At 39.9% G+C, this 120340-nt stretch overlaps 1 protein-coding gene across 1 annotated transcript; it reads right to left on the minus strand.

The window, feature by feature from the left end:
- Nucleotides 1–2894: 2894 nt before the first annotated feature.
- On the minus strand, nt 2895–115235 carry CFAP58 (cilia and flagella associated protein 58). Its single transcript, XM_064269083.1, has 19 exons — nt 115180–115235; nt 114144–114354; nt 109508–109813; nt 107319–107467; nt 103952–104108; nt 102252–102446; nt 100011–100148; nt 97900–98059; nt 93832–93914; nt 91081–91272; nt 78993–79154; nt 77652–77798; nt 67923–68063; nt 66947–67170; nt 64180–64291; nt 62052–62156; nt 9896–10015; nt 7461–7594; nt 2895–3048 (listed from the first exon to the last, which is right to left on the minus strand). Exons 1-19 carry the CDS (start codon nt 115233–115235, stop codon nt 2937–2939), a joined length of 2904 nt encoding a protein of 967 aa, XP_064125153.1. The 3' UTR covers nt 2895–2936.
- Between the last annotated feature and the right edge of the window lie 5105 nt (nt 115236–120340).

Here is a 120340-nt window from a genome sequence, read left to right on the forward strand (position 1 = left end):
GTATACTAAAACAGCATTGAATTAGAAGTTAAAAATGGATAATGCTATAAAAATATTTCCCATCTACTACAAAGAAAATAGTGAAGTATATATTTTATTTTACCACTTTAATATTTTAACATGCCCTCCCTTTGCTCCTATCCCAACCAGATCTCCACAGAATTGATTATATTTAAGAGACAGTACTATCTTTCCTCAAAGGGTCCAGGCTCTTAAATGCCATAACTGCTCAAAATTCACTGTATAGTATTTTCTGATGGGTATATTGGCCTAGGTCAAACTTCAGAATCTGGCTGAGCTGGTTGGAAAATCAGGCGATAATTATCAACCCTGGATAAATTTTTATAGCAAAATTACAGCTCCTGACAAGGCAAGTTGCTGCCATCTTCTCTTAGCACGACTACCACTGCCTCTATGGCTTATCACAGTAACAAACCTTTGCTCTAAGCAATCCTTCAGAGGAAAGCACAATAAAAGCCTGGCTATAAGAGCAGTCACTGAGAAGCTATCATCAGCAAATAATGACCAGGGATTCTCCTTTATCATGTCTCTCTCTATCAACAGAGAAGCCATACCAGCTCCGCATCAGGCCAGTCAGGACACGGCCAATGGTTTAGCAGCATGACTCTTTGGAAACTCTGAAAACCCCAAGGTAAAATTATGCTACTGTACAATCTCCTAATGTAGCTCAAATTTGTGATTTTTAAAAGCACCTCGGCCCACTGTGAGTTCACAGTTGTCTTTAATGATCTGCAAATCTCAGTGTTTTTGATAGCTCGTTTTTGTGCTTTGACTATAGTGGTAATACCTGCACCTAAATAGTTATTGCTTATAATACCCTGGACTGTTGGGATCTTCGGAAAATCAGAGGCACAGCACTGTCTTCCACCTTTTCTAGCCTTAATTGCCTCCTCTTCCAATTGAACGTAAGCCTACTGAGCCTAATAGAGCCACTGCGTCAGCTCCCAGAGCCCTCCACCATTCTAGCTCAGGGGACCTCTGTCCTCAGCAGAGTCAGGCCACACTGCTCCATTACATGGAGAAAAACAAGAAGATGGCAGCTAAAGGACACTAGGGTCTCTCCCTCTGGTGAACAGAGAAGGGCTGAAACGAACTGTGACTTCTGAAGGTGAAGGGTCAAATGGTCCCCAGGTCACATCTGTAAGAAAAATATACAGAAGCGCCTGTGAAGCACCCAATGTGGCAACTCTGCAAGATATTCAACTATAAATTACATGATCAAATTCAGCTTTATCTGGATGTTACTGCCATCCACCCTCTAAATGAAGATTAAAATCACCTTTATAGTTGATAAAACAATCAACTGCTGTGGGGCAAATTTTATTCTCTAATATCAAAACATGAGGCATCTTATTTAGTTACAGCAATGGTCATGTTTTTTGAACAATGACTATGTGTCTGGTATTGTTCTAACCATGTTACGTGCATGAATTCTTTAATCCCCACTGCAACGCATTATAATGAGCCAAGATCTGAACCCAGCATCTGCCTCCAGAACCCTTGCTCAGCGTCACTATGCCACATGGAGATAGATCAAAACTCAAACACCCTACGTCCCTGCAGAAGTGAACCTCTTATAAAGCCACCCAAGGATTCAGGAGGAAGTGGACTCCAGCTATACTTCAAAATGTCCCTGGAAGGACAGGAAATTCTTCAGTGTTATAATTGTGTTATCACTGTCTATCTGTAAAAGCTTTTGTCTAAACAGAATACTGTCTCTTATTCCACGTTCCTACCTCTTATTTTCCTGGGATCACTTCATAATAAATCACCTTCATGGTCATTGTTGTCCTAGGCCTGCTTCTGGGGATCCCAGTCCAACACAGGACACGGGCCCTTGGTGAACTGAGAGGAGTGGCAGAGCAACCAGAAGACCCCTGTGAAGTCCCACATCCCTGAATGACCTAAACAAACATTTCAGATCTTTGTCACTCCTGCTCGTCACAGTGGGAATCTTGGTCCCTTAGCACAACTAGAATGTTTTAACAATCCACTTACGTTGTCCTTGCTCATCCCTGAGCTACTTACTCCTCAGTAATTTAAAAACACTGTAGGTTGAGTTACTGTTAGAGATTGTCAGAGTGTCCTCACATAACTGAATAAACACTCATAAGGAAGTAATGTTGAACTGATGCTCAAGTAACTGTGGCTTCAACAAAAGAGAAAAACACAGTGGTTCAATGGCTCAAAATGCTGGCCTTTGGAAGATACCAGCTGGAACTCCTAATTTTATAGACGTGGTTCCTCTGAATCAAATTCTTATATTAAACATTTCTCATGCTTTAAACAAAGTTTCTTTTTTTACTTTTTATGATGAAATATTTATTACTATGTCTCTTTGGGATAGATTTTCCTACCCCAGTCCTGAAAAGAAATTCCACATAGAAATCATTCTCAAAACACATTCTAAATATTTGACAGTGTCCTTCTTTCTCATCTCATGTAGTGATTTTTTAATTAGGAATAATTAAAAGAGTTTCTTATCAATAAGGTTAGAGGGGATGCATAACATTACTTTAATATAAAAGCTTTAGTGCACCAATGTCTATAATAGAAAAATTAATATCCAAAGCTTCATCCATATGGAGTATCTAGATCTGGTGTGTTCCAAATCAGTAAGTGTGGTAGTAACAAAAGATCTGCTTCATGCAATGGGTCAGCATAACTAAAAAAAAAAAAAAAAACTGGATAGGTGTAATTACAGTCTGTTAATATCCACTTGGACAGAGTAAAATTTCATTACTCTTACATGTACACGACTATGACAGTTCTACATTTCTTTCCATCCTGGAATATAAGCACTGATTTTCCTTTAAAAAAATCTGTGATCCAAAAGATTTTGAAAGGGATTTCTCTAAAACGTTCCAGAGCAAATTTCATGACGTGTTCAACTGGACCCAGGCAGGGGCTCCAAGTTAGGACTTCATCTTGAAGGACTTGTTGAGGGGAAATCCGCCCCCAGTAAAACGAGGGACAGTTGGTTTAAGCATGGAGAAGGTGTCATCCATGGGTATTCTGTCCCTGTTTCTGTAAAAGAGAGGGGGAGAAAGTTAGTTTCCTTAACATCTTTTTCCTCTTCTAAGTTTGATGTTCTCTAAGTTCATATGGTGAGTTAGCCACTGAAAACTGCTTTGATTAAAGCTTTTAGTTTCAGGCAAGGTAGTTGTTGAAATCTCATTAGGTATTTGCTGATAACTCATAGAATTAGGGAAACACACAATTAAGCCTGCCCTTTCCTACTGTTGATCTAATTAGGGACAGGAGACCTCACTAGAAGTCAAACACTGTGAACTCGGTGCCTTCCAACTTCTAATCATCTTCCTGTTTTACAAAATATTTGTTTATTCCCAAAGATCAGTCAGAAGCGTCTTTCTCTCGACTCAATTATAAGACTAATTTATCAATGTTTTATATTCCAAGTCCCCGTGGAAACTTGTATTTACCATACACAAGGTATCTTCATCCAAGTTGGAAATTTATAAAATGGTGTAACTTTAAACAAGCAGCATTTATTACTAGAGACAGTTTAAGATACAAGAAAACCTGAGAAATAAATAAGATAGTATATTTGACAAGAGACAGAGGAAGTTTTACCCTAAAATCTACAAAATGTCTTCTATATGGATGTCCTTTAAATACACACATTCAGGTTTCCTGCAGAGACACCCTGGATTTACACAAGCCGTCCACTGCGTCATTAGGGGTCCTACGGAAAGCATCTGTGAAGTCCCTTTAAGGAGATAAAAAAGCAAACTGCTAAGACCAAAAGCAATTGTATTTGAGGACAATGGATGATTCACCTCAGAGGACTGCATGCCACCTTTGGGTACAGAATCTGACTGCAGACTTGAGACCAGTCTAGGGTCCAGGGTAGGGGAGCTGGGGGCAGGTGGGGTGCAGATTGAGACCAGATCATGATGAAGAGGGTATATGAAGAAAAAAAAAAAAAGGCAAAACAGCAAAAATGATAAGAATTGCTATTTTATAAAGGGCATGTGTGGGGAGAACATCCAGAAATTATGCTAAATGATTCCATTTGGAAAGAACCTGTAGAGGATTGGTTAATCAATCCAGCTATCTCTTAGCAGAATTGATTTCATTATTATAAAAAACTATCCTCCATAAATAGGACAAAAGCTTAGCCTTGAGTGGATCCAGCAAAGTGGATTCCTTCACGTACTTTGGCAAGTTGTCTGGCTCCTGACTGTTGTTAGATGCAGGCACTGCTACCCCTCCCCCCTGCCCTCTCTTGCCTTAAATAACCTCAATTTTCCTTTCTGAAGAAAGTTAAGCTTCATGCTTCTGGCTTGGTCTAAGCTGACTAACAGGAATAATGTCTCCTTTATATTATCTTTTTAATGTATTTATAGACCATCATAATGACTCCCTTCGGCCTCCTTCCTTCCAGTCTAAACCATCTCAGCGCTTTTGTTCTTGCCTCTGTATATTTCTGTTCAGCTCCTTAATCATTTGTGCTATTCTTCTGTGAACTCATCTCTCTGTCTACCTCCAATTTATGGAAGCCCCAACTAAATGGAACCACCTATGAAACCCTAACCAGGCCAGACTGTCTACAAGTAATGAGCATTGAAGGGCAAGAAGAGGACAGTTAAGGCCAAGATTCTAGAGCATCACTATCCATTAGAACTTTCTGTGACGATGGAACTGTTCTGTATTTGCGCTACTCAATGCCATGGCCACACGCGGCTATTAAGCACTTGAAATATGGTTGGTGTAACTGAGGAAATGAATTTTTAATTTGTTTTAACTGTAATTCATTTACATGTGAATACCCACAAGTAGTGGCAGGTAGTGGTAGGTGGGGGGCAATAGAAGTTCTAGAGAATGGGCCATGGGAACCAGGGTGGAGGCTCATAATAGTCTCTGTGTCCAGCAAACTACTGAAGATCAGTAAGGTCTAACGAGGCTAGGCCAAACCCAGAGCCAAGGCAAGAAAGTTAATCAGCTATAGAAAGATAATGATTGAGCCAAGGTACATGTTTATAACTGTGTAACCTGACCAATGGTGTCCAAAATGGAGTACATAAACTCTAGAAGGTGAGTGAGATGATGCACTGGGGTGGAAAAGAATATATTAGAGATTCTATTTATACTTTTGTCTTTAAAAATTAAAATTATGCTTTAACTAATAGTTACAATAGAAATACAACCAGAATGTTCCTTAGAAGAGAGGATGGCAAGACTTCGACTCGCTTAATTTGGACACATCATCAGGAAAGGCCAATGGCTAGAAAAGGATATCATGTCAGTAAAGTAGAGGGTCAACGAAAATGAAGGAAAACTTCAATGAGATGGACGACACAACAGTCACAACAATGGAGTCAAACATACAATCATGAAGACAGCACAGAACCAGGCAATATTTCATCCTGTTATACAGAAAGCCACCATGAGTTGGTGCTGACTTGATGGCACCTTAAAAATTACTCACAAATTGACAAGAGTACTTGCATATAATTTTAAGTTACAATGTATTGGGATCAATCTAAAACTACTCTAAAATTAAGAGTTTACCTAAAAATATGTATATATTGGGTAGAACAAGTACAAAAATATTTCACTGATAAGGGTGAGCCATCAAAAAAGTTCAAAGGCCACTCAACTAGACCCCTGCCTCACTTGGAAACTGGCCTTTGTGACATTTTATAAGCACAACCTTGGCGTCCTAAAAGAAACCTGTAGTGTTAAAAAAAAAAAAAAATTCCAAAATTCATTTAATTCACATCATTAGTATCAGTGATTTTCGAACTTTAATGTGCATTTTCACGATGGGTGTGTTAAGCTGTAGATTTCTGAGGTCTATCCAGAACCTTCTGAATCTGAATGCCTAGAGATGAGGCCTGAGAACTTGCACGATTAAAAATCTCACCACTGTGATTCTGAATCAGATAGCTGTGAGGCCCACATGATAAGAAAGACTCATCTAAATTATAACGGGATTTTATTCCACCAAGAACCGGCATCTAAACGTGGAATGGGGAATATTCTGATTTACAAGAAGGGCAGATTTTTACTGGCAAATTAATTTGTATCCAGTTAGTTTATATAGCAGTTTTCCACTAAAGAATTATAGACAGATGCATTCAAGCCATCTTTCACCATGTCCTGAAATGTCCACGTAGATGAAATATAGTTAGCCCTCCTCATCCACAGATTCCGCATCTGCGGATTCAACCAACTGCTGATTGAAAATAATACAGAAAAAAAAAAAAGTGATGTGTACTATATAGTCAGGCCTGCGATGATTGTGTGTGTACTGAACATGTACAGACTTTTTTTCTTGTCATTATTCCCTAAACGATACAATTATTTAACATAGAATTTACATTTTATTAGGTATTATAAGTAATCCAGAGATGGCTTAGAGTGTACAGACGGATATGTGTAAGTTATATGCAAATACTAAGCCATTTTACATAAGTGAGTTGAGCATCCTCAGATTTTGGTATCTGCAGGGGTCCTGGAACTAACCCCCACCGATACGGAGGGACAACTGTATCAAAAATGGTTTTCAACCCATAATGGAGTTACTAGAGAATTAACTAGATGGTTTGGGCCACACAGCAAAAACAAGTTTCAAATCTGCTGATTCATTTGGGCCCCCTTCTCTCAACCTGGGTTCAGGCAGATGAAAATGTTCACCTGACATCTTCATTAGCATCTCCTAGAAGTTAAGTGCTCATGTTAACACCCCACAGCAGATACTGAAGTCAGTAACCAGACACAGAGATGGTTCAGAGATAGTTTGTCTAATACATAGGTGGAAACCAGTTGTAAACTGCTCATAATTACAGCATACAGCTGCATTATTAGAAAGACCAGCTATACCACGCCCTGCCTCCTTAACAAAATTACATGTGGTTTTAAATGTGAATTTGCTTCAGTTTTTATAAGGCTGATTTAGCGCCTCATTTGCAAACACAGTTATGGCAAGACTATCTCCAAAACGTGAGAACAGTGGGGAAAAATTGCATTATGTTTCCTCTGCTCTGTGTTGGGCCCATCACTGAGCAGATACTAATGGATCCCTGCCAGGCCCCTAAGGAGGGGCCACAGTATTAGATAAGAAACTGATCTTGCTCTGACCTTGTGACTTAGTTTGCTGTTTTTATTGTTGGGTGCTGTCAGTTCCAACTCACAGTGACCCTATAAGACAGGGTAGAACTGCCCCGTAGGGTCTCCTAGGCTGTAATCTCTACAGGAGCAGATCACAGGTCTTTCTCCCACGGAGCCACTGGGTAGGTTCCAACCGCTGACTTTTTGGTTAGAAGCTGAGCACTTAAACTTTGTGCCACCAGGGCTCCTTATAACTTAGTTTACTGCAATGAAATCTGCAACTCTGTGACTGTGACTGCCAAATATTTTCTTATCAGCAGGTAATAGGCACAACAAAACAAGAACATTTGAGTAATTCTTACTTCTGAATCTGTTCTTTACGTTTCTGAGCGAGGTATTTCTTCTTTATATTCATCAGTTCATTGCCAAGTCTCTCAATCTCATACTTGTATTCTTGGCTCTGTGATTCATACATATTCAATTCTGAAGACAAAACCTAACATTGCAAATAAGGTAGCGTTAACATAAGATACCCAGACAATACCCTTTTCCAAAATTTTTCTTTTATCATTACCACAGTGGAGCTAGAGATACAAAGCCATGCCCAGTTTTAACAGTTAATCTGCCCACTTCCACCAGCTCCAGGTCCCTGTCTGGGTGAAAACCTGGCTGAGGGCTTAAGGCTCATAACCTGGTGACAAACTTAAAAGGAAATATCATTCCCCTGCTTAAAAGGAGAGCTATCCGGCAACATTCAAAACAGGTTCACCGATGAACAGTATACTGTTTCAAAGAATATTGTGAGTAAAAAAAATTGTGAGTAGAGACAGAAAAACTCCCAGACATACAGTATAATATTGCTTTTAAAGTTAAAAAAAAAAAAGGCATTCAAGAAAAACATCACTAAGGAGTGTGATTCACCTGAGAATTGTGGTAAAAACTATTGTGGAATCATTCTGACACCACCGTTAACTAGAAATTCAATTCATGTATTTTCCAAGGTTGTTGCTCTGTTAAATGTCTATCACCTCTACATTGTATTCTTTGAGACCGCCCACAAGTCCATTCTTTATTCCAGCACTGGGACGCTTACTTCTAAGAAGCAGGAAGCTATGATGTGGGCTTAAGGAGAGCCTAGCACATGTGCAGAGCTGGGATAAAGTCTGATCATCTGCCTCCTTCCATGGGTGTGTTCAAAAGACGCTACTGGTCTCAGACTGGGCAAGAAGCAGCCAGAACTAGGTTGTGCTCCTCACCAAAACCAAGGAGAGAAAAGGAAGGCTGCTGTTCTATGTGGCATGGAACAGACTATTTCTTTTTCCTCTTGATCTCTATTCTAAAGATTTGTATAAAAGGGGGATCTTTGCCTCTTGGGTGCCCATCTGCTTATGAACTCTTTCCTCTTAATTGCTGTGAAAACAACTCTGTGGTATCATGAGTTAAAGGATATGATTGTCACATTGGAAGAAAACCTGTCTCAATAGTTAAACTTTTAAGGACAAAGACCCTGTTTCCAAACAATGAATATGGAGCTAAGAAAAGAGCCTAAATAATGAGGACAAACCGCCAGACTTGCTCAGTGCCATCAACCTTTGCACCTCTTTCAGGGGGTGTCATGTTTCATTCAGAGTAAGAAGAAGCTGGATTTCCAGAGATAAAGGGTTAAAGTAACAAAAGCCTCTCATGTGCTATTCAATACATCCTAGAGTAGCTATGGGTGTCTGGTAATAGAGCAAAGACAGACATGTGTTTTTCTAATCTATACTCGCCCCTGAGGAAAAGAGAAGATAAGCTTTTATTTTGTTTGAAGTATTCAATTTTTTAAGGGAACAAAGATAATCAAAAGATTATATCTTATGCAAAACTCAAATTATGTCTCAGGATACTCATGTGAAATGAACACTTAAGAATAATAAATTGAAAATTAATATTCTAGTTAGACTTCTGTCTCATTTGCCTTTATAAAGGAAAATGACATGATTTTACAAAGTCCTGTTTACAAAAGGGTTAGTACTATACTGGTAACATGGCATCCATTTTACCTGAGGCAGAAAGGCAACGATTACTGCCCTCATTGTACAGGTAGGTACCAGAGTTCAGCCGCCATATGATGTATTCTGTGAATGTGTGGGTCAGACTTCCCTGATGTGCCAAGACTATCTAAGTACTGGCTTAGACGGTAAAGCTCAAAATATGGGGTGAACACCCAGTCTTTGAGAAGACTTTAAAGAGACTTGTGTGACAGTAAACCACTGCGCCTCCGAACTGACATTCCTGTATCACTTAGGAGGGAATTTATGCTAACAAAATTCTTGATTTTACTTACCTTTCTTGGCTACTTACTTAATATATGATAATTAAGCAAGGTCCTGGGGGCTGGGCAATAGGCTATGTTTGTGTACATTTTTTTCAGGTGGAACCTGCTTTAGCACAGTGGTCTGCTTTTACAGGGCGATGGTGTTAAAACATTTCCTCTACTCCTTCCCACCATCCAAGTCCTCTAAATCATCTTGAGATCACCCATGCACACCCTATCCCTAAACTTTTATTCCATTCTCCAACTCTTTTCTCACTTGCTCACCTGGCTCTTTCTGGAAATGGGGAGTCATAGAGGCTAACAGTCTAGGAGGGGAAGGGAAGTGCTGGGATCTGCCTACTCCTCCTGGGACTAGAGTTCTAAAGAAGCTGACCTCAGTGGAGTGTGGTGTTTGAGAGGCTGGCTTACTGTGCTTGTCCAGGAGTGTCCCCCAGAGTGTGGCCTTTCTTCTGCCAGGACAGAGCAGAGGCCACCACTTACTTTAAGCTGCTTGGTCTTCTCCCGCAGCGTGTGTCGGTAGAGCTGTAGCTGTTCCGCAGCCTCGGGCCCTGGCTGCCTGGCCAAGATGTGCTTCAGTTCCACATAGAGTTTCTCTTTTTCCTGGTAGAAAGCATAACCACAAAGGGGTGGCGGGGGGGAGGGTAAGGGGAGGTGGTAAACAGTCACATCCAAGCAAGGCACGTGCCTTTAACAGCACGGTCGGGATGGTTGGAGCCATCCTACGTTACTTCACAGCTTACACTGCTTACATTCATTCATAGATGCATGCCATCATTCATCACATCAACCCTTATCAAGGGCCTAATTTGTACCCAGCATTAGAATACAAACAATAAGTCAAAGAAATAAGAGAAAGTCTTTCTCTGTGTGAACTCATGATTACATAACTGTGAGACAGGGAAATGATAGAAGGGATTAACAAGGTTGCAGCCTGTAAAAGCAGGATGGGAGTAGCTCTGGTGGAAGGAGTTGGGGAAGAGTTCACAAAAATGTCATTTGAATTGTTCCTTAATGAACAGGAATTTCCCCCAAGCAGAGTTAGAAAAGAAGAGCTTTTTAGGCAAAAGTTCAGTGGCCGGACACGGGTGCAATAAGTACAGTTCAGTGGGTGCACAGGGCTAGCAGGAAGGGAGAAGCATAGAGAAAAGACTGCACTCATGGGTTGGGACCAGACTGTATGTTTCACAATAAAGGGTTTGGGACCACATCTTTAGGCAAGGGAAAACCAGGGAAGGGTCTTGCCCAGGCTTCTCTGTTAGAGGAAAAGTCCCAGCACAAAGCAGAGAACAGATTGAGGAGACTAATCAAGGCACTAGTACAAGCAGAGGAAGGCTGGACCTAAGGCAACTAGGATAGAGAGTGGATAAATGTGAACCCCTTTCTGAGGTAGAACCAGCAGGATGAGGAACCAGACCAGAGAGGAAGGAAGGGGTAGGAGCCAAGATGACTCTGAAGTCTCTAACCTGCCCAGATGATGGCAATAGAGGCAGGGGAGGCTAGCAGAGGCACAGGTGTGGGGAAGGGAAATGTGACTGCATCCTCTTCTGATAATCAGCAAGTTCAGGACATGTTAGGAACCAAGGAGCAAGGTAGAGCTAGAGACAGATCGTGATTGGGGCCATGAGAGTGGATCCATCAGCCAGGGAAGGGTTACCTGGTGGCCAGACAACCAGATATTTGGGAGAACCAGTATACAAGTAAGGAAGACCTAGAGAAAAAGAACAAGGGAGAGTAACTGAATGCCTCCCCAAAATAAGAAAAGGCAGACGTTCAAGAAGGGAGGAAGGATTTGAGTGGTCAGTGATATCAACTTGGGTAAAGAGAAGAAACAGGAGAAGGATGGAAAAATACCCATTGGGGTGAGTTAATAGGATGTTACTGCTGACCTCAGTCAGAAAAGTTGCAGTAACATTTCTAGAACAAAAAGTACATTCCAGGGAAACTAGGACATGTGAATTTGCAGAAATAAAAGACGGACTTCCCAGGAACCCAAACCTTAACTTAATTTAACCAACAAACAAAAAGTGACATGGAATTCCATTCATCCTCTAAAGTTTAATTGCTCGTAACACATTTTCAGGTCCTTGAACGCACAGAAAAGATATACATACAAAAAAAAAAAATTTTTTTTATATGTACAAGCAAAGATTTATTTCTAAGCCATCTCAATTCTAGATTCCCATCCCACTAGACTGCAATAATTTGGACAAACATTGATAAAGACTAGTGTCTACTCATTTGTCTCTGTACATATTTATTTCTTTGAGGTAATTACGGTAAAGAAAACAAATACGACTGGTACAAGCCCTCTCATTAAATGAAACATCCAGTCAAATGCAAACTAATTTTTACCTAGCTAAGTATTCTTAGTCTTGTCATCAAATAATCTGATTTTGCCAGAGAACATAAAAGAAATAGGTAAAAGAAAATTTATTAACTAGCTATTGGACTGCCAGAAGAACAAACAAATCTGTCTTGGAAGAAGTACAGTCAGAAAGCTCCCTAGAAGCGAGGATGGCAAGACTTTGTCTCATGTACTTTGGTCATGCTATCAGAAGGGACCAGTCCCTGAAGAAGAACATCATGCTTGGTAGAGGGTCAGCGAAAAAGAGGGAGACCCTCAGTGAGGTGGACTGACACAGTGGCTGCAACTATGGGCTCAAACATAGCAACGATTGTGAGGATGGCAGAGGACGAGGCAGTGTTTCATTCTGTTGTACATTGGGTTCCTATGAGTCGAAACCAACTCAATAGCACCTAACGACAACAACAACAGCAATTGTTATCATTTGTTGTAGCTTTTCCTTTTCCCTGGCTGAATTATAGCAATTTCATTACAAATACCATAACTCTATATACAAAGGAGTATAAATCAGTTGGTTGGATCAGCTTGTGGAGAAACACATAAAAATAATACTCTCCCATTGAAGAAATAATTCCAGAAATGACAAGGAAACCCAAAAGCCCACGCAAAAGAAGAAAACCTGAACAAATAGAATTACAAAGTGGTGATTTTCCTTTGCTTTTCAACACCCCCTGTTACACCTTACAATATAATCTTCACAGTAAATGGATGTAGCAAGCAACGAGAAAGATATCAGGAGGTGAGTTTATTTTCTATAGCCATTTAACGCCTGCTCTGTTGGAAAAATAACACTTCTGACAAGGCTTCAAGATTCAATTTGGAGAGGGTAATAAATATGTGGAGAAGCCCATGAAACCATTTTGTCCATTTCCTTCAGCTCACCTTTCTCTGTACCAAAATACAGGTAGACTTGAAAAGTAGAGAACCCACAATGTAGGAAGGAAGCAATCTGGTTTGGGATATAATAATATCTTAACATGAAAAGATATCTTACTTCAAGAACCTTGACATGTTTCATAGGCAGAATTCTTTTCAGTGGCCGTTGGTGGGTAGGGAGGAGAGAGACACAGAAAGACAGGCTAGAAGAAGCAAATATTGTTACCTCACTTCATAGGTGAGAATCCCGAGGTCAATAGAAGTGAATGGTGCATCCAGACTCCCTCAACAAGTCAAAAACCTAGTCAGGATATATTAAAGAATTGCTTTTCCCACGCAATACTTCCTATGGTACTTGAAGATGTGTTATAACTCTGAAAAAACCTGGTTCAAATTGAGCTACACTGCTAAAGACTACATCATAACTTCAACAGAAGAATTAAGCCAGAAGGTAAAATCAGGTTCAAAGCAAGGTTGCAGACTGTTAGAGGTAAGAGCATGGCTCAACTCCTCCATCTCCTGACCTACGCAGTCTGAATGAGCCCTGCCATGTCCTCTAACAGGAAGAACAATCTCCACATACAGAGTGGGTGATGTTGAATTTTCCTGTCTTCTACCATTCCCCAGTTTTTTTTTCAAGGCTGTAAAATGAATTGAAATGGATTTATTCTGAAGGATAGATAACCAAGCGACTGAACAGTGAGGATCCAAGAGTGTGAAGGGTGCAGAAACTGACTGAGTTACCATTAAAATTGTCTGAGAATTCAAAGTTAAAAGTTCTGATAGTTAAACAACCGAGGACAAGTGATGCCTGTGTGTTCATGGTGGATGGAATGAATACCAAATGAAACATCAGGGCTAACACAGTGGAAGGCATGAAGAGCAGAGCAAAGGGAAAAGGAATGGGGAAGAGGGTTGAAATGCATTGCCAGGCTTCAATGCACATGAATTTTGGTCTGTGCTTACAGTGGAAAACTTAACTGATAAAACCAACATGAAGGAGGCGGGGCCAAGACGGCAGACTAGGTGGACGCTACCGCGGATCCCTCTTGCAACAAAGACTCGGAAAAACAAGTGAATCAATCACATACATAACAATCTACGAACTCTGAACAACAAACACAGATTTAGAGACAGAGAACGAACAAATACGGGGAGACAGCAATTGTTTTCAGAGCCAGGAGCCAGCGTACCAGTGGATTTTCTGGAAAAATTAGTTTCCCAGTGATGGCTCGGAGACAGCAGTCCATATCAAACCACATAAAGAAGCAGACCATGACAGCTTCTCCAACCCCCCAAACAAAAGAATCAAAATCTTTCCCAAATGAAGATACAATCCTGGAATTATCAGATAAAGAATATAAAAAACTAATTTACAGAATGCTTAAAGACATCACAAATGAAATTAGGATAACTGCAGAAGAAGCCAAGGAACACACTGATAAAACTGTTGAAGAACTCAAAAAGATTATTCAAGAACATAATGGAAAAATTAATAAGTTGCAAGAATCCATAGAGAGAGAGCATGTAGAAATCCAAAAGATTAACAATAAAATTACAGAATTAGACAACGCACTAGGAAGTCAGAGGAGCAGACTCGAGCAATTAGAATGCAGACTGGGACATCTGGAGGACCAGAGAATCAACACCAACATAGCTGAAAAAAAAATCAGATAAAAGAATTTAAAAAAATGAAGAAACCCTAAGAATCATGTGGGACTCTATCAAGAAGGATAACTTGCGAGTGATTGGAGTCCCAGAACAGGGAGGGGGGACAGAAAACACAGAGAAAATAGTTGAAGAACTCCTGACACAAAACTTCCCTGACATCATGAAAGACGAAAGGATATCTATCCAAGATGCTCATCGAACCCCATTTAAGATTGATCCAAAAAGAAAAACACCAAGACATATTATCATCAAACTCGCCAAAACCAAAGATAAACAGATAATTTTAAAAGCAGCCAGGGAGATAAGAAAGGTTTCCTTCAAGGGAGAATCAATAAGAATAAGTTCAGACTACTCAGCAGAAACCATGCAGGCAAGAAGGGAATGGGACGACATATACAGAGCACTGAAGGAGAAAAACTGCCAACCAAGGATCATATATCCAGCAAAACTCTCTCTGAAATATGAAGGAGAAATTAAGATATTTACAGATAAACACCAGTTTAGAGAATTTGCAAAAACCAAACCAAGGCTACAAGAAATGCTAAAGGAGATTGTTTGGTCAGATGACCAATAATATCAGATACCAGCACAATACAAGGTCACAAAACAGAACGTCCTGATATCAACTCAAATAGGGAAAGCACAAAAACAAACAAATTAAGATTAATTCTAAAAAATAAATAAATAAACAAAATAATACACATAACAGGGAATCATGGAAATCAATAGATAAAAGATTACAATAATCAAAAAGAGGGACTAAATATAGGAGGCATTGAACTGCCAGATGGAGAGTGATACAAGGCGATATAGAACGATACAAGTTAGGTTTTTACTTAAAAAAACAGGGGTAAATAATAAGGTAACCATAAAAAGGAATATCAACTCCATAACTCAAGAAAAAAGTCAAGAAAAACGTTAATGACTCAACTAACATAAAGTTAAACATTATGAAAATGAGGATCTCACAATCTACTAAGAAAAACATCTCAGCACAAAAAAAGTATGTGGAAAAATGAAATGGCCAACAACACACATGAAAAGGCATCAAAATGACAACACTAAAAACTTATTTATCTATAATTACGCTGAATGTAAATGGACTAAATGCACCAATAAAGAGACAGAGAGTCACGGACTGGATAAAGAAACACGATCCATCTATATGCTGCCTACAAGAGACACACCTTAGACTTAGAGACACAAACAAACTAAAACTCAAAGGATGGGAAAAAAATATATCAAGCAAACAATAAGCAAAAAAGAAGAGGAGTAGCAATATTAATTTCTGACAAAATAGACTTTAGACTTAAATCCACCACAAAGGATAAAGAAGGACACTACATAATGATAAAAGGGACAATTGATCAGGAAGACATAACCATATTAAATATTTATGCACCCAATGACAGGGCTGCAAGATACATAAATCAAATTTTAACAGAATTGAAAAGTGAGATAGACACCTCCACATTTATAGTAGGAGACTTCAACACACCACTTTCGGAGAACGACAGGACATCCAGTAAGAAGCTCAACAGAGACACGGAAGACCTACTTACAACAATCAACCAACTTGACCTCATTGACTTATACAGAACTCTCCACCCAACTGCTGCAAAATATACTTTTTTTTCTAGTGCACATGGAACATTCTCTAGAGTAGACCACATATTAGGTCATAAAACAAATCTTTGCAGAGTCCAAAACATCGAAATATTACAAAGCATCTTCTCAGACCACAAGGCAATGAAACTAAAAATCAATAACAGAAAAACTAGGGAAAAGAAATCAAATACTTGGAAAATGAACAATACCCTCCTGAAAAAAGACTGGGTTATAGAAGACATCAAGGAGGGAATAAGGAAATTCTTAGAAAGCAACGAGAATGAAAATACTTCCTATCAAAACCTCTGGGACACAGCAAAAGCAGTGCTCAGAGGCCAATTTATATCGATAAATGCACACATACAAAAAGAAGAAAGAGCCAAAATCAGAGAACTGTCCCGACAACTTGAACAAATAGAAAGTGAGCAACAAAAGAACCCATCAGGCACCAGAAGAAAACAAATAATACAAATTAGAGCTGAACTAAATGAATTAGAGAACAGAAAAACAATTGAAAGAATTAACAAAGCCAAAAGCTGGTTCCTGGAAAAAATTAACAAAATTGATAAACCATTGGCTAGACTGACTAAAGAAAAACAGGAAAGGAAACAAATAACCCGAATAAGAATCGAGAAGGACCACATCACAACAGAGCCAAATGAAATTAAAAGAATCATCTCAGATTACTACAAAAAATTGTACTCTAACAAATTTGAAAACCTAGAAGAAATGGATAAATTCTTGGAAAAACACTACCTACCTAAACTAACACATTCAGAAGTAGAACAACTAAATAGACCCATAACAAAAAAAGAGATTGAAACGGTAATCAAAAAACTTCCAACAAAAAAAAGTCCTGGCCCGGACGGCTTCACTGCAGAGTTCTACCAAACCTTCAGAGAAGACTTAACACCACTACTACTGAAGGTATTTCAAAGCATAGAAAAAGACAGAATACTACCCATCTCATTCTATGAAGCTACCATCTCCCTAATACCAAAACCAGGTAAAGACATTACAAAAAAAGAAAATTATAGACCTATATCCCTCATGAACATTGATGCAAAAATCCTCAACAAAATTCTAGCCAATAGAATCCAACAACAGATCAAAAAAATAATTCACCCTGATCAAGTGGGATTTATACCAGGTATGCAAGGCTGGTTTAATATCAGAAAAACCATTAATGTAATCCATCACATAAATAAAACAAAAGATAAAAACCACATGATCTTATCAATAGATGCAGAAAAGGCATTTGACAAAGTTCAACACCCATTTATGATAAAAACTCTTACCAAAATAGGAATTGAAGGAAAATTCCTCAACATAATAAAGGGCATCTATGCAAAGCCAACAGCCAATATCACTCTAAATGGAGAGAACCTGAAAGCATTTCCCTTGAGAACGGGAACCAGACAAGGATGCCCTTTATCACCGCTCTTATTCAACATCGTACTTGAAGTCCTAGCCAGGGCAATTAGGCTAGACAAAGAAATAAAGGATATCCGGATTGGCAAGGAGGAAGTAAAGCTATCACTATTTGCAGATGACATGATCGTATACACGGAAAACCCTAAGGAATCCGCCAGAAAACTACTGAAACTAATAGAAGAGTTTGGCAGAGTCTCAGGTTATAAAATAAACATACAAAAATCACTTGGATTCCTCTACATCAACAAAAAGAACACCGAAGAGGAAATAACCAAATCAATACCATTCACAGTAGCCCCCAAGAAGATAAAATACTTAGGAATAAATCTTACCAAGGATGTAAAAGACCTATACAAAGAAAACTACAAAGCTCTACTACAAGAAATTAAAAAGGACATACTTAAGTGGAAAAACATACCCTGCTCATGGATAGGAAGACTTAACATAGTAAAAATGTCTATTCTACCAAAAGCCATCTATATATATAACGCACTTCCGATCCAAATTCCAATGTCATATTTTAAGGGGATAGAGAAACAAATCACCAATTTCATACGGAAGGGAAAGAACCCCCGGATAAGCAAAGCATTACTGAAAAAGAAGAAGAAAGTGGGAGGCCTCACTCTACCTGATTTCAGGACATATTATACAGCTACAGTAGTCAAAACAGCCTGGTACTGGTACAACAACAGGCACATAGACCAATGGAACAGAATTGAGAACCCAGATATAAATCCATCCATGTATGAGCAGCTGATATTTGACAAAGGACCAGTGTCAGTTAATTGGGGAAAAGATAGTCTTTTTAACAAATGGCGCTGGCATAACTGGATATCCATTTGCAAAAGAATGAAACAGGACCCATACCTCACACCATGCACAAAAACTAACTCCAAGTGGATCAAAGACCTAAACATAAAGACTAAAACGATAAAGATCATGGAAGAAAAAATTGGGACAACCCTAGGAGCCCTAATACAGGGCATAAACAGAATACAAAACATTACCAAAAATGACGAAGAGAAACCAGATAACTGGGAGCTCCTAAAAATCAAACACCTATGCTCATCTAAAGACCTCACCAAAAGGGTAAAAAGACCACCTACAGACTGGGAAAGAATATTCAGCTATGACATCTCAGACCAGCACCTGATCTCTAAAATCTACATGATTCTGTCAAAACTCAACCACAAAAAGACAAACAACCCAATCAAGAAGTGGGCAAAGGATATGAACACACATTTCACTAAAGAAGATATACAGGCAGCCAACAGATATATGAGAAGATGCTCCCAATCATTAGCCATTAGAGAAATGCAAATTAAAACTACGATGAGATTCCATCTCACACCAACTAGACTGGCATTAATCCAAAAAACACAAAATAAGAAATGTTGGAGAGGCTGCGGAGAGATTGGAACTCTCATACACTGCTGGTGGGAATGTAAAATGGTACAACCACTTTGGAAATCCATCTGGCATTATCTTAAACAGTTAGAAATAGAACTACCATACGACCCAGAAATCCCACTCCTCGGAATATACCCTAGAGATACAAGAGCCTTCACACAAACAGATATATGCACACCCATGTTTATTGCAGCTCTGTTTACAATAGCAAAAAGCTGGAAGCAACCAAGGTGTCCGTCAACGGATGAATGGGTAAATAAATTGTGGTATATTCACACAATGGAATACTACGCATCGATAAAGAACAGTGACGAATCTGGGAAGCATTTCATAACATGGAAGAACCTGGAAGGCATTATGCTGAGCGAAATGAGTCAGAGGCAAAAGGACAAATATTGTATAAGACCACTATTATAAGATCTTGAGAAATAGAAAAAACTGAGAAGAACACATACTTTTGTGGTTACGAAGGGGGGAGGGAGGGAGGGAGGGAGACGGTTTTTTATTGATCAATCAGTAGATAAGAACTGCTTTGGGTGAAGGGAAACACAACACTCAATACAAGGAAGGTCAGCCCAATTGGACTGGACTAAAAGCAAAGAGGTTTCCGGGATAAAATGAATGCTTCAAAGGTCAGCGGAGCAGGGGCTGGGGTCTGGGGAACATGGTGTGAGGGGACTTCTAAGTCAATTGGCAAAATAATTCTATTATGAAAACATTCTGCATCCCACTTTGAAACGTGGCGTCTGGGGTCCTAAATGCTAACAAGCGGCCATCTAAGATACATTAATTGGTCTCAACCCACCTGGAGCAAAGGAAAATGAAGAACACCAAGGCCACACAACAACTAAGAACCCAAGAGACAGAAAGGGCCACATGAACCAGAGACCTACATCATCCTCAGACCAGAAGAACTAGTTGGTGCCCGGCCACAATCGATGACAGCCCTGTCAGGGAGCACAGCAGAGGACCCCTGAGGGAGCAGGAGATCAGTGGGATACAGACCCCAAATTCTCATAAAAAGACCATACTTAATGGTCTGACTGAGACTAGAGGAATCCTGGCGGTCATGGTCCCCAGACCTTCTGTTGGCACAGGACAGGAACCATCCCTGAAGACAACTCATCAGACATGAAAGGGACTGGTCAGCGGTGGGGAGAGAGATGCTGATGAAGAGTGAGCTAATTAAATCAGGTGGACACTGGAGAGTGTGCTGGCAACTCTTGACTGGAGGGGGGATGGGAAGATAGAGAGAGAGGGAAGATGGCAAAATTGGCACGAAACGAGAGACTGAAAGGGCTGACTCAATAGGGGGAGAGCAAGTGGGAGAAGGGAGTAAGATGTATGTAAACTTACATGTGACAGACTGATTGGAATGGTAAATGATCACTTGAAGCTTAATAAAAGTTAATTAAAAAAAAAAAAAAACATCAGGAGGCCTCAGGCATGGCCCATCCCAAAAAAAAAAAAAAAAAAAAACCAACATGAAGACGGTCAGCATTAACATTCTAGCTGTGTGTATCATACAAATTTGTATTTTGGGAGAACGTGTAAGTAATTTAGATAAATATGGAGTGTTTGATGGATTGAAGGTCTTAAGTATGATTGTTTTCCAATTTATTTCTCTCCTAACCCTCTACAAGGGCCAACCAAGCTCTTCAAACATTGTGTAATGGTGTGTATAATAACCCCATTTAGAGACAAAGCGTGCAATTCTATTATAAAGAGAATCTATCTTATGCAACAGAGACCCATTAGCTGTCCAATGTATATTGTCTCCATAAGCCAGCAGTGGCAGAACGAGCTGCCTTGTAATACATATCCTGTCCTTCTTCATTAAGCCACATCCATTTCTTTTTAAACCTACCCAACTAATTTGTCACTGGGTTAGAAGGACCATATGTCAATGAAGTATCCATATGAAAATCATAAATAGTTTATTATTTCCCTACCAATACAAGATTACATCTTTGAGTTGACATTTCTTTATTTATTCTAGTTTGTTCACAACACACATTACTGTTACTCTGTAGCATACCTTACTCTTTACATTATTTTATGAACAGCTATACCGGAATAAAGCTGGACTTTTTATTAACACCAAGATTCTAGATGTCTCTGTAGCTGAGCATGTCTCCCAAGCATTAACCATACTATGTCCATTCTTAAAATAATATTCTCTTCCTAGACATCCCTTTCTCTCAGTTAGACAGACTGTCAGGCATGATTATGGATTCTTTTGCTGCAAGACACTCTGCCAAGTTATGCTGGATAACAGCACAGTTCATTGTCAATATTGGCTGAGGATAGTGGTAAGAAATTAATTACAGCATTAGCTTCAAATAATGCCATAATTACACAATGACAGTCTGTAACCTCACATTGGAAACTCCAGATTCCGTCACTCAGACTTCAGGTATTTGTATTTATCTGACAGTAAATTACAAGCCTAGATGCTGAACAGTGTATGCAAATAAGAGTCAGTGCTGTTCTGAGTACAATTCACAGGAAGAAACTGAGCTACTCACAGAACTTCTTTCCCCACCAAACTACAGTTTTCTACTCACTGTCTCGTTCACACTTTTTTGCATCTTCAGCTGAAAAAAGGAGGTAGTTCACATTCAGCGTGCACCTTAACACCTCTTCTTCCTCAGCTCGCCTACTCTAGGCAATAACTGACTGAGAGGAACTAATTTATTCTGTTTTAATCCGAATCTGTGCTTGGCAAATGCCAGTGCAGTGATTCCGCTCACCCTGGATTCACCAATTTCCTTGGGTGAGAGTTGGGGATAATTGTTTCACACAGTGTGTTAGCTGAGTCACATGAAATAGGCAGCTTTCTCCTAGTCCAAAGGCCCACACCTATCTACAACCACCAGGACAAAGGCCACTCACTCAGATGCTTGGGGAAAGAGCAAAGAGATGCCATCTTGTCTTTACTCCAGCCTCATCTGATGGGTTCAAAGTAAGATTGATTAGAAGAAAAAAAAAAAATTCCATAATCACTACTTATGAGAGAGTCTACTTCACAGAATATTCAAGAAAAAAATCTCTTTTCTAAAATGTCCACAGAGGTCACGTATGTTACTCTAGTGTTTAATCTTTATGAATCCATGCTTTCTCTCCAATTAAATTATGAGTCATTGCGGTCAGAATCACAAAAGCTGTCTCTGTATATATCTCAGACCCATTATTGTGCTCTTCTCGCCCTAGGTGCTCAATAACTTTGTTGATTGCAATTTATATTATCAACAAATATGCTTATCATATTCTAGTAGAATACATCAACAGAGTTACAGATAAGTTTGTGTTGAGAGCTTTTACTTGAATTAGACCATTGTATCAACATCTTCCAGTTAGGAGAGCTTGTATAATTCACCCTAGTGCACTTGCGCTATAATTTTTTAGCTAAATTTTTTCACGGTGAGTAAAACTCAGGAAACAGCTGATGTACAAATTTTCTCTCTCAGTTAAATGTTTATTGAGGTGTTCTGGTGGTTCAGAGGATCTCAGATGCTTTTTTTAGTTCATAAGACTTGCAAATGTATTCAAGTTAATTGGCTCTGAAAACTCTACTTGTATGTACATGTACATACCGATACATATAAGTGTGACGATGGTTAAAATGTATTCCTCAACTAAATAATGTGTTGACTTTTTAAACACATTTTTAAATCCTAGTTGCATGCATAACTCTTTTCCAGAATTTAAAAAAAAAGCAATACTTTTTGTCCCTTTGCTAGGTTTCAGTCTTTTTTCCATTCTGCCACCCCATCCATAATTCTTAAAAAGACTAAAGCCAGCTTTAAAATTTTAAGCAAAGTTGCATATATAAATGCAACTTCAGAACATTAGCTAATTTATCTGGAAATGCCGATTTTCATTAGTAAGAAAGTAAATTAGAAATTCTGTAAACATATTGCATTGCTATCTTGCTTTGGAAAAGGGAAAAATAATGGCTAATACCTTGGGACTTTCTTGTTTCCTGGCTTTATAACAAAAATATCAGCTACCCTGAACTCTGGATCCATCTTGTTTATGATGTCATGAAGTGGTAAAGCCCCCTCAAGAGGATGGGATATGCTGGAATTAGGGATGAAACAGAATTACACAGCCGAGTCCCTTAAGAGCAGGGAACTAGTTGGTTACACAGTGGTTCCTGTCTTCGGATGTAGATGATTACATGTTTCATGAGGCATACAAGAAATGTGCATACGCTACCCTTGGCCATTTTTGTAACAATAGGAAAAATGAGAAACATTTTCTGATATAAGCAACACAAACTTTCTTCAGAGATCTTTTTGCAACGGATTTTGTTTCCACAAGGCTATTATATATATTTGTGAAATCCTATACGAAGTATATAATTCCCTAGGCTGGCCTGAACTTCATTACCAAGGCTGTTTGCTTGTTTCACCTTTGCACATTACCTAGAAGCTTAAGGTATGTGAGGAACTTGCACATACTAAACAGCGATAGCGTTGACTTTTCTTAAAGCTTGTAATGAAACAAGTCCACAGAAATTCAAGTCAACTAAGTATTTAGCACCAGCACTGTGCATGTCATTGTGCTAGTTTTAGACAAAGATAAGTAAGGTAAGTAAGGGTAGTGGGAAGTAAGGTCCAACTTCAGAGTAAACATCAAAGAGTTTACTACTCAGTTGAGGAAAAACAAATAGCAAAGTCATTATAAAACAAGACAAGAGTAATGCCAGGTCCCCAAAGAGGTACCAGGAGTAGGGTGCAGTATGTGGGGAGGTTCAAAGGTAGAGATGATATCCATTAGTGGACCAAGCAAGGTTAATACAGAGGGAAATATTCCAGATGGATCTTAGTGGGAATAGCAGTAGCAGTGGTAATAGTTGTACTCATGAATCAGAGAAGAGTATCACTATCAAAGGGCAAATTTAATACATAAAGTTCACGTGAAGCCAATCCACTTAAAATGGTGACCAATTTTCATGATAAATAGAAGTTCAAGTGAAATTTTTTTCTTGAAAAAGGTAATTTAAAATTCAAAAAGAGAAGTTTATTTTGTCTTATAATAAAAAATTTTACATTTTAAATTGCAATAATGTACTACTTACTAGAACAAAGAATTAATCAAGTGTTAACTGCAGTTTTTTTTTTACATAACTGACAACCATATATTATAGTTCAATTTGGCTACCTTCATATATCAGACTTCCCCAGTACATTTTCCTATATTTTTATTATGTAAAAATCATACAAAAAGAATATTACACAGCCAGAAAGACAAAGTCCTGATACATGCTACAACATGAATGAACTTTGAAAACATGCTGAGTGAAGTTACATCAATCACAAAAGGACAAATATTGTATGATCCCACTTAAATGAAATATCTAGAATAGGCAATTGCATAGAGACCAAAGTTGATTAGTAATTCCTAGAGGTGGGTAGGAGAGGGGGAATAGGGAAGCACTGAATACCTGTTTATGGTAATGGAAAAGTTGACAATGGATACTGGTGATGGCTGCACATGATTAATGTAATTGGTGTCACTGAATTGTACATGTAAAAAATGTTGAATTGGTAAATGATATATATAGATGTATCGACAATAAAAAATAAATCACATGAAGGAGTATATATAGCTATAAAACATAATAATAAAATGAATGCTCATGAATCCATCACCCAACTTATAAAGTGGAATATTACCAATACCTTAAAGCTACCTGTGTACTCCATTCCCCATCCCGTCCTTGTGCCTCAGCACCTGTCACTGTCTGCCAAGGTAAGCACTATTCTAAATCCTGTTATTATCACTCTCTGGATTTTTTTCATATGGTTTTATTACATATCTATTATTTAGATTTGCTTGGTTTTGAGCTTTATAAAAATGTATCTGAGTGTATCTAGTTTTCTGAGACTTGGTTGTTTTACTCAACATTATGGTTCTAAGATTTATCAATGTTGTGTGCGTTTCTGGTCATGTAATTCATTTGACTTTCTATTGGGTGCAAAGTCCACAATTTATTCATTCTCCTGTCAGTGGAGGAGAATGTTTGGGTTGTTCCCATAGTTTTATTTTTATGAATAATGTTGCTATGAATATTTTTTGTGAATGTTTCCTGGTCTCTCTAGGACATACAGTCTCTCTTGGATATAGACCTAGTAGTGGAATTCCTGTGTCTGAAAAATATGTGAACATTCATCTTTACAAGATAATGCCAAATTATTTTCTAGATTATTTTCCAAATTATTTCTAATATTTCCCAAAACATTTTCTAAAATGATTTTCTAAACTGTTGTATAAAAATTCCCATAGATCTGCACCCTTGCCATTGCTTAGTACTGTCAGGCATTCCTAAGCAGAGTATCCAGCTAAGCCTGGTCCAGACTCCTGACCCACAGAAACTATAAGAGAATAAATGCATGTTGTTTTAAAGCAGCTAAGTTTGTGGTGATTTGTAACCAAACAATAGATAATACAGACATCTTAACTTGCGTCCTTCTTAAAAAAAAAAAAAAAAGCAACCCCACTGCCATCAAGTCAATTCCAACTCATAGCAACCCTACAGGACAGAGCAGAACTGTCCCACAGAGTTTCCAAGGAGCTGTTGGTGGATTCAAATGCGGACCTTCTGGTTAGCAGCTGAGCTCTTAACCACCGCACCACCAGGGCTCCGTGTGCCCCCCTAGAAATAGTAAAAGGGTATTGCATTGTGGTCTAATTTTGCATTTCCCTGGCTATAAAATATAGTTGAACTTTTTTTTTTTCAAGTTGATTCACCATCTGTGTTTCTACTTTTGAGAAACGCCTGCTCACATACATGTGTTTTTCTATCAGGTTGTCTTATTGATTTGTAAATCTTTATATATTTGTGATATACAAAGATACATAGAGTTTGTACCTTAATTTATTATTTCTTTTGAAGAAGTGACATTTTTAATTTTAATGTACCAGGATTTATCCATAGTTTTTTTATGGCTAATGCTTTGTATATCTTAAGATCTCTGACCAATTATTTTTAAAAGATTTCTTTTCACAGAAATATTCAAAGACTTCATTAATTTTCCCCAAATCCTCCCTTAATCCTTTGATATTTATAACATTCTCTTTTGAATGTCTGTTCTTAAACTTGTTTAATCTTCCTTTTCTGCCAAATTCTGACTTGTCATTGGCTTTGTATGTAACTCCAGCATTTTTCTAGCATCACTCTCGCTGGCTTCATAATAGCTGGCATCTTTTGCAAAGACAATTTTCTTTATGTTTGTTTTGCCTTGTATTGCTGTATAGTAACAACATTGGACAATCTTATCAAGAAAGACACAATGACGTTAAGATGGGCAGGAGCTAGTTAGATGATGCTAGAAGGTGTGCCTGAGTAAAGAATAGTCACACAAGTGGCAAGCTCATTGGTGAATATTCCTATGTTATGACAAACTTCACTTTCCTGAACACTCTGACAACTTGGGAGACTTGGACAAAGAATACTGGAAATAAGTAACAAACAGTGGCAGCAGCTCTGATTTATGGAACGCGTATTATATATGTACCAGGCTTCACGCTAAACTCGACACACATTTAATTTCAGTAAATCATCACAACAAACATGAGTGCTGATTGTTTTTATCCCTGTTTTCCAGATGCAGAAGTTAAGGCTCAGAAGTGTACATGACTTGACAAATAAGATAACTAGAAAGTGGTGGAACCAAGATTTGAACCTATTATCTGGAGGACTGTAAATCCTTGCTTTAACCACCACACAGACAGCTTCAGATAGATAGTAAGTGGAGAGCAAGAGAAGAAAACAGTACAAACAAAGACATGGCGGCGGCGGGGAGAGGAAATGAGCGCATAAAAGCACCCAGTAAGTAGTCAGATTTGGCTAGAGGTTATACGATGTGTAAGGGAGGTCATAAGGGACTACCTTACTAGGCTAGGAAAGAGGACTGTATGTCTCTTGAATGGCAGGCAGATGAGCTTGTTTTCAACATGACAGAGAGTGGGAAGCCATTGAGAATTTCTTGGTAGATAAGTGATCAAAGTTATATTTTCAGGGGTATTAGTCTGGCACTGATATATAGAAGGAATTTAAGTGAGAAGACAGAAAACAAGGAGATAAGATAGAAGACAATTGCTGTAATCCAAGTCACTAGTATATGCATTTTTTAGTACACTCCCCAATATGTTATTTTATATATTATATATCATTTTTTATATCATATGCATGTACCACTCTGATAAATTATTTACATTAAAAGCCATATATAAAATAGAAATATTTTAAAGACTGAGATAAAATATATTTTACGTATAAAATATTATCTTGCAACACTCAGTAGATTGTCTTTAGTGTTCCACTTTGTAGACCACTGATCTAAGATAACAAGAATGTGGACCTGAATCAAACTAGTAACTGGGGGAATAAAAGGTTGGAAACAGATGTACATGGAGATAGAATTTACATGACTCCGGAAATGACTGGGACATGGGTGGGAGATGGGTGGAAGAGACACAGTGACTCTAGCATTTCAACCTTATAGTTCCAGGAAAAGCTTCTGTGCCAAGAACATGGATACCCAAACCAGGGAAGGAGCTGGCTCTAGGCAAAAGATAATGAGTTTAATCTTAAGGAGTCAACAGGACATCGTTTTCATAAAACAAGTATTAAGAAATATGAGCCCAGAATGAAGGAGAACCTAGGTAAGTCATCTTGACTCTATCAACATAAAGGTGATAACTGAAGCCTTAATAAAGAATGAGGCCCTTGAGAAAGAGAGCAGTAAAAGCAATGTTCAAGAATATGCTTTGGGGAATGGTTAACCTTTAGGAAATAGAAGGAGAATAAAAAAGAGTCGGGGAAGAAGAAAGAAGGAGCAGCCTGACAGGGAGAAGAATCAGCAAATTTCAGAGTCCTGGAAGATATGAGAGGAGGAGAATGTAAAATATGTTTCATAGTGTCAAATGTGGTTGAGGTCAAAAAGGACCAGGGTTGAACTCAGTCCACTGGAAGCACTTATTTATCTATTTAAACATCCACACATTCATTCACCCAAACATTCATCCACCTCTCCATTCACTGCACACTGATAGATGCACCAGGTACCACGGTACACTTTGCCATCATCATTGCTGTTGTCATGGTTGTTCTCAAAGTTGCCAGCTGCCATTTATTAAGCAACTACAATAAACCAATCACATTTCATAAATTATATCAAATCCTCATAACGCTTCTAAAAAGCAGGTGCTATCTTCATATTATAGATGAAGAAATAGGTTCAGATAGGTTAAGTAACTTGATCAAGCTCAATAGCGTTGGAGCTGTAAAGCAAACCTAATTCCAAAACATGCACTCCTTTCTGTAGACTGTGCGATTCTTAGAGAATTTAAAGTCTAGTGGGACAGACAGACAAGTAACTCTAACAGTATGTTGTGATAAGTACAATTCTAGACAGGCAAAAACGATGCCATGAGAATCAGCAAAGCGTCATCCCTGAAAAGAAAGCCCCCTGGGATTCCATCACCAATAATGGTCTACCACTTCCTAAGGGTTAAGGGGTTCCTCTCCAAAGGCCTCCTGGCTGTATCCATAATCTTTCATCCTCTCATCCCAGAGGTGGGTAGTCCAGGCTACAAGAATGCAAGACTTCCAGAGAGACATAGCCTAGGGGTGTTCTTCAATCAAACTCATGTTCCGTTGTCCTAAAAGGGGCTCATTTCCCAGGCCTTGCCTAATTGTCTAATTGAGAAGGAGACCCTGAAGCCTCCTATATTTTTCTCCTTGAAGTCTCGGGCCAAGAGTCAGCCCAGGCAGTAAACTCCCAGCTTCCTGTCACCAAGGCACCAGTAAGACAGGAAACATAAGGAAAATTCTAAAACCATAAATAGGTCTATAGCATGAATGATCCCCTGTGGATTAATAAGAGAAGGCAGGATGATTCCAATGTTTCTAAAACAGTAATGATAATAATAGCTAACATCTATTGAACACATACCACAAGCTCTGAAAACCACTTTGTAGACATTATCTGTGTAATTCTTACACATCAACTCGACTGCACAGATGAGGAAACCAAGGCTCAAGGAGACTAAGTGATTTGCCTAAAATCACACACTTTTGAATTGTAGAGTCAGAATCTGAACCATTAACATCCATACCCAAACACACTCTAGGTCTTTCCCAATTTGTTGACAAACACCCTCCCTCTCTCCACCACTCTGAGTCACCAGCCAAACCAGAAGGATAGCCAAGGTAATGAGAGTTCAGAAGAGAACAAAGCAGGCATGTAACTGTGCGTTCACAATGACAGCTGCATAGGGGAAGGACCTTATGCAGCTGAGTTATACAACCATGCAATGGAGCCAATGAAAAGCAGCTCAATGAAATCTCACTAACTTGGAAAAGTCTTTGGAATAGTACACAGTTCTGAATAAGCCAAATTAAATTATGAAAACAAGAGGCACTCTGATGGAATACATACTCAAATTGAAATAACTCCAAGTAATTTGGATTTTTTATTAAATTCTAAAGAGCCTCCAAACAATTATAAGGCCAAGAATCAGGGGATGGGCTAAGAACAGAAAGGGCTCCATCCTTGCTCTGCTTCCCTCATGTTTCCTTAAGCCCATCTCACTAAATAATTGTCAGTTCGTGATCTAACTGGGTTCTTTCAAGCCTCCTTGGCTGTGCACTGACCAATCCTTTCACCAGAATGCTCTTGCCTGACTCCTACTTCCATCCTTTGGCAAACACCTTCTCATCCTTCAAGACATTGCTCAGAGTAACTTCCTTTGGGAGAGCTTCCCAATTTTCTCAAATTAACTACATTCTTGTCATTGCAATGTTGTTGGTTTTCAATCTTGGGTTGATTTAATCCTACTCTTCAGTTCACAGCACCCTATCGTCATTGATCCATGCAAGGTATCTTAAATTTCTTTATAGGATAAATAATAAACTGCAATAAACATCCTTAGTGTGTAATAGATACATATTATACACACACGCACAACTCTAACTTATTTTCTCAGGATTAATTCCTAAAGTAGAATTTCTGAGTCAAAAAATTTATAGTTTATATTTTATAAGGACTTCAGTACATACTACCAAACTCTCTTGCAGAAAGTTTACATCAATTTAAACTCCACCCACAATACATAAAGTGCCTATTATCCCGCATTCTAACTAACGCTGATGTCATCATTCTTTTTTCATTTTTGCCAATCTGATAGGCCAAAAATAGATAATTATTATTTTAATTTTTATTCCCTTGATTATTAATAAAGTGAATATATTTTCTTGTATTTACTAGCTATCCACACTTCTTCCTTTGTGAATTGTTTGCTCACAATTCTTTATTCATTGAGGTGGTCACCTTTTTCAAACTGATTTGCAAAAGCTCTTTAAAATTAAGGATATTGACTTTTCCTGCCATATTTGTTGCAAATATTTTTACCATTATTTTATTTTTATTTCCATTTTTAAAGTGTTTTCTGCTATACTTATGATGTTTTAAACTTTTTTATGTAGACAAAGCTATCACTCTTTTATGATTTCTGCCTTTGGTGTTATTTTGGTGTTATGCTTGGAAAGTCCTTCCCTTACTTCTAAGTACATACCCTAGAGAGATGCTCACAAATGTGGATGAGGAAACTTGTAAAGGAATGCCCACTGAAACACTTTTGCAATAATGAAAGTTTGAAAAAAAATAAATGTCCATCATAAAAAAAATAGATAAATGTAATATAAGAATACAATAGAATCACCTACACCATTGAAAATGAATGAAGTGTATCAGCAAGGATAGATTTCAAAAACCTAATGTGAGTGGGGAAGGAAGGAAATGAAAAATAATGCGCTCAGGATAATACCATGTGTATAAATGTAAAATACAGAAGAGTAATTCGAGATATTTTTAGATGCATTCATCTGCAGTAAAAGCATTAAAATGTACTGAAGAAATAAATACACACCAAATTCATGATGGTTGTTACCGTTAGGAAAGACAGTAAAAAAAATCGGACTTTGAAGAAGTACAAAGTTGTCTTCAACCAAATCTGAAAAATCTATTCATTTTAATTTTTTAAATCTGAAACAAAAGTGACAAAGCATTAACATTTACCACTTACCACGGACAAAGGGTTCGTTTGTTCTGTCATATTCTACTGTATTAACCTATTTTTATAAAACTAAAAAAAAAAAAAAGGGAAGTGTGCTTTCACCACCCCCAAGGATATATAAAAATTCTTTTATATTTTATTCTAGATTGCTTGCAGTATTTTTTAAAAATTTAGTGCATGGTATGATGTCAGATGGTCATACTGTGGTAGCTTGCACGTTGCTGTGATGCTGGAAGCTAGGCCACTGGTATTTCAAATACCAGGAGGGTCACCCATTGTGGACAGGTTTCAGCAGAGCTTCCAGACTAAGACAGACCAAGAAGAAGGACCTGGTGGTCTACTTCCGAAAAAAAAAAAAAAAAAAACCGGCCAATGAAAACCTTAATAAGTAGCCGTGGAACATTGTCTGATATAGCGCTGGAAAATGAGCCCCGACTAGGAAAGAGCTGCCTTCTCAAAGGAGAGTCAACCTCAATGGCATGGATAGAGTAAAGCTTTCAAGACCTTCATCTATTGATACGGCTTGACTCAAAATGAGAAGAAACAGCTACAAACATCCATTAATAATCAGAACGTGAAATATATGAAGTATGAATCTAAAAAAATTGGAAGCAGTAAAAATGAAATGGAATGCTTGAAGATCAATATCCTAGGCATTAGTAAGCTGAAATGGACTGGCGCTGACCTTTTTGAATCAGAATCATGTGGTCTACTATGCTGGGTAAGACAAATTGAAGAGGAATGGCATCACATTCATTGTCAAAAAGAACATTTCAAGATATATCCTGAAGTACAACGCTGTCAGTGTTAAGATAATATCCATACGCCTACAAGAAAGACCGGTTAATATGACTATTATTCAAATTTATGCACAAACCAGTGATGCCAAAAATAAGGAAACTGAAGATTTTTACTGACTTCTTCTGCAGTCTGAAATTGATCAAACATGCAATCAAGATACATTGATAATTACTGGTGATTGGCATGTGAAAGTTAAAAACAAAGAAGAAGGATCTACAGTTGTAAAATACGGCATTGGTGATGGAAGTGACACCAGAAATCACATAGTAGAATTTTGCAAGACCAATGACTTACTCATTGCAAAAACATTTTTTAAATAACATACACAGTGACTATACACATAGACCTCACTGGATAGAATACACAGGAATCAAATCAACTATATTTGTGCAAAGAGACAATGGAGAAGCTCAATATCATCAGCCAGAACAAGGCCGGGGCCCACTGAGGAACAGACCATCAATTGCTCATATGCGAGTTCAAGTTGAAGCTGAAGAAAAAACAAGTCCATGTGAGCCAAAGTATGACCTTGAATATAAACCCATACCCATTGCCATCGAGTATTCCACTGAATTTAGAGACTATCTCAAGAATAGATTTGATGCATTGAACACTAATGACCAAAGACCAGACGAGTTGTGGGATGACATCAAGGACATCATACATGAAGAATGCAAGAGGTCATTAAAAAGACAGGAAAGAAAGAAAAAAACAAAATGGATGTCAGAAGAGATTCTGAAACTTGCTCTTGAACGTGGAGTAGCTAAAGCAAATAGAAGAAATGATGAAGTAGAAGAGCTGAACAGATTTCAAGGAGTGGCTCCAGAAGATAAAGTATTGTAATAACATGTGCAAGACCTGGAGTTAGAATACCAAAAGGGAAAAACACGCTGAAAGGACTGAAGTAAAAATTCAAACCTTGAGTTGCAATATTGAAGAATTGTATGGGGAAAAAAAAGGAGCCCTGATGGTGCAGTGGTTAAGTGCTTAGCTGCTAACCAAAAGGTGAGCAGTTCAAGCACAACAGTTGCTCCATGGGAGAAAGACATGGAAGTCTGCTTCTGTAAAGATTTACAGCCTTGGAAACCCTATGGGGCAGTTCTACTCTATCCTACATGGTCACTATGAGTTGGAATCAACTCAGGGGCAGTGGGTTTGTTTTTATTGGTTTATGGGCAAAAAATTGAACAACACAGGAGTCATCAAAAGAAGATGCAAGGAATACAAAGAGTCACTGTACCAAAAAGAATTGGTCAGTGTTCAACCATTTCAGGAGGCAGCATATGATCAAGAACCAATGGTACTGAAGGAAGAAGTCCAAGCTGTACTGAAGGCATTGCCAGAAAACAAGCCTCCAGGAATTGATGGAATACCAAGTGAGATGTTTCCACAAATGGATGCAATGCTGGAAGTGCTCACCCATCTATGCCAAGAAATTTAGAAGACAGCTGCCTGAAAACTGACTGGGAGAGATCAATATTTGTGCCCATTCCAAAGAAAGGTGATCCAACAGAATGTAGAAATTATCGAATAATACCATTAATGTCATAATCAAGTAAAATTTTCCTGAAGATAATTCAAAAATTGTTGCAGCAGTATATCAACAGGGAACTGACAGAAGTTCAAGCCACATTCAGAAGAGGATGAGGAATAGGGGATATCATTGCTGATGTCAATGGATCTTGGCTGAAAGCAGAGAATACAAGATGTTTACCTGTGTTCTATTGACTATGAAAAGGCATTCAACTGTGTGGATCATAACAAGTTATGGATAACATTGCAAAGAATGGGAATTCTAGAACATTTAACTGTACTCATGCAGAACCTGTATATAGACCAAGAGGCAGTCATTCAAACAGAACAAGGACATACTGTGTGGTTTAAAATCAGGAAAGGTGAGCACCAGGGTTGTATCCTTTCACTATACTGATTCAATCTATATGCTCAGCAAATAACCCAAGAAGCTGAACTATATGAAGAAGAATGTGGCATCAGGATTGAAGGAAGACTCATTAACAAACTGTGTTATGCAGATGACACAACCTTGCTTGCTGGAAGTGAAGAGGATTTGAAGCACTTACTGATGAAGAGCAAAGACTGCAGCCTTCAGTATGGACTGCACGTCAACATAAAGAAAATAAAAATCCTCACAACTGGACCAATAAGCAACATCATGATAAATGCAGAAAATACTGAAGTTGTCAAGGATTTCATTTTACTTGGATACACAATCAACACCCATGGAAGCAGCAGTCAGGAAGCCAAACAATGTATTGCATGGGGCAAATCTGCTGCAAAAGGCCTCTGTAAAGTGTTAAAAAGCAAAGATGTCACTCTGAGGACTGAGGTGCACCTGACCCAAGCCATGATGTTTTCAGTCACCTCATACGCATGCAGAAGCTGGATAGTGAATAAGGAAGGCCAAAGAATTGATGCATTTGAATTATGGTGCTGGCAAATAATACTGAATATACCATGGACTGCCAAAAGAAGGAACAAATTTGTCTTGGAAGAACAGCATTCTGCTCCTTAGAGGCAAACATGGCGAGACTTAGTCTTACGTACTTTGGACATGTTATCAGGAGGGACCAATCCCCAGAGAAGGACATCATGCTTGGTAAAGTAGAAGGTCAGTGAAAAAGAGGAAGACTCTCAATGAGATGGATTGACAGAGTGGCTGCAGCAATGGCCTCAAACATGGCAAGGATTGTGAGAATGGTGCAGTATCAGGCAGTGCTTAGTCCTGTTGTACAGAGGGTCACTATGAGTTGGAACCGACAGGATGGCACCTAACAACAATGTGATTTAAGATCCTAACCTAATTTTTTTCCCAAATATAAATTCCATAATACTTTATATTTCTTGAATTACCATACTGTGTTATAATTATTTGTTTACATGCTGGTCACCTCTACTGGACTCTGCCCTCCTGGGAAGACTGTCCCTTGTGCATCTTTGTATCCCTAGCACATAGTATAAGACCTGGTACTCAATACTGAATGAGTGAGTGAATGAAAAGAAGAATGAAAAAATGATGAAACAATTCTTTGTCACTCCCATAAGTGCTGTTAATCAGATTACATCAAACATGCTCAGCTAACAAAATATAACTTAGCAGTCAAGCTAATACCCGGGTAACTATGACCATAAAATAGATCCGTGCTGGTTAATATGGTACCTAGTCACATATGGCTAGCAAGCACTTGAAATGTAGTGCTATAAACGTGAAGTACACAGCAGAGATGGCATGAAAAAAGATGTAAAATATCACTTTAATAACTTTAAATTCATTGCATATTGAGATGATATTATTTTGGGTAAATTGTGTTAAACAAAATATATTATTAATATTAATCTTGCCAGATTCTTTTTACCTTTTTAATGTGACTACTAGAAAATTTGAAATGATAGATGCGGCTGGCATTATATTTCTACTGGACAGCAGTGAAATAAAACAACCGTCTTGCTTTATATTTAAAATTATAGAAGAAAAGGCGAGTCCAGCTTTTACATATTACCTCATTTGAATGCAAACCAACCACTTCTTTATATAAATAATGATGTGAAACTAGATGAAAACGTATGAGGTCATTATGCTGCACAACCAGCAACATGCGACTTGGAAAATTAGACCTTACACAACTTGTTCCATAAAGCACTTGATAAAATTTTAGAGAAGTGGAAAATTTTGTATTAAGTTCTGTAATACAAAGCAGATTTTTTTTTTTTAAGATTATCTCAGGGCAGTAGTTTTACGGGTTCATCTACCCTACATGGCTTCAGAAAGTCTAGAGGCCATGAGAATTTGAAATTCTGTTCTCTGTCTTATATTTTCTCCCTTTTGATCAGGATTATTCTATAAAACCTTGATCAAAATGTTCAGTAATAGTAGCTGGGCACCATCTAGTTCTTCTGGTCTCAAGGCAAAGGAGGCAGTTGTTTATGGAGGCATTTAGCTACACATTCTATATCCTCCCCCTATTCCTGATTCTCCTTCCTCTGTTGCTCCAGGTGAACAGAAACCTATTGTGCCTTAGATGGCTGTTTGCAAGTTTTTAAAACCCCAGGCACTACACACCATACTACAAGGTAGAACAGGAGCATTAAACACGTTATTAGACCAATTAGCTGGAATGTCCCATGAAGCCAAGACTTCAAACCTCCAAACCAAGGAACCAAATCCCATGAGATGCCTGGCTATACACAAGCAGCCTCAACAGCTACTCTTCTTTTTTTTTTTTTGTCATTGTAAATATATCTATCACAGAACTTTTGCCAATTCAACTTTTTACCAGTGTTCAACTTATTGACAGCAATTACAATAATTGGCTGTGCAACTATACCCTTAATCAATGTGATTTTTCCATCACCGTTAACTCCTCTTCCCCGCCCCCCCACCCCTGGTAACCACTAATAAACTTTGTTCTCTATACATTTGCCTTTCCTTGTCTTTTTATGTAAGTGAGGTCATACAATATCTGTCCTTTTGTGATTGGCTTACTTGGCTCAATGTAATGTCTTCAAGCTCCATCCATACTATAGCATGTATCAAGATTTAATTTCTCCTATCGGCTGAGTAGTATCCATTGTATATATGTACTACATTTTGTCTATCTGTTCGTCTACAAATGGGCATTTAGATTGTTTCCATCTTTTGTCTATTGTGAATAGTGCTGCAATGAACATTGGAGTACATGTCTCTTTTTGAGTCTCTGCTTTCAAGTCTTTTGGGTATATACCTAGGATTGGCATTGCTGGGTCTTATGGTAATTCTATTTTTAGTCTTTTGAAGAACTGCCACATTGTTTTCCACAATAGCTGTTACCATTTTGCATTCCCACCAACAATGGATAAGGGTTCTAATTTTCCCACATCCTTTGCCCATTTTATGATTGGGTTATGTCTTTTTATTGTTAATTTTTCAAAGTTGTATATACATTTTTGTTATTAGATTCTTGTCAGGTATATGGTTTCCAAAAATATTCTTCTAATCAGAAGCTTGTCTTTTCACTTTTTTGGTAAAATCTTTTGATGAACAAAATTTTTAATTTTTATGAGGTCCCATTTATTTATTTCGTCTTTTGCTTTTTGTGTTTTTGTTATCATGTTAGATAATCCATTGGTAAAAGCTAGGACTGACAGCATTGCCCCTGCTTGTTCTAAGAATTTTATGGTTGTAGTTTGCACATTTAGGTCCTTCTCATGGATTGAATTGTGTCCCCTCAAAATATGTGTCAACTTGGCTAGGTCATGATTCCCAGTATTGTATGATTGTCTATCATTTTGTCATCTGATGTGACTTCCCTATGTGTTGTAAATCTTATCACGATGAAGTAATGAGGTGGATTAGTGGCAGTTATAAAAAAAAATTTTTTTTTTATACTGATGAGATCTATGAGATTAGATAGTATCTTAAGCCAATATCTTTTGAGACATAAAAGAGAGAAGCAAGCAGAGAGACAAGGAGCCCTCATACCGCCAAGAAAGCAGCACTGGGAACAGAGCAGGTCATTTGGAACCAAGGTTCCTGAGCAGAGAGGCTCTTCAACCAGGAGAAGACTGATGACAAGGATCTTCCTCCAGAGTCGACAGAAAGATTAAATCTTCCCCTGGAGCTAATGCTCTGAATTTGGACTTTTAGCCTACTAGACTCTGAGAGAATAAATTTCTCTTTGTTAAAGCCACCCACCTGTGGTATTTCTTTTGTAGCAGCACTAGATGACTAAGGCAGTCCTTAATCCATTTAAAATTTTTTGTGTGTGTATGGTGTGAGGCATGGATCCTGTTTCATTTTACTGCATGTGGAAATTCAATTTTCCCAGCACCATTTATTGAAGAGTCTCTTCTTTCCCCAAGAGTAGATTAGTTTGGAAAAGATGACCATAAGGTGAGAAGGTAATGTGGAAACCAACAGCCATGAGGAAAAGATCTTTTGTTGTCAGTCTCTTCATGTTTCCGTTACCCTGTGGAATCTCACTCTTTCAGCTCATGTTATTTCAATGATCCTAGGGTTACTCCCTTTTTAAGACAGTCTCTTCTTGATAGTGATGATTGAAGTGCAGCCCAATGGACCCTATGACCCACATGGTCCAGTCACTGAGAGGTAACATGGTCAAAGAAAGCTAACAAAAAGTTCACACTAACCTAAGTACCTCATTAGTATCTCTCAATCATCATGAAGGGGATATATAATCCACACCAATAGTTTATATTTTGTGTCCTGTCTCAACCAGCAAAGGCCAGGAGTCTAAAATGGAAAAGTATAGTGATTCCACACATAGCTATGGGATCAACACGGGCAGCTCAGAAGATTAAAAGATCAGATTTTATAAAACAAAAGTGAGGGATGGTACTAAAATGTACCTTGAATCATTTTTACTTAGGAGAAATTCAAGTAATGTGAGACCTTGCAGAATGGAAGGATTTCACAAGTCAGAGAGCATCTCTAATATTCTATAATCAAAAAGGGATTATGGCTTCTCCAAATAGGTGCCATTTGGATACACATCAGTTTTCAGAAATGACACTTTTTTTAAGGGACCTTTCAGTAGCAAGGACATTTAAACAAATGGGGGGGGGGGATGCTGACAGGACACAGTAGGCACTAGCATATTTCTTGCTTTTATCTGCTTGACATACTACACCTGAAATTCCATAGGTAGTGAATATGAATGCCATTAATTCAAGAGCTAATCTTGCAATGCTCTAGTTCCATGTTCCCCTCTATGAATACAGACTCCTAACTGATCATTTCTCTCACTCCTTCACTCTTTGCCCTCAATGAGACCTACAGTCACTCAACCCTCCCACTCCACTCAGCCCATCAGCCTCCTCCTGGCTTTATTGTTCTGCTTCTACCACCTCAATCCCAGAGTCAAACACTTCCAAGTGCCCTTTACAACACTTCAACTCCCTCTTCCTATACTTCTGTCATGCCTGCCAGATACACTCCAATACTACCTCTCTCCCACTGTCTAGTTCTCAGCTCCCAGGCCACCCAGTGCTGCTGGGGGGCAATGCAGGTCTGTACAGCATAGGGCCATTACATATTCAAGCTCAGCACATGAATTTGTTCCTCCTCTCTGCTCAGCAATTCGCATTTTAATTTCTTGTCAATAGTCAGATATTGTCTCCTGAGTAGCCTCTTCAGAGGTCTTTCCTCAAGATCCTAGGTCTACCTTGGTCACATGACCTCATCTGAACATACTGAAGGTGCTCTAAGAGACTCTGACCTTCACTGTGCAACACTGGTGCTACATAAATGCTTCCTTCCTGTCTATTTCAAATGAAGAGGCAGGTAACATTCGTCCTCTCTCCTGGTGTGTATGTATGAAGAAACCTATGTAGACATACACCTAGGCAAATAAAACCATATGTGCAGTACCCATGCACACACACAAACATATGTGCTTGCTTTGAATCTCCTCCTCTCCTTCTTCTTTACCTACTCTTTGCACATATGCCTGCCATGTCTCTTACCCCTGTCTCCAAAATGTTTACCAAGGATTAGAAGAACACATGTCAATCCACTACACTCAGGGAATGGGGTTAAGGCTAAAAGGAAAGAGGTCTTTCATGGTTTATTCTATATGTTCCCGTATTATTTGAATCTTTTACAATAGGAATGTATTTGTGTTTTGTATATGTATTTAAATATTTTTCTTCCAATCTTTTGTACCAAATGTCTTCATATGCAACAAATGCCCACTGCCCCCATTCCCTTCTGAGCCCTTGAAGCCAGGCTTCCATTCCCAACAACCTCCCAGAATTGGACTCTCAAAGGTCACCGGGGGGAGCTTCCTTGTGGTCACATCCTTCCCTCAGTTCTATTTCTCTTGGCAAATGCTAACAGCTATGACCTCCTCTCTCCTTGAAATCCTCTCTTCTCTGGGCCTCCATGATACTGCCCTCTGAATGCCATCGTAAAATCTGACACATTTCACTGAAACACTCTGTAAACAACCAAATGAGATTTTCCCTCCTTCCACTGGGTGGGTTTGGGTCTCCTAAAATCAAGGGAAGTAAGTTTGTCCAAGCAAGGAATATAGTTTCCGAGAAGAGCTGTAGAATGGGAAGCCTCTAAATGTCCATACGTATGTTTGCATACGAAATGTCATCCTCTAAACAGCACACTACACACCCTCAGCCCACAACCACCTTCTCTGGGTCTCCACTTTGGAAAAAGACCAAAGATTATAATGCCACATTAAAATTTCCATAACCTTCAGTGTTGCCAAAGGGGCTTTCTTGTCAACCAACTCTACATATACGCATTGCCATTGAGTCTATGCCAATTCATAGAGACACTGAAGGACAGAGTAGAACCTCCCCATAGGGTTTCCAAGGCTGTAAATCTTTATGGGAACAGACTGCGACACTGTTCTCCCAAGGAGTGTCTGATGGGTTCAAACCACAGACCTTCTGGGTAATAGCCAAGCACTTAACCACTGTGCCATCAGGACTACTCACTATACATATACCCCTCCCTAAAGGGCAACAGACCTGGGTCCACCCTTCCTGAGCTACCAACTCAGCCTCTCTCCTCTTCACCTCTCTCCATGGCTTCTTACATGTGGGGAAGGAGCAAAGATCATGTCCTACCTAAACAGGATTTTTAAAAATGAAGAGGGTTTCAGTGGATGGACAAGGCAAGGATGGACATTCTATCTCATTTTCAAAAACAAAAGTAAGAAAGGAAAATCTGAGTTTAGAGAACCACAATTAGATAAACATTTCAAGTATATGGTAGAAAGTAATGTTGTTGCTAGGTGCCATTGAGTCAGTTCTGATTCATAGTGACCCTGTGTACAACAGAACAAAACACTGCCCAATCCTGCACCACCCTCACAATTGTTGCTATGTTTGAGCCCACTGTTGCAGCCACTCTGTCCATCTATCTTGTTGAGGGTCTTCCTCTTTTTCACTGACCCTCTACCTTACCAAGCATGATGTCCTTCTCCAGGGACTGGTTCTTCCTGATAACATGTCCAAGGCATGTGAGACAAAGTCTCGACATCCTTGCTTCTAATGAGCATTCTGGCTGTACTCTTCCAAGACAGATTTGTTCATTCTTTTGGCAGTCCATGGTATATTTAATACTCTTTGCCAGCACCATAATTCAAATGCATCAATTCTTCTTTGGTCTTCCTTATTCATTGCCCAGCTTCTACATGCACATGACCCAACTGAAAACATCATAGTTTCCGTCAGGCACACCTTATTCCTCAAAGTGACATCTTTGCTTTCCTAACTGCTGCTTCCGTGGGTGCTGATTGTGGATCAATGAAATCCCTGACAACTTCAATCTTTTCTCTGTTTATCGTGATGTTGCTTATTGGTCAAGTTGTGAGGATTTTTGTTTTCTTTATGTTGATGTGTAACCCATACTGAAGGCTGTAGTCTTTGATCTTCATCAGTAAGTGTTAAGTCTTCTTCACTTCCAGTGAAGCAAGCAAAGCTGTGTCATCTGTAGAGCGCAGGTTGTTCATGAGTCTTCCTTCAATCCTGATGCCACATTCTTCTTCATGTAGTCCAGCTTCTTGGATTATTTGCTCTGCATATTTGCTCAGAAATTAATGCGTGTGAACATTAAATGAGGCAGTGTAGGTGGAAGTGCTTTGCAATATGTAACTTGCTAGACAAATATTAGATACTTTTTTCATCCTCCATCTCACAGGGTTGTTGAAGACCAAATGAGACAATGTATGTAAAATTGCTCTGTCAACTGGAAAAGCATTTATAAATTGTAGTTATTATGTGATATTTTGCCTCTACCTAGATGAAGAGTCAGACCATGACTCTGAAGAACATTAAAATACCTGCTAATTTCTTTTGAATCCATATTTCTGGAACTGTTTATAAACTGAGAATTCTAATTAATTTTCATCCTCTCACCTCTTTTCAGATGAACGGACTACAATTAATTTCAAACTCTATTAACAACATAGTCAAGTTCCTAGTCACTGTCAATTAGACCACCAGACTTTGGATATGAAATCATCTTTTGTGTCCTGCCCACAATAACAAGGCCAGTCAATTTTCTCTCATAATATCTCTATTTCCTTCATTTCAGTCTCCTTGGGCACCAACACACCATGATTCCACTGCTGTAACTTCCTGGTCATTCACTCTTCAGCCTCACTGTTTCCAATTCTTTCTTCCTACCAGTGCTTAAAAACCCAACATAGTTTTTATTATTCCAACTAATCCAGAAAGAACCCATATTATAAACAAAGTGATAAGGCAGCAAATAAAAATAAATTTAAGAACTATTAGAAAGAATAACCATCACTTCCTAGAGACGGTATGATTGTATACCTAGAAACCCAAGAAAATTAACTGAAAAGCTGTTTAGTATGATGGGTTGGATACAAATAATCATATAAAAATTGACAGTTTTCTAATATACTAGCAGTAACCAACTGGAAAACATAATAGGGGAAAGATTTCTTTCACCGTAACTGCCAAGCCCAATCAGAGGCACAACCAGGAAGAGCCAAAATGGAATGAAAAAATTACTGGAGTCTCTAGTTTTTCTGAGACAGTAACCGCTTGCAGCCTTTATGTGAGACATTTTGTTCTGGGTTTCTGTTCATCAGAGATTCAAGAGTCTAAAGGTTCAAGTTTCAGCCTGAGCAGCTCTGGGGGTGAAGGAAGATAGGGGTACAGTTAATGGGCCCCAAGGCAATGGATCAGCTGCATCAACCTTGGCTTTATCGTTGACCAAGATAAAAATCTGAAAGCCACCTTTGATTCTTTTCCCTTGACCTCAGACATTCAATTGCCAAGTTTTATAGGTTGGTACTTTCAAAGATCTCATGAATTTACTCCTTTCTCCCATCTCCAAAATCTTCCTCTTACCAACACCCTCTGTACCTTGGGCCCAAATTACCACAACTGCCTCTTTGCTCCCCCTTTAGCTCCAGTTCCTGACTCCAGCATCCCTTTCGATCTTTCCTCCTTGTCGCTTTCACTGTGTCATACCCCTGACTGATTAATATGCAGCAGAACATAGACCCAGAAGGTCCAACCTGGGTGAGAATACTGGCTCCGCTTCTCATGGCAGATTGCATGAGTTCAAGCCCCAGCACTGCCACTGGTTAGCTGTGTGACCTTGACCATGTTACTTAACTGTTCTGAGCCTTGGTTTCCTCATTTGTAAAACTGGCCTAATACCTAAGTCATAAAATTATTGGGAGAATTAAAAATAATGCATAATATAAAGAGTCCATCACAGGGCTGGGGACACAATAGACATTCAAAGCCTATATCTACTGCTATGGGAGTTGTGGTCCTACTGGAGCAGGATTAATGCCTGGGTTTGGCTTTTGAAATGATATAATTGATCCCCACCAAACATAATATTTTAACATAGTTCCCGACACAAAATAGCCAGCTATATTTCCCTGCCACCCAATTCTACTCTCACACAGCAAACATACTCACTCCTGTCTCAAAACTTTGACTCTTCATCATCCCTCAGCTTAGAGTGTCCTCTTCACTTGTTTCCAAATATACCTCCTTCAAGAAAACTTTCCATTACCCCACGCTTATGCTTCCACATTGCCTTTTCCACACCACTGTCACCACTATATTTATTTAACTCTTACTACCCTGAGTGTCTAATTCTGTCCTCAGTACTTTAAATGAGTTACCTCATTTGATCCTCACAAGAATCCTATGAGGCAAGTGCTCTTACCTTCACTACTTTACAGATAAAGTCACAGGGGCTCTAAGAGGACAAGTTCTTGCTCAAGGTCACAGTGGTAAAACCAGGACTCAGAACTAGTTCTGAGCTATCAACTCCTATGCCATCCTGCCTCAACATACACTCTTAGACAATGGCTGGATGAATCGTTTTTACACTTCAAGGCCCAGCCCAATCACATCTTTTTTGTTTTGAGGAAAAAAAAAATTTTTTTTTTTTTAGTTTTGAGAAAGCCAGTTCTTATTCATCTCTGCAGCTCTTACCCCTCTGATACTTGCCAGCTGTTTTAAACAACAAATGCCTTATTATATACTGTCCTAGACAGTGGCTCCATTGCATAATTGGCAACTTGCTATTGTCGGTACCCAGTATAATGTGATTATGCATAATTGTGTATTGTTCACTAAGTGGAGACATAAAGCAATGGTCTGGATTTTTACACACTGCTCATAGAGACCAATCTCATTTCTTCCCAGATTTACCTCAGGCATCTTCTCAAATAAAATATAAATTTCTTGCAGGTAAAGATTATATATATAAGACATTCTTTTATGTCCCGCAAACTTCTGTACACATTATAAACCAGCTGCTGTCAAGTCGATTCCAACTCGTGGCAACCCCACGTATGTCAGAGTAAAACTGTGCTCCATAGGTTTTTTTGTTGTTGTTTTTCCCCCTTCTCCGTGTGGGGTAAATATATATGTAACAAAACTTCGCTATTTCAACAATCTCTGCTTGTATCCACCTGCACAATTCCATTGCATTAGTCATGTTCACCATGTTGTTCAACCTTAACCACTCCCAAAATTTTCCACCACCCTTAACAGAAGCTCATTGTCCCCTGAGCATTGTGTCTTCCTTTCCCTCCCCCCTAACCTCTCGTAACCACTCATAAACTTTGGTCTCCATACACTTGCCTATTCTAGATATTTCATGTAAGTGGGACCATATAATATTTGTCCTTTGGTGACTGACTTGTTTCACTCAGCGTAATGTTTTCAAGTTCATCCATGTTGTAACATGTATTAGAGGTAGATCCCCAGAACTTTCTTGTTAGGAGCCTCTGGATGGGGTCAAACCTCCAACCTTCTAGTTATCAGTCAAGCATGCGAACTGTTTGTACCACCTATAAAACGAAAAAAAAAAAACAAATTCACTGCCTTTGGGTCAATTCCAACTCATAGCGACCCTACAGGACAGAGTAGAACTGTCCCATAGGGTTTCCAAGGCTGTAATCTTTATGGAAACAGACTGCCACATCTTTCTCCTGCAGAGCAGCTGGTAGATCTGAACTACTGACCTTTTGGTTAGCAGCTGAGCTCTTAACCATGGCACCACCAGGGCTCCTTTGTACCACCTATATCTCAAAACACCTTTCAATTCATAATTAGTCTTCCAAGCAGATTCTCTTAATTGGGGAAGGCAGATCCCTGGAAATATGCAAGACAAAGGACATAAGAGGGAACAGTCTTCTGTTACCATAGCAGAACAGAAAGCACATTGGGTTCCTATGCACACTGGGAAAAATGGTCCCAATCGTCAGAAGGCAAAAGCAAACTGAGTTTGATGGCATCAATATAATGCTTAATATGCTACATATTTGGCATCTATTCCAGAGGAGACTCTGTCGAGAACTCACAAAAGGTCTCCCCGGCATATAGGCAGCTCTCAGTCTGTCTCCTACACATTCAGTGCACTCAGAGTAAGGAATATACATTTTTAAATGCATGAAACATGAGCCAGACTTGACACCCATCCATCAGAGCTGCTTTAAGGATAATAAAATCAGTGCTGCCGTTACAAGGAGAGGAAACTTGATGACCCGCTGGAGATTTCTTCCAATCTAAATGATTCTATAAATTCCCCTAAAATCATTTTAAAAAGCAGATTAAGGATTCATGTAGGTGTTTGGTCTATAAAGACAAATTAATTTCTGCTCCAGCTGCAATTTTTCTCATCCTTTTAAGAAGCACCTCTACCTCTGAGCTATTTCTGGGTGAAACCCCAACGGAGGAGCTAAAGATACATAGGACTCCCTTGAGCTCTCGTTGGCAACTGTTTTCTTCTAATTTCACAAATACATCTGCATCCTGAAATGGACTGAATTGAATCTTGCTACTGTCCAAAAGCATTTATCACGGAAAATCTGTTTTGTTTGGGGAGTAAGATATAATTGTGTACGGATTCAATAAGAACCTAAATATTCCACCGAGAAATTCTTTATTGAAAATGTTTTGTTTAGGCTCTAAATAACCTATTTCCATTTGCAGTTTCTAGTCATATTATTGTTATTTGTTTTTACTAAAAAAAAAAAAAAATTCCTGTTTAAACGCTGCTCTTATAAAAAGCTTACATAGTTTCTGATACCAGAAACTCTTATTATTCTGTTTCTCACTTGGTTTTGTAAAACTGCATTCAAACTGATCCTCATACAAGAAAAAAAAAATTCTTTTTTAGATTCCCATGTCTATTAAAGCTCCCTAACTACAAATCAAAAGAAAATAGCGAACGTTAACATTTTTAAAGATTAATTTATCAACTAATAAATTTTTCGTTCACATATATACTCTGATTTAATCAGAGACCAAAATAGACATAAATAAGTGGATTGTGGATCATGTTTCCAAATGCATGGGGGTGACACTCACATCCCCTAAGGAAACGTGCTCGGTTATGACATCACAGCTGTTTCTCCTATAAAAATAACTATGTCCTGCAGCAAACTATAATTTCCCAAATAAAGGGAATAAAAGATTAAAGAAAAGAAAATCATGTCAGCAATAACATCTAAGGGTAGCAACCAGATGCCAGGCATATTAAAATACCATATCTGACAAAGGATTTAAAAAAGAAATCTTTTACCACTTGAATGCTTAAATGAAAAGGATTTCTGCTTACACACAACAAAGAAAGGAAGCTATGGTAGATTGTTACCTATTGTATCTATGCTCTTGGAAAGTCTCCTCCAACATTTGCTTTGGGCTCGACCATGTGACTTGCTTTGGCCAATGAGACACAAACAAACGTGATACAGGAGCTCAAAAAGTACTTGTACTATGGGGCTTTCCCTTTCCTGTTGCTCTTAGAAACCCTGAGACTGTGACCACTAGAATAAGCCTGGGGTAGCTGAGTGAAAACATATGGTTCAGTACTCTATCACCCCAGTCAACTGCCAGCACCAGTCAACAGCTAGCACCAACCGTTGTACATGTGAGTGATGCCATGCCATCTAGATCAATCAGCACCTAGCCAACTGCAAGCTACCTGTAGAAACAAGAGTGAGCCCAGCTAAACCCAAAAGAAGAACAACCCAGCTGAGCCCAGCCCAAATTGCTCACTCACAGAATCATGGCCTAATAAATGATTATGGTTTTAAGCCACTAAACTTAAGAGTTGTTTGTTACACAGCAAAAGCCAACTGATAACAGAGACAATAACAGAAACCTATTCCATGAGCACAACCATTGAGCCAGTCGCCACAGAGGGAAGGTGGTAAAAGGGTCTATGCAAGTACTCCTGAAAGTGAGCTCACATACGAAATGGTGAGCTTAAGCTGTTCATAAGCTACTATTTCAGAAATCCTTCTAAAATCTAAATCAAAAGTGTGACACCATGATAATACCAGCTAATATTTATTAACTGCTTACTATACGTCAGGCACCGGGCTATGTGCTTGACAATGATGATCTGATTTAATCTTCATGTGAAAGATACTATTATTATCCGTATTTTACAAATAAAGAACTAAGGCTTAGGGAGCTTAAGTAACTTCCTCAGGGTCACACGGCATTGAGGAATCCGGTACCAGGCCAAAACCCTATGTGTGATCTTTCAGGTCTGATCATAGGCAATTATTAGGCTTTTCCTCCTCATGGGAGGAAGCTGCTCTTCCCACACCAGACCTGGCACACAGCCAGTGCATTGCAGTTTTCTGGAGGGAGCTGCAGTCAAGGATGCAGGCTTCCTGCTCCCCACTGGCCAGCCATGCTCACACATATATTGGCATTTCTAATCCAGGCCCCTGCAGTTAGAGATATTATTGGGAGCCTGGAAACCCTGATGGCATAGTGGTTAAGTGTTACAGCTGCTAACCAAAGGGTCGGCAATTCAAACCCACCAGGCGCTCCTTGGAAACTCTACGGGGCAGTTCTACTCTGTCCTACAGGGTCGCTATGAGTCAGAATCGACTCGACGGCACTGGGTTTTTTTTTTATTGGGAGCGCTGGCTAACGCACACTGCAGAGGCCTCCATCAAAACCTCCTCATTAGCAGCTTTGGCTGGGACACTGTTCTCCACTTTGACTCAGTCACTTCCCACTCCTAGCCCTTCCTCCTCTCTCTCCCTCCAGTCCACGGGTCCATAAAGAGACAGGACCTTTTGCTTGGGATTCCTCAGCAGTGAGTCAACTGTCCCTGTCTGAGCTGATCCACCTGATCCTCGCCCAGTGCCATTTCACAAAGAAAAATGAAAGACTAGGGAGTTGGAACCACTTTTTGCCTCTTGTTTGCACTGCTGCAGTAAGTGAATAAAGGCTTGATTGTTACTTTCAGTTTGGCTCGGTGTCCTACTTAATCACCTTTCCACTCAAATGTACAAGCATCATAAGCGAGCTTGGATTCACAGATCCGATTTGCTCTAGAGTCTGAGCTCTTAACCACTGATTTTGTACCTGATAACCACGAGCTACCTCCCATGCAAGCCTTCCCTGTCCATTGGGTGGAGAATTGTCTGGACCTGGAGGCCTAGTCTCCCTCCCTTGAATCTTTAATGGCCAGGCAGAACAAGCCCAACAAGGCTTATGCACTCAGTCAAAGGTAAGAAGAGTTGGAAGGGCACCAATGACTGCCCTGACAAGGAACACAACAGACAGTCCCTGACAGAGCAGGAGAAAAATGGGAAGCAGAACTCAAATTCTAGTAAAAGGACCAGACTTAAGGGTCTGACTGAGACTGGAGGGACTCCAGAAGACACGGCCCCCAGACTCTCTGTAAGCCCAAAACTAAAACCATTCCCAAAGCCAACTCTTCAGACAAAGATCAGACTGGACTATAAGACATTAAATGATAACTTGGGAAGAGTGTGCTTCTTAGCTTAAGTAGATAAAAATGAAACTAAATGGGCAGCTCCTGTCCGGAGGTGAGATGAGAAGGCAGAAAGGGATAGGAGCTGGTTGAATGGACACAGGAAATATAGGGTGGAAAGGGGGAGTGTGCTATGACATTATAGGGAGAGCGACTAGGGTCACACAACAATGTGTGTATAAATTTTTGTATGAGAAACTAACTTGAACTCTAAACTTTCACTTAAAGCACAATAAAAAAAATTATTTAAAAAAAAAAAAGAAGAAGAGTTGGAAGGGACAGTGGATATGGCAGGTTTTGTCCAAGCTTGCTGACCACACAGAGACCAGGAAAGCAAGAGAGCTTCAGCAAATGGGTAGGGACTGTTTAACACACAATCACCTGGCCCACAAGCAAAACGTAGCCTAAGTCTCCAACTGTGACCAATCGGACTAGCAATTCATCCTTTGGGTGGGGGCAGGGGGAAGAGGAGAGAGGGGTCTTGAGAGGCAGCTGGAAAAATCAGCAGAAAGTTGGGCAGCAGTTCCTTCCTCCTCACGGGTACAGGTGGTTCCCAGAAGGAGCAGGGAGAGGGTCCATATCTACTGCACACCTAATATACACCAGCCTTTTATTAATTAAACTCTGGAATCAGACCCACTATTTCCTGGATTTCTGACCACCTAAAATGTCTCAACCCTAACTCTTAAAGTTGAGATGAAAATGGGATGAGAAGAACGAAGTTAATCAATACAGCTCTTTTTGAAAATCACTTCTTTCTAAACGCCTAACATGAACAAGACCCTTCCTAACCAAATCAAAGAGCTAGACCAGCAGTCATCTCTCTGCCTCTCCTCTGGTTGACTGAAATTACAAGTGTTTAAGGAATTTATGGTTTAAGGTATAAACTAATTTTTAACCTCTATTTTATCTACCTAATCCAGCCTACCAGAGCTGAATCTCTTTTTAAGAAATTCCTAATGCTTATACGACTGCAAGGCTATGCAAAGTTATTTCTGGCACATTTATAGAGAACCACTGAGAGGCAATGTGAGAGGGCATGCAATAATTGAGCACATTAAGTATACCTAGGCAAGTGTGAAGGGACACAGGTTGAGAATCTTATTCACCTTAAATGAAGCCGAATACAATTTTAAGAAAGGTCCAAAACATCTCGCTCCCTTAAAGGAGGCCAGAGGGTCCTAGACAGGCCTGCACAATCACCCCTTTTCTCAGGGCCTTCAGCAATGGTATGGACATTTCTGAGGGTTCATAAATGTCTCTGAGCTTAGTTTCCTGATCTATTAAACACGCTTGTTGTGATCATTAAGTGATAAAGTAGTAGTTCCTATATTTTAGATTTCTTGGACCTATATAATTCTCCCAAAATCTTGAAAGCATCAACAGAGTCTCGCCAACTTCTTCTTTTGCTAATTTTCCACATGAAAATATTTTTAAAAGACTAATAAATAACATTTATGTTCAGTTTACTATATGCCAGGGACAATTCTAAATGTTTTACATATATTAATACAATCTCCCCAACAACTCTATGAGATAGGTATGATTATTCTCATTTTACAAGTAAGAAAACTGAGATACCACAGAAAGGTTAAGTAACCTGCCCAGGGCTGCAAAGCTAATGGCAGAGCCAGGATTCAAACCCCAGTAATCTGGCTCCAGGGTCCACGCTCTCAACTAATAGGAAACTATCAAGAGCTCTTATCATCATTTCATAAAGGAAAAAAATTGCACAAAAAATAAGAGAAAGCCATTCCAAAAAAGAAATGACATTTTACATCTCCAAAAGTAAGAAAGGACTGAAAGATAAAACTAGCTTTATGCTATACAGTCTTTCTCATGTTCTTTTCTTCACAGCCCATATGTAAGAACATACAGATTGTCCCAGTGCTCAGATCAGCATTTAGGGGCCTTCGCATTGCTGTGGTATCCTAAGATCATGAGCAAGCTGCCCCTCTTAGAGTTAACCCTAAGGCTATCTCAGACAAACCAAGCAGAGAGAGGTACAAAGCGTCCCACAGACAGGCCACATGAACGTAGGCACATCACTGTTATAGCCACCATTAGCATTCTGCTTTCTGAACAATCCATCCCCAACTGCTCCTTCCATCCTCCCTGACAAGTGAAGACCACGTGCAGGAAAGCAGGCATCCCCCAATTAGCCCCAGGAAGTGGTGGTGGCAGAGAAGGCATCCCACAAGGAACATGCTGGGAAAGAATCCTCCGCCACCATTTCCAACACTTTAAATATGCCTTGATGAGAAGGCTTTGCAGAAGGTAATTTTCCTTCTCATACTGTTCTTCTTCCCATTGATTTTCAGAACAGAACAAAAACCCACAGACAGACTTCTGTTGAAGGCTTCAGCTTTCACTGTGGCTTTCAATCCTGAACAGAACCTCTAGTGAGGGAGTATCTTCAAGAATTTCAGCTCAACTTTGAGGAGGACAATCCTTTAACAGAAAAAAAAAAAAAAGTAGGAATTATGTTTAGCGTAGGCTACACTACCAGAGACTTGGGCACACTATTAGAATTCTGCCTTCCAAATCTTAATGTAGTTCTTTGATAACTGAACAACTACAGAATTTTTTGGCGAGGAAAGAGGGGAAAGTAGTCATGGAAATGAAATGTTTGCTGGCTGTACTGGGAGGCCATCTAGAACAGTAGTCAGTAGTTCTGTTTTAGATTACCATGTCAAGGGTTTATAAGAGGGGCCAGCAAACTTTTACTGTAAAGGGCCAGATGGTAATTTCTTTAGGCTTTGTGGGCCATAGGCTCTAACGCAACTACTCAGCTCTGCCGTGGCTGCATGAAAGCAGCCATGGACAATACATGAGCAAATGAGCATGGCTGTGTGTCAATAAAATTTTATTTACAGACACTGAAATTTGAATTTCATATAATTCTGCCATGGCACAAACATATTACTGTTCTTCTGATTTTTTTTAACAAGTTAAAAATGTAAACATCTAGTGGAATAATTTGGAAATAAACTGTCTTAGTTATCTAGTACCGCTATAACAGAAATACCATGAGTGCGTGGCTTTAACAAACAGAAATTTATTTTCTCACCGTTTAGGAGGCTAGATGCCCAAATTGAGGGTGTCAGGTCTAGGAGAAGGCTTTCTCTCTCTGCTGGCTCTGGGGGAAGTTCCTTGTCTCTTTCCAGCTTTTTTTCTTCGTTCCTTAGAGATCTCATGTAGCCTGGCATCTCTTTCCCCATCTCTGCTTGCTTGGTTGCTTGCTCAACGTGCTCTTTTATATCTCAGAAGAGATTGATTTAAGACACACCCTACATAAATACTGCCTGATTAACATAACAAAGAAACCCCATTCCTACATGGGATTATTACCACAGGTATAGGGTTAGGATTTATAACACACATTTTGGGGGAACACTATTCAATCTGTAAAATGGATATCGATGATGACTGTACGTAATGAACGTAATCAATGTCCCTGAATTGTACATGCAAAAATGTTGAATTGGCAAATGTTTTGTTATATGTATTTTTACCACAATAAAACAATTAAAAAAAATTTTTTTTAATGTAAACATTATCTTAGCTTGCAGGATACAAAAACAGGTGTCGAGCCAGATCTGGCCCACCAGGAGCCGCAGTTTACTAGTCCCTGGTTTATAATCCCAGTCCTGGCATTTCTTAGCTATAAACTTTTTGGTATATTCTGTCTGGAAGCCTCAGTCCTTTCCTCTGTAAAATGGCAACCATGACAGCATCGACCTCATCAGGCTTTCCTGAGATGCAGTGAAAACAAAACGCTCAGCATAGGCTGGGCATATACTAAGCATTCAATATAGCTGAGTTGTTACTGCTATTTCCCTCTACTCTTCAAACGCTCTGCAGCTTCTGCCCAATTCATCCAGCCTACCATCAAACAGGATCAAGGATTTTCATGCCTCTATCAACAAAGAGACATTCTAGATTTTTCATATTAACATCCACAGACTTCAAGATGCCTCAGACCCTGGATGTGCTCATTTGTCAGTTTCCTCCTAGATACTCTCAGTCCCTGGATTTCAAGAGCCGAGGACCAGGGTGTGAGGTTATGCTGCTCCAAACTACAAATAATGCTATTTTCTGCACACGGGCCAAGGCTCAAGCAGTACGTAAGTGCTTTCCCTTACTCTTCGCAACAACCAAAGAGGATGCTGGTAAGATGATGAGATACAGGTTTCAGAGATGGAAAAGGAAGTGTCGGAAGGTAAAGTAACTAGACAAGGCCACCTGCCTAGTAACCAGATGTGGAGTTCCATCTCTGGCCTGCTGGCGACAGGGCTCTTACTTTGAGCAGCAAGATCTACCACAAAGAAAGGGGTGGCCATCCTCCAGGCACCCCCTCCAAGAATCTCAGACTAAAAGGTATCCTGAGTGCCTAAGGAAATTGTTAAAATGCAAGTTCTGATTCATTAGGCCTGCGGTGGTCCCAAGATTTTGCATTTCTAACAAGCTCCCAGGTGATGCTAGGCCACACTTTGCCTAGCAAGGTTCTAGGTGCAGTGAGAAATGTGATTTTCTCCACGATTGACCAAGGCAGTCTGCCCATGATGAATTGATGACCGTGCTGTTCCCATACCGCATGCCATGGTGGTGTCACAGAGCCTTCAGAGCCAGACCGCCAAGGTTCCGCTCAGCACCCGACCTGTGCCAGCCCTGGGGCCTGGGGCAAATCACTCAACATTTCTGTGTCTCTTAGTTCCTTGTCTATAAAGGGCAACAGTAATAGTTCTTATAGGATTGTGATGATGGTGAAATGATGTGATACATATGTGAAGCATTTTGGAGCAATGTCTGACACAGTAAGCATTCAATAAATATAATTAGGAGATGAAGAAAAACGAAGACCGTTACCAAAGAATTATCCAAAAATGTGCCATCTAAGGCTTGTTCCCCCTGAATAGCTAAGAATTTGTGCAGAACCATTCAAACCCTGACATCATGCAAGCCATTTTACAGTTAAGTAAGCCAGACTTCCATCCAGTCAATCATAAAATTAAATTAGAAAGTTCACCTTGAAAGGGTAGGACCCAGATGCCAACAGAGGAGCAGAGATTTCCAGTTGAGTTCATCGTTTATTTATCTGAGGGATATACCCCTTCCCTGGGCCCCTAGGCATACGCAAAAGAAACGATCAAGGATGCATGTAACAATTTTCTAGAGCAACACGAATCCAAACTCCACCAACGTAGCTTTCTCACTTAGATCATTTCAGTGTATCACTGTGCATTAGTTAGTAAGCTTCCATGAACACAAGCCCTGGAAGTAATTAACTCTACTTGTCACCACTTCTACATAGTAAGGGAAGTGCTTCTGTTTTCTCATCTCTAAAATGCATGTTCTGGGCAGAATAATCCAGTGTTCACATTCTAGCAGGCCAAGTTTGGTTCCTTTCCCCCAAATCGCACACCTCCCCAGGTGAATCACACATCATTCCACCCCACCATCTCTTGTGTCCTGACCACCATCCCCTAATGTCTGTGCATAGTGAAACACAGTGCCTGGCACACCGTAAGCACTCAGTAGGGGATGGCTGTGATTAGAATAAGACTGGGGCACCATCTTTGAAGTGAATTACAGTATGGCCGTGTCATCTGGTAGTTGGATATGAACCGAAATGGCAGTAGTGGGTGGATTGTTTAAAGGCCCAAAGGGAACCTGGCTGGGAAAGGACCATTGCATTTTCTAAAGCTCGATTGGTAATTTGCAACTCAGAAAAGTAGGTAAGGGAGTAGGTGACTGGGACGAAAGGGGTCTACTGTTTGGTAGTCAGGAAACCTGATCTTATGTAGCAGACACTTGGGGTGCCCTGCGCCTCACGCTCTCAGCCCACCTCTAAATTTCAGCTGTAGCTGAAATGCCTAGTTGCTGTGAGGGCCATTAGCTCCTGGACACCCTAGCAGCTCCCCACCCCAAGTGCATATGGAGCCTGTTTTTCTGCTTCAGGGAAGATCTTCCTCTGAAGTGGGAGTGGAGAAAGTAAAACCCCCTCAATCTGTGTTCACAACAGATTGGACTTGGTGGGGGCAGTGGGTATGCCCTCAGGGGCAACTCTCAACCAACAGGGAATGGGAATTGATGACCCAATGTCCCAACCTCCCTTCCCTGGACAGGACAATTCTGCAGTGGTTCCTATATAGTCTCCAGAGGAGCCCCAGTGGCACTGGGACTCAGATGTCCACAGTGGTAACCAGCTCTCTACCCTCTCTTTACAGGCTTTTTCTCCTTCCTTGACTCCCTCACCTGCTTCCTCACTCCAGCTTCCTGGGACCACCTCCTACCTCCAAAACTATCAGGACCCAAGCCCTTGTCTCAGTCTCTGATTTGGGGGCCAAACGGAGACACTGACTGCTCCAAAGTCTTGTTCAGCATCCCATACCATCCTGTACAGAATCATAGCCCTTGTCATGCTGCCCTGTGGTTGCAGAACTAGGAGGTCCTTCAAGGGTGGGACCAAGCCCATCCCATTCACCTGGAATCTTTGGCACCTGGTACATCCTGGCACACTGGTGGTGCTCAGAAACTGCTTGCTGAGCAGATGCTGTCAATGCAGGGCGTTTCTGCCTACCCGTGCGTCCAAATGGGAGACAAACTTTAGCCTTTTTACCAGTCAAGAAAGTCCTTTTATGTTTTAGAAAAGTTGTAAAATAAAACTAAGGCAGAGTGATTATCAGCATTATTAGAAAAGACACCTTAAGTATGCCCATCTTCCTTTAAGCCCACCCACCGCTACCCCACAGAATACACCCCAGGCATCTCTACCTCTTTGCTTGCCTCCTTTGAGGAACCCAGCATCATTCACCTCTGATCATCCATCACTGCCTTTATCGCCTGCAGCCTCCTCCTCCTCCCTCCCTCCCCATCTCCTCTTTCTCTTTTGATTCCTGGGCTCCTCACACTTCCAGCAAGGAATCATTAACAAAGAACTACATCAAAGACATTAAGTAAAGCTGATGGTGTGGCTGCTGTACCTTTAAACCGTTTTTCTCCCCCAGGCCTTGAAGCTACAGGTTGCAAACTAGCCACCTCTGTACTGAGAGGCCCAGGCATATTCTTAAGGTTTTCCAATTCACTGTCAATATTTAAAACTCAGTAAATTGAACAGAAACGTCCACGTTTCCAGCTATTCTTGAAAAATTGAAGATTTGACGACCTGAGGCTGCAGTTAGCTGGGGTGGTGTTAGCTGCTTTCTAGAGATGAGACATGCAGCCCTCCTGTGCTGAAGTCCCCACCACTCCCTTTTCTTCTGACTCTGAGGTCTCCGGCTGTTACCATTAATGATCGTGATACACAAAGTCCACTTGCTTTTCCTGCCTGGCCCTGAGGGTGGGTGCATTTGAGCTTACAACCCCTGATTTAAGCACACGGGGCGGGGCGGGGGGGAGTCCCAGATGCTGTGACTGTTCCTTGTGTTTTCAGTGCCTCTAGCAAAAGTTTACAACTCCTAACTCTACTGCCATGACACCATATGCTCATTATTGGGAACCCCCTCTTGATGATGGTGATGGCAATGATGTAATGATATCCAGGTAACGGGGAGCAGTTGCTCGTGCCACTTGTGCCTGCCTGATCCTACAGATGCCTTTATTTCTTTAAAGAAGTCATTAATACTGAAGAATTTAGAAGGGGTGACGAACAAATGGAGCAAGAGCAGAGAGGCAGCCACCGGCAGGCACAACCTCACATATGTTTCCATTGCCCTTGTTTCATTTAAGGGGCTGCATGGTGGGCAAAAGAAAAAGACATTCTTCCCATACAAGGCTTAGGGTCCAATTCTGGCAAGAATACACACTTCTTCATCTTACCACTGAAGCTATAAAGTCAGGCTCACTAACCACTTTCATGTTAACCCCGAGCAAGGGGAGAACTTTGAGCATACCTATATGAATGTCCGCTTCAGCACACAAAAAGGACACTGACAGTTTGCATCGACTTTATAGATCCATAAACCCACAGTAAATTCCAGACTATTGCAAAGTTAGTAGTTAATAACAAAAAAAGCAAAGGTTACAGGAAGAATAATTCCCATGGCCTCTCAGAGCTCAAAGACAGAACTTAAATGACTGTGAGACACCACTTGCTGAAGGACGACCATTCTCCCCACATTTAACCAATCAGCAAAGATTTAACTCGTGCTGACTGTGGGCAAGGAACCAGGGGTGTAGTGATCTACAAGACACACACAGACCCTGTGCCTTTGTGAAGCTTATGGTCTAGCAGAAAGAGTTATTAAACACACATCATTACTTAAGTAATTGCAGGTATGATGAGTGGTATGAAATTGAAGTCAAAGTTTGGGAACATGTACCAGGAGACCTAACCTCACCAGAGGGGTAAAAGGGCTTTCCTGAAAAAGAAGGATTTAAGCTAAGACTTAAAGGGTGGGTAAGAGTTTCCCAGGCAGGATGTTGTCCAGTCTTATTGAGCACTTACTATGTGCCTTTAACTGTGTCAGCATGGGGGTTAGAGAGATGAATTATGAAGTACCTTTCCTCAAAGATCTTACAACCTAGCAGTGGTGGGGGGAGATTTCCATCATATCTGCTGCTTGGAAATAATTGGGCCACTTCACCATCAAGTAACAGATTAAATAGTCATCAGTTAAAAATTGTGCTGATTCTCAGCAGAATTCAACCAAAAATCTTCCTAATTGCAAAATGTTCTGTTGTGAGTACAGTGAACTTCTCTAATAATCTAAGAAAACAGAAGATATTGACAAACTGTCAAATCCTGTGGAGCACCTGGTGCTTTACCAAGATAACAAGGCTGGTTGTCTGGGGAAATGCAAGCTGCGGGAAGAAACTCACAGCAGGCATAGAGCAGCTCAACCATCAAAAGAAAGGCTAAAGAAGGAATTACGTAAAGGGGATCAGGACAGGATATTAAACTCTGGAGGCTGGAAAAACTGCTTGGTGATTGATAATACTAATAGTCATCATCATAATATTATTAATCATCATCAGAATAATGATAACGATGGACAACCATCTCTAAGCGCTCACATTGAACTAAGCACTCTGCTAGGCTTTATGTGTTCTCAACACACTTAACTCTGTGAATAGGTACTATTATTGTTCCCATTTTATAGATGAGAAAGCTGGGGATTAGAGCAAATAAGAGATTTCTGTATGTGGCAACATGGCAGAATAAATAACCTGAAAACTAACCTCTATAAAGCATTAGACAGGCTGGGAAAAAAAACATGTATTCTTTTCATCACAAAGTGACATTTGCAAGTAGTTTGATCACAAGTGCCAAAATCAAAGGGTGAACTGCGCATTAGAGCAATAAATAGATATTGCAGCTATCCACAAGGAGGGGAAAGGCTGGGTGCTGGGATTTTAACAGTTAGAAAGGGACAAAAGATGAGGTTCTGAGCCTGTGTAAAGTGGGTAGCTGGTACTGAGACTCCTTTACATAAAGTTAGGGACTTAGAAGAGTTATTCTTGGTTAAGAAGTAAAACAAATAAAAATCCATCCACTGAAACAGGAAGGCCACGAGGAAATCCAATTGTCTCACCTTGTCTCTGGGGGGAAGAAAACTAGCTCCCCTGAGAATTTGCAGCATGGGTATTCCCTCACAAGAGTCTGAGGTTTCAAACTGTGTTAACCAAGTGGCCCAGGAAGCCCAAAGGTGAGAATTTAACACAAAAAATGATCCCAAGCAAGCAATATCTTGTGGGATACCTGGCAGAAAAAATGAAGGGACACACCTTTAACCTAGACCATTCTCACATCCCATAAATAAAGTCCTTCTGAAAATGAGTTCATAATCCAAAATTACAAAACACAAAAGGAAGAAATCCATCACAAATGAAAGTCAGTAATAACAACAAACAGGAAAGATCCCCCAAACCTTCAAGTAATAGAAATAATCAGGTAAAGACTATAAAAGAACAGTGTTTAAATTAATTGAAGACATAAAGGAAGGAATAAAAACATGACAAAAAGATCAAGACACTATCAACAAAGACAACGTATGTGTGACAAAAAAACTCTGGAAAAGTAAAATCATTGGAAATTAAAAGCTCAATAGATTGGCTATTAGCAGATAAGCATAGCTCAAGAGAGAATTGGTGAACAAGAAGATAAGCTGAGAAAATGTAGCACAAAGAGATAAAGAGAAGAAAAATATCAAAGAGGCCATTAGATAAGGAAGAAGGTATAAGTAAGTCCAACATACATCTAATAGGAATTACAGAATGAGTGAATAGAGGCTAAAGAAGAGGCTATTTGAAGATACACAAATCCTCAGATTCTGGAAATACAGTGAGTCCTAAGCATGATAAGTAAAGATAAAGGCATACCTATACACACTGTGTTGAAATCCAGAACATAGAAAACAAAGAAAAGCTTTACGATCAAACAGAATAAAAGGTAAGTTACCAAAAAAGGAGCAATAATAATTGGACTGACAGTTGACTTCTCAATAGCATCACTAGAAGCTAGGACACAAAGTACTCATGTCTTCAAAGTGCAAATAGAAAATAAGATTCTACACCAATCATTTATGAGTAAGGGCAAAACAAAAACATTTCAGATAAGCAAAGGAACATGTTAACCATTGAAAAAACCATCACCTAAAGAACTAAGAAAGGATGCACTTCACAATGAAGGAGAATGAACCAAGATGGAAGGAACAGAAACTAGGAAGAAATAGAAAACAAAAGAACTAGCAAATACCTGGGTAAATCTAAATAAATAACGATGAGGATGATCAATGTTGAGAGGATTGAAGTGATTGGAGTGATTAAAAAACCCCAAGCCCTTGTATTGTTTGTAAAGATGATAAGATACTGAGCAACTTTAGATTTGATGCCCACTATGTATATTAAAATGCTAGTGGAATCCAGGGTGTGTGTGTGTGTGTGTGTATTGCCTTAGGTGGTAGTAACTGTTCAGAATACAGAAAAAAGGGAAAAGGGAGTGGCAGGGGTCGTGACTGGTAAAGGGGAAGAAGAGGAAATAAAACTCAGTTCAAAAGAAAGTGGACATTGATTTTTTTAAGCATTAAAAAAAATCAAGGTAAATAATACAAAATAAGAAGATGTAAATAAACCAAAATTTATCAATAAACACAAATGATTAAACGTACCAGTCAAAAGATAAAGATAGTCAGAACGGATTTTTTTAAATTACAAGATAACCCATCTAAATTACAAGAACACCGTAAGTTTGAAAGTAAAAGTATAAAAAAAATTATTTTAAAAAACCCCAGCTGGTAGAGCTTTATTAATATGAGACAAATTTGTGAAAAAAAAAAATAAAAAATTATTATTAAGTGTTGAGGAGGGCCACTACATAATATTAAAGGAAAATAGCATCAGGAAGAAATAAAGAGTGTAAATTTTTACTTATCTATTAACATGGTCTAAAATACACTTAAAGCAAAAGAAAAGAACTACAAAAGAACTGAACACATCTCCATACTTTTATCAGATGAATCAAAACTTAGGACTGGTATAGTCTGAACAACAAATTACCAAGGCTGGCCTAATAAACACACATAGAACCCCGAACCCTGAATGTTTAGAGTGCCTATCCTTTTCAAACACATACGCATCATTTACAAAAAAACTATTGGTTAGTCACAAAGCAAGTCTCAAAAATTTCTTAAGAACCACTACAATACAGTCCTCAGTGCAAAAAAGTAAGAAATCACTAACTGAAAGACACCTGAAATACCTATAGATTTGGAAATGTGAAGATGCACCTTTAATTACCACAGGCGAAATAGTGCTAATGTTTGAGATTTCTAACTATTGGAAAATACTAAAAATAGAAAATATTTATAAAACATGGAAATGGAAATACCCATATCAAAACCTGTGGAAATAACTTTTAAAAAGTTATTACAGGACATTTTACCACCTTTAATGCCTCTATTAGAAAACCAAACATTAACGAGCTAAGCATCAATCTCAAAAAGTAGAAAAAGAGTAAATCCAAAGTACATAGAAGGAAGGAAATAATAAAGTTAGAGCTATCAAAAAAATATAAAACAAACTTGCAATATAGAGGTTTCATAAAAAGCAAAATCCAGGTCTTTAAAAACTAATTAAGTGATAATCGCAGGAGAGGCAGAGTAGTGAAGTGGTATAGACTGTACAGGCTCTGGAGCCGACTGCCTGGCTGAGTTCCAGCCCTGCCACTTACCACCTGTATGGTCTTGGGTAAGTGACCTGTGGCTGTCATTGCTGCAGTCACAGCTCAACCCCTGGACTTCTGGACCCCTGTGCCCATACACTAATTGGTTATCCTTACAACATGATGTACAAAAATTGTGTACTCTGCCCAGAGTACATCCCTCCCATATGAAAACGGGTGTTATAATCCCCATTTCGCAGATGTGGAAACTGAGATCTTTGAAGGTATCAAGTTTTGGACCTGTGATTCAAGACCAAATCTTTCCAACACCAAAGTCTGCCCTCAACCACCACGCTCGCCCACATGAAAAGAGGAAAATCCCTGTTGGCTGCACAGTAGTATTGCTCTGGAAAGCTTTTTACTGTACACCCACCTCCAGGGAAAATATCTGTTAAGGCGGCATGTAAAACATAAGGGGCAGCAAAACCCTGCTCAGCAAGTTCATACTCCTCTCCTACTGGTAACCCAGCAGTTAAGATTATAGTCTTTGGAATCAGAAAGAAGAATTGCTGATGTTTATTAGACACTTACTTTGTCCTGAGCATAATGCTAAGATCTTTCATTCTTCACAATATCCCTTTTCACATGCTGTATCATTGTCCCATAATACAGATTTAGAATCTAACGTGCAGAGATGTTAAACTCACTAGCTACAAATTGGCAGAGGCAGGATTCCAACCCGCGCCAACCAACATCAGAGCTTCCAATCTTATCCACACTAAACTCCTGGTCCTCAACTGCCTCAGCCATCGATGGGGGATAACAATACCCATCCCCTAAATTATGAAATGAGACAAGGTAGATAAAGCCCCCAGCAGAGTACTTGGCATACAATAAGTGATGATGATGATGATGATGGTGATGGCGATGGTGATGATGATGGAGGAGAAGGAGGAAGTAGCGGTGGTAGAGCTGGTGGTAACGATGATGGTGGTAACAATTCTTACTTGCAAAGATTAAGCCTAAAAGGATCTTACCCTTCCTAACTGCTCCAGACTAACTTACTGCATAAAATCCTCAAAAAGAAATCTTTCCTTCCATTTCAATCACATAAATCTTTAAGTGGCCAGATCACTTGTGCTCAACGTGAGAGCTTATTTTCAAAATCAAAATCACAGCATTTCACATTATACGAAGATATGAAGGAAAGCATTTAAGAGTATCTGACAAAACTGCAGCGATGGGGGTGGGGGAGGAATGCTGACATTATTGGACGCAGTAACTCCAGCCTTGAACTTAATTTTCCAGAATTCTCGAGATAGCGCAGCATAAAAGACCAATTAATCCGGGTGTGTTTGTTTTCTATGTGTGAGTCACGGTTGCCATCTACAGTTAAATATGGGGCATGCAACGCTGCCAAGTAACTGATTCGTTCGAGAACACACAGTCCTGGAGATGCGGTGCTGAGAAACCAAAGTGAAAATGCTACCTGAAGGAGCAGCTCTTTTTCAACCACTTCTTCGGTCTTGCTGATGAGACGCTTTTGCAGGGTGTGAATTTTCTGTATCAGCTCGAAGGTACTGGGGTCACTGGCCTGTCCAAGGGGAAGAAAAATGAAGTAGCCGAGATGTCATCAGTTTCAAAGCACCATGGTCCCTATGTAAAATTACTATTGAAATCTACTGCAAACCTGCAGACCCAATACAGATAGAATCAGAACCCCCCCCAAAAAAGTATAATAGATGCGATGGTCATAAATACCTGCCCCCAAAAGAACAGACTGTAGTTTTCCTGATGTCTCATCTATGGCCCTACCTAGCCAATAAACAGAAAATGAACATGTTTATTCCACCAATTGGAATAATAATGATGATGACAGTTACCACGATGCCTGGTTCTTTGCTACCATGCTAAGTGCTTTTCATACAATGTATTTCAGCCTCATGACAATCCTATGAGACAGTTTTAGTCTTCCCCTTTTACAGATAAGGCACCTGAGGCTCAGAGAAGTTAAGTCATTTAACCAAACTGGGTAAATTGGCATCAAGTCTGAGCTGGATTCAAGCCCAGATATGCCTGGCCCCAGAGCCTCTGGTTCTTAATTGCTATGCTCTGGGGCTTCCCCTACCATCGCCTCTGTTTCAAGGGAATGAGACAGGGTTCCCTAATCCACTCAGCCTTAGGATTCTCCTCTGGTAATTATCAACAAGAAGATTCATTACAGCCAATGACTGGGAAGGTTTCTAGGATGTGGGCTTCGGCTAATAATTGGCAGCAGAACACGACCATGACATTTAGCTCTTAAATGGAGTTATCAATCCATAGGGCTTTGATGCTCTTTCAGTAGCTATCTGTGCACAATTCAAGCACGATCTACAGTTATAAACTGATGATTTATCCTCTAGACTTTAGCCGAGCTTCACTTTCAACTGTACTGATGTTTTGAATTAATCTAACAGGTAAATATTTTCAACAGCCTCCCAGAGTCTCTGTTTTCTAATTTCCTGCTAGAAATTAACATGGAATTGAACACTTTAAAGATCTTCTTGAAAACACGTAGAATAATGTGACAGTGAACGGCTTTAAAATCTTCAGCTCGACTCCCTCAGACACACCCATATTATTGCTGGTTTAGTGTGCTATACCACTCTGAGCTTTTTAAGAGGAATAAATGAGGGTCCAAAAGGGACAAAAAAATGATATCCCGTTGGGATTAGACTTGACGCGCATCCACTTGGCAGGGCTGGGTGTTGTTAAAATTCAGGCCTCATGTTTACATAACAACTTATGGTGCATTATCCTTAGTGTTTTCTTCATTAGAAGAAAAAAAATTAAAATGAAAAACAAAAACCTACTTGCTTGATTTTTGTTTTTTCCTCTTGTCATGCTCTTTTTTATATCCCATACCTATATTCTCCCCAAAACTCTAATTGTTGCATTTAACAAAGCCACTTCTGGCACCCACATTGCTGGGTACGACAAAAGGAGATGGCCACCTTTTTCTTGGACAAGCAGAGCTTGTCTTTAACTGTTATCTGCAGTGCTGGTGACAATGTCTGACAGGAAGTCACAAAAGAAAAAATGAAGTTTATTATCCATCACCTACTGATGGAACTTTGGTTGCATTCCCAGATCCTAAGAGAAAGAGTTTGATTAACAAATGCCAGTCCTTCGAAAAGAGGGCTGGTTCTCAAGACCATATTTCCTGCAGGATTGAAAGGATGCCAAGACCAATAGGAAGATGGTAAAGATGCTGGTGACCAATATGGCTAAAGGCAATTCATAATCCAAGGCTAACAGGCAGTCAGAGGACAACTGGTTAGCCAAAAATAACCAAAACAACAAAAATAAATGTGAATCGGTAAGGGCCGTTCATAGCTGCCACTGGATCCTTTTTAGGCAGAAAGGATTTTGTCTGAGACATCTTAAGCAAAGCCTAAGTAAACCATTTGGTTCTGGAACAATCCAATTTACATTTGGTACAGCCTGACATTTTAGGTGACAACTGGCATAGAATTAAATAAGACCACACTTCTTACTGTGTTTTAGGTTGGGAATTGTGGGGGCGCAGGGCAGAAGAAATTTGGGCTTGGAAAGAAGGCTCTGCCAGATGTTACCTCAAGCTTCCTCCATCTGTGCACATTCATGGGGTTCTCCAGTTCCTCCTCCAGGGCTCGGCACCGTGTCCTCTCCTTCAGGAATTCCCTTTGCATGTGATAAAGCTCCTGCCTGAATAAGACAAATTTTGTTTGCAAAGAAATGTTCTGCTCATCGGACTATGGTACCTTCAAAAGATTATGTACAGATTAAGTCTTAGATAAAAAAAAAAAAAAACTGTTGTCATCAAGTCGATTCTGACTCACAGTGACAGAGTAGAACTGCCCTATAGGGTTTCCAAGGCTGTAAATCTTTATGGCAGCAGACTGTCACAGAGTGATTGGTGGGTTCGAACCGTCAACCTTTCAGTTAGCAATCATTATATCACCGGGTCTCCTAAATCTTAGACCCCAGTAAAACCCATTGCCATCGAGTCTTAGATAGAAAGTTGGAATTAGAGAAGCTCAGGGGAATGCTGGGAGTAGCCTCCTAATCTAGCCAAGACACAGATGATATCAATCCTTGCAGAGTTGAAACTTCAGCCTTAGCTTTAAAAAACAACCATGCCAGGGCTCAGAATGCTTCTGGATACTCTAGGAATTTGAGGTGCGTGGAAGGAACAGAGGGGGGCTGACCTAGGAGAGTTTCAGTATTATTTTTTTAATGTTTCTAAATGTCTCTAGCAACAGCAGAAGAGTCTACATTCTCCCCAAGTTCTGGCACCTGACTGCCTGTACTGAGGCTCAGGTGATAACCTGACAATTAGGGCAGTGTGTCTCCACCCTGACTGCACATTACAGTCACCTGGGGAGCTTTGAAACTACCCCTTTGCCTGGACCCAACCCCTAGAGGGATACAGTTTTCATTGGTCTAGCATGGGGCCTGAGCTTTAAGGCATAGAAGTCTTGCAGGTAAATCTAATGGGCGGCCAGGATTGAGAACCACTGAGTTAGAATTTGGGACAATATTTTATTTCATGTTCCACAACTACACAGATGGCTGAAAAAAAGTCCTAAAGAACTAGCTCCGGCTCTAACATACTTCTGAAATCTATGGGAATCTCTAGTTAATAGGTAATGTACTACAGCCATCCTCAGTAGCCTGAGTTTCTGCCACCCCACTAAATGAAAAAGCTTCGTTAGGGGGTGGCGGAGAGGCAAGTACTTGCATTGACATGGGCAATGAGGATATTACTATCCGTCCTCATCTGCTGTGGGTATGCCGATTACTAATACTAAGCCAGCTCTTTTGTTTAATTGCTTCATTTAAACCAATAATACAACTTCACCTCATTAGGAAGACAAACCATTAGAACTAACGGCATGATGTTCACTCAACAGGGAGCTCAGAACAAGCTGCTTAGAATTAAAAGCATATTTTTAACACTTCCATTTTCTAACGTGTCATCAGAAGAGAAGGGCAAGAGTATTAGCTACCATTATAGGTGGCTTATTTTTTACTAGACTCTGGGCTAGACACATTGTTTTCATGTTTAATTTTAACTACAACTCCAAAGCTCAGAGAAGTTAAGTGATCTGCCCAAGGTCACACAGCTTGTATGTGGTAAGGCTGGGACTGGAATTCATGCCTGCTTTTTTCTGTCTCCGATATCATTATTAAACTGCCCTTCCAGTCGTAAGAAAAATAAAGTCTGTTCTCAACAAATAGCAATACTGATCGGGAATAGGTAAAATCTGGTTCTTTGTATGTGTAATAAAGATAACTCAGGGCTGACAAGTTTAGTGATAGTCCTGGAGATCATTCAATAGCTACTTAGAACAAATCCATCTGTCTCCAAAACATCAATCATGATATCTCTAGGTAGTAAAGTTATGAGTAATTTTCTAATACCTCCTTTATATGTTTTCTGCATTTCCCACATTTTCTACAATGCGTCTGTATTACTTTCATTATCTGAAATACAAGCAACTCTTAAAAAGTACATAATGATCCATCCTTGATAGTAACAACCTCAGTATGCCTGAACATGCTCACTACATCAAAATATCAAAATATTTTCTAATCCAATTAATTTGAGAAGTAGACTCTAACTGTGTAATTGCCCCCAGTTGGTCAAAGATACTATTCACCTATAAGTCTGGGGGGAATAAGGATAGCTACTGAGAAACCACCAAACTTCTTATCTGGTTTCCTGCAATTGCCTGTATATAACATGGTGATGTTTTCCCAAAGGGAAAGCATATCTTGAGTAATTTAAGATGTAAAGAAAGAAGGCGCACTAAGCTAAAGAGAAAGCTGCAGGAGATAAACCAAGAGTGAGATGTAAAAGCTGACCGTCTTCTAAGGAAAGAGTTTGCAAACAGTGATAAAATTAAATTTTTCACCTCCTTCCATTCTGTACATAATTCTAAGAAAAAATGTGCAAACGTTACCAAGATTAAATTTAAATACTGATGCTCCATGTCTTGCATACTGCTTTATTAAAGAAATTCTAAAGAGCTCAGTGGGGGAAAAAATATTTTCTGAATTGTAACTAGTTTGTGTTTGGGATTTGACTTAAAATTTCTTTTTCAAAATCCAGAATAGAGTTTTTAAAAATCTTTGTGCACTCACTTATTCCCACCTGGAAGGAAACTTGTTCATATTTGCGACATTGCATGAACACAATGCAGATTCTGTCCTCATTTGCTAATGATTTCATCCTGTAAAAATTATTTTATACAACTTGATAAAGACCTTCTCTGACCAACAAGCGTGAAAAGGAAGGTTATTTCAAGAGCTCCATGCAGACCACTGAGCCCTCAGCCCTGCGGCGCCTCCTTTTACCTGAGTTCATCCACGTTAGCCACACTCCTGGCAAGAATCCCCTTTTCCCTGCGAAGCTTCTTGATCTCGAGCTTGAGGATTCTCATGTCCTCCACCCTCTGGTTGTACTGGCTCTCGCCTTTGTTCAGCACCGACTGTTGGATCTTGATCTTCTCATAGAGCAAAGCTAACTCATCGTTGCGCCGAACAAGCTGAGACCCCAGGATATCCCTCTCACTGATCACCTAGAAAGGTAAGGAAGAACGTGGCCACCAGGAAAATGTCACTCACTGACCAAAAGTCTCATTTTTCTTTAAGGCAGCAGCATTCGTCCATAAGTCCAGGCACCATGTGGACAGGCACTGGAAATAGCCTACTAGACAATAAACACAGGACTCCTATCAGAGTTTACAGTCGCATTGGAAAGAGAGTTGGACAAATATTCCAGAGTTCCTAGCTTTGGCCCCTGAGTGTGTTGTTCTGATTGTTGGTTTTCTAGCATATTATTTTTACAATGTTTCAATTTGAATGACTTTATGGTGGGCTAGCTCTTGCCAAGTTGTACAACTTCATACTGTCTTGCACTGGCAAACTTTTCTTTTGTTTTTTTTTAACCTGCCAGGTCCTTGAAAGCATTTGAGTTTCTAACCGTCAAATTATAAATTTGAGATTCTAACTCCCAAATTATCTAATTATTAATTATAAGTCTATCTGAGCAATTATATTACACTAGAATATAAGCTCCTTGAGGACACGGACCTTGTTGTCTTGTTCGCCATGTATGCCCCATGTCCACAGCAGTGACTGATGCATGGTGAGTGCTCATAAATATGAGCTGAATAAATGAATGAATATTTCATAATTAACTGGTAAGAGCTAGGCCTCTGCTGCTATTCTTCCAATAGCACCGGATGGAAGTACTTAGATAGGAATGAGGATTCGTAAAGACGTAACTCAAACACTTGCAACTGCTGAGAAGGTCTGCAGGTGTTCTCACCTGGTCTAACTCCTTCTTCTGTCTCAGCCTCTCCCCATCGGCCTCCGCGATGATTCGCAGGAGTTTCCTCTCTTCTGCTTCTTGCTTTTCAATGAAGTGTTTGGTCTCCAGGGCTTGTTGTCTCAGCTTCTGTAGCTCGGCCTGACAAAGAGTGAAAGATACAGACAAATCTCACTTGGTAACAGCACAAACCAGGACTGCAGGGCCTGGATTTCCATAATACAGTTGTGCTTCTTATTCTTCCCTCTGATGTTTCATTTAACACGGTTTGATCACTCTCACGAAAAAAAAACAACCTTCACACACACACACACACACACACACGCCTGTAAAGAAACGGCAATGCAAATTATGATGATCATGCTAATCTATGAGTTGTGCCCTTGAGGGATTTCTATCATTTGTCTGTATCTGTATAGCAGGGGCTTCATTGGTATTCAACAGCACTTCATCTCTTACCAGCTAAACCCCCAGGAGAATGCACAAAGAATAGCGCAGAGGAGAACGTGGGGTGAGGATAGCTCCTATAATGGCCCTAACACCACCAGCACGTGAACTGCAGAGATAAAGTCCACTGCAAGCAAAAATCAGTCAAAGGCAGCAACTAAGTTATCTGTCTTCCAAAACATTCTAATGGAACACGTCAGGTTATAAAAGGTATAAAAAGATATATAGATCCTGCCCTAAGACATCTCCAATCCCAATGGGAAGATAAGACATACAAGTATTATTCAAATATTAAGTCCAGGCAATAGTTTTTCAGTGTCTTTTTTTTATCACTTCGTGAATTGATGTTACAGGAGGTTAAAGGAAAAGCCATCACTGGACTGGGGTTGTCAGAGACTTCCTGGGACAGCATGGACCTGAGTCTAGCCCTTGAGGTTACATAGAGTCACAAGAGTGACAGGGAAAGGGTGTTACGGACTGGCAGGTTTTGGAAGGAAGATTCCTCTTGTCAAAGGAGACATTCACTTTGATTCCAGAAGTATGTTTGTTACCTACAAATGTCTTAGGCATGATACTTGGCATTTTGCATAGCTACTAATATCCCCCATTTTACAGATGTACTTAACAAAGACAAACAGAAGCAAATTTAACTTGCCCAAGTCACACAACCAGGAAATATCCAAGCTGAGACTCTAACTCAGGTCTTTTGATTCAAGTGCCTGTGCTCTCTCTGCTACCACCACCCAATGTTCCAACTCCAATAGAGAAGATGAGTAAGACTAGAGGGATTCATCATCTATGGAAGATGGCAGATATAATCAACCATGCTACTCTGTGGAAATGCTATTCACCTGTGTGAAAAAAGGACATGGGCATACACAGAATTTTCTTTTTCTCCCTGGGGTTTAGAGGGCAGGACCAGTCAGGGTCTTGGCAGTTGGTGGATATTGCCAAAATGAAACAGCATGGGTTAGGGAGAGAGTATTCCAGAGTCAGGCTTGCCTGAACAAACCCATGCAAACTAAAAAGCACCTGGAGTGTTCAGCAGATGGCAGGGCATCTATTGTGTCTGGATTATAGAGTGTGAGGTAGGGATGAGCAGAAGGTGAGGCTGGAAAAACAAATAGGCCAAGCTAGGAAGGGCCTTGTATGACATGCACCATATAGAATATGCAATGGGGATCTACAGAGTTAACCATATTAAAGGAAAGAGGAATACAGGCAGTTCCTGAGTTATGAACAAGATTTGTTCCTAAGAGTGTCTTAAACTCAAATTTGTAGATAAGTCAGAACAGGTGCATACAGTTCTCATTGACCCTTACCTTACTGCAAGAAAAGGCTCAAAGTCTTTTCAATGATTTAAACCCTTCCAGAACCAGTGGTATATATAGCTACCACTTACTTTTTGTACTTCTGGGGTTCACTGGGAAGCTACTGTCCCACTGACTGTATACACTGCCACCCAAAGCCCTATATAACAACTTGAAGGGGAAAAAACAGGCATGTGCTGCAAATTACTGTTTTTACAGGATATCATATGAAGTGGTGCTGAATCATTGAATTTTTGAAAGAAAATCATGAATTTTGAAAATTTTTATTTGGTACACATATTTACCCCTAGACTCTGGGGGTACGATTTGTGGAATGAGGCATAAAAGAAAAATCATATTACCTACCAAAAATTCAGACAGGCTCAATGACTCAGCATGCCCTCCATTACTGAAAACACATAGTATCAACAAAAAATTAAAAGGAAAAAATAAATGGGCTGTGAAAGGGTTAAAAGCTGCACGTACAGCAAGTGAAGGTGACTATGATGATTTTTTTTCCTTTTCTTTTTCTTGTACTTTAGATGGTTTACAGAACAAACTAGTTTCTCATCAAACAGTCAGTACACACATTGTTCTATGACGTTGGTTAACAATGCCACGACATGCCAACACTCTCCCCTCTCAACCCTGGGCTCCCCATTACCGGTTTTCCTGTTCCCTACTGCCTTCCAGTCCCTGCCCCAGGGCTAGTGCACCCCTTCAGTCTTGCTTTGTTCCATAGGCCTGTTCAATTTTTGGCTGAAGGGTGAACCTCGGAGTGACCTCATTACTTAGCTAAAAGGGTGTCCAGGGACCATACTCTCAGGGTTTCTCCAGTCTGTCAGCCCAGAAAATCTGGTCTTTCTTTTTGAGTGAGAATTTTGTTCTACATTTTTCTCCAGCTCTGACCAGGACCCTCTATTGTGATCCCTGTCAGAGCAGTCAGTGGTGGTAGCTGGGTACCATCTCGTTGTTCTGGACTCAGTCTGGTGGAGGCCGTGGTAGATGTGGTCCATTAGTCCTTTGGACTAATCTTTCCTTTGTATCTTTAGTTTTCTTCATTCTTCCTTGCTCCCAAAGGGGTGAGACCAATGGAGTATCCTAAATGGCTCCTCACAGGCTTTTAAGATCCCAGATGCTACTCACCAAAGTAGAATGTAGAACATATACTTTATAAACTATGTTATGCCAGTTGAGCTAGATATTCCCCGAGATCATGGTCCCTACAGCCCTCAGCCCAGCAATTCAGTCCCTCAGGGAGTTTGGATGTGTCTATGCAGCTATTATGACCTTGCCTTGTACAGGTTGTGCTGGCTTCCCCAGTATTGTGTACTGTCTTACCCTTCACCAAAGTTTCCGCTTACCTATTGTCTATTGCTTTTCCATCCCCACCCCTCCCCTCCCTCGTAACCATCAAAGATGGTTTCTTTTTGTATGTAAACCTTTTCATGAGTGTTTACGGTAGTGGTCTAATATAATTTTTGTCCTTTTGTGATTGATTTATTTCACTCAGCATATTGTCCTCCAGATTCATCCATGTTATGAGATGTCCACAGACTCATCATTGTTCTTTACTGTTGTGTAATACTCCATTGTGTGTATGTACCACAGTTTGTTTATCCATTCATCTGTTGATGGGCCCCTAGGTTGTTTCCATCTTTTTGCTTTCGGGAACAATGCTGCAATGAACATGGGTGTGCATATGTCTGTCCATGTGCCGACTCTTAGTTCTCTAGGATATATTCCTAGGAGAGGGATTGCTGGATCATATGGTATTTCTATCTCTAGCTTTCTAAGGAAGGGCTATATCGTTTTCCAAAATGGTTGTATCATTTTGCATTCCCACCAGCAGTGCATAAGAGTTCTGATCTCCCCACAGCCTCTCCAACATCTGTTATTTCCTGTTTTATTGATTCGTGCCAGTAATGTCAAGGCGAGATGGTAGCTCATTGTGGTTTTGATTTGCATTTCCCTGATGGCTAGAGATCGTGAGCATTTCCTCATGTGTTGGCCACTTGAATGCCTTCTTTGGTAAAGTGTCTGTTTATTTCCTTTTCCCATTTTTTATTGGATTATTTGTCTTTTTGTTGTAGAGGTACTGGATTTTCTTGTAGATTTTAGTGATTAGATCTTTGCCTCATTTGTAATAGCCAAATTTTTTTCCCCAGTCTGTAGGTTCTCTTTTTACTCTTTTGGTGAAGTCTTTTGATAAGCATAAGTGTTTAATTTTTAGACGATCCCTGTTATCTAGCTCATCCTCTGGAGCTTGTGTGTTGTTGGTTGGGGTTTGTATCCTGTTAATGCTGTGTATTAGGGCCTCTGGCATTTCTCCTATTCTTTCTTCTATGAACTTCATGGTTTTTGGCTTTATATTTAGGCCTTTGATCCATTTTGAGTTAGTTTTTGTATATGGTGTGAGGTATGGGTCCTGTTTCATTTTTTTGCAGATGGACATCCAGTTTTGCCAACACCATTTGTTAAAAAAGACTATCTTTTCCCCATCTGATGGACTTTGGGCCCTTGTAGGAGATCAGATGACCATAGGTGGATGAATTTACATATGGGTTCTCAATTCTGTTCCGTTGGTCAATGTATCTGTCATTGCACCAATACCAGACTGTTTGGGCTACTATAGCTGTATAGCAGGTTCTGAGGTCAGGTAGTGTGAGTCCTCTGACTTTATTCTTCTTCAACAGTGCTTTACTTATCTGGGGCTTCTTCCCTTTCCATATAGAGTTAATGATAAGTTTTTCCATCTCTTTAAAGAATATTGTTGGTATTTGGATTGGGATTGCACTGTATTTGTAAATCACTTTGGGTAGAATTGTCATTTTCACAATGTAGAGTCTACCTATCCGTGAGCATGGTATGTTTTTCCATTTATGTAGATCTCTTTTGGTTTCTTGCAGAAGTGTTTTGTAGTTTTCTTTGTATAGGTCTTTTACATCCCTGGTTAGATTTATTCCCAAGTATTTTATTTTTTTAGGAGCTATTATAAATGGTATTGTTTTCCTGATTTCCTTTTGTGATGAAGAATTTGTTGTGAGTAGGGGCTGGTTCAGTCATTTCAAAGTAAGGACAAATTTACATAACATTAAAGGGTCTGTAAGTCAGATGTTGGTAACCCAGGGACTTACTGTATATGTTTGAGAGGTTTCATGTTCAGATGGGAAGGACAGGTCAGTACAAGAAGAAACAAATGAGGAGAGAGAGCTCTGCTTTCACCCATGCCTAGAATAATGAGGGAGATGACATTAAGACACCAACTTTCCAATGGCTTTAGGTCAGGCAAATGATAGCAAAAGAGTAGTGATTTTTTTCCTTCAAGAAAGTATTATGACCCACACCATCACCCATCAAGAAAGGTCACCAAGATGGTAAAAATCCCCATACCTTCAGATGTCAATGAACCAACCCAGCTCTAATCAATGTCTGTCTCTTACCCATGAAGACAGTTGTCAGCTGCAGTCAAGTTGGCCCCTGATTCATGGCTACCCCATGCACAACAGGATTGGACAGTTTGTGATTCATAGGGTTTTCACCAGCTGATTTTTCAGAAGTCGATAGCCAGGCCTTTCTTTCTAGTCTTAGTCTAGGAACTCTGCTGAAAGCTGTTCAGCATCACAGCAACATGCAAGCCTCCACTGACAGACAAGTGGTGGCTGAGCTTGAAGTATACTGGCCTGGAATTGAAGCTGGGTTCCTCACATGGGAGGCAAGAACTTTACCACTGCCTCCACCCATGAAGACTAACAGTCACTAATTTCATATCTCAAACTTATCCAAACTATAGAAGATACTGCACACCTGGTAACAGAGATGTAATTTTACAAACATAATGCAACCAGCTACTATAAAGCCAAGGCTTTTCTTTTTTTTTTATGATATTTTGTTTGTTCATTCATGAAATATGTTTTGATCTAGGGGATAAGCAAAAGGAAATACTTACTGAGAAAAGATCTGGCCTAGCATTTACCATTTTAGGGGATTCCTGTTAGGAAAGAGAGTGAAGAACCAGCCTTTCTGTTCCTGTAATCATTTAAGATGACAGCAAAGACAGCAGTAAAATACCTGTTTGGTTCATGCTTTCTTTAATAAAACTTTCATTTTTCCCAGAAGTGCAGCATTCACTTCCCTGTTCCTAAGTGCCAGGAGCTGATCAGAATCCATCAGCAGAACAAAATGAAACCCCTATTATATTAAAATGCAATCAACGGTGTGTAAAAGTATCTGTCTGGAATGTAAAACCATCCATGCGTTTGGCATTGCTGGATTTTTTTTTTTCCATAATATATCAAAATTCTGAGTGGTCTCCTTATGTCATAAATTTATGGGCTGTAAACAAGATGTGGCATTAGACGTTGGCAGCAAATGTTAACATCAACAAAATACCTTGGCTCTAATGCATTTAACAGTTATAAATGTGAGCTGTCTTACCCAGGAAAGATGGTAACAATTGCTGTGCACCCAAAAGTCCATCAAGTCATGTTCTAGGTGGGACCTGAGGTTTCAGTGTCTCTCAAAGTGTTACTGGTGGCGTGAAGTTGTAACGAGAAGGTAATACACATGCTGCAGTCACTGCCTCCCCAATTATGCAGTTTTGCAATAGGTGTTTACGGAATACATATCATCTAATTTGGCTATGGGCATAAATCCATATCTCGAGAACCGTGCTTGTGGGAGTTTCACCATTCATTCATGAGCCCAAGACTCACTAGGTTTCACAGAAACCATCTGTTTACATCTAGCAAAAACAAATAGGACCAACTGAAGTCTTCCAGCCACAAAAATAATTAGGCTCTCTCTCTTTCTGCAAGAGCTCCCCAGCCATGTCATTCTACAAAGTCCACTAAGTAAAAGGATATGGTGCCCTGAAGCCAATCGCTAATGTGATCCTGAGCCCTGGACATAGAGAATTTGCTGCTGAGTTATTCACCAAGAATCGAAGTGCTGTCAGATTGATGTGGGATGATTGGGAGGTGACTAGACAGTATCAGGGGCTTGTTAGGACTGGAAGGCACACACTCCAAATGAGATGATTCCTTCAGTACTGATGAAACAAGACTGGGACAGAATGGGCAGATGAACCCAGCTGCAGCGACTTCTACAGAGAACTACTGACATTCTGTCATAACCATAAGGTGCTGGCAACGACTAGAATCCTGAGAAGTCAGTAGGGTTTGGAAGGGACTGAAAAGGGGAAAAAATGTGGAAGGAGCAAGATTTTTATTTTTAGGGAGATGAATGAGGATGGGGATAACCTACTGTGGACAGCGGTTTGTCTGTCAGTTTTGAGAAGTAGTAAAATTGGATTGTCCCGTCAAAAGACATCTCATGGTCTACCAAGCAGGCTAGGGCTGGCCCCTTCAGGAGGGATTTTGTGCCCACATATTGTAGAACTCACAATAATAAGCTAAACTTTTCTCGTAGCAAAGTTACTAGAAAATCTGCCCTTTCCCCTAGGGTTTTGGTTTGCAAACTTCAGATGCATCAGTCCAGAGACCTGTGTGTAAGGTGATTCAAACTCAGGCTAAAAAAGTCAAGAGGCTCAAACTCGACATGCGAGCTGTCATATTTCTCTAAAGAATGTCAGATGGGCTTAATGATAGGCCAAAATTTTCCAGTCGAAGCACCATGGCCAGTCACTCTCAGGTAACCTCAAATAATAAATCAAGCAGGTATCCCTTCTCCCTTCCTCATTCTTGCTTTAATGGGAAATTCTGGGAGAAAAGGCATCCCAGTTTCACGATAAGTCCAAAGCAACCATCTTCCTATAATTGATGACTCAAAGCTATTTCCCATTTAGTGTTGACGCTCCAGAACAGAAGCTCTTTAATCATCCTTTATGTCCACCAGCTGCCAGTTCTGCTGACCCAGGGCCCAACTGCCATTTAGTATACTTAATTACAATGACTGGGCTATATGTGTAGATGCTTGTTTATAAGGAGTGTAATTAGCCTAAAAGAATTTTTATATAAGGTGACCAAATTGAAACAAACATTAATCAAAGTCAAAAATCTATGGAATTAATCATTTATCTTTGCATAGTGCATTGTTTGTTCTAAATCAGGATTTTATGGAAGACAGTTCCATCTTGGACCCCATTATAGGGCAATAATGCACCTTTTCAATACAGCATTACTTGGGAAAGTAAGCAATCAGGATCAACGTCATTCTCTAAAAGAGTTGATGTACTAGATACTCTACCAACGGAAATATACCGAAGCCTTGCTAGCATGGGTCCATGAGGCCCATGGGTAAAGCTATGTTTATAACAAGGTTCTTCTGATTCATTCAGTGATAAATAAGCTCCCCTCCCACTACAGGCTCCAGGGTGGAACAAACTGTCTTTTACAAAAGGATGCTTTTGAATAAGGAGACTAAGGGCAAAGACACAGGATATTTCCAAATCGTAGCAAATACTTGTATGTTTCTTTTATATAGAAACAAACTGTAATGGGGCATTTTCTATTCTTTTTCTGTCATAACTTGGAGTGGGGAGACAAAAGTCTCAGAGAGGCAAATATATCAATTACTGTATTTTTTTCTAAAGGTACTTTTTTCACATTTTAATCTTCTTGAACCAAGATGTGCCTTAAGTTAACTTAAGGTGGTAGTTTTATTTCCATGAAAACTTACTGTTAAATTGAAAAAAAAAAAACCGTCATTAAATTAAGAGTGCATATTTCAATCTATGGCATCTTAGAATCAAGGAAATACGGCATTAAACCTGCCCAACACTAGATACCCATTAGCAAGATAGGAAATATGCTTGAAAGATAATATGTGTAGAAACCAAGGTATCCAGTCTCTACTTTGTTGTAAATAGTTCCTGTAAGTGGCTCATAAGCATTCATGAGTATTCTGCATATACATAAAACCTTTTCAGAATAAGAGTGCATCATTCTCTTAGAAGTTCCTTTTTAAATTCTTTAGTCACATGGATTAGAAGGGAAATCTATTGGATTGAATAGAAAAGGGAAAATGCATTAGGTTTGGCGATGTGTACAGTAAAACATATTTGGTTAGGGGATTTGAAATGAGGCAATTATTTGGTGATGTATTCTTGGAAAAAGTCCTTATAATGTTAGTATCAGGGCTTTGAGCCAGTTATTTCCAGTTTGACCCCCTCCTTCGAATTTGCACTTTCACCCCAGATATACTGAATGAGAATCTACAGTTTAACAATATCCCCAGGTGGCTCTTATGTATAATAAATTTTGAAAACCACTGCTCTACTAGTGGTTCTCAGAATTGGCCCCTAACCAGCAGTATTAGCATGGCCCAGGAACTCGTTAGAAATGCAAATTTTCAGAATGTTCTAACTTAGTAGATTTAAAAGGTGATTCCAGGAGGAGTAGCTGCAACGTTCTTGGGCCCATAGAGGTAAAGTGAGCCATGAAGGGCAAATCCAGTGAGGACAACGATCTGATGGACACCCAGTAGTTAGTGATATTGCAGGGAGAAAAGCCATGTGCACACCAAGAAAACAATGATTAGGAGCAGAGGGACAGAGGGCCTTGCTAGCATTGCCTTAAAGAAGGCCCAGGGAGGAGTCTGGGAGGACTAGATGTGGACAGAAGGTTTGGACTTGGGTGGTAAATGCAAAGGGATTGTAGTGAGCTTGCAAGCTCAAGGACTTCATGGGCACTGCCAACCTGCCAGGTCTCATCCACTGATGTGATGGTAGCCAGCATAGCAGAACTAGGTGTTTGTGCCTCTCCACAGCCTCCGCTTCCCCCTTACCCTGCCAATCCTATTGGGAGCACTACCTATAAGGTGTACGACTGGAGATGGCAAGCTCATTTTCCTGGTGCCTTGCATGGGTTGGCTTGGGTAACCATCAATAGTGACCACAGGCACCCTTGATTGTTCCCCCTGCCCACGGCTGCCTCTAGTGAGAGCAGAGTCTGCCTCAAGTGGGTCAAATAGATAGAATATGGGTCTGTCACTTTTATTATAAGGTCTGTACCTTTAATGTTTCCTTCTCCTTTTCTGTTCGCTGCTGTTCCAGGTGTAGTTTCACAAGTGCTGACTCTTTGGCTGATATTTCTTCTTTCAGCTGATCTACCTGATGGGTCATAATCTTTAATTTCCTCTTCATTTCCGTTATTTCATCCTAACAAATTAAAAGGAGAAATATTTGAAAGTGAAATAAATAGGCATTACTGTCTCTAAGCAAGTTCAATATATATTCAAGAGTTTTTTTAGGGAGGCTCTCTCTAATCAATGGTCTCTTGACCAATTAAAACTGGACTATTCCTTTATATCTTGTGCCCATCAACCTCAGAGTACTAAATAGCATTAACTCTCAAAATACTCCATAAGACATATACTATCTTAGTTATCTACTGCTGCTGTAACAGAAATACCACAAGTGGATGGCATTAACAACGAAAAATTTATTCTCTCACAATCTAGGAGGCTAGAAGTCCAAATTCAGGGTGCCAGCTCCAGGAGAAGGCTTTCTCTCTCTCTGTCAGCTCTGGAAGAAGGTCCTTGTCATCAATCTTCCCCTGGTCTAGGAGCTTCTCAGCACAGGGACCCTGGGTCCAAAGGATGTGCTCTGCTCCTAGTACTACTACTCTCTTGGTGGTATGAGGACCCTCTGTCTCTCTGCTCGATTCTTTCTTTTTTATCTCAAAAGAGATTGACTCAAAATACAACCTAATCTTGTAGATTGAATCCTGCCTCATTAACATAACTGCCTCTAATCCTGCCTCAATAACATCTTAGAAGTAGGATTTACAACACACAGGAAAATCACATCAGATGACAAAGTGATAGGCAATCACACAATACTGGGAATCATGGTCTAGCCAAGTTGACACACATTTTAGGGGGGCACAATTTAATCCATAACATATACTAAGCATACCTAATGTATAAATCTCACACAGACATACACAGGCATGTGTGCACTTTATTCCTCATTTTACAGGGCAAGAATTGGAAGCACAACAAAATTGTAACTAAAAGAATTTGAAGAAAAGTCCTGCAATTAAACGACAAGAGCATACTGCTACCCTCTGAGCCATGGTAGCTATTAGCAGTTTTAAAAATTAAAAAGAGGTGAATGATAATTCTACATCATAATTATAAGCAGGACCATGGTTGCCACCATCATATCAACTTGTGTCATCTCCATTTCAAACAACCTGACAGTTTTGCATAAATTGATCTTCTCTTTCAGGTGAATTCCACGAGATTTCTTTCTTGGCCTACTCTAAATTCCGCCATTAGGATAGCAGAAACAGTTTTACCCCTAGTGTGGGAAAGGATCAAAATGTAAAGACGCAAATGCTTCCTTTACCTGTGCCTCAACCAGATTTTTGCTGTACAGATTCCTGTCTGACCTCACAGCTTCGTAAAGGTTCTGTTGCTGTTTTAATTTCGTCTCTGATTCAGCTATTTTTTTCCTGTAGTCAAAAATCTGCATTTCACGGATTTTTATGTCTTCCATGTTCAGGAGGACCTAGAGGAGAAAGAAGAATATGAATATGGTTAGATAGCTTATCTGTGGTTACCAGTTCGGAACTAACTTGGAGGTTTATATCTAAGGGTGGTTGGCAAAGATGCCAGCAATCAGAAAATCTGACTGTGGCTATTATCACTGCAGTACAACACTGCAGCCCAGCTGATTAGGGACAAACATACATTTTATCTACTCTGGAGCTCTGCTTAAACATAAAGGCTTAGCTCAGTTATTCTGTGATCATGAGAGGGAGAAAAAGAATTCTTCCAATACTGAAAACCTCTCCTGACAACACCCATCCACCAAAAAAGACAGAGAAAAAAATCCACAGACTTAAACAGATCTTAACACAAAGCATTAAGAAAGATAAGAGGTAACCTAGCTATTTGGCCACACTTGCTGCCTTATAGAGTTAACCAGGAGGAAGAAAGGTAGCATTTGAACCCTGATAGCAATCACAGCCCTGTCTTGCCAATGTCAAACTCGCTGCATCAAGGGAACTTAAAGGCCTTCATAACAATGCATTCTGTTGTACACAAAACATTTCTGGGAAAGATGGCATGTAAGGAAGACTTCCTCCTTTTTGCAAGTATGCAAAGGCAAGGCACAAAATTCCACAGTGAACTGATACTGGTAAACCAGCAATCCATACCAGAGACACTACACAATCATGGCTCAGCTACAACGCCTACACACTTTTTTTTTTAAGGACGAATGTCTTAAAAAATTCCTTAAGAAGAATTTAGTGAGGAAAACTGATTAAGTCAATGGAACTAAGTTCTACGCAACAGCTAGAACACATAAGGAGAATATTCTTACGAAGATGTCACTGAATTTTAGTGGTTTTCTCATAATTAATGGCTATAATTTAAGGAAATAAACACAGAATGTGACAGAGAATGGAAAGAAGGGGACATAAGGTGGCCAAGGATGGTCCTCTAAAAAAGTGATATTTTACCTGAAACCTAATGGACTTTTGCCATGCTAATTTGATTGTGATTCTGGTGTGGGCTACTTGTTGTAAACAGCATGTTCCCAAGTTACTGGACTATGGAATCTTTTATTTTCCCCCGACTTGTGAAATTCATATTCCAGAAAATATACTCTGAGCAACCCTGCTCTAGCATTTGCCCATCAGAGTTGATGAAGGCTGACATTAAAATATTTATCCTTTGTATCTTTAAATAAGCCTCTTTGAGAACTTTCTTAGACTTATATTTAAAGAGGGACAAAATTTTAATAAGCTCCTTTTTAGAATATGTTATTTTGTACTATTTTTTTCTTATTGGATCTATTCTTATTAACATTTTTTGTCTTTACAATTTTTTTATTTGATTTCTTTATACATATTCCTACACGTCATAATTTCAAATAAATATGTCAGTGTCAAATGTACATTAATTTTCTTTCCCATATTTACTTGGACCTTCATCCCTGCTTCAAACACATCAGTCCCTCATTACACATAACTTAACCAGGTCAACAATCTAATATACATCCTTCCATGTTTTTCTTTGAATTCTGCACATTCTACTCAGTTCTACAAAAATATCAATTAAAAAAAAAAAACCTATTGCCGTCAAGTTGATTCCAAGTCATAGAGACCTATAGGACAGAGTAGAGCTGCCCCATATGGTTCCCAAGGAGTGCCTGGTGGATTCAAACTGCCAGGCTTTTTGTTAGCAGCCATAGCTCTTAACCACTACGCCACCAAAGTTTCCAGTGACCCTAAAAAAAATAAATAAAAATAAATTTTTTTTTTTTTTTTTTAGTAAAACTGCCCCACAGGGTTTCCAAGCAGCAAGGACTGGCTGGTAAATTCAAACTGCTGACCTGCGCCATCAGGGCTCCATAGCTAATAGTTATCAGGTACTTTTTTTTACCAGGCACTTTACATATAACTTAATCTTTACAAAAATCCTGAATTGTGTATTATGATCATCCTGATTTTACAAAGAAGGAAACGGAGGTCAAAAGCATTAATATCATTCCCAAAGTTATATGACTAGTAAATATACAGATAACAGGAGTTTGTTTTCCTTTGTTTTTTGTGAAGTTTTTTATTGCTGTTGTTCCATTTTGTTTTGCTTTGCTTTTTTTGTGGGGGGAGGTTTGGCCAGATGGGATGTTATATATCCTTTTATGCACCTTGCTTTTATTACTCAACAATACTTTGTGAAAATCATTTCCTCTAGCCCTAATTCATTCTCTTTAAAGAACATAGAAGATTCTACCAGGAGAATTACCATAATGTACTCAATTCTTCCCCTACTGATGGCTTTGTTTCCACTTTTTTGCCAATATGAACAAAGCTGCAAAAAAACCTTTTTGTACGTGAGTCCTCCTACACTCATGCTCTTACTTCCATGGGATGAATTCCCTGGAGTAGGCTAGCTGGCTCAAAGGACATATATATATATATTTTAGCTCTAATAGACATTGCTAGATTGCTTTCCAAAATGGCTGTAATACTTTATATTTCCACACTGCCAGCAATAGTTTCCTTAATAGAAAGTTTTCTTAATAGAAAACCATCCTTGCGGTTTCAGGATAAATCCTCTTTGGTTATACTGGATGATTCTTTTAATGTACTGTTGAATTTGGTTTGCTAGAATTTTATTTAGAATTCTGCATACATATTCATAAGTGAGATAGGTCTATAGCTTTCTTTTTATCTCTATTTTAGTATCAAAGTTTCTGCAAGTCTCATATAGTGAATGGAGTATATTTCTGTTCACTCATTCTTTCACTCATTCATTTATTCATTCACTCAATGAACATGTACTGAAGACCTATCTATTGCCTCTTTCATCTTAGTACTCAAACAACCCAACCGAGGACTCACCTGGGTTTCTAGTCTTCCTCCCAGACCTGGAATCTTTCCACATTATAACAGGAAAAAGCTTGGGCTATACCAGTAAAGCGATGCCTATCAATATTGCCCAAAATAATGCCAGGTACATATGCAGCACTTTTTCTAAATTCACAATAAAGTTTATATAGCATGAGAACTATCTGATTCTTCAAAGTCTGAAAGAAATGAATTCTAAACCATTAGGCCCTCAATCAGTGTTGGAGTTAATTCCCTCTCAAAAATTTTTGGCAGCTTCCATACTTACTGATCTTTCTAAGTTTTCTCTTCCCTTTGAGTCGACTTTTAGTGTATATATTTTCTAGGGAATTATCTATTTCATCCAAATTTTTATGTTTATGTGACTAGAGTTGTACAAAATATTTCCTTATTTGCTTTTACTGTTTTATCATTATTAGTAATGACAGCTCTATCTACTTTGTATGGAAAGAAAAATGACACAAAGTAAGAATACATACAGACTCAGTGGGAATAGCTTGGATGGTTAGTTGGGGCCTGGGAGGAGAAAGACTAAAAGACCGATGACAAGGAGGTTTGGGGAAGAGGCATGTTGATGGGTCTGAGACACAAAGAAACCCTAGTTCATTCTTCCATCATTTCTTTGAGCTACATCCTTTGTTGTTGTTGTTAGGTGCCTTCGAGTTGTTTTCAACTCACAGTGACCTCAGTATCTTCAGAATCCTTAAAAATCAGTGGCAGGTGACCTTTTAAGATACTAACACTGTAACTAAAATGTTCAGGTTAAGAATAAAAGTGAAATTTAAATAAGGACCCATCTCTGGATCTGTTAATTTGTTTCATATTTCTTCAAAGAAAAACAGTATCTTAGCCTAAAACTTAGCTTTTCTGTGGACAAGACATCACCCACTTTGGGGTCAGTCAAATGAACAGATTGAAAATACTTTGAACAGAACTACCAGCATTCAGAATATCAAGCAGCATGCACATCAGAGAAAAGAAAAAATTGCTTGTTCAATAGCTTTGAGAGACTTTATAACAAAAATAATTCTCTGCAAAGACCTTCAGAGAAAGGATTCAGCCAAGGATGTTTAATTTGGGGACATCCAACTAGCATCGTCCATGTGCACAAAATCACAAACTTGCTTCTGGGGTCCTGAAGCTGGGGGTAATAAGAAGCCATCACAATAACAAGATGATCAAAAAGATTTAAGTTAAATGACAATGAAAAAATTACATAAGTATTGAAACTAGGAGAAAAGACAATTTACAAAACAATTTATTTCTAAGTGTTGAGACCCAATTTACTTTGATAGAAATCATTTGAACCAATGTCACATAGAAGTTCAAATCCTGAAAACTCATAAAATGTGGGGCGTTAAACAGCAGCAAAACCTCTTGTCAGCAAACTGGCCCCTGTTGAAAAATGGTATATCAGAGAACGAGGGGCGCCAGCTGTGGGGCTGGAGCTTAATTAATTGATTACCCTTTCAGATACCTCAAACCAACTCATGAGATAAATCACATCCAAATATAGAAAGTTTTATTACAGCCAGAGAGTTGGAGCTCTTAGTGTTTGTAGGCCCACTACAGAGGAGCCCAGAAAACACTTATGATGCACTATGAAGGTACAGTCCCGGTTTATAACCTACTCCTACCTTTTCTTTTTCTGTTAAAACAACCTGCCAGTAGAAATAAGAGTGAGATAAAAATCAATAACGTGTGCTGGAAATCTGCCGCATAGCCAAAACAGCACATAGACTGAGGCAGGATAAGAAAGTAGGTCATTGAGTTTGGAACCCTTTAACTTATATTTGATGAAATATCAGTACAATAAACTTCTCAAATAAGTTCTTCTGACTCCACGTCAATGGTTTGAACGCTGACCATGCTTTTACCTTCATGATGAAACTGAAAAACTCACTCTCTGAAAATAAAGCACATCTCTGTGCCCAGGCATGGGAAATTTTAAGTCTTCCTTGTTTGTTTTGTTTGTTTTCTTATTTTATGGTGGTGCAGTCATTAAGCATTTGGCTGCTAACCAAAAGATAGGCAGCTCAAATCCACCAGCTGCTCCTTGGAAACCCTATAGGGTCACTACGAGTCAGAATCGACTCAACGGCAATTGGTTTGGCTTGGTTAATTTTGGTATCCTAAATTCAGGGGGACATAACTGTTTCTATCCCTTTGTTTACAATGTATTATCTTATAAAATGGAGGGTATAATAGGATCTACCTCAAAGGACTATTGTGATGATTTATAAAGTCAGGAAAATATACATACATGTCATCACACAAGAAGTACCTAGCATATAGTAACTTAATCACTCAATAAATGCCAAGAGATTATTATTATAGGTTATACTATATAATATTAAAAAAAAATATTAGTACTTAATAAATCAATTTTTTCCCCTATAGATCAAATTCTGTTCTCTAGGAAAGTAGTGATATACATAGCATACATCTTTCTTTTTGACACAGAAAGCCTATATTTTGTGTACGTCCCTTTGATGCCCCTCACCAGGGCTCTACCCAATTAAAGATGCTCTTCTGTGTAACTTCACACTGACATCAAAGAAACAGGAGCTTTATTTCATTATAACGGTATCTAACAAGGGGGGTTTGATGGTGCAGTGTTTAAGAGTTTGGCTGCTAACCAAAAGGTCAGCAGTTCAAATCCACCAGCCACTCCTTGGAAACCCTATGGGGCAGTTCTACTCTGTCCTATAGGGTCGCTGTGAGTTGGAATCAACTCTACTGGAACAGGTCTGGTTTTTTGTTATCCAGTGGACAATATTTCTTTGATCAACTTTTGCTCTCCTCACTCTTTCTAAGACCACAAAGTCCATTATTATTCATTTCATTATTATGCATATTCTGTCTAGAAGAGCTTCACTTGACACCATATAGTGCTAAACTTGACATCGTAGTAATAGGCAAATGAGCAAAGACCTAAGGAATTTCTAGGCAGGGATTTGTTGTGAAAGAATGCCTTTTGACGTGGAAAATGTCTGGGAGGAGACTGCCAGAAGTTTAATATTTAGGCTGAAAAAGAGGGGTCCTGAAATGAGCCAAGTACATTGTATGCAAAAGGTTCACCAGGTTTAATAATTGACTAGGAATGGTGTTACCTAGAATTTGTAGAAGTTTAGAAAGTACTATGTATGGCTGACCACAACTTAAGACGCCACTCCTCATGCCTCGCAATTTACCTCAAGAGTAAAATTCAGTGTCCAGCAGAGAAAACATCATTTGGATAAAAAGTACCGGAGCCCTGCAGGAGACTAGCTTATGGTTCAGCAAACATGCACACTCTCCTCCTGTTCCCACAGCCTCTATGGGAGGAGTCCATTTCCCCATACTGTTGCTGTTGGGCCTGTGTTAGCCAACGGGGCATCAGAGAACACTAGGCAAATAGAGAGACACAAAATGTGCTCCTTTGGTTGAGTTGGCCATTTGCACTCCTTTCTTTCACCATGAGAAGAACAAGCATCTGGGAGGATGAGGAACCTGTGGAGTAGAACTGGACCCAACACATAGCCCAGAGCCAAGTCCAGTCTAAATCAGCTAAAACTCAGTCAACTGCAGGTGTGTGAGTGAGAAATAAATGTTGATTTTTGCGTGTCACTGAGGTTTTGTGGTCGGTTATTATGCAGCATTGTTATGGCAAGAGTTGACTAAAACAAACGCTTAAGAAGATTTGGGATTCTCAGTCATCCAATTCTGACATAAAAGGGAATCTCCTTTCCTATTTGCAAACGCCAAGTTAAATTCATAAAGCGTAATGCAGGGCTTTTGGCATGTTAGATTTCACCTTTCTTTCTCTAAACCAGAAAGAACCAGAAGGCAAATGTTCATACTGTTTTTGCAGTCCAGAAGGGAGAAGTGACATCAGTTACAGCTAAAAATGCAGAGGACAAATCAGTTAAGACCTTTCATCATGGTAACACAGGAATTTAAGGGAGGATGGAACCACAGTGATAAGTAAATACATTCTTAAAGAAGAATATTAGATTCCTAATAGTAAGTCTTGGAACAGTTAATTTAGATGTCCAGTTATGCTTCTCATTCACTTTTTCAAAAAATACTTGAGTACTTATTTAGTAAATAAGTATTATAAAGAGCTCGAATAAGACTTGAATAAGACTTGTCTTCCCAGAAGTCCTAAGGTAGAATGAGGACGATATGCAAATAATGGTAAGTATAGCAAAGTTTGCAGAGAAATAGAACCATTTTCATATTGTAGGTGCCCCATGCCCAACTGCCTATTCCCTTTCACTCTGGGCTGAGGTAGCATATGAATGAACTGTAATTCCTAGAGTGCCCTGTTACCAGGGTTGATTCTTTCTGCCCTATCACACCTCAATTCCACAATCTTCGGAATGCTCTGGGTCACAACCAGTTTCTGCTCCGCATTTCCATTTGTTCTCTGGAGCAAGTATTTGCCTAACTGTAGGAAGATGAACTGATACCTGATCAGGTCTTGGGTAGTTCAGACCCTGAGTCAGGAAAGAGATGGTGGGAGAGTTCTGAAGCACATTTCTAGCTCTTCTCAGGCAGTCTCTTCCATGAAGCACATTTAAGGGACCATGAGTTGAGGTGCAAGTAGGTTTTCTCCATTCAGCTCTGTTGGCTTTATAATTCTCATCCACTCTCTTATCTCGTATTTTAGCATTAGGCTTTATGTCAGTCTTAAGTGCTTCATGCTATTATAACTTTTCATCTTTTTCTGCACCTTATTGACCCTTAGCAAGGAGTTGGGAATAGCTACATTCAAATGCCAGGCTGAGAAAAAACTCTGGACTACCCATCAAATTTGTTTATTGACGTATCTATTTGTATATACTTACATAGCATTTACTATGTAACAAATTTTAGTCTAAGTATTTTAGAAATATTAACTCATTTAATCCTCACAACCAACCTATGACTTACACCTCCAATCTCTTTTCATTGCATACTGACCGAATTGGGGTCAAACCATATAAATAAATTTGCATTCTGTTTTCATCAGATTTATATTGTGGTCATGTTCCCCACTTCAAAAAATATTTTTCAAAAATATGATTTCAACAGCTACATAATATTATATCAAATAAATGTAGCACAACTTATTTAACCTTTCTATCATTTAGAAGAATTACAACCAGAATGCTCCTTAGAAGCAAAAACGGCGAGACTGCGTCTTACATACCTTGGACATGTTGTCAGGAGGGATCAGTCCCTGGAGAAGGACATCATGCTTGGTAAAGCACAGGGCCAGTGGAAAAGAGGAAGACCCTCAACGAGGTGGATTGACACAGTGGCTACAACAATGGGCTCAAGCGTAACAATGATTGTGAGGATGGTGCAGGACCAGGTAGTGTTTCATTCTGTTGTGCACACGGTCACTACGAGTCAGAACTGACTCAATGGCACCTAACAACAACAACAATTTTTTAGACAAGGATCCCTGGTGGTGTAGTGGTTAAGTGCTTGGCTTTTAACCAAAAGGCCAGTGGTTCAAACCTATCAGCTGCTCCAAAGGAGAAAGATGTGGCAGCCTGCTTCTGTAAAGATTTACAGCCTTGGAAACCCTATGGGGCAGTTCTACTCTGTCCTATAAGGTCATTATAAGTTGGAATCAACTCAACAGCACACAATAACAACATTTTTTGGATATTTGGGTTGATTCTTATTTTTCTTTGTTGTAAATTATGCTTTGAAGAATATTCTTTCATGAAAACCTTTGCATTTCTTATTTTTCCTTAGATTAGATTTTTAGAAGAGAAATTGCTGGGTCAAAAGGTTAAACTTGGAATGATGTATACTCACTCTAGAAGTACATGAAAATGTCAGTTTCATGACCTCTCCTCCAGCCCTTCGTATTATTCCCCACCCCCCCATAAATAGACTGCATGAAAGGGAGCTTTCCATTTGTAGAATGAGAATTTGTATGTGTGTGTGTGTGTGTGTGTGTGTGTGTGTGTGTGTTGAGAGAATGGAGGAGGGTAAAAGGGCATGTTGCTGTGGTTAGGTACCCTAGAGTCAATTTTGACTCACAGTGACCCCATGTGACAAAGCAGACCTGCTCCATAGGGTTTTCTAGGCTGTAATCTTTACAAAAGCAGATCACCAGCTGTTTTTCCCGGGGAGCCGCTGGTTGGGTTCAAACCACCAACCTTTCAGTTAGCAGCCAACCACTTAACCATTGCACCACCAGGGCTCCTATCCTCAATACAGAAGTTCAGAAATGACACAAAGTCACTGTAGCAACTGAAAAATACCATCAGGGGTTAAGTAAGAGATAGGAAAGTTGTTGATTAATAGCATATGAGGAACTTGTGCTCAGATTATTCAGGTAAGACATTATTATAAACTTGCACAGTTAAAATCAGACAGTGTAAACAAATAAAAATACAGTCAACAGCAAAACTTGGTACTGGTATTTCTCCTTCACATGAAAACCAAGCAAAATGAACAAACCCTCTACCAAAATCAGGGGCAACATTCTTTTTGCTACTCATCATCCATCCATTTGTTTACAAACATTTGTGGTGACTGTTTACTGTGTGCCAGGATGCTGGAAATATAAATATTCTAGAGAATGCTAACTGCCATTCTAGACATATCAACAAGTCATCACGAGCATAAAGTAAGGAGTGGCTACCTCAGCCTGGTGGAGTTAGAGTAGGCTTGACCGAGGAGATAGGCATTTGAACTGGGTCTGGAAGAATGAATGGAAGTTTGCCACACAGGGAAGAGGAGAAAGAACTTTCCAGGAAGAACACAGAAAGATTTTATCCCATATGTCAGAGTACCCCAAAAGCTATGCCTTGCATAGATCACAGGTGTATGGCAAAATAGTGATTCTATTACAGGGCAGCCAGGTTGATTCCCTCTAGTCCTAAGCAGCCCTTTCCCCTTATTTCCATGAGCCATAGACATGTTATTTTCTGTATGTGCTGTGATGTAAAAAATGTTGAGAACCACTGCCCCAGGGCACTGAGAGTTGACAGAGATTTGAAGCCCAGGAGTAATAAATAATAAGATCAGCTGGGGATTTATTAAGAGTTAGCTCCAATGGTGGTGTGATGGCAGCCTGGAGTGGAGAGAGACTGAGTATCAGGAAGGAGACGTAGGAAGTGCCAATAGATGGTATTATATGTTTGAATATATTGCTGTCCCACTCCACAGGGCCCCTCCCGTAGGAGGGTCATACTTGTCAGGCTTGGCCATGTGGCTTCCTTTGGCCAATGGAATATGAGTGGAGGTGCCCTGTGCCCTTCCCTTGACATCAGCACCTCTCTGAGCATCTCGGGGTTCCCTTATTTCACTCTTGGCCCTCTCTCCAGAGGCCAGCACATCCCAGACAGAGTCAGCTGGGAGTGGAGAGGATGTGAAGCAGGGCTACAGCTGATCCTCAAATGGCAGTGATGTGAGCAAAAATCAATCTTTATTGTCATAAACTACTGGGGTTTGGAAATTATTTGCAACAGATGAAGCTGTTTGTTACAGAGGCTAATGTCCTAGTCCAGGCTAAAGAACGCAAGGGCCTGAACCGACCTCTAGTCCTCCCAGAGTTAGTAAATCAATCAGTGGAGTGCCTAGGCTGGCTAAGTCAGAAGAGAACCAGGCTCTGTTCTGATGGCTGCCAATCGAGGGTATGAGAATCCCCTGGGGATCTTTATAAGGAAGACATGTCCAGCCAGGGATGGACTGAGCATACGCATTCAACTCTACATTCTGTAAACATCTATTCAGCATTTATTTAGTCTGGGTGGGAAGAAGCTGGTTTCCCATTAGTAAAGCTTGTTTCCCACATTGTAACTCTAATGTTGGCTATTCCCTTTGTCATCTTTGAGATTCCACTCCAAAAAACCAAAGAAAACTTAAGCATGCAAGAGCATTGATGAGCACTGTAGAATTCACTGCTGATTTCATTGAGATGGGAAAGAGAGCTTACACTGCACAGCAGACAACATTTCACTAGAAAAAAATACTCACTAAATGAGGCTTTGCTCCCAAACTCTCTTCTCAGCCTCGTAACCAAAACTTTTCCCCATCCCAGGACCACTGCTCTGTGCCATCTATGAACACACTAAAAAGAGTATTAATTTAACTGCTTGTGCTTCATGTAGGCAATTCTCCAAGACAACGGGGTAAAGTAAAGTCCAAATCCCTGAAATCATTCTTAGCGATCCAGCCCAAGGCCTTCCTTCTCTTAAGCAGCTCACAAGTAGAAGAGATCTGGAACTCAGCTACCCGGCATGTGGATTTCCACCACTGGTTGGGGTTTAAGTTCACAATAAAAACCAAATCACCATTGCCATGGAGCCAATTCCAACTCATAGGGAATCCATGTGTTACGGGGTAGAATTGCTCCATAGGGTTTTCTTGGTTATAATATTAACAGAAGCAGATCACAAGGCCTTTCTTCTGTGGTACCACTGGGTGGGTTCTAACTGCCAGCCTTTAGGTTAGTAGACGAGCACAAACCATTTGCGCCACTTAGCATACAACTTGTTTTGTGATATGGGCTGCAATTCCCACAATGTGTCAGCAATCTCCCCCTTTCCACCCCAGGCTCCCCATCACAACAGTTTTAAAGTAAAAATGCTCTTTGAATATGTGACACATTTAACTGATGCCCACAGTCACTCACAACTTAACTTGAGCTAATTTAATTAACAACCAAATGGAATCTTTGCTCTGAAGGGACAGAAGATTCAGTGATAGGTGGGAGTGAGAACAAGGAGCTGAGAGCTGGCGATGTTGACAGTCCGGTGAGCCCAGCCCAGAAGGAATGTTGCACAGCACTGTACCAGGAAAGAGGGAGAGTGTCTGGAGCACCCAAAAGCTGAGAGAGGGGTCCAGACAAAAGGCAATGAGAGAACACCAAGGGCAAGCCTTTTGTATCTCACAATCTGGCCGACAACTAGCTCTAGGACAGCTTTGATTCTGTCAACATCAGTCTTCTTAAAGCTGTGCAAACCACAAGCTGAAATCTGAATAAACCATCCTTGCAACAGTTTGTGACAATCAGAAATGCAGGGGGATGTACCTGCACACCCCCGCCCCCCCCTACACCCCCCACATCGAGGAGGGGCTTACCTTCTGGGTAAGGTCACTGGCTTCATTGATGTACCGATCTCGCTCCTTCTCCAGTTGAAAGATGATCTTTCTCTGTTTCTGAGCCTCTTCCTTGTAATTCTGGATTTCTTCCTCCAGGTTCCTCTTGGCTTGTTCATGGAGCTTCACCAGGTCTATCTGTTTCTGGGTTGCACTGACCGCCTTAAGCATATTCTAAAAATAAGGACAACAAAACAGCCCCGTTACTCATAATATTTAGGGATTTTTTTTCAACCCCCTGCCTTATCCCTAAAATAATTAGATATATTGTCTTTTAGATGAATAAAAATAAATATATTCTCTATAGTTTATTAAGAGCTGCTTATGTTAATTTCTCACAAAGCGCTTTAAATGCACACAGAAATATACTACATGACCACCACATCCCTAAGAAGTAGGTACTATGTCCTTCCCATTTTAGGGAAAAGAAACACACTGAAAGGAATTAACCTACTTGCTTAAAATGCCTAAGGTCATACTACTGAGAAGTGGCAGAGTCAGGATTTAAACTCAGAGCTGGGTGACCCCAAAGCCCATGCTCTTCATTTCCATCTAGCTCTAGGCTTTGAGGGTATGTGTCTGTGTCTGTGTCTGTGGTTAGAACAACTGAAACTAATCATGAATCTTGGTCTCTTAGTAGGAAGTAAAATAAGTTGAGCTTATTAAAAATGCAGATACCCAAGTCCCAATTCCAGAGATGCTGGATTCAATGGGTCTGGGCTGGAACCGAGGTACCTGTACTTTTTAAAATCTTGCACCTGTGATTTCTAACTCTGAAAAGGAAATGCCTTGGGTTGGCTGCCAAGCTCCCCAGAAACACAGAGTTAGCAGCAGTGCCACTCTGGTGCTTGCTCAGGCAAGAGTGCCACCTCTCCAGTCATAGCTGGATGGACCAAATGACCCTTCCCATGGAATTTTGAAATAGAGCCTTCAGAGTTTTGCAGCTCAGTAGAAGATGTAAACCTGGGAGCTGTTGGTGGCAGCCGTTTTTCTGGACTGAGAAACACAGAGAGAGACAGTCTTCACTGAAAGAGAGAAATAAGCAGAAACTCAGCAAGAAGTAGAGAGAGAGGGCTTTCTGTACATTTCAAGAATGCCAGGCACCTATCAGTTCCTGAGTCCTAGCTGTGTCCTCAGTTTTCACGAGGTACCTCGTATTCTCTTTCCAAATCTCTAACCAATACAGACCCACAGCCAGGTCTGAGAACTACTGAAATACAAACAGGTAAAAGGTGAATTAAACCTTGGTCCAGCAATGACGTACAAAAGAGAAAAAGGTCAACTATATTTTCAAGTATTGTATTAAACATTTGTTTTGTAGAAGATAAAGCCACTCCAACATAACGCCGAAAGAACCAAAATATTTTAACTTTGCTACCTGTCAAACCATGGTATTCATTCATTCAACGAAGCGGCATCTCAAATCAGTGGGAAAAGAATATATTATTCAATGAATGTTGATTGCATACCTGCAGAGGATCAGGCACTAAGCTACGCACTAAGGTGACAATGGCCATGAAAAGAAAAAAGTTCCTGCCCTATCAACAAATAAATGTAAAATCGCTGCTGTGCTATGTGTCCTACCTATAGTGGTAGAAAACACCCTGGTTGTTTATCAGTACATATAAAATATAATTTGTTTAAATGTTGTATGAACAAAAAATAAATTAAAAAATCTAAATCCAATAATACTGTATACATGTGCAAATTTATAGAATAAAAGAACAGTTTCCAGGATTATGCCAAAAAAAGAAAAAATTCAATGACTTTCTTAACGTGTGCTTAGCATGTAAAGATATCTAATCTCTTAACATTCCCTGAGATTCCCTCAATAGCCTACTTTAAGCCAAAGGGTAGTCTATTTTGTTAACATATGTTCAATTCTGGGAAACCTAAATAATGAGAGTCAGAATGAACAAGACAGGTTGTTTCCACCTTGATGAGATAAAGCTGTCTTGGCCAAAAGCCATCAGATTGTTAGAGAAGAAGCCTCTGACCCCACCCAGCTGCACCTGGCCTGTCTCTTCTTCCTTCCTGGACCAGAACAGGGAAACTTACTCTAAATCCTTGAAGGTAGTTAATCTCCTGAAAGTGACTATCAGTGGAGAGAATCCCTTTGGAAGATGCTAGGAACCCCTGTCTTGAATGGAGGGATTGCCAAACCTTTACCTTCAAACTCCCCTAAATCTTTCCTACAGCATTGGACCATATTGAGCTGAATGGCTAGAAGGTTTAAGGAACAACAACAAAAAGCAAAACCTACAATATTGAGAAGATGGAGGAAATGTTCAAGACTTTTTAGATCACGAACAGGCAACTCTTATACCTAACACTTCAAAGTTAAAATTTTATTAGCATTCACTTACATTTTCTGGATTAGCAGAAGTTGTAGATTATAGATATTAAATTCAGAAATTTTGATGAACTGCTTAGGATGCCAAGTAACACACCAGCAATAAAAACAGAATCCACAAAACACTCTTAAATCCCCTGCTGCTTTATATGCTAATTCTCTGAAGTCCCTTTGTGTTCACAGGTGATAACACGGTTTCCACGCACTGGCAGGAATGGCAGACTGGAGGCAGCTGCTTAGAGGAAAACTGAGCACTATTATTTATTCTAATCTACTTTTGTTTGCTTCCAAGTTTTCTTTCCCCATACAACTGGTTATAGACACTTATTATAGCACGAAAGAAAGGCATTCAGTTACCAGTGTTACTGTAACAAACTCACCTTATTTAATATGTCCCTTTCTCTCAGAAGCTCATCCACGGCTTTCTTATCAAGTTCTGCTTGTTTCTTTGAAGCCTCCACCTCTAAATCACCGGAGGAGAAAATAATAGTAAGTATAGTGTCGATCTAAGAAAGAATCCTCCAAGTCCAAGGTAATATAAAAACTCCTTTAAATTTTTATCTGTAGCTATTAAAAAAAAAAAAAAAATTTTTTTTTTTTTTTTTTTATAAAGGCAGTTGCTGTCAAGTTGACTCCGACTCATGGCGACCTCATACGTGTCAGAGTGAAATAGCACTCCACAGGGTTTTCAATGGCTGATTTTTCAGAAGTAGATCACCAGGCCTTTCTTCCAAGGTGCCTCTGGGTGGACTCTAACCACCAACCTTTCAGTTGGAAGCCAAGCAAGTTAACCGTTAGCATCTAAACTACTACTTATTGTTAAACGTGAGCTTCACTATAACAGTGATGTAGGTCTTACTGTCCCAATAAGCAAATAGGAATTGAGGCATAACAAGACAAAGCCACATGCCCGATGTCCACAACCAGGAAGTGACAGTGACTAGAAGCTTGGTATCTCTAGCTCCAAAAAGTCCTTGCTCTATTTAACCTTTTTTCTTATATAAGTAACTGGAAATACAGAAATTAGAAATACTGATAAGCAAAAGGGAAAAATTTTAAATCAACCTAAATCCACTTAGTATTTTGATTTGTCTATTTCCAGACTTTTGCCTATGCAAATGTGTGAGTGTGCGTATACCAAACGCACTGTTTTGCAACATGCTTTTTTCACTAATAAATATAGAATAAATGCCTTTCTATATTATAACTTATATTATAAGTGGCTTCACAGTATTTCACTGTATGAAAATACTACTTCATTTAGCCAATCCTCCACTTTCAATATTTAAGTTGCTTCCAATTTTTTTTTGCAATTATAAGCAATACATCTGTGAAAGTACTAATATACTAATTCATTTGTTCCTCTAGAAGAGAAAGTTCTGGATCAAAGGGGATGTATTATTTTAAGGTATATCTTGCCTACTGACAATTATTCTCCAGAAACTTAACAGCAATAATGTCCACACCCACACCACCACTGGGTATCATCGTTCTCTTTGATCTTTGGTGGTGATAGATTAAAAAAAAAAAAAGAAGAAGTCTTTAATTTGCATGTCTTTGATTAGTGAAGTTGACTACTTTTTCCTGTTTAATGACCATTTGTTTTTTGTTTTTTGTTTTAATTGCCCACATTTGTCCTTTACACATATTTCTTGTGGACTGTTTGTCCTTTTTGTAGATTTTTAAGAATTCTTTACACATAAGGATACTAACCCTTTGACTGAAATAATTTAGTCAATTTGGCTTTCTTTATAGAGTGTTTTGCTGCATAGAAATTTTTACTTCATTGAATCTTTCAATCTTGGCTTTATGGTTTGCATATTTGGTGTTAACTTTACACTTTATCCTACTATTTTGTGATTTCATTTTTTAAAATTTAACTCTTCCGTTTATTGAAATGTATTCTGGTGAAAGGAGTGAAAGAGAGACCTAATTTTTTTCCCCCAAAAAAGTAGTTTACTGTCATGATATAAATTTTTTAATAATCCTTTGCTTCTCACTGGTCTGAAACAACACCTTTATCTTAAGTGATAATCTTGGGTCTTTTTCTAGCTTTCTGCTCTTTTCCACTGATCTGTCGTTTAGACATCATTGCTCCGGTATTTAATTATTGAAGTTTTATAATACAGTTGAAATGCCTGGTAAGGCAAATTGCTCTTCCTTTTCCAGAATTTTACAGCTATTATTACGTTTCTTCTTCTGGAAGAACTCTAGAATCCCATTTCAGGTTCCAAACAACAAAACTCCCTAAAAGTTCTATGGGAAATATTAAATGCATCGATTAATTTGGAGATAATTTATATCTTTATCATATTGAGTTTTCTCATCTAGCAACTTGGTATATGTCTCCATTTTTCAAGTCTTCTTTTATAGCCCTCCATAGCATTCTGTAGCTTTTTTATATACCCAGGTCCTATAGATAGCTTGGTAATTTTATTCATAGATATTTTATTACTTTGGTTGCTATTGTAAAAGGGGACTTCCATCATATATTCTAACTGATTCTTTGTACATAGGAAAGCTATTGATGTCTATATATTTATTTTATAACCTGCCACCCTATTGAACTCTCTTGTTAGGTCTAGCGGTTTTTCAGTTCATTTCCTTGGGTTCTGTGGTAGAAAATCTATCATATGGAGGACCCATGCTCCCAACCATTATGCCAAATGTCGCTTTTTGATTGGGTGCATCAAAAAGAAGAGGTCCCTCTCAAAAAGAAAGACCAGACTTGCTGACCTGACAGAGACTGGAGAAACCCTGCAAGTATGGACCCCAGATACTCTTTCAGCTCAGTAATGAGGCCATTCCCGAGTTTCACCCTCCAGCCAAAGATTGAACAGGCCCATGGAATAAAACAAGACTAAAGGGGAGCACCAGCCCTCGGGTGGGGACTGGAAAGTAGGAGGGAAAGGAAAGCTGGGAATAGCGAACCCAGGATTGAGAAGGGAAAGTGTTGGCATGTCATGGGGTTGTTAACCAATGTCATACAACAATGTGTGTACTAACTGTTTGATGAGAAACTAGTTTGTTCTATAAACCTTCATCTAAAGCTCAATAAAAAAAAAAAAAGAGGTCCCTAAGAAGAAATAACAATGGTAACTATAAAATAACAGGAAGAGAGAATATGATGACTTCTGTAAACACGATTTAGGGATGAAGAACTGGGTTCAACACTGAATGGATTAAAAAAAAATTTTTTTTCAAAGTTTAAAACTACTTCAAGCAAAAATACAGAAATTTAAATATGGGCATGTTTTGGTAGTTACTCAGACAATCATAAGACGTGCTCTAACATTTCCAGTTGCCTTTATATCTGTCAAAGGAAGCATTAGATTGTAAACTCATGCTAGACTGCAAGCACCCTGAGGGTAGAGATCTCCACATGCCCAGTGCTTAGCATAGTGCCTACACACAGTATGTGCTCAATTTATTGAATGGATGGAGAAATTGTCAAGATAAGCTACAATTTTGAAGGAAATAGTTCTAATAATCTTATCCAGAGATTTAGATTTTGCCTAATGTTTGGTGAGATGAAAACGTGTGTACATGCTTTAATGCATCTTATTTCATTAGGATTTACAAACTCACTGCAGTTGGCATGGGGTCTATGTTCCTGCCTTATATACTTTGATACAGTCAGAATTCATACCCAGATTCTTGGTCTCCAAGTCCAGAACTGCTTCTGCCACACCAAGTTTGACTGGTATACCATATTCTACAGTATACTCTTATTCAGAAAGCAGTAATATCGCTGGATAACAAAAGATGACATTTAGTAAGCACTTTTTTTTTTTACTATGTGCTAGGCACTGTTCATAAGTGCTTTATGTATATTATCTCAAGTCATCCCCGAACAACCATATGTATAGAGGTGGGATCTGATCCCAGGCAGATCTGACTCCAGAGTTTGTATCATTAATGACTCTGCTGTACTATATGGCCTCCTATGACATTTAAATTTTTCCCCCACAGGTCAATGTTATAGGAAGGTAAGATAGGGGTTCATCGTATGGTACAGTACTTCATGGAGAAATTAAGTTAGAAGCCATTTATTTTTATTCCACTGATTCTTGGTACATCATTGCCCCAAATACTGCTAATGGGGGGCATTTACTTCATTTATCCCTTCATTTCCTGTGGAAACACTGAGCTAAAGCAAAAGGTCATATAGATACCACACCTAAGAGTATATACAGGTGTTAACACTCCATTGACAACTACTGAAAATATTTTGAGCTGGATTTTTTTTTAAGATGTCAAACCAGGTATTCAAAATGATGTCCCCTCTGTACTGGCTGTTTGCCAGTTTGAGTGTTGTTTATTTTGCTAATTTCGCTTGGCACGGTTTGTGTTTGTACACATGGAACCCTGGGTTGCTAGATGGCATTAGTCACCAAGGAAATGTTTACAAATGAATAAAACAAAGCACAAAATGGTTCTTGGTCTACCTCTCTCTAATCCCAAAATCTGATTTTTTAGGGTTTCCTTATTTTGTTCCACTTCAGCCTTTTGATCTTCAATCTGGTGTAATTTCTTATGGATTTGTTCTCTTATTTTGTTGAGCTTCCCAATGTCAAGACGCATCTGATGGACTTCTTCCTCTTTGGCCTGTAATTAGTGACAGAGAATTACCAGGGATGCTCAGTAAATAAAGGGCCAGGTGACTGGATGATGATAAACTCAGAACCAATAAAAGCAAATTCTTCCTATGTCTGTGTAAAGTTGTTCTATGGGATTAAATCAAAACACACACTGTTTGATTTTGGAAAGAGATTGAAAAATTCTATCCTCTGAATAAAACGTGCAGCTATATGAACTAAAAATACTGAAAAAACCGATTAAATCTGATGTCTCGAGGTGCAATCCAATTGTTGAAGCAAACAAAGTAAAAATGCTGAGGTGCATATCATAAACATGTAAATTTTGCATACAAATACTGTATTTGACTAGCAATTTTCAGGGCCTCACAAAGTAATATTTCTCAGAAGGTTATTCAAGTGCTACAACACACCCATTCTTTTGGACCCACTTGGCCATGTAGCACAATTTCCTACACTAGAGAAGGCGTCCTCCTGCTTCAGAGTTATGTTCATCTATGTGTGTACATACGGACAGTATTAATGGACAATTCTGAATGAAAGCAAAAATGTACCAAAAAATCATTTCAAAAAAGGAAAGCACAAAATCTTTTATCTATGGACTTCAAGTTTTATGGATTTTTAAAATGTACATTAAATTCACTTTTTAAAACCTTTGCCATTCTTAGAAATAACTGGAAAGGCAGCTAGGGAGTCTTCTGCAGAAGTTAGTGATTATCCCAGCTTTGGACAATGAAGAGGCTGAAGTTAGCTGTGTCTGTTATCCTTGAATTATTGCTGGAACCAGAATCCCATAGGTTCAGATCTGATAACAGAAATAGTCCATCTTCCAAATTGCCTCACTCACGTAACCAAAGGAGAGAATTAATGGCATAAGAATTTTTACTTTAATTTCACCTTAGGAGCTAATATATTATCTTGCCTTGAGTAGTCATTTCATCTCTACTTCAACGTGCAGCATTCCCTTAAAAAAAGTGGTTTCAGGTCAGATCATTCTGGACTGCTTTAAATGTTCTTCAGCCTTAGATTCCATAAGGCCCAAATTAGTTGACTTTAAGGCCCCTTCTGATTCTAGGATGTTTTAATTCAGTAGTTGTTAATCTATAGTTAGATGTCATTGTTAGATTTCAAAAAAGTCCTAGAAACCCCAGGCTGCATGCAAAACAAGATGCAAATAAGTGTGTGTGCATGTATGCATATGTGTTTTTATTCTCAAAAGTGCCTGCGATACCGAAAAAAAAAAAAGTTATGATTCATTGCTCAAATCTGTGTATTATTCTTGACAGGTCACCTATTTTATGCCCCACATTCTAGCACAACCAAAGTAGAGAATATGGATTTTTCAGAATTAAAGGGATAAACACAAAGCTACTCTATTAGTATCTACGCATACAATATGTACTCAAGTATAAAACTGTTATTCAAACTTCATTTGCAAGCACTCTTCAATAAAGCAGGGAGAAGAACAGGAAACCTGTCTTGAAATTTACATTGGACAAAGGTGAAATTCATGGTTCTACCTGCCCTGGAAGTAAGAACCCAAGTGTACCAGCCCATCACCACCTCTCCCATTCCACCTTCTCCATACAAGTAGTAAAACATAATCTGAAGTCCTTGATACTCACTCGGGTAAATGGTTTCTAGCTCTGGGCAACTAGTTACTTACTTGCAAGGCTAAATCACAGAGGGAACGTTTGAGCTCGCTTTGGAAAGCATTTGCATAACCATATGATCAATAATCAGGTTTGCAATTTTACAAGTAAGAATGGAAGTTACCAAACTGTCTGCTTCTGGCCATGAAGTAATCATTGTAGGCTTGCACCTTCCTCTGGTGCATCATGGCACTCAGTAAATCTATCACAGGTTACCCAACCAAGGGCTCAAACTACAAGGACAAACCGCCATTAACAGGTAATGAGGGGGGGAGTGTTAGCAAACAGACATTATCACATTGTGTTTACCTTGAGTTCCAAAGCCTTCTGCTGGTTTTCCTGGGAAAGCTGCTCACATACCAAACTGTGTTGCTCGTTCTCTTGCTGAAGTTTAGCATTTCTCATCTGAAACTGCTCCAGTTCCTTCGCAGCTCTCTCATTCAGTATCTGAAAGATGTGGAATGAACTGGTTAATGCTTTTTAATCTGATTACAATATCTGCATATACACATAAGAGACCCCACAAACCTCCTGGGAAGATAAGAGCAAGCACAGTTTTCTGTCTTTGTAGAAACTGTTCTTTATCCCTGATGAAAGCACGAACGCACTCAAATGTGATGAATGTTAAATGGCTGAGGAAAATGATGCCTTCTAATGAATAACACAGCGAGCATAATTTTTTTCCCCCTCTGAGAGCCTTGGGAAGTCTTGTTCACAGGTGGTGAATAAATATTTTAATGCCTGTTTGCCATTTGGCAGGCTTCGCATACTCGACCATTGCTGTGATCATTGCAAATGAGCTAGAGATTCAAATGGGTTTTATCAGCTGTGGGGCTCAGAAGCTACATCTTCCGAAGTAAATCCTGTATTAACATGCCTACAACAGCTTCTTGAACAGTACCGTTCACTAACACCAAGACATAGCCAATTCCCCTTTAATCCAACTTAAGTCGAAACCTTGGAGCTGCAGCATAGTGATTTATATCTGCCTGATTTCAGTATCAGTCAGGTTTTCTTCTTTCCTGCCTTAATTATCCTGAGCAGACATGGTTTTATAAAAAGAGGATTATATTTGGGGCGGGGGGGGCGGTCCCTCCTATTGGGGGAATATTGGGAAGCAAACGAGCTGAAGGAAAAAAAAAGAGAGAGAGAAGGTGAGAAGATGGTTTAGGCACTTACTCTAAAATACAACTTCCATGCATGCAAAAGTTAAATACGGAAAGAATCCACCCAGGTCTCCATCAACAGGTACTAAATAAAATGTAGCCGGCTACCCTAAAAATAAAACTGTGTTTTATGTGAGTCCTGGATATTGCTATGTAAAACTAAAGGATATTGCTAAACAAAGCACTATAGTTTTATCATGAAAATTCTATGAAAAGCCTCTCAATTTCATGCTCAAAGATGTCTCATGTTTATCTCCTGGAGACTGCACTTTGCATATTATCTATTTGTATTAAATTACTAAAGCAACTGACAAAAAAAAATTTTTAAGTAGAAAAATACTATATGGCTTGACAATGCTTTGGAAACAAACTTCCTAAGAGGAAATCTTTTCAATAAATTGCTTTTTTTCCCCCCAGTTACAGGAATTACTTCTTTAAAAAGATAGACTAAAATTATTAATATTTGCATCACCTTAAACCACTGTAATAGTTGAAACATATTTTTTAAACATATTTAAAAATGCATAAAAACAGTATGGTTTCTTAACATGAAACTTAAAAATAAACCTGTGGCAAGTAAGTCATGTTATATTCATACAATGAAATACTATACAGTAATGAAAATAAATGGTCTATAGAGCTCCAGCCAACAGAACCTTCTACAATGATGGTAAGCCTGTATCTGCACTGTCTGAACCTGTATCCACTAGCCACATACGGCTGCTGAGCACTCAAAATGGTGACAGTACAAATGAGAAAAACTGAGTTTTTTCTTTTATTTCATTTTAATTAATTTAAATTTAAATGTGTGTATAGCCACATGTGGCTAGTGGTTACCATATTAGATAGCCCAGGTCTATAGCCACATTGCAACAACAGGAACGAATCTCACAAACGTAATGTGGACAAAAGAAATTAGACACAAAAAAGTACACCCTGTATGATTTCATTTGTGTAAAGTACAAACACAAGCAAAACTAATCTCTGCTTAGAATTCAGGATAGAGATGACCTTTCCGGGAGACAGTGACTGGGAGGGGGCACAAGGGGACTCCAGGGTGCTGGTAATGTTCTGTTTCTTGAGCTAGGTGCAGGTTACCAAGGTGGGTTCAAACTGTGATATATACTTGTCTGTGTGTGTATTACACATCAATAAATATTAAAAAGAAATTAATTTACCTGTTGCAGGGGGGAATAAGAGGAAGGCATACTTACCTACAAGAGCCAAAGACCAAACGTAGTGTTAGGTGTCGTGTTACCAACATCAGAAGTGAAGAGAGTTTGCAGCTTTCCAGAGAAAATTCAAAACACTATCAAGGGCGTGAACAAAGGCAACGTTCTTGTTCTCTGGAGAACCAAGGTAAGGCTCACCGGCAACAACGCACCTTCTGCTCCTTCAGCTGCTGCTCCAGTTTCTGGAGCTCCTCCTTGCTTTTCTGCACGTACTGCTGCAGAGCCTTAATTTCCGACTGCTTAGAATCCATGTCCGTCTGAATTTGCTTGAGCTCTTTCTCCAGTTTTTCCTTCTTCCGAGACTCTCGCGAAGCTTCGTTCTGGCGTAGTTGGATTTCTTGTTGGAACTACAGTCATGGAAAGGAGAGGGAAGGAAGAAATGAACCCCTCACCACAGCAGGGCTTAACCAGCCAACCTACCCGCTCTGAGGTCTTTCATCTTAAGGGCAGTCACTTTGGAGTAGCATTTTTCCCTCTGGGTCAACCGTCTTTCTTTGAGCACCATTGTTCAAATTTTGGAAGGCCACAGAATATTCTGTATTGTTTATCAGGGTTTTGATACCAGACACTCACCTTAATGGTAGACAAGTCCAGAAAGGATGGAAGAAATTCCAATTATATATGGAAGCCCAGAGTTTTAGGGAAGGTCAACACAGAAATAATTTATCCAATTATCCATCAACAGGGACTAAATAAAATGTAGTCAGCTATCCTAAATATAGGGAGCCCTGATGGTGCCGTGGTTAAGAGCCCAGGCAGCTAACCAAAAGGTCAGCAGTTCGACTTCACCAGCCACTCCGTGGAAACCCATGGGTCAGTTCTACTCTGCAGTCGGAATCAACTCGACAGCAACAGGTTTGGTTTGGTTTTTGGTATCCTAAATATAAGGAGCCCTGTGGTGAACTGGCTAAAGCACTGGCTGCTGATGGGAAAGCCAGCAGTTCAAACCCACCAGACTGCTCCTCAAGAGAAAGATGTGGCAGTCTGTTTCAGTAAAGATTTACAGCCTTGCCAACCCTATGGGGCAATTCTACTCTTTTCCACAGGGTTGCCATGAGTCAGAATCCACTGGATGGCAGTGGGCTTGGTTTTGGTTTATAACCTAAATATAAAATTGTGTTTCACATGAGTCTTGGATATTGCTAAACAAAGCACTATAGTTTTATCATGATGTTCCAAATCTATGAAAAGCCTTTCTCTTAAATTTCATGCTCAAGGAAGCCTCACGTTTACTCCTGGAGACTATTCCTTGTTTACTACCTATTTGACTTCTGGCTTTATGTAAATGTGTTCAGGTGGATTCAGGTAGATGGCTTCCTCATAAGGCAGAAGGGCTAAAGTAACTACTTCCATCCTCTGTAGATGCAGGGCCTCCTTGCCTTCTCCGGGAACACCTTCTTGGATCAGAATTGTAAGTAGGGAGTCCCTGCCTTGGTGACCTCTCAGACAGAGAAAATTAAGAAAGAAAACTGCTCTTGCACGAACAAACCAGACAAATACTGGGTGGAACAGCAGCTGCTTCACTTGGGCATAACACGTTGCCATTGAGTCATTTGGGCTCATAGTTACCCTATGGGACAGAGTAGAACTGTCCCACAGGGTTTCCGAATCTGTAAATCTTTCTGGAAGCAGACTGCCACACCTTTCTCCTGCAGAGCGCCTGGTGGGTTTGAACTGCTGACCTCTCAGTTAGCATCTGAACACTTTAACCATGTGCTACCAGGGCTCCTTCACTTGGGCATAAGGAGGTAAATTTGAGAGAGGACCAAGAGGAGAAGAGAGCCTGAGGAAAGACAAAATGTCCTTCTGGAAGAAAATACACCTTCATCTTGCCCTACATGGTTAAGCAGACCTGACTGATGGTTTGCTCTGCCTCTTCTCTTGATCGCTCCGTGTCTTGCTGCTGCTCAGTGATCTGAGCTAAGGACTCTCGTAATTTCACCACTTCTGTCAAGAGCTGGTCTCGTTCTTTCGTTACTTCTTCTTTGAACTTCAGCAAATCTCGGATACTAAAAAAAGAAGAAAAAAAGGAATCACACTAAGTGGCTATCTGCTCAGGAGTCCTCCTCATCATCCTTCGAGCTCAATTTCATGGAAAATACTTCAGGTCAACGATTAACACTATTCGGGAATTAAAGGGAAAGATCTTTATACCCTGACGGAAGGAGCTGCTTGAGATATGCTAATCGAAAAGAAATTCCAATAATAACATGTCCCTTTTTTTCTTTTTAAGAAAATGTAGTGGGTATTTGAGTGTGTGTGTGTGTGTGTGTGTATTTGAGTGAGTGTGTGTGTGTTAGGCATTTTCCTTGAAGTATAGAAAAATAAACACCAGAATGGTAACTGGTTACCTCTAAGGAGTGGAATTTAGTGTGGAATAGTTGAGGGGATGATTTTTATTCCTTACTTTCCACACCTCTGTATTATTTGGACTTGTTACAACAAAACTATATTATTACTGTCAACACTTGTAATTAACCATAAGGAGATGTCAATTTAGGAAATCATTTGTTTAATATATCCACTGGAATGTTATGATCCCAGCTATAAAGTCCAAAATGAAGACTAAGCATAAGTAAATAATATGCATTGCAAGTGTTCTATCCATTCACCCAACCCTTGGGTGATAACAGGTCCCCAAGAACAAGATTTGGAAAATCATTCATGATGACAGTTTTTGGAAGGTGTATGATAATATTCATTGATGTCAATTGTAAACCTCATTATTTCAAAAGCCATGACATATCATTTGGCTTGACTTTCTGAAGATTTAGCTTTTCGAGAATGGGAAAATTTAACTGATATGAATTAGTCAAGAGCAAGCCAGACAATTTAGAGCTGAGAAAGCAGAGAACTTGCATTCCAGATGCTTGCAGCTGAGTCATCAAACTGCTCAAAACACAGTAATTTGACAGTGTTTATTTGCCAACAACTCTTGATATAACATAAATCTTTAATAAGGAACCTTCCAAACCTCACTCAAACTTCTCTTCCCCAGAAACAACACCTCGAATTCTAAGGTTTCTCTGAAGATGAACAACTACATAAGCACATTCTTGAAGATATGATTCTGGGCTGGATGGTTTCTTCTGTGCTCCTTAAAACCAAAAAACAAACAAAAAAACCCATTGCTGTCAAGTCGATTCCGACTCACAATGATCCTATAGGACAAAGTAGAACTGCCCCATAGAGTTTCCAAGGAGCAGCTGGTAGATTCAAACTGCCGACCTCTTGGTGAGCAGTCTGTTCTCCTTCCCCTGTTCAATTCTCTACAGAACACCTACTATCTGAATTAGTTGCCTCACATTGCTCTTAAGCATTGCTTAATTGCTCTGAATGTATCTGGCATCTTTAATAAGAAGATAGAGTCCATCATTACAGGGATCACATTTTCTGTTGTTTTTCCTATTGTCTTCCTTCCTCCCCAACACCTGCGCTGTCGATCAAAGTTGGATAAATGTATCTAAAAAGCATAAGCAGCCTGGAGAGCATTTAGATTTGGTCAAGGATGCCCAAGGAAGTGAATGCTCATTCCTGATTTATTGCTTCATTCAATGCTGTGCAAGCCCTGCACAATGTTAGGCTCCTGGAGGGGAGTAAAGGTATCTTCCTTCAAAAAGTTCACAGCCCAATGGGTAGAGAAGCACATCAACAATTAATTTTAATACAATGTGATCAGTTCCATACTAGAGGTGTTAGGTCATATGGAAACAGAGAACACGACTCTTTCTACCTGGTCATTGGGGTGGTGGTGGGCAGAGAGTTGGAGAGGCAAGGTCAAAACAGAAATGCTGATGGTGATGAAGTTAAGATGGTGTTGAAATGGGTCTTGAAGAATGAATAGGAGTTTACTGTGTGGAGGAGTTAATAAAAGGCATTCAGTGCATAGAAAGCAGCATGTGCAAAGGTGTGAAAGCATGAATAAGCATGGTATAGCTTGAAGTGAGCTGAGAGAGGCTGTTTGGGGCAGATCTATGAAGGGCTCTGAAAGGTGAGCTCAAGAGTTTGGGCTTTATCCTTTCGACCTGGGTAGCTACTGAAGGTGTTAATGGTGGCAATGGGTGCACGCAGGTCTGTGTTTCAAAAGTAACTTGGAGAATGGAATAAAGAGGGGCAGTGACATCAGTTAGGAGGCTACTGCCAAATCCAGCAGAAAATAGTAGGCACAAACCAAGGCAGTAGCACTGGGGATAGGGAGGATGGAAAGACCAAAGTGAGACTTAAAAGACCAAGTCAACAGCAATAAGCTTTAAGGGATGAGAGAATGCAGGGGGTGGAGAACAACTTTTTCTGGTGTACCTCCTAAGGAGATGGAGAGGAGGAGAAGGATGCAACTAATCATGGGGAGTGTATGAGAGGAGCTGGGAGTCTGGGCAGAAAGGCAGTCAGTTCCAGCCTATATGTCATGGACTGAGTTACGTCCCCCCAAAAATGTGTGTATCAACTTGGTTAGGCCATGATTCCCAGTATTGTGTGGTTGTCCTCCATTTTGTGATTGTAATTTTATGTTGAGAGGATTAGGGTGGGATTGTACCACCAACCTTACTCAGATCACCTCCCTGATCCAAGGTAAAGGGAGTTTCCCTGGGGTGTGACCTGCACCACCTTTTATCTCTTAAGAGTTTAAACGAAAGAGAAGCAAGCAGAGAGTTGGGGACCTCATACCACCCAGAAAGCAGCACCAGGAGCAGAGCACATCCTTTGGACATGGGGTCGCTGCACCTGAGAAGCTCCTTGACCAGGGAAAGATTGAAGACAAGGACCTTCCTCCAGAGCTGATGGACAGAAAGCCTTCCTCTGGAGTTGATACCCAGAATTTGGATTTTATCCTACTTTACTGTGAGAAAATAAGCTTCTGTTTGTTAAAACCATTCACTTGTGGTATTTCTGTTATAGCAGCACTAGATAACTAACATGCTATGTAAGTTTGAGAGAAATAAACCTAAAATCTTTACTCATTTTGAGACTATAGTACTGATTCTTTTAGACTCAGAAGTTTAATATAACCACAAATAAGAAGTTCTTGGGTGTGAAGGAAGGGAATATTAAAAAGAAAAAACAGCAACACACAGAAAACAATCTCCAGGAACCCAACAAGGAAGGAGAATCTCGTATCACAGAGAATGTTAAAGAAGACAGTGGCAAGCCCCAGGCCCTCTGTTGAAGAAGGAGGCCTCTGCAAAAATAAGTTCAATAGACATCAAAAGGCTATGACCTACTTGCTATCCTGGTCCATTGACAGTCCAGATCCTTGCTCGACTAGCTTGGTCAAGTTCACTATTTCCTCTTTCAGTGCAAGAATCGTCTCCTTTGCCTTCTGCTCCTTATCATAGGCTAAGTCCACCATTTTCCAGGCCTTTTCAATTTCCTAGAGGGGCCATGGGATATCAGTGAGAAAAACCAAACTGGGGTCCAATTCAAGATAAGCTGAGTAAACAGAACAATACCATGACTACAAAACAGTAGTTATTTACAGGGAAAAATAATATATGATACATGAAATTCATATTGACTTATTGAATTGTTCAACACAAGCTAGTCCACACTGAACAGTATATTTAAGGAAGTGGCCTGACAAAGGGTATTTTTTCTAGTATAGGTGAATAGAGCTACAAGGCTCACGTAGAGCAAAGGCTATATAACTAAGGGGACTATTTCTAATAAGACAGCCTTGCAAAAATTAAAAATGAAAATCTATGTGCTTTCCTAGTCCAGATATTTTATAGGAAAAAAATTAGCTTTATCACATAGGGAATGGTCATAAATCCAAGTCCTAAATTTTAAGCTCTTGATAGATTCCAAATAAAAAATGTATTTTGTCCTCAGGGCCCAAGTGAGCTCCTAGATGGCAATGTGAGCTTTAGAACAATCCAGAGCAACACAGTCCTCTCTGTACCTAATTATGCCCAACAACCTTGGTAATTCCCATTTCCAGAAACCCATGCACAGGCATTCTCACCAAACGCTCATAGGGGAAAAACAGAAAGCCATAGCAGAGAATGCAAACAATGACTCATGCAGCTTCAGCCTCCTTATCGTTATGAAATACAATATGGAATGTTAAAATAAATACTTAAAAGTGAAATATCGCCATTTGAGTAAGTGAGCAAACACAGCAAGTAGTGCAACAGCCTTGAATTTGATACCGCCACTAAACTTTCTTACCAAATTTTGTCAAGTGAAATGTGGGTCTCTTATATAAGCTTTAGGTAAAAATAGTCCATCTTTATGTTCACAAGAAATAAAATGAGTTAAAGAGATTAAGTTTATTAATTTAATTTAATAAATGCATGTCCTCTCTTTACATTAGAGAGAGAGTGTTGCTTAGGTAACGATAGCACATAAGTTAGTGGTTTGAAACAAAATGTCGGTTTGTGGGCAATGTTCTTCTGTAGCAACCATTTTTACTGTTTTTGGCAAAACAAATGAAGGATATTTAAATGAAAATATGATCATATGAAGTTTTGTCCAAATCAACTTCACCAGTTAGATTTTGGTCAATTCATGGTTTCTATGTCCAGTTTTTAAATTTCAAATGAAAAGGGTTTTTTGTTTTTGTTTGTTTTTTCCTACCATCGTGAAATGAACTGAAGCCTTCTTTTATTGGTTTTTTCAGCAAGGAGAAGAAGAAAATGACAATACAAAATATAGCGCTAAAAAAAAAAACTAGTTCCTAAGGGAATAGATAAGCCATATTTTGTACTGGTCTTGGAAATTAATTTGAATTGGGTGACATTTAATTTCATGATATCAAGGAACTTATCTAAAAATGTTGTAAATTATCTCTTGTAACTAAGGTCTCAATTGAAAATTAAAATGTCTCATCCACTTGTCACCTTGATGTCGACAAGGAACATTTATCAGCTTTACTTTTAAAATCATATAGCATGCTCCAGTGTGAAAAAATAAAGTGTAAAACAAAACCATGCTTCCTCACTGTCCCACCAGACTGAACCCCGTTCTCCCATTATGAGGAATTGGGAGGACCAAGGGAGATGCGAAGGAAGAAAAATCATGAAAATTATTATCTGGGAATTCTCCAGTTAATCTCTCCTAAAACTTTAGAAGTAGAAATGGTGAAAATATCTTGAACAAGCTTTATCATATGATATTCAGCTACTCATCTTACATCAAACAAGACATCTTGAGATTCCTAATATTGCATTTACTTACTTTGAATTCTTTTTGCTAACCCATTATTTCCCAGAAACCAAGCCAGCAAGGTTCTGCATTATTTTCTGCAAGATGAAATTTACCCAGGCTAGTATAATTATTTTCTCAGGAAATGAACATTATTCCCTAGGCTTAATGAATATATAAATCAGGTACATTTTTCCTTAGTAACTCATTTACTACCAGCCTAGAGCTGCCAGCTCTCTTTTGGTTTTGTATCTAGAAGATCACTGACCTTCTTCAGGGATGCAATGGTGGTCTGATCATCCTGAGAGAGCTTCAGGGCAGTGGCGACCTTCGCAGAATTAACTACGATCTCCGCATTTAGCTCTCTGCATTTGGCCATCAGACGCCTCTCATTGTCGTAAGACCGTTTCATTACAGCATGAAGCTTCTCATATTCAATCCTAAACTTGTCCAGACTTCTATCTCCTGAAAGTTCATTGAGAACCTCCTGAAAATCCCTTTCGATTTCTTCAAACGCAGTTTCTTCCAGCACTAGCTTTTCACTCTTTTCCTGCACAAAAGAGCAAAGATGGGACTAGACATTCCAACACTTATACCATTACTATTAAGGAACTACTATTATTATGTCATGAATGAAAGACAAGAAGAAATCAAGACTGTGGGGTGGGGAAGGCTCCTTGTTCATTGACTGACATATTAATAATTAATATATTGGGATAATAATATTTCCCACCTCATAGAATTATTATTACGTTAAATGGGATAAATTGTGTTAAGGACTTAGCCAAGTGCCTGGCAAACAGTAGGTGTTAAATGAATGACAGCTGTTATAATTACAAGCCCTGGTCTCTTTTCATTGCATCCTGCTTCCTATTGCCCCCAGGACTGCAGAAGGAAGCCAGGACATGTTGAGGCCAGACACAGAGAAATCTTGACATGAGTATCATGAAATCATGAACATACAGTGAAATTCACCTGAAACATGGAGTGTTCTCCTAACAGAGATTCCATTATTTTTATCTCTTTAAAAAAAAAATTAGGCTAGGCCATCCCCACGAGTATATTAACATATTCTTGTGCAATGCTCTGGCCTTTTCCAAATTTCCTTTCCATGATTTAAAAAAAAAAATTTTTTCTGGTAATTTTGGTTTTTGTTTTTTCACAGAGTTGTTGCCAACTCCTGGGGACTCCGTGTGTTTCAGAGTGGAACTATGCTGTGTAAGGTCTTCAGTGGCTGTGATCTTTGGGAAGCAGATCATCTGGTCTTTCTCTCGAGGCACCTTTGGGAGGATTCAAACCACCAGCTCTGGGGTTAGTAGCTGAGCGCTTAACCATATGCACCACCCAGGGACTCCTATCTATGATTAAAAAATTTAGCTGGGTAAAAATGTATTTAAAAATATAAACCCAGATATTGATTGATTGATTTATATATATATGTAGTTATATATGTAGTTATGTATATAGTTATGTACATAGGTATATATATAGTTACATATAGATATATAGTTATATATCTATATGTAATTAAAGCAAGTCTGACTATGACTATGACTTAGAAGAGAACCCAAGAAATACAGTTATATAGGAATTCTTATTTCTCTAATTCTTGTTAGATACAGCACAATAATAAGAAAAAAAGAATGGGTATGGTTAATATGTTCATTCATTCAGCAAACACTTATTGAATACCTGATATATGTGGGTTCTGTGAAGGTGCCTACAGGCCACTCATACAGGAAACTTATACCTCAATAGCTGATGGAGTGTGTATGCACATAATGGAAATGTAGGATTTGATATCTGCCATAAATGGAATTCAAAGTGCTATGTGAATCCACAGGAAGAGGGAGTTACTCTCAATAACAAGAAATAAAGCAAATTTCATAATGGAAGGTGGCATTTGAGCAGGCCCAGAAAGAAGAGTGGAATTTTCACAGGTGGAGTTGAGGAGAAAGAGCATCCCAGTGGAGGGCAAAGCTTGAGCAAAGATTCGAGGTCAAGCAAGTACCCAACATGTGAGGTTGGTTAAGAAGGACAGCGTTGCTAAAAAACAGGGAGTAAGGGACAGATCGTGAAGGCCATGAATGGCATTCTACAGAATATGGAGCATATTAATTCTGAAGGCCATAGACAACCGCTCAAGATTTCTGAGCAAAGGAATGATAAGATTTGTAAGGTCTTACTTAAGTTTGCAACATTATGCTTTGGTATTCTACACACACACACAAACACAAACACACACACACATCCAAAGGGCTTTGGTATCAAAACTCTATTGCTAATCAAAGAAACCAGCTGAGACAACCTCTAACAATAGAGTAAAATTCCAATTCTCTCTGAAGATTTTGGATGAGTACTTTAGTTTACTTTCTGCTTAGACAAGTGTGTATATTTTTTATTTTCAAAAACACTTGTACCGTTAACGCCGTTAATTAAATCTCTAAACATGAGATGCAAACAAATGCAATCTTTGGAGATTATCCCTGAAATAGATGTGGAGTCACAAGCATATCTACACCGTTCCATATAACAACGTTAATAGTAATTTTGAACTAAACAGAGGTTTTCTTCCTGACTAAAAGCAGGTTATTGCAGTGCAGCCATTCCACAAAGAAGCAAAAATCGTATTAAGGAAATATGGTGGTGCTGCTGCTCTGTGCTTTCCCCATGTTGCCACTAAACATGAGCATACACAAGAATTTATCACGGCCATGTTCTTGGTTCCATCCCCGTAATGGTATTAATGTCAACACTTGGTCACCAGCCTAATGATTTGTTTGTAGGCCAGGTTTTCCCTGCATACTTTCACTTATCACAGGAATGGAAAAATATCCAAAAAAGAAAAGTTTTAAAGAAATTTTATAAACAAAGGAAACGTGTTCATATTGTTATTAAACACATACTACTATTAAAAAGGAAAACAATCTCTTAGTTGTGACCAGTATATAGTTGGCATCTACACCAGCATAGCCCAAAATGGCATCTGTTTCAAGAGTATAATTACAACATCAACAGATTAGAAAGGAACCGTGATACCCCTTCTTAAACACCTGCTGACCAAAAAGTCGGCAGTTTGAACCCACCAGCTACTGCTTGGAAACCCTATAGGGCAGTTCTATTCTGTCTTACAGGGTGCTATGAGTCGGAACCAACTTTTGATTTTGGTTTGGTTTATTGAGTGGTTACTATGTGCCAGGCACTGTTCTAGGTGTTGGGAATACCAAATAGTGGTGAGAAGGAAAAAGAAAAAGGGGAAGTTGAGCTGTAACGCAATAAGCCAGAGTGGAAATAGGGACTTGTGAAAGCAGAGGAAAGGAAAATTTGGTTTAGGTCAAGTAAGAAGAAAAATAGGAGAAAGGAAGAAATGAGAGGAGATAATGAAAGGGAAGGTAGATTGGGGGAAAAAATTGGCTCATATAATTGGCATCGGGGGCTTATGTATGGGGAATGAAGAAAAATGGAATAAACCGAGAGGTCTAGTTGGGGAGAAAAGGAGGAAATATCCAAAACAAAGAAAAAATGAAGGAGAACTAGCAGGAATTGGAGGAGAAAATGGGACAAAAAGAGATACAAGTGAGTATGGGTAATGGGAGGAAGTAATAGGGCCACAGGAGCCCAAATGTAAGAAATAGGTGAGACTGATAGAGCCCAGGGAGTGAAGAAAATGGAGGGTATGAAAGGGACTGGATGATAGGAAAGGAGGGGGCTACTGACCACAGGAAAATGGAGCCTGTAAAGGGAGGCTAGGAATGGAGGAGATGGAATGATGAGGGCATGTGAATGGTGTGGAGGAGACAGGGGGAGGACTAGAATAGGGATGCAGTTTGAGGGCAGTGAGAGAATCTGGGAGCAGGGCCAGCTTCATGAGTGTGTGACCTGTGCAATCCCACAGGGCACTGTGCTTAGAAGGGCCCTGCCCTTGGCTTAATGCTCTACTGTTTTCACAACTTTTGCTCAAGGGGTCTCACATTTTAATTTTGCACTCAGCCCTGCAAATTATGCAACTGGTCCCGGCTGGGACTGACCATGATGGGTGGGATGGGGGGAGGGCAGGGAGGCTCTGATGTGATAAGGATTGACTTGGGTAAAGCTACGTGAGTGCAGAATAGGAGGGTGGATGGAGACTGTAAATGGCAAGTGAATGACAGGGACCTGAGGTTGTGGGGCTCATTGAAGGGTTGCAGAGATGCCCCCTCATTAGTGAGGCTGAAGATGGGGTGGTACTGTAATATGAAGAAGTGAATGGAGGCTACAATAACACAGGGGTCAGGGAATGATGGGGCAGTGGTGACCGGCTGAAGGGCCTTGATGAATGATGTGACAGCGGGTGATCAGATGATAGGGAATCAGGGTGGACACGGTCAGTGAATGAGGGTGACTGTGGTATATATCAAGTCTTCTTCCAGATCCCCCCAGTCAGGTGAGACGTCTCCAATATTTCCGTGTGCACCTCTCTTGTGGTATCAACTTATGGCTCAAAATTTAGGGGTGGGTGCACGTCATATGTGGGTCTGGAAACTCATGAATTTCCACCGTGCCTATCACAGCGCCAGTTTAATAGTTGGAGAAGCGGGTGTGTCCACAGAATTGAAGAAGGGTCAGGAAGTAATGCGAACCAGAGGCGACTGGGGAGGGTAAGAGAAGGGAGGCTGACAGTGCGGATGGGATATTGATGAGGGAAATGTTGGAATCAGTGGATGTGACAGGGATGAGACGACAGTAGAAGGTACAGTGGGGTGGGGCGAGCAAGAGGCGACAGGGAGAGGGGCGCTGACTCCTGACCTCAGCCATCCTGATGCTCTCTGGGTGCGGCCTCAGAGGCTGCTGTGGAGATCGCGGAAACTGGGCCGGAGTCTGGGGAAGGGGCTGTACACTATTCCCAGCGCCTAAAACCGCGCCACGTTATCTCTAGCCCCGCCCGGCCGAAACCGGGCTCTCGGCGCGTCCTCCAGTCGCCTGGCAACCGCCACGCGCCCTAAGGGCCCTCGTGGACGTTCGAAAGAGGCGGAGCGTCTGAAGCCCGGCCTTGGGAGGGATTCCGCGCAGAAATATGCAAATATCCCCCTGAACGAGGCGGGGCCAAGGAAATGAGGAGGCGGGGCCTCTGCGAAGCTGGGAGGAGTCCCCAGGTGTGCGCAGAAGTTAGAAACACCCAAGAGAGAGAAGGAGGCGCCACAGGAAAGAGGACGGTGAGGAGGTTGTGGAGCCAGCCAGCAACTGGGAGCCAAGAACGGACCTTGTAAGGAAATGTGGGTTAGAGGGTGCTGGATGAGGGGAGGACTGGCTACCCTTTTCTCTCTGTAACAAAGCGACTCGGGCATGGAAACAAAAAGTCAAGTCATTCAACACTTAATGAAGTAGCCAGTGTGTGCAAGGCACGGAGAGAAAACCAAGGGGCAGGAAACACAGACCCTGCCTTGAAAGGCTTCACAGCCACTAATGATGAGAAAAATAGGGTGCAGAGCGCGAGGCACCCTGGAAAAATGTATGTGGAGCCACATCGTGAAAACCTCCATAGCACCTGGGGGTGCCTGTCCTAAGGCATTTTATTTTTTCTCCTCCTCCTCCTTTATTTGCCCCCTTTGGACTTCAGGTGCAGAGAGTTGAAGTCATTACACTCCTTGGTTTATGAAATGTGAAAGACCCCTCTCTTGTTTTATTTTTTCCCTTCATCTCCATCTCTACTCCCAATCCCACAGGCATCTATGCTACTGTGGTTCGACTTGAACTTTTGAAAAATGTACAGTATTTTTATTAGTTTTTTTTTAATTATTTTAATAATAGTGTTTGAGGATCATCATATTTTCTACTTTTTTCACTCAACGGTCTTTTTGAGGATTTATCCGTCTTGCAGTTGGAATTGTAAGTCTGTTCTTTGCTTCTGAGGGCTGCACAGCATTGCACAGTGTGCATCCACCATGCTTTACTCCCACTCACCAGGTGATGGACACCAAGGTTGCCTCCAATACTGCAAACAATGCAGTGATGACCATATTTGTATGTGGCCCCTGATACACCTGTGTGCAAATTCCCCTGAATTTGCCTAGGAGTGTGTCTTAGTCATCTAGTGCTGCTATAAGAAAAATACCACAAGTGGATGGCTTCAACAAACAAGTTTATTCTCTCACAGCCTAGGAAGCTAGATGTCCAAATTCAGGATGTCAGCTCCAGGCAAAGGCTTTCTCTGCTGGCTCTGGAGGAAGGTCCTTGTCATCGATCTTTCCCTGGTGGAGGAGCTTCTCAGGAGCAGGGGCCCCAGGTCCAAAGGACAAGCTCTGCTCCCAGTGCTGCTTTCTTGGTAGTATGAGGTCCCCCACCTCTCTGCTCACTTCCCTTTCCTTTTATCTCTTGTAAGATAAAAGATGATGAAGGCCACATCCCAGGGAAACTCCCTTTACATTAGATCAGGGATGTGACCTTAGTAAGGGTATTACAGTCCCACCCTGCCCTGGTGGCGTAGTGGTTAAGTGCTAGGACTGCTAACCAAGAGGTCAGGAGTTTGAATCCTCCAGGCGCTCTTTGGAAACTCTATGGGGCACTTCTACTCTGTCCTATAGGGTCACTATGAGTTGGAATCAACTCGACGGCAATGGGTTTTAATCCACTTTAACATAGTCTAATCTTGCCTCATTAACCACAGGCAGAGATTAGGATTTACAACACATAGGAAAATTACAATCACAAAATGGAGGACAACCATACAGTACTGGGAATCATGGCCTAACCAAGTTGACATATTTTGTGGTGACACAATTCAGTTCACGACAGAGTGAGATTGTTAAGTCACAGGGGATGCATGATGCCATCGCATTCAGTTTTGTACTTGTGTCCTGAACAAAGGCACCCACCCAGCTAAGGCATCAAACCAAAACCAAACCCACTGCCATTAAGTTAATTCCACTCATAGTGACCCTACAGGACAGAACAGAACTGCTCCATAGGGTTTCCAAGGCTGTAAATCTTTATGGAAGCAGACTGTCACATCGTTTTCCCGTGGAGTGGCTGCCGACCTTTAGATTAACAGCCTAGCACAGGGCTCCTGATCAAGGCATCAGTGGGGGTGTAAAACAGCCCCTATTCTCTTTTCCAAGCTATGTGCCTTGGCAGAGGGCTTTGACAGCTGGAGGAAGATGTGTCTTTTCTTCTCATAAAAATTCAGTTCCTGCCTGTTATAAACCTAGAAGGCTGTGACTCCACAGAGAATGTACCTTTTTCAGATTCATCTGCCCAGGGGTGGCATAATGTGCATGGAGGTGGTCTTAGAGTTGGTAAATGAAGCCAGAGAAGCAGGCTGGACTAAATTGTAAGCCAAGCAAATAGAAATGGAGTGGAGTGGGACGCAGTAACATGACTCAGATTGCTTTTTGTGTTTATAGGAAACGTGTAACCACCATGATCCAGAAAGATGCTGTAAGTTTCCTGAAGGTACATAACAGTGGAGAACGACTTAGGGGTCCCTAGCTAACCATATCTTACACTGGTGTCAATTATGGGTTATATATCTTCACAGTTCCTAGGAATCTCCTAAAGGATCATTTCATGAGCAAGTGGCCTGCAAAGGTAACAGAAATTCAATCCAGCAAACACTTTTTTTAAGCACCTGATAGCAGGCAGACACAACAAGGCTGGCCACAGAACCCATAAAGTTGAGTAAGGCAGGGTCACTGCCCTTCGCATCCACAGTCTGGCATTGGAGGAGAGACAGGAACATCTACAGTTAATTCTAGCTCTATTATATCATTCAGGACATGCCATAGGGACAGAAAGCACTATATAGGAGCTCAGGGAAACTAGACATTGATACTTGAGAGCACTGGTCATGACAGAGGGACAGAAAGAACCAAGATGGGAAATCAGAGGGTTGCAAGAAATGTGGAAAGGCATATGACATGTTCAACTCACAGGAAAGCAATCCAGGTGGGCATCGACATGGATGAATGAATGGATGGAAGGATGGACAAATTAATTTCTGCTGATGTGAAGAAAATGTTTGAATTCCAATTTTCCAGACAATGGGAGACTTACTACTTACTTCCCTTTTGTTGTTGTAACAAAAAGAAGCACTAGGTGGCATCATACTACCAAAAGCGTATTAACAGGAAATGTCCTCATTGTCTAGAAGCTCTAGGAAAAACAACCACAGAGATTGGGTCAGCCCCTAATTTAAATGAATAATAATGCTTCTGTTAAGCTTATTTCTCATTATACTCACTTCATTTATTTATTGAGCACCTACCATATGTTCGGAACTGACTCGACGGCAGCAACTCTTTCAACCATATATATGTTCAATCCTATGCTGCACACTGTGGAGAATACAAAAGGAGTTGAAGACAGGATCCCCACCCTGAAGGAGCATAAACCAAGTAAAACCAAACCCGTTGGTGTTGAATTGATTCCAACTCCTAGTGACTCTATAGGACAAAGAAAAACTGCTCCGTAGGGTTTCCAAGGCTGTAAATCTTTACAGAAGCGGATGGTGGGCTAGAACCACTGACCTTTTGGTAAGCAGCCAAGCACTTAACTACTGTGCCACCAGGGCTTTTAGGTTGAAGGAGCATAAGGAGAAGCAAAACATGCTTGACACCCTCCTGCCTCTCCCCCAAAAAAGGTTGGGAAAATAGTCCACGGCAGGATGAAGTAAGCATTGAAATGTGGGTATTGAGACACAATGTCTGGAATAATCCAACCCCCTTGATCTTCCAATGCCTTCTCCCACCACTTATTCCTTGCCACCCTGGTCTCTTTCAATTCCTTGACTATGTCATGTTCTTTCTAACTGCCTGGACTTCACAAACACTGATCTCTGTGTCTGAAATACTCGATGCTCCCTCTCCACCTGGCTAACAATCATCCACCCTTCCTTCAATAGTACTTCCTCAGGGAGACCTTTCCTGGCCAGCCTCTCTACACCAGACTACCTTTTCAAGTATCATGTATTTCTATTTCTTGGAATGCCTCACAATGGTAATTAATTGTATTCATGTAAATGGTCATTTAGTATCTGTCTTCCCTCTGAGACAGTAAAAAAACAAGAGGGCAAGGGTTATGTACATCTTATTTTAGTCCTCTGTCTCCAGTAGCCAGTGCTAAGTTCAATATTTATTGAGCGTTGAGTAAGTTCTAAAATAAGGAAGACCACTTAAAGATGGCATATTAGGGAGCTCGACATGGTAGACATGGCTCTTGAACATGACCGTAAATGATACAAATAACTTGGAGACATGGAAGAAAATAGAAGGAATCCCAAGTATGGAAAACAGCATTGAGCAGATACCAAGGCAAGAATGCAAAAGTCACACTATAGGAAGGGTGGGTTCCCTACCAGAGAACAGTGGATATTAATGTGGATAAAAGGGCATGGATAGCCTTGGGAGGATAGTCAAGAAGTGGCTGTAAGCTAAAGGACCCCCTAAAAAAACCACCAAACCCGTTGCCAACAGGGACAGTCAAAGACACACCAGTTTGCTCTACCAGATGACTTGAATACAGATCATGAGCTGTGATGCCTCTGCAAAGGCCTTGTTTGAACCTGTGTTTAATTGCCTCCTATCAGTAAAAAAATAATTTTTTTTTTTATCAGTACCTACATGTAAATCCCTAGCCTGCCATGCAAAAAAAAAAAACTGCACCCTAAAATGAGCCTGCTGCTCTAATGGATCAGAGAGGTCCTGGAGGTAATTTTTGGGGGTCTGCACAGCCCATAATTCCCTTCACTAAGACTAGTAACTGCCACCCAGAAGTATGTGCTGCCTTCTTCAGGGCCATAGCTGAATGGGTCACAGGTAGATAGGTCCCTGACCCATGCGAAGCCAAGGCTATTTTTTCTCCTGGGAATTTATGACTGGGACAAAGAGTTGCAAGCCAGTCATTGCTGAAGACTGGAACTGAGTTTGTGAGGCCAAGGAGGGGCAGAAAAAGGCAGGCTGCATAGAGGGAAGAATAAAGCAAATGAACAAGGAGGGGAGAGCACAGGTCCAACAGACAGCAGGAGAGATGGGGATGGGGGTGCCCTTCCTTGGTTGCTGATACCTTTTCAGATCCTGGTAACAGTCCCTAGGGAGGCCCTGCAATACGTGCTCTCTTGGGTTCTGCTACTTTGCATGCATCCTCCTAAGAAATTCACCTTGTTTGTTTAAGCTAGCTGAGTCTCTATTGCTTTGGGGAGAAAAAAAAAAAACCCTGTCCAATACATGCCCTGTTTGCACAGGCATTTTTGTGATACTGCTGGAGTTAGTATCCATGAAATCCTAAAAACCGCATTTAGGGTCCCAAGTGATGTGGTAAAAACTGCCCTAGTCATCATATCTAACATTTCTCTTCCAGGCTGCTGGGAAGATTAAAAGCCCACATGTTGCAGAAAATTGTTATCATTTATCAGCCGACCCCATGGCCACCTTAGATGACAGAGCTGAGTCCCAGCTGACTAGTGCTCTCCGAAAGTGTTCAGAGCATACTTTATTCCTTTAATCTGCTCCTTTTCCAGCCTGCTGCAGACCTGACTTAACAGAACATTTGTTGAGCATTTGACACCGGTTCCCAAAGGGTCTCCATACAAACTCCTCTCTTGATACCCGAGAAAGCACCGAAAGCTTGGGCAGATTTATTGGGAAGATTGAAAGGTCAGACATGAGGTGACAGCGGTGGGCGCGCCGGCACCGCAGGTGATCATTTTTACCAGGAGGAGACTACAGTGTCACAACCATCCAGTCATCTTACCTGCCTTAAATTTTATTGGCTCAACAGCAACTGCACTTCACCAGTCAGACTACTTTGGGGTATGACTGGTTAGGCTAACCTGTTCAGTTGGTGCTTAACCCAGGAGACCAAGGTTGCAATTGTGATGTTCTACCGAGGACTGATTACGGTTGCACAAACTAATCCATTGACCAGACTGGTTAAAAAGACCAAGGGGCTCTTCACAGCCCATTCCCACTACAAGCAAACAAATAAAAATTGAAAAATAATCAAAGCACAAATTCCTTTTATGATAGGTCAATGCTTTTATTTCTACTATCCCCTGAAAGTGCCATGTTTTCAAACACCTCTAGACTACATGCTGGTCTCTTCTCTGGAATATTCTGTCTCCTTTGCCCAG

This window comes from Loxodonta africana, chromosome 16, assembly GCF_030014295.1.
Source record: "Loxodonta africana isolate mLoxAfr1 chromosome 16, mLoxAfr1.hap2, whole genome shotgun sequence".
NCBI classification, from domain to species: domain Eukaryota; kingdom Metazoa; phylum Chordata; class Mammalia; order Proboscidea; family Elephantidae; genus Loxodonta; species Loxodonta africana.

Excerpts from the sequence above, each read along its gene's own strand:
- CFAP58 (XM_064269083.1), bottom strand. The coding sequence starts at position 115,235 with ATGGTCATCACTGCATTGTTTGCAGTATTGGAGGCAACCTTGGTGTCC. Across the intron at positions 114,355-115,179 it reads ACCTTGGTGTCCATCACCTG|CTTCGCAGAGGCCCCGCCTC; the intron begins GTGAGTGGGAGT and ends GACTCCTCCCAG. Across the intron at positions 104,109-107,318 it reads TCAATGGACCAGGATAGCAA|TATCCGAGATTTGCTGAAGT; the intron begins GTAGGTCATAGC and ends TTCTTTTTTTAG.